The sequence below is a fragment of the Lipophrys pholis genome (assembly GCF_963383615.2).
Source record: "Lipophrys pholis genome assembly, chromosome: 9".
Lineage (NCBI taxonomy): Eukaryota > Metazoa > Chordata > Actinopteri > Blenniiformes > Blenniidae > Lipophrys > Lipophrys pholis.
In genome coordinates, this window is record NC_137639.1 from 5,167,761 (window position 1) to 5,299,895 (window position 132,135).

The window sequence follows — 132,135 nt, forward strand, 5'->3', positions numbered from 1 at the left end:
GACCCAACCAGACCAGGACCAGAGGACACAATAGGTAGACCCAACCAGACCAGGACCAGAGGACACAATAGGTAGACCCAACCAGAACAGGACCAGAGGAAACAACAGGTAGACCCAACCAGACCAGGACCAGAGAAAACAATAGGTAGACCCAACCAGACCAGGACCAGATGAAACAATAGGTAGACCCAACCAGAGCAGGACCAGATGAAACAATAGGTAGACCCGTCTTGGACCAGAGTTTCTTCTCAGAATTTCAGCATTTTCACATCTCTGTGTTTCATTAACATATGGAGGCTCTCTTGTATGTTTCTCAGCGGAATCCAACAGCTTTCTATCAACCAATCGTCTGTAGCATGTTGCATGAAGCCCAGCATCTTCTGGAACATTGTCAATGTCAATGTTGACGCAGTGATTTCCACTATGGTCTTGCTCTCACCACTCAAACAAAGTCATTTTTCGTCGCAGTTTCAGAATATTTCCCATCATTTTACCCAAAAGTTATGTATTTTCAGTACTGATATCAGGGCCATATAGCACATTGTTGATGGATTTTTAGAGGTTTTTGTCTTGTTTTCCTCCTCTGAACTGCTGTAAGATCTATACAAGCCGCCACCTGGACATAGACTGGAACTGTGTTTTGCTACTGCCCAGGAAATACCCTATAAACAGTGTTATTTCAAAATATCGCCTGAATGTAGATCCTCTGCTCTTTCTGTCATAACACTGAAGAATCAATCCCCCATTTGTTGATCTGGAAAAATGAGGTTAATGATCACACCTGGCAGAACTACAGGAACATGAATTTATGGAACGCAAAACTACTCGTGTCGTCGTGGTGAAGAATGAATATTCCAACACAAGAGAAACTAACCTCTAACAGCTGAATGGGAAATCTAAACTAAAAGAAGATCAGTGAGGAAGTTTCCCCGACACATTTCTGCTGTAATAAAGTGAAATCGTTTGATCAGCGGAGATGCTGTCCGTTTATATCGCTGATAAATTAATCTGGTATAATCTCACAAAGTCACGCATTAACAAGTCAGGAATGTTCTGGCTTTGGCTGAAGCAGATTTGTTGCTTTAAACCTGGTGGATGTGTGTTAATTCTTCATATTCTCTGAGAATAATCGCTCCTTCAGTAATCTGTAAACTACGCTGCAAACTCCCCCCCTTTTCACGTGAACGTGCACACGTAGGTCTGGATTGAACCAGAGAGTTGATAACCTGCTTCGTAGTAACTGCGATCAGGATCGCGCACATCTCGATAAGTCAACCCAGGAAACACAGAGAGATCCTGGATATGTTGATCAGGGCTCTTGGTACAGGCCACTGTCCTGTGTGCCTGGCTGGGATGGTGGGGTTTGTATGTGCAGGTCACGCCCATGGTTTGGACCCGCCCCCTGCCTCTCTCAGGCTGGCTGATTAAAGGCCAAGTGGAATCAGCTGTGTGGAAGCTGATGAAGGCCATTGACAACTACTGAGAGCTGCTGCTGACCACCGAAGCCTTTCTTTGTCCTTTAAGTACTGGATATATTGTAAATAAACGGTGTTCACTCACCACCTTCACTGCAAGCACCTTGCTTACTGTGGCTCCGGTGTCACAAAGCCGGGGCGACGTTCGTTCTCTAGGAACCAACACGGAAGTTGCCGCTGCAGCTCTGTGGCTGCAAAAAAAACAAATAAATTACTGGGGCAAAGCAGAGTATGTAATCAACAAGAGAGGATTCATAAGGTCCAGATCTGTCGCCCGGCTGAGATTACTGTTGCAACGTCGCATATCTGCGGAGCTCCAAACTCCGCCTACATTTTAACGGGGGTCTGCTTTGCCGTTGCACTCCGAACCGCTCCGTTCCTTCCCTGCACTTTTTGTGCGGTGGAAACGAGGCTTTGTCTATTTATTTGCACTGTCCTGCTCTATGCAACCATTTAATTGCCCCCTTTCTGGGGGCAAATAAAGTCTTTGATTGATTGATTTAGAAAAGGGTGGGGGCTTATTACAATGTTAAGGTTTATTGATGACGATGGTTGGTTCCAATTCTTTTGTTACCTGGAGCGACTTGAAGTGTGATTGGCTGAGAGTGGAGTCCTGCTGGACGCTACAATAGTAACGCACAGTGACTTGGACAAGTAACTTTAATCTGATTACTGGTTTAGAAATAGTAACACGTTATATGACCAACGTGTAACAAGTAATCTGAGCGGTAACCTAATATAAAGACGTCTCAGTACCAGTGATGGCGGTAACGTGTTACTGAGGTATCTGCAGCTGGATGGCTTCTGTCTTGAGAGCTGCATCCAGAGTGGACGGCTGAAATGCAGGAAGCCTTTCAGAAACTTAATCAAGCGTTAGTCCATCATCAGCTGTTGTCCATCTTAACGTGCATGAAAAGGAGGGTGTAGCAACAGGGATAGTGGTGCAGAAACATGGAGCACATGCCATCCTGTCACTTATTACTCTTCGTGTCTCCCCAGTGGTCCTCGGCATGTCTCCATGTTTAAGATCAGTGGCTGCTGTTGCCACTATGATTGTGTAGTTTACGTGCCTCTTGCACATATTGAATACTGCTGCTAATGAGATACTCATTTTCAGGATTCACAGGGAAAGAAAATAAGTTTTCTCTCTTAATGACGATTGAGAGAGGTCAGTGTTGACTCATAAAGGGGTGTGCACAAGACCCGAGGGCTGGCTGGTGGCCTGGTGGTCGTCCTGTTTGGAAAATGATCTTTTCCTCCATGTGTCGGTCCTTGAGCCACACATGGAGGACAGAACATGAACAATGAGATAATTAGTTTCCAATTAATATCCAAATCGTCCAGGGATTAATAATATTTAGCATTGACAAATTGTCAGTTTGTTTGTTTGTGTGTTTGTTTATGTAGAGTCAACAACATAGATGCTATAAGAAAGCATTTCAGCGTCGGGGTTGGGGTAATCGAGCAGGCCTGATCACCCTGTTGGTTATCACAATCCTGATTGTCTGGGCTTCTCACCACAAAATAATTCAAAGAAGGAAATACCCCAATACCCAGAAGGAAATAACCCAATACCCAGATAATCACAAGTCCAATCAAACTTTATTTGCGCTGCAATTTTGTTGTATGAAAAGGTGCTATATAAAGTGCTTCACGTACAATAAAAATACAGTCAAATAAAATAAAAATACTCACACGAACGCGTCACACCACCAACCCCAACTGCCCTTATCAAAATATAAAAACTGATGTAAGAATGGCAACTAACATTTGAAGGAAGGTTTCAAAGTGAACCATGTGGCTGTATTTTCTTGATTTACCATTTCTTAAAACTGACGACTCTACAACGGACTGGGGACTATGTGACTACATATGTGAGTTTCATCTACAGGTGTCCAGGAGACTGCCGAAGCCTGGAGATGAACCAATTCCTCCATTTCATGTGGATGATTATGTATTAATCAAGTGTCTGTCTGAGTCTTTGTTTCCTAGACAGAAAGGTCCAGACCAGGTGCTGGTGGGGACGAGAACAGCCCTGCAGGTGGAAGGAAAAGCAGAATGGATCCATGTGACAAGGTGCCGTCCATCACCCCAGGCTGGTTGGGACCAACCCGGTCCGGAGACGGACGTGAAAGATCAAAGACAGTAGTGGGGTGGGCTGTCCTCTTCCTGCTGCTGGTGTTCTCAACCAAGGTGGTCCAAGGAGATCCAACTCTCTATGCGGAGGCGGAGAAGCAGGCAGGTTGGCTGACCTGTCAATCGGACTGGATGAACATCCACCACAAAGGAACTGTAACAAAGGAGTTGGTAGTTTGGTTGAATGTCTTGTTACAGTTCCTAAGTAAGTCCAGCTCCTGCTAAGTAACACATTCAGACACACAATATTTTAAACTAGGGAGACTTTTAGACTGACTGAAATTCAGGATCAAGGCTGGATTTTTGGAAATACACTTTGTGTGAATTGGAAAACTGATGACTGAATATAATATAAACGTCCCATGTTATACAGAGGTCCAACAACAAGTGTGTCCCTAGATCCTCGCAACCAGAGAGAGCTGGACTATCAGCCAGAAGACACTGTGCCTGAGACAAATAACAGGGATGCCACTGACGTTAGCAGGATTCTAAAGCTCTTGAAGGTGAGACTCACTGCAGTCAGGGCTGAACTTCACATCTCAGTGTCATCACCAGCAGCTGGATGGAAACTCTCTTTTAAAGCACAACTCGTTCTATCAACCTCCAGGGGGCAGCACTGAGAACCAGTTGTGGTGTAGAAAAGCCACCAACATCCAGGGGGCAGCACTGAGGTTTTTTTTAAAGCACAACTCGTTCTATCAACCACCAGGGGGCAGCGCTTAAGTCTTTCTTACGGCACAACTCGTACTATCAACCTCCAGGGGGCAGTACGAGAACCAGTTGTGCTGTAGAAAAGCTATCAACATCCAGGGGGCAGCACTGAGGGGTTTTTTTAAAGCACAACTCGTTCTATCAACCTCCAGGGGGCAGCGCTGAGAACCAGTTGTGCTGTAGAAAAGTTATCAACCTCCAGGGGGCAGCACTGAGAACCAGTTGTGCTGCAGAAAAGCTCTCAACCTCCAGGGGGCAGCACGAGATCCAGTTGTGCTCTAGAAAAGCTACCAACCTCCAGGGGGCAGCACGAGATCCAGTTGTGCTCTAGAAAAGCCACCAACATCCAGGGGGCAGCACTGAGGTTTTTTTTAAAGCACAACTCGTTCTATCAACCACCAGGGGGCAGCGCTTAAGTCTTTCTTACGGCACAACTCGTACTATCAACCTCCAGGGGGCAGTACGAGAACCAGTTGTGCTCTAGAAAAGCTATCAACCTCCAGGGGGCAGCACGAAGGTTTTCTTTTAAAGCACAACTCGTTCTATCAACCTCCAGGGGGCAGCGCTGAGAACCAGTTGTGCTGTAAAAAACCTATCAACCTCCAGGGGGCAGCACAAGAACCAGTTGTGCCTTAGAAAACTTATCAACCTCCAGGGGGCAGCACTGAGGTTTTCTTTTAAAGCACAACTCATTCTATCAACCTCCAGGGGGCAGCACTGAGGTTTTCTTTTAAAGCACAACTCATTCTATCAACCTCCAGGGGGCAGCACTGAGGTTTTTTTTACAGCACAACTCGTACTATCAACCTCCAGGGGGCAGCACTGAGAACCAGTTGTGCTGTAGAAACTAGAGAACTGAGAACCAGCGTGGTCAATGTATTGCCACCTATAAAGTGACAATTTGTTTAGGTCACTGTTGCTTATGGCCATACCACCCTGAACACGCCCGATCTCGTCTGATCTCGGAAGCTAAGCAGGGTTGGGCCTGGTTAGTACTTGGATGGGAGACCGCCTGGGAATACCAGGTGCTGTAAGCTTTTCTTTCCCTCAGCAGGGGCCACCACTTTTGACAGTAGTAATCAGCAACTTGGAGTGCTGGTGCTCAGAAGCCGAGTCCCAGCATTTCTAGTAATAGTAGTGAGGGAGCATTACATGCCCATGACATTGAGCAGCTGAAGGTAATGTCACTTCTTCAGTTGTTGGAAGTGTTTGAAAATACATTGCAAGAGTTGTTGATGCTTTGTACTTTTGTGAGAGACTGTGAAGAAAGGCATTGTGGAGGTTAATTCCAGTCTGAACGGAGACGTGCCAGATTGAAAAAACATGCAAGAGAAACTACCTAGTCAATGTATTTCCACCTATAAAATGAGACTTTCTGTGTGTCACTGTTGCTTACGGCCATACCACCCTGAACACACCTGGTCTCAGAAGCTAAGCAGGGTCGGGCCTGGTTAGTACTTGGATGGGAGACCACTTGGGAATACCACGTGCTGTAAGCTTTTCCTTCCCTCACCAGAGGCCACTCTTTTCACCTTTGTTCAACTTATCTTTTCACAAATACACCAACTAATAACTCTTCAAAATCATCCTGATCAACAACTCATAAAAAAGACAATTTAACCCCTCATGGGACACTCACTCAAACACTTCAAATGCAACATTTCAAAACCACGAGGTAATCACAAGCCTTTATACACTGAACTACTAAATTGGACCAATTGATAGATAGTTTAAATGATTGATTGATTGATTGATTGATTGTAATCTGACGTTTCTGACGAAAACAGGAATTGCAGGGTAAAAGGCCTGAACATGGCCTGATCGTCCTCAAGCTTGACAAATTGCATCAGCGTCCTGCCCTCATCAAAACCATATGATGACTCTCTGTCTTATTGCCATTTGGCCACGCCCACCTTGGAACAGGAAGGGCAATGTAAATAACCTGAACGTGGTCAGATAGGCATCAAACTCTATAAGTTGCATCAGAGTCCTGCCCTCATCACAGCCATATCTCAATGATGACCATCAGCAATAGCGCCCACTGCTGGAAACAGGAAATGGAGTGTAAATAACCTGATGGTGCTCCGCACTGCCTCAAACTTCACAGGTTGCATCATAATCCGGTCCTCAGCAAATGACTTTCAGTCGTGGCTCCACTTGAGCGTGTGGGTGTGGCCACGCCTCAAACTTTAATATTGGCCATGAAACAGGAAGTGAACTGTAACTACTCTCAACTTGGTCTGATGGAACTCAAACCTTAACGATTGCATGAGAGTCCACATCTGATCCCAGCCATATGAACATTACAATCATCCGCCACAGTGCCACCTGCTGGAGACAGGAAGTTGGGTGTTCATGCTCCGTTCTGGCTGAAACTTCCCAGGTTGCATTAGATTACACGTCCGATCAAAGCCATAAGATGATAATGACCATCGGCTGCAGCACCACTTGCTGGAAACAGGAAGTACGGTCTATATAACATGTCAATGCTCCAACTGACCCCAAATCTTACATGATTCATTACAAGACACACACATGGGCCGAATGACTTTCTCAGGCGGAGTCGCTCACGCATGTAGTGAGGATCTATTGAATGCTGATTGTACCTTTATTTTGAATTGACACGTGCCAGATGTACCCTCAGTTTACAACAACAACTAAAGAAAAAGCTGTTTAAGTTAGCATAAATAAGAGATACAAGACTGCAGAGTGTAATTGTTTTTTTTTTTTTGTTATGAATGAATAAAGTTTAAATAAGTTCTTAAGTCATTATGAGAAGAACTTTGATTCAATAAGTGAGTTTTACAATAATTTCTAGCTAAACAAAGCTTCTGCCAATAGTGCTTTTAGCTTCAGACATCTTAGTTGCTCCAAAAATAGACGATTGAGTATATTTGCAATAGTAATGTAAGTATCGGATCGGGAAAGTATCGGTATCGGCCGATACTCAATTCTGAAAAATCGGATTGGTATCGGGGGCAAAAAAGTGTGATCGGGACATCCCTAATATATATATAATCAAATACAGACACAATCTCCAGCTCTGCTCTCAACACACTCCGGCTCTTCATGAACTCTATAGGGTTCTCACCAGGATTTTCTCACAGCGTAGCGGTGGGACCACTATAAGTTAGGCCGGGGTGCAGGTGCAACGCTCTGGTGGGGGGCCCAGGGGGGGCGAAGGCCCCCAGAAGCTCTTGAAGGCTATTGAAGGCTTATTTGGCAACTTGGAGGACTATAATCAGTGGCACATATTGAAGCTACTGCATGAAGTTGATGTCAATTAGCAGGACCTGGACATAATTCTATAAGCTCAGAAATAACACACAATCATAGGTCACATTTATTCAGAATTAACAAAGGAAAAGATGTTGTCTTTGTAGGACATGTCCTCCTCCTTTCATACTGCTTCCTCACTAATAAATGCTGTGTGTGTTTTCCAGTCCGGTCCTGAAGTGTCCCACTCAGACAAAGTCCAGGGGACCCAGCATGGTAGTGCCTCGCTCCACCCCGTATATATATATATATATATATATATATATATTAAACCAGATTTTAAAAATGATATTACATATATTTATATATATATTTAAATATATATTATGTTTTTGAATCTAGTTTCAAGAAACGAAAAAAGGGAAGAGATAGCAAAACCTTGCAAAAACATTTTAGCAAAGGATAAAACAAAACACGTTGATTCTAGTCTTAGCTTAGTCCAAACTGTACTATAGTTTGGGTTTTCATTAATGAAGTGGAAAAAAAGGAAGGAATGTGTCGGTGGCATGATTAAGTTGTATTTTAAACAAACAAAACTTTGGGTCTTTTTCTTTTTTCCAAGTTCAATCAAATTTCAAGAAGAGTACATATCATTTTAGGCTGAGCTTATTCAAAGTTATACCATAATTTGGGCTTTTTATAGCGACAGGAAAGCAGAAAACTGAAGTGATTTAGTTGTACTTTAAACTAAATGTATAAATCTTCCCCCCATAATGTAACAAAGGTGGATTCCCTTCCATAAGCAATTATTCAGCCAAACAATTTGCAGAGAATCAAAATGTCATTTCATTAGTCTTTATTTAGTCAGGAGAACCACATTGAGATTAACAATCTCTTGTACAAGTGTGTCCTGGCAGCAGTACATAAAATACATTTACAGTGTTAAAATAATACAAACATTTTCTTCAAACAAATAAATAGCAAAGAGACAAGTACATGAAAAACCATCAAAAGTACAGTCACAGAGTAAGAGCATGTGAAAGATAAAACTCTAAAGGCCTCCAAATAGTTAAAAAATAAGTTAGTTAAAACAAGAACAAGTAGAATTTGTTGTTTCCAGGTGCTGTAAAAGGGCCCTAAACTCTCCCAGTGAGACCAGCTCTGTGAGTTTAAAGTCTTTCTGTAATACATTCCATGAACAGAACACATCAAGGCTTTTTTGCCCAGTTCCGTACGGACAGTCGCAACCGTGAGTGAAAACAAGTCTTTGGACCGCAGACTGTAGTTATTTCTGGTTTTCTGGGTCACATAACTACAAAGGTAGGGAGGCAGCAAACCAAGAATTGCACTGATGGCTTCCCTCAGCTGCACGTACAAGCTCACAGCATCATTTGGATCGCATGGTCGGGTCAGCCAAAAGACACACTGGTCTTTACACACGTTGACATGTTCGTCCTCGACAGGTGACAGGTAATCTCTTGTCCCATAGAGTTCAGGCAGCGCATGCATCACATTAGGTCGACCGCTGGTGTTATGTATGGCCTTATGTTGTGTGCATTCCACACCTGTGCAGCGTCATCCAGCTCGTCCTGTTGAGAAGATGAAAAAGAATAAATAAATAAATAAAACACATTCAGCAGTAATAACCCACAAATAGGTCAAATATTACTTTTCATACTTTACAGTTTCACAGTCTTGGTGAAAACAAGAGATTCAGCTTCAGGATTACAATGCAGTGAGAGAAAACACACACACACACACACACACACACACACACACACACACACACACACACACACACACACACACACACACACACACACACACACACACAGACCCATGCAGCAGAACTGAAGTACACTTTTGCCCTGGAATCCTCCATCGAACAGCTCGTTGTTTCTGAGGATCGAGTTCCTTCGACACGAAGCGAACAGCTTCATTTCTCACACGAAGTCCATGTTCTCTGCATTAATCAAATTTTTCTTTTTTCTCTTCCTTTTTTTTACTCCATGTCCCTTCAGGGGGTCTGTTACAAGTAACTAATATAACCCAGTGCAATAATTTTGCGGTAGAGTAAGTTACTGATAAAATTTTTCAACAGGTAACTTATTGTTGTTACAGATGATGTCAAAGCAATCCTCCCAACCTCGGTTATTATGTGGAAGAATTTAAACTGGACCGACAAGTCAAAACCTTTTTGAAGAGAAAAAATGATGCATGGATTGATTTAATAATATATTTGTGAATGAAAAATGGTTACAGTCTGCAAAATATCTAATGATTTAGTCCTGTGTTATCACTGTGGTACATGGATCAACCTTTCAAAAAGACACTGACTGATTCCATTTACTAAGAAAGCGTGACCCCAGGTGAACAAGGATTTTTAGGCCAGTGGCTCTCAACTCTAATGCTATGAAATCACTGGAGAAACTGTTCATTCAGGAACTTTGTATGCAGGTGGAGTCACATCTGGATCAATATCAGTTCCCATACAAAAGGAAATTAGGCAAGAGTGATATCAGTTTAACTATAATGCACCTAATTTTAAAACACTGCATATGCCAAATAAAATGTTATTTATTTTAGCTCCGCTTTCAACTGTACCCAACCACACATCCTTCTTAACAAACCCACTCAGCTGGATGTGTACATTATTTAAACAAATCATGCCATTCTTTTCTGTCAAACGGGCCACAACAGTTAGAAATTACCTCTGTTCTCTCTGATACTGCACAAAGCAGCCCTGGGGCCCTTCAGGGATGTGTCAGTTCACCATTTCTATTTACATTGTACTGACTGTGTCAGCGCCCAGCTGGACCAATACATGGTGAAATCTCTCAGAAGGCCACAGAAGTGGATAATAGGGTCGTTAACTCACCAATCGCAGATTAACAGGGAGAGAGTGGTGAGGACGGCTGAAAAACTCACCAGGACTCCACTTCCTCCATCCAGGAGATTGCAAGAAGCCACTGTCTGACCAGGGCTCAGAAAATCAGCAGAGACACCTCCCACCCCCACCATGGACCTGGAGTTTTTGCTGCTGGATTCTGGAAAGAGGTTCTGCAGCCTCCCTAGAAGAACCTCCAGGTTCTGTAACAGCTTATTTCCTCAGGCCATAAGGGTTTTGAACACAATAAAATAATCCCTTCATTCGCCCTCAAACCCCCACAACCGGCTTACTGCACTGGACTGTTAGAAAGACAATATAACATACATCAAAAACGTGCAATATATTTATCTGTATAGTATTTTGTTTTTATATCTGTTTATATCTGCACCTTATTTTGAAAATTATTTTATGCTTTTTTTATCTTGGACTACGAGCCAATGCAACAAAATTTTGTTTTTATACTGTAAAGTGCAAATCTAAATGACAATAAAGAATGTCTAAGTCTAAGAACAGTGGAGATGCTGGTGGGTAATGGCAACTGGGGATCTCAGCTCTGTAGCCATACATGGATACAACATTGAGCAATTCCAGTTATACAAATACCTCTGTGTGCAGGTCTTGGGGGTCTAGGGGCACTGGAGTACCAATGACTTTCCCTGCCGTCTTTAACAGATTCACAATGTGAGGATTTGGGCACAGACACTGGGTGCCAGCTTAGACAAGCATACGGTATTGTATCAGATACTTCTCATGCACTGTGCCCTGAAAACGTAACTCTGGAAGGTGGTACAGGGTTCCACTATATAACACTACGGGATTTGTAAATGTCGTTCAGGGTATTTGCTGGTGGGGTATGGCATCGTTTCTCGTTTCTGTCTTGTACGTTGCAAAGCAAAATGAAAAGAAAGACAGGAAGTCAGGTGATACAAATAGCTAAGTGTGTAACAATGTAAGGGTGGGCTCTGTTCTGTAGTGTGTATAATATATACATACATATATATATATACATATATATACACTGTACGCCAAATTTCACAGTAGGTAAGACACTGTGGCCTGTAGGCCTCTCCAGGTCTCCTTCTAACCATTAGACGACCAGGTGTTGGGCAAAGCTGAAATTTGGCAGAGGATTGGTGATGATCTGGGGGTGCTTCAGCAAGGTTGGAATGGGAAAATTCGTCTTTGCGACGGACACATGAATCAAGCCACATACAAAGTTATATTGGAAGAAAACTTGTTTCCTTCTGCTCAGACAATGTTCCCCAACTCTGAGGATTGGTTTTTCCAGCAGGACAATGCTCCATGATACACAGCTCGGTCAATCATGGTGTGGATGAAGGACCAGCAGATCAAGACCCTGTCATGGCCAGCCAAATCTCCAGACCTGAACCCCATTGAAAACCTCTGGAATGTGATCAAGAGGAAGATGGAGGGTCTCAAGCCATCAAACAAAGCTGAGCTACTTGAATTCTTGCGCCAGGAGTGGAATAAAGTCACCCAAGAACAATGTGAAAGACTGGTGGAGAGCATACCAAGACACGTGACAGCTGTGATTAAAAATGGGTTTATTCCACCAAATATTGATTTCTGAACTCTTCCCAAGTTAAAACATTAGTATTGTGTTGTTTTAAAATTAGTATGATCTTGTTTTCTTAACATTATTTGAGGTCTGAAAACATTGCATCTTCTTTGTTATTTTGACCATTTGTTATTTTCTGCAAATAAATGCTCTAAATGACATATTTTTATTTGGAATTTGGAAGAAATGTCAGTAGTTTATAGAATGAAACAAAAATGTTAATTTTACTCAAACACATAACTATAAGTAATAAAATCAGAGAAACCAATAATTTTGCAGTGGTCCCTTAATTCTTTCCAGCGCTGTATATATATCTCTTGATGAACCACCACTTTGAAAGCTTCAGACCAATCAGCAACAATTTCTGCTTCTAAGGCGACTCCAGGTCTTCATGTTCAATATCCGTCTCCTCCACTGTGTCCAGGCGCCACGGCAGAGAGCAGCTCTCAGACTCCAGCTCTTTGTGAATCACAGATGTGAATCGGGCCAGCTGCTCTGAGCTGAAGTGATTTTTCCAGTCTCCAGATTGACCTGGCACAAAAACATGTGAACGCAAGAACTCCATCAGGTCAACACACGTATAAGACAAGTCAGTGGCGGGCCGTCAGGGCCTGCAAGGCCTTCTCTGCAGGCCTATGAAAAATCTGAATCACAGACTGGTGTTGATTATATTTTTTCTCCATGAATAATTGTTAAATAATTCCAAACTGTCTGTCCGCTTCCTCTCACAGCTTCTCCCCTGACTGCTGCTTCTGGACGCGTACTTCCATATTAAAGCTTTTAACCAATCATATTTTAGCCATCACCTGTTGCCAGGGTAAAGAAATCTGCCTCTAGTCTTCAGATTCAATTCTGCAGGCGTCTGCCGGAGGCTATGGAGCGCTCTTACTCCACATGTGCAGCTGTCCCCAAGCTCCCTCCCCTTCCTTCTGCTCATCCAGTTATAAACAAACGTGGCGGACCCATAGTGGTATTACTCCCTGTCCGTATTCTAGTTTTATCATCCATATCAGTAGTTTAATAGTTGAGACTCACCCGTGATAGCATCTGATTAGTCATCAGTCCATACAGACGTCTGGTTCTCTCATTTTTCTTCACGTTTAAAGCCTATTGTTCTCAGCACACGTCTGGGTGGTTTCATTACAAAATCAAGCAACAGCGCCCTCCAGTGGCCTGGCATACTAACTACATCATTGTCAGTGTGTCCGCTGCTGTAGTGTAAACACACTCCTTTTTCTTTTATTAACGGATTAGGTGTCACGTGAAACGTTGTAGTGTAAACAGGGCCTGTAGCGAGCAGCACAAACAAAAATATAGTTGTGTTTATTTAATAGCGGATTTGTCCAACTACAGTGGCTGAAGGAGAAGATAAAGACATTTGGTTGCAGATTTATTGTCAAAACCATTTTCAAGAGAGTCTTTTCCAAGAGGTCATTGAACGCACCGCAGACCTTCAAGTGCATGGAGGTCCGGTGCAATTTACTTGCGCTCACTACAACTTCAATGGCAGGATTCAGGATTATGTTATTTGCCATTTTATTATTTTGAAGAACACGAAAAGTTGACGTTTGTCATCCTCCTCGACCCCAAGAAGTTTTGGTAATAACAGCCATTTTTTTATGCAGCTGCAGCAGAAGGGGAGACGTGAACTCAGATTTATTTCAGCATCATTAAGGTATTTATTCTGGCTATATTAGTATCTATCTGTGATGCAAATGCTTTTTATACTGCATTTCTGCATGATAACATGATTTTTGTAGCCATGAAAAAATTGTTTAGGGGTGGATTGACTCAGACCAGCAATAGTGAAGGCCTAGGTCTGAAACGCACGGCCCACCACTGTGACAAGTAGAGTCAGACATTGTTATAATGATATCAGTGTCACAGTGGAGAGGCGGTTTGCATTGTTGTCTCACAAATTGGCATCAGTTGAAATCTATTCTATCCATCTGCCCAATGTCAGATGGATCCCTCCAATCTGAATGTCAAAGGCTCAGGTACCTTTCCGAAGAAATTGTCTGTCTTTTGCCATTACATGCTTGGGCAAAAGGCTGAAGTTGGACATTTTGTTTTCCTTCATGGTCTGGAAAGAGCAATGCTCTGCGATCTTCTGAATGGTTTCATCATCCACATTACGGCCCAGGAAATCTGACATGCGCCGTAGAGCAGCAGGCAGGTCCTGGAAGAGGAATATTGGAACAAGTTTTTCATTTGGTTACATTGTTTATGTTTGTCATCAATAACAAATCCTCCGTCTAATCACCGTGTATCTATAAAACTCCCTGTGAAGTGTTATGAAGAGACTAGCGGTTTGCATTTGCTGGGGCTGAAGATTCCAGTTGAACTCCTCCAAGTTTCTCCCCCGAAAGGAAAAAACAAGGGACAATGGATGGGCCATAAAACAGCAGGGGAGCGAGCCAGACCCCGGAAGTGGCCAATGAGGATGCTTGAATCCGACCCGAACACCACAGGGGTCCTAAACCCAAGTTGGTGAGACCAACTTTCTATCAAATCTCTCTGCTTTTCAATCTGACCATCGAGGGAGAGACATCTCTTTCCCTCGTCAGGATGGTATTAGAGAGCACCAAGCAGAAACAAAGAGACAGAACCAACACCAGCCCGCTGGACGAGCAGGACCCAGTTCGGACTACATCTTCTGTTTTCTCGATTTTGGCCTTTTTGGGGGATTCTGGAGACCAGACCCAGCGTCTCCTCTTCTCCTCTCCTCCTTCAACTGCCTGGCTGTCCACGGCTGCAGCTGAAGCCAGGCCTCTGAATTCAGGACGCTGAATTCAGACCCAGTAACCACCAGTTACCAGAGCCACACAGAACCAGCACTAAAGAACTATGGTGAGAGAGCTTTTGCCTGGGCAGAGAATAGTTAGGATGATGTTCTGTTAACCTGCAATGTGTGTTTCAATGTGCTGCTCAGAAGGCCGCAGCATCTCATATGTTTGTGTACGCGCATTCACACGCACCAACCAAGTCCAGGACTCTGGTTTTCCACCTCAGAACCAGAGGTCCAAGTGAGCTCCAGGCCCACTGGGAGCTCTGTGTGGAGGAACCAGGGTTCAGAACCGAGCTGCGCAGAATTCTCTGTCTTTCTTTTGTCTTCATCCTCTCTCATTCTCTCCCCCTATTTCACTAACCGGCAGCAACGCGCCCCCCTTATCAGATCGAGATAAGGTCACAACTATGTGCTAGCTTGCAGAAGCAAGAGCAGATCTGCCTCAGTCACAGGAGTTCTAACTGCAGGAACCGACCTCCACTTAGGACTCAGGTGCTCAGAACCGGGCCAACAGAACCGCCCGTTCGTTACGCCCTCGGTAGACTAACTCGCTCCGAGACCGCCCTCGGGCATGCGCGCTCGACGGACGTCTTGTTTATCTGGCCGCTAAGCAACCGCCGCATCCCCAGAAAGAGCGAGTCAAACGCCTCTAGTGGTCGCGTGGGTCATCGCAATCCCTCTTGACATCCACCTGGTGGACACATCAATTCATTGCGCTCTCCCTCTGCGCGCCGCTGCACACCCCTAGTGGTCGTCACAGTCACCGCATTGACCCGCCGACGTCTGCCTCCACCTGGTGGACGTTCGAGGTCATTACACCCCCTCACATTGACCCGAGGACGTCTGCCTCCACCTGGTGGACGTTTTGAGGTCATTACACCCCATCGTCACTCCAGACCAGGGGTGGGCATTCCTGGTCCTCGAGGGCCGGAGTCCTGCACGGTTTCTATGTGTCCTCACCTCGAGACAGCTGACAGCAATTATTGGCTCGTTATCAAGCTTTCTGCAGAGCCTCATCATGACAACTCAGGTGTGTTTGAGCAGGGAGATGTGGAAAACATGCAGGACTGCGGCCCTCGAGGACCAGGAGTGACCAACCCCTAATCCAGACCACACACACAAAAACACACACACACACACACACACACACACACACACACACACACACACACACACACACACACACACACACACACACACACACACACACACACACTTTGTACATAGTGTTTGCTGTTTAATAGATTAGATCTCCGTGTTAGATGTCGTTTGCTTTTTGAATGTGTTGATTTATGAGATGATTTCCGAATTATTTATGAATTCGTACATTTTTATTAATAAACGCCTGTTAGCTGAATTGTATGCTTCTTGGTGATTATTGTGTATTTATTGTTGACAATTCACTGGTTTGTAACAGTCTGTGCTCGGATCTCACACCTTCTATTCTATTTAAGATTGTTATATTTTATGCAGAAATATTAACTAACTTAAATAAACTTTTTACAAACGAGACTGATATTTTGGTATTAGCTATTTCCAGTTTATCTGGTGGTGCCCCGATTTATTATTAATACGTAAATAACAAATTTATGCAAATTAATATTTTTTTTATTAATAAATAATTTATTCTTTTTTTTGTTTTTAAAGTAATTATTCAATTACTTTAGGAGTTCTTAATGAGTAAATGACCGTTTACTTCCATTAATTAAAATTTTTCATAAATTACTCCCAGTGATTTATTACTTTCAGTAATCTATTACTTAGAGTAATTTAATGCTAATAACCAACCATAAATCCCAACATAATGGTGCCCCATGTGAGGCTGTTTTAAAACCAGTATTGTCACAATATCTGCATAATTTATCCAGAATTGTCTTTTTAGTTTTCCAACCGATAACTTTGTTTCTGGCAGAACTTAGTTTTCGAAGAACACGTTACAGCACTGCTAAGCAAAGTCACTTGTGTTTGTGAAGTGGTCAGAGCCTTTTTCTTGCATTTTCATGCTTCTTTTCTTTCTGGCGTAGAGTTAAAAGACACTAACACAGCTATTGCTCATCCAAGGTGCTAAAAACACCCTATTAACTTGAGAGGTTACAGTTAGAGCAATCAGCATAGACTATAGGTGTGTAAGTCACAGGTTCAGCTGTCACCTGTGCATCAGCAGCAACCTATAGAGTTGTAAGCCACAGGTGTAACCATCACCTGTGCATTAACAACATTTTGGCACTTTTCAAAACACAGCTTTCGCGTGACTCCTACCATGAGTAGTCAGAGACACTGCGTGCTCGGAGCAGAGACTCCTCGGGAGCCACATGACCTAGCCCTGCAGACTGTGGTCGCTGGTCTCCTATGCCTCTCCACAGAGGAGAGAAGAAACCTCAACAGCTACAGCTCAGAGACCTGTGAAGCAAAGATCAGGCAGCTGTTAAGCTATGTGAGGAACCCGGTTCGTCAGGTAGAGCTCACCATTCCGGATGTGTTAGGCCTCATTGCACTGCTCTACCAGCGCAAGGCTGAGCTGAAAGCTCTTGAAACCCAGGAGCAGCTCTCCCAGCTGCAACTTTACAGTTCGCAGCTGAGGATTAACAATGCCCAGCTGAAGCTGGAGAACTCCCGCCTGAGACAGGAGGTCCAGGCCAGGGACGCTCAGGCTCCGTACACGGAACCTACTGGGTCACAAACCCAAACTTCTGAGAGAGAAGTTAAAACAGACTCATCATCTGATGGTTCATCAGAAGCTGAGTCAGGTTATGGCTCCCAGCACATTGAGCCAAACCACACTGGGGTTTAACCTGGTGCAGCTCTCAGCAGAGACGCTGCACATCTCAGCAGTCCGGAAAATGTCCAGTCAGATGGACAAATTACCCCAGATATGCACATTCTTGGAGCTGTCCAGTCAGGTGGACAGCCTCCTTCAGGTCTATACAGTCCTGAAGTGGTCCAGTCAGGTGGACCGCCCACCACAGGTGAGTACAGACTTGAAGCTGTCCCGTCATTGGGACTGACAGCATCAAGCTTCCCCGCAGCCATGGCGAGGGGGGGGCTTGACACACAGCCAGGGGGGCGTGGCATGAGACACCTGCCCAGTGTTGTGGGAATTGACTGCATCCCACTGAACCAACACCCAGTCCCTCCAGCTTTTCTTTTTTTTTTTTTTGAAAAACCCAACCTTCGACCCACCCCCCACAGACACCCACCCCCGACATAGACGCAGACGCAGACACAGACACAGACACACACTCACACACTCGGGAGGGGGGGGGGAGTGAAGACTCTCGCCCCCCAGGCCGCCGGCCGGGCCCCCACCCGGCCACCGTGGTATCCCAACCTCCACCAATCCAACAGCAAATGGAGAAGGAGCACCGCACCCCAGCCCCCCCACGAGCGCCACGCCCGAGGGAGCGCGCCCCCCGCATTCCAGCCGCACTCACCCCGGGCCGGGGTGGGACCCCAGCGGGAGGTTCTGGGGGGAGCCACGTCTCCCGCCCTTCCCCTGCCCTATATGTGTGTTGGATGTATGTAAGGGTGTGTCTTTGTGTTTTGAAGAGGTGGATGCAATGTGTGTGTCTATGGTGCGGTTTAAAATTGGGGGTAGCGGGGCCCGGGCGTTCTACCGCTGACAAGCGGCAGAACCCCGAAAGCGGCTTACCCCGTCAAGACCCTGCGTGACTAAGTGTGGTTAAAATTGTGGGTGGTGCAAAGTCGGGGGAGGACCCAGACCGCAGTTAAGTAGCCCGGACCCCCCACCTAGGCACCGCCCCACTGTTCCCTATTGTGGAGTAATATAAGGTGAATTAGGCAGGAAGGGTTCTGAGGGAGGGGGTCCCCCCGTCGCTAGGACCTTGGCCCAGCTGGACCCCCCGCGCTGCCCCACCCCACCCCCGAGCGGCCGGCCTAGGACCCGGGGAGCCACACCCCCCCCAACAAGGCGCCATAAGGGGACCCAGGCAGGGAGCCCCCACCCCACCCAACGGCCAGACAGCAGAGTCTGAGACCCGCAGGGCCCAGTGCGAGCCCAGCCAGAGGCCAGTGGCTAGGGCACCCCCCCCTCATTCGCCCGCACACACACAGCCCCACACCCCAACACACACACACACACACACACACACACACACACACACACACACACACACACACACACACACACACACACACACACACACACACACACACACACACACACACATCAGGCCCTGGAGGTCACTCTCAGTCAACCGTCCATCCAGAACCCGGAGCCCCCCCGTCCCCCGCTCCCCCCAATCCGGGAACGAGGCAGACCCGGAGCGCGGCAGCAGGGGCCAACCCGCCCCACCGGGGGAGGGGGCCAGAGGGAGGATCCACCCCCAGCGCCGCAGCGGGCACCCCCACCGGAAAGGGGGAGGCCCCGCACCCCCAGGGCCCGGACGCCCCGCTCCCAACCCCCCCCAGCTGACAGCCCAGCCAGGGCCCGACGCCCACCCCCCCCACCCCACCCCAGCGGGCGCACCCCCGGCCCAGAGCAGAGCCCCCCCCACACCCCCGCCCAGGACTCCCCAGGCCAGGCCGCAGCACCCCAGCATAGACGCTAGGACCCCCCCGATCCCACAGAGCCACCAACCACCAAAGCCACGACGCCCCAACCACTGACGGTCTCCAGAGCCCCGGGGTGGAGCCACCACCCCCCCACAGGGCTACATGGTGTATTTAATTATTGGGGACCATGTGGACTCAAATTGTGTCAAATGATTTTTCCTACAAGCAGACATTCTCTCCAATGTGATGTGGTCTAGAAGTAAGTTTTTAAATAACTTTATATTTAGATTACTTTTGGATTTCCAGTTCATGAGGATCGCCTTTTTTGCAACGCTTAGGGAAACCAGGAGCATGCAGGACTCATTTTTTTCTCTTTTAATTTCTGTGAGATCTCCTAACAAGCAAAGTGAAGGTGAGACTGGAATAGGGTGGCCCAGGCATAACGATAAATCTTCACAAATCTTTTGCCAGAACGTTTGGACTGGCGTACACAGCCAAAGTGCGTGTAAATAGGTATCGGGGAGATCACCTGTGCAGTTTGAACATATGTTAGTGGGAGTGAGCCCCATCTTGAACATCCTTTGTCCTGTGTAATGAACTCTGTGAAGGACCTTGTATTGTATGAGCTGTATATTGGGGCTTTTGCTCATTTTGAATGTATTTGTACAGATTTCTGACCAAAACGTTGGGTCTCTGTTGATGTTGAGATCTTCTTCCCATTTGAAGGTGGGAAGGGATATTGAGATATTTGAACCCGACAGGATTGAGATAATTTTAGAAAGAGGTTTAGGTCCTGAGATCTTCAGGAGATTTGTCACTGTCTGAGGTAAGTTCAGGTTAATCTGTTCTAGTTTGAACTTAGTTTGTATAATTGACTTAAGCTGAAGATATTCCAGATAGTTGTTTTGACTGATACCATATGTTTCTATTAGCTCATTAAATGGAATAAAAGAGTTATTGGAGATAAGTTGTTCTAAGTGTCTGTTGGGGGCTGAAGATTCCATGAACTCCTCCAGAGGTTTTTCCCCCGAAAGGAAAACACCAGGGACAATGGATAGGCCATAAAACAGCAGGGGAGCGAGCCAGACCCCGGAAGTGGCCAATGAGGATGCTTGAACCCGACCCGAACACACCACAGGGGTCCAAACCCAAGTTGGTGAGACTCACTTTCTATCAAATCTCTCGGCTTCTCAACTGACCATCGGCAGAGACACATGCCTCTGCTTGCCTTAGGATGGTAAAGAGAGCAAAAGAACAGAAAAGAAACACCAACGCCAGTCAGCTGGACGAGCAGGACCCAGTTTGGACTCCATCTTCTGTTTTCCTCTATTTTTCCTGTTTTTGGGGGATTCTGGAGACCAGAGCCCGCGTCTCCTCTTCTCCTCTCCTCCTCTCCTCCTTCAACTGCCTTGCTGTCTACTGCTGCAGCTGGAGCCAGGCCTCTGAATTCAGGACGCTGAAATCAGACCCGGTAACAACCAGTTACCACCGCCTCCCAGAACCAACGGCACCACGGACGGTGCTGTCCAGAACCAAACCAAGAAGGGTGAGAGCTTTTGTCTGGGCAGAGAATAGTTAGAATGATGTTCTGTTGAAAATGCAATGTGTTTCCATGTGCCACTCAGAAGGCCGCACCAACCAAGTCCAGGACTCTGGTTTTCCACCTCAGAACCAGAGGTCCGAGTGAGCTCCAGGCCCACTGGGAGCTCTGTGTGGAGGAACCAGGGTTCAGAACCGAGCCGCGCAGAATTCTCTGTCTTTCTTTTGTCTTCATCCTCTCTCATCTCTCCTCCTCTTTCACTAACCCGCAGATATGCGCCCCCCTTTCTCCATTCACTGCATGTAACACCTACATCAGGAGTATTCAAATAAAAGTCACCGAGGTCCAGTTATTAAAATTTCCTCCAAGTAAAAGGTCCGATCCGACGTCCAGCTTGTGTCTTATAGCCCTACCCTATGTCCACATGTTCATGTGGTTTAAACAATGTTTATTGTCAGTTTTCAATGCAGGAAAAGTTTAACCGAGTGTATAGCTAACTCTTTTAACATAAATAAAAGTAGTCCCAGGCAAATAAATTTAAGTCCTTTATTTCAGATTAAAGAAAATGGGAACCTCAGAATAAAATAAATAAAAAAGTGCAAACAGAGCCAAATAACCCCTCTTTCTCTTAAATTAAAGAGGTCCTAGCCTAAAAAAATGAAGGCCTACTTTTCAAGTTAAAACAATTAACATCTTCAGATAACAATAAATAAAAAGAGGCTCTTTAAGGAAAAAAATGAAAACACACCATTGAACACCACCTTTTCTCTTTCAATTATTCTGTTTATCTTAATGAGAGAAATGGGAATGTGACTGCCCTGCCAGGAATTTAAATCTTGGTTGGAATGGAGTCAGTGCCATTCTCATGCAGATATGTAGGTGTTCATTGGTGAGCCTAGAACGGTGCTTGTTTTTGATAATGTTCATCGTGGAAAAAGCTGACTCACAGCTGTATGTCGATCCAAACATAGTCAAAGTGTGCAGTGCTACTTTGGTCAGACCAGGGAACACACTCTCAGACACATTCTGGAGCCAAAAAGTAGCAGGGTCAGTTGCCTCAAAAGTCTCTCTTAATGCAGCATTTGCTTGCAGATCAATGAGCTCAAGCTGTAGAGATCCTGCATGTGCCCATTTGAACATCTGTGTCACCTCCTTTGAAAATCCTCTGACTTCTCTGATGAGGAAAGGATTCTGGATTAGCAGGAGGAGCTGCTGACCAAGGTTGAAGTTGTTGAACCTTTTACTGAAGTTTCCAATCAGCTTGTTTATGAAGTCAACATAGAGAGAAACATCTCTCTCACCCTGAATCTGTTCGTGCAGTTTTGGGAAGTGTTCAAGCTCTCCTTCAAGATCTTCTTTGAAAATGTCCAGCTTCCTCTGGAAAGAGCGAACAGCTGTCATCAAATCAGCAACTGAATTGTTCTGGCCCTGCAGCTTTAAATTGAGCTCATTAAGATGTGATGTAATGTCAACCAAAAAGGAAACCATATCCATCTTGTGCTCATCTTGCAGAAAAAGTGAAAACTCTGCTGCTCTCTGACTCTTGACCTGCTTTAAGAAAGCTGCTATTTCTTTTCGAACAGACCAGAAACGTCCCAGTGCATTGCCTTTACTCAGCCACCTCACATTGTTGTGCAGTAGCAGGTCATTGGCATTTGCCTCAACATCTTGCAGGAATTCTCTCAGGAGGCGATGCTGAAGGGACGAGGATGCTCTGAGGAAGTTGATGAGTTTCATCACTGTGTTCATTACTTCAGCAAAATGTTCTGATAGAGCTGCACACAGAACAGTCTGATGGATGAGACAGTGATAAGCAATAGGATCTGGGTTGTCCTCTTTCATCCGGGGCACAGCCCCCCTCTCTTTTCCCACCATGGTGACAGAGACAACCTGCTTCAGATCTATGCCCCTCTTTCTCAGCATCTCTTTTATTGCTGCATATATGTCCTCTCCTCTTGTGTGTGTTTCAAGTGGTGTTACACCCAGCAGGTCCTCACAGAGCTCCTTCTTATCTTTGTGAAAAAATCTCACATACACCAAAAGCTGGGCATTATCAGTAACATCTGTAGACTCATCAATTGCCAAAGATATGCATGGTGCACTCTGAATAGCTGCATCAAGCTGTGCCAGCACATCATCTGCTAATATTTCTGACTTTCTGGTTGCTGTTGAGGCTGACATCGGGATTTGTTAGATTTTTTCAAACATCTCGTCTTTTTGTTTTCCCTCAAATAATGTCTCAGCAACAGCTTTTAAGCACTCCTTCACAACTGTCCCATCACTAAAGGTTTTTTAATGTTGCCCCAAAATCCACGATACCTTTAGAGAACATTCGTTTGCACGTTGCTGGGCTGTAAATGTATGCGTGATGAGTCGGGTAGACCTGTCGTACTGGACTTGCAGTTCAGATATTTTGCGTGCCCTCAGCTCGGACTTCAGGGGGTAATTTTGCTCAAAAGCGCTGTGCTTCATTTCGTAGTGGCGCTTCACATTGCCACTTTTAATTAATGCCACAGTTTCGGAGCATATGAGGCAGACTGGTTTTGAACTGCTTGCCGGAAGAATGAACATAAACTTCTCCGTCCATTCGTCTTTAAAGCTCCGGTTTTCCACGTCTACCTTCCTTCTTTTGGAGCAAGCCATGTTGTCTTTGACTGTCTCTTCCTCTCTGCTCTGGTGCGCTGGCCGCGCAGGGTAAACGAACGATTTGATTGGCTCAACTGAGTGAAGCTATTGTCGTATTAACTGGAGTAGCAGCGCCCGCAGTATATAGCAGCGACCGTCGGAAAAAAAATACTTCATGAAAATGATCTATTATCGTGATTTTATGGTCTTTATCGAGATTGGTCACGGGTCCGAACAGAACCATCACTCGGTCCGGATCCGGACCGCGGTCCGCCATTTGGTGATGCCTTTTTTTTTTTCATAAATTTTTTCATAAATTACTTCCAGTGATTTATTACTTTCAGTAATCTATTACTGACAGTAATTTAATGCTAATTACAAACCATAAACCCCAACATGTCTTATTCCTTTATTTTGCCATCTTGGGAAGTTTATTGGTTTCTTTCTTTGCAGGATGTCGGGATTGTTCCAGATGGGTGTGAGTTTGCAGGGAATGAGTGAAGATCCATTCATTTTAAGAAATTCCCACCAAGCTGTCAGCGATGTGTTTATATTGATGCTTTTAAAGCAGCTGTGCTTTTTGATGACAGGACTGAAGAAGGGAAGATCTCTGACTTGGAGATCTTCACAGAATGTTTTTTCAACGTCTAGCCAGCCTTCATCTAAGGGTTTCTGATTGATCCATTTTACAACATAAAGTAGTTTATTGGCCAGATATTAATTATAAAAATTTGGGAGTTCTAAGCCACCTTGGTCCTTGGTGTTCTGTAGTGTTTTTAAACTTATATGTGATGGTTTATTTTTCCACAAGAATTTTGAGACATGAGAATCAAGAGTGTTAAACCAGGTTTTTGGTGGTTTTGCTGGGATCATTGAGAAGATGTAGTTAATTTTAGGCAAGACCATCATTTTGATTGTTGCTACTCTCCCCATAAGTGAAATTGGGAGTGTCCTCCATCGAGTGAGGTCCTCCTCTATTGCTTTAATAAGGGGGGTGTAGTTTAAGTGTACCAAGTCTGAGAGTTTGGCTGAGACGTTAATGCCGAGGTATTTGATGTTCCCTGGTTTTAGTGGGGTGTTAGGTGTGTGCTGAAATGTAGAGTTGATAGGCAAGACGACTGATTTGTTCCAATTTATAGAATATTCTGAGATTGAGGAGAACCTGTCTATTAACCCTATTGTTTTTGGAAGACAGGTCTGTGCGTTTTGCAAGAAAATTAGCACATCATCTGCATAGAGACATATTTTATGTGTTACATTTGCCTCACCCAGTGCCTGTGTTAAAACCAATGACCAAATGTCCTCAAGGTTCAATCTTGAGAGAGGCACCAGACAGAGGTGTCCACTCTCACCATCTCTCTTTGCAATCTTTATCGAACCGCTAGCAGCAGCCATCAGACAGAACAACAACATAAAAGGAATACGAACAGTATACAGTATTTTTATCCAGGAGAGGTAATTTTCTCTAAATCCAAATTTCCGTAGTGTAGCAAGTAGAAATTTCCAATTTACTGTCACGTTTCTCAGTGTATACTGCTGTGTGTGTTTTTGTGTGCGTGTGTGGGCGTGTGTGCATAGGTGGAGCGGACGGCGTAGGAGGCTCACCTGAAAGGGATGATTGAGGCCACTATATAGGAACCGGGTTTCCAGGCTCTCATCGCCAGATCGTCTCGTTTACCCCCGCGGTACTTTGACTCGGCCCCTCGAGCCTTTTTGTAAACCCAATTGTTTATCGTGTACTACGGTACTTGGATTAATCTGTGTAACTACCCTCCTGTTCAGTCCCGGTGTGCGCCGCGCTGTCCAGCTCGGGAGATCGCTGTCCGGTGACGTCAACCTCCGCCTTCACGCCACTCTCCGAGGATTGTCCGCCCGCTGGAGAGATCGCCTAAATAAACTCTTTTCTAAAACTCAACTTCCTCGTCCTGTCGGCGCCTGAATCCTCCTTACACCTTACATGACATTTACCCTATCAAAGGCTTTTTCTGCATCTAAGGAGGTGATAATGGCTTTTTGTTTATTGTGGTGGCAGTGGTCTATAAGATTGATTAATCTACGTGTATTGTTAGTGGAGTGTCGTCCTTTAATAAACCCAGTTTGAACTGGGTGTATGATGTGGGGTGTGATTTTTTTCCAGTCTGCTTGCTAATGTTTTAAATTTATTTTAAGGTCTACATTGATTAGTGATATCAGCCGATAGCTAGATGGTAGTGTGGGATCTTTATCCGGTTTTAGAAGAAGACTGATATTTGCACAGTTCATATGTTGGGGGAGAGTTGAAGATTCTTTAATTTCCTCAATTATTCTGAATAAAATAGATGAGAGTAAAGACCATAATTCTTTGTAAAATTCAGTGGGGTATCCATCAGGTCCTGGAGCTTTACCATCAGGCATGTGCTGGAGAGCTTCCTGCAGTTCTTCAACTGAGATGGAAGCTTCTAGACCTTGGATCTGCTCTTTTAATTTTGGCAGGTCAACTGTGCTCAGAAAGTTCTCTATTTCAGATTGTGAAGGGTCAATTTGTGAAGCGTAAAGTTTTTTGTAAAATTCTTGTGGGTTAAAGGTGATTTTACCATTTTGAGTTTGGACTGAGTGTCAGGATTCGGTGGTTCCGGTCCTGGCAGTTTTATGTTTTATGTTCTGTTTGTTTTGGTGAGTGTTGTCTTTCTGTTCTGTGTGTGGTGTTTCTTCCTCCCCCTCGCATTTTGACAGCAGAGCAGGCGCAGCCGTGGGGGAGGATAACTCGTTTCACCTGTGGCTCATCCGCGGCTTCACCCTTAAAAGCCTGGAGCTGCCAGAGGGTCGTTGCCAGTCTGTACTACTGCTTGCGGTAATTGTTTGGCCTAGCTCTCTTCAGAGTCAATTTTCTAGTGCTGATCTTGGAGCTCGCGATTTGAAACATTGAGCCAAGACTGGGTTTTGTATCCTTGGATTTTGGTTAATCCCCCCTGCTTTCGCAGCATTTTCTGTTCCCCCCTGCGGACTCCCGGTGCTCGCCATCTTCTCCCATCCTGCGCCGTGGAGAGGCTTCTCAGCAGTGGTTGCCTGGGAGCCGAAGGATCCGCCTTCTCAATAAACATTTGATTTTTTCCCCTTTCAAACCTGTCCCGTGTGTTCTGCATCTTGGGCCTGCCCTTCCGGAACCATGACACTGAAGGGATTGTACATTTTTCTTTATTTCGTTTTAACTGATTGGCTAAAAGTTTGCTGGATTTATTACCATGTTCAAAGTTCTCCCAGCGTAGTCTCTGCAGTTGAAATTGTGTTTTATGTTCAATTATTTTGTTCAACTCTATTTTCAATTTTCTTAGTTCCATTAATAGGCTGTCGTCTTTGCAGGCAGCATGAGCTGTCTCCATGGTTTTGATTTTATCTTCCAGTTCTTTCTCCTTTATTTTTTCCCTTTTGGCCTTGTATGAGGAATAAGAAATGATTTTACCTCTCATGACAACTTTAGTCGTCTCCCAGAGGACACAGGGAGAGACACCAGGCAGGTCATTTGTTTCTAAAAAAATTGACCATTGTTTTTTAAAGAATGTGCGGAAGTCTGGATCCTTAAGCAGTGACGTGTTAAATCTCCACTGTCTAATAGGAGGGGTGATTGTTCTATTAGTAACTGTCATAGTGACAGGTGCATGGTCATTGATAGTAATGGGGTGAATCTGTGTGTCCAAGATGTCTTTCATCACTGATTTACTCACCAGAAAGTAATCTAAGCGCGAATAGGATTGGTGCACTGCTGAGTAGAAGGTGTACTCTTTAAGAGTGGGATGAGAGGTGCGCCAGGCGTCGCAAAGACCATAGTCACTCATGTACTGCTGGACTATGTCTGTAGATTCCCAGTGTCGGGTGTTTGCTGCTTTACTAACTCTGTCTACTTGTGGACTGAGGGCGATGTTGAGGTCTCCTCCCACTATCAGTGTTTTGTCAGTGTGTTGAGAGGGTGGTGAAGAAATGATGATAGAAAGAGGGGTCATCAATCGTAGGTCCTAAAAAGCTCAGGGATAACTTTTCAGACAGTCTGATTAGGTTAGATAATATTACCTTAACCTCTAACAGTGATATTAGGAACCTGGGTGTTATTTTTGATCAGGATCTGTACTTTATTTCCCATGTTAAACATGTCTCCAGGACAGCCTTCTTCCATCTAAGGAATATTGCAAAAATTAGAAACTTCTTGTCCTTCAAAGATGCAGAAAAAAATATTTATGCCTTTGTGACTTCAAGATTAGATTATTGTAACTCCCTAATGTCAGGATGTCCAAACTCCTCTGTTAGGACCTTACAGCTAGTGCAGAACGCTGCTGCACGTTTACTAACCAGAACTGGAAGAAGAGAGTACATCTCCCCAGTCTTAGCATCCTTACACTGGCTTCCAATTAAATCTAGAATAGAATTCAAGATCCTTCTGATCACATATAAAACTCTTCATCAGAATGCTCCGTCCTATATCGAGAAACTTCTAGAAGTTTATCACCCTCCACGAGCCCTTCGCTCTAAAGATGCAGGACTGTTGGTAATCCCATAAAGTCCATAAAAGTAAAACAGGAGGCAGGAGTTTCAGCCATATGGCTCCTTTACTCTGGAATCAACTACCAGCCTCGGTCCGAAAGGCCGACACCATTAGTTTATTTAAGAGTAGACTAAAAACCTTTCTCTTTGATAAAGCTTATCCTTAGGAATAAAATAGGAATAAAATAGGAGCACAAAGTTGAGCTGCTATAGGCCTAGACTGCTGAGGGGATTTTCTCTCTCCCGTTAAAGGGAGTAACTCTACATTTGGAGGTTCTGTTTCTTGTCTTTCTTTCTTTCTCTCTGTGTAACAACATTACTGGAGCCACCAGATACTGCCGCCGTCTTTTTTCTCCCTGACAGGAGGAGAGCAGGATCCAGGGGATCAGACCCAAGACTCACAGAGTGAAGTTACGACGGTCCTACTACCCGACCCCACCACAGCACCGGGACCCCACCGCAACGGCACGGCCCTTAAACTCCAGACTGAGATTGGTTCATCATCAGACCAACGCTCATCAGAGACTTTTCTTAGTATTTGTACTTATCTGGCCTGTCTGCCACTCTCTCTCTCCCTCTTCTTTTCCTCTCTCTCCCTGTCCTATCCCATGTACTTCTCCCCCCAACCGGTCAAGGCGGATGGCCGTCCTTCCAGAGTCTAGGGTCCGCCCCACGGTTTCTTCCTGAAGAGGGAGTTCTTATGAACTTCTCTCCATGCGAGGGAGTATTTCCTGGCCACTGTTGCTTGTTACACCTGCTTGCTTTGGAAGGGTTTAGTTGGGTGCTGTTGTACTCTATCATTGTAAGAGCGCTTTGAGATGTTTGTTGATGTGATTTAGCACTTTACAAATAAAATTGAATTGAATTGAATCAACATTTGGGCGATAGATGTTTGCGATACACATCTCTATGTTCTGAAGAGAGATGTGAATAATTATAAATCTTCCCTCTGGATCTGTGATTGTGTCTTTACAAGATAATTGTATTTTATTGTTGATTAATATAGCTATGCCTCTCTGCTTGGAGTTAAAACAAGCTGAGTATGTGTGAGGGAATTGTGGTGATATCAATTTGTGATGTCCTGTTGTAGGTGTGTGTGTCTCTTCTAACAAGACAATGTCTGCCTGTAGTTTGTTTAAGTATTCGAAAACTTTTTGTTTTTTTATGTGCGTGCCCATTCCTCGTACATTCCAGGTGACAAACCTGAGCGTGTTCCTAGCTACACTCATCTTCTAGGTGGGTTCTCTAATGCTGTATGTGTGGGTGTGTGTGCGTGCGTGCGTGCGTGCGTGTACGGGTGTGTTTGTATGTGTGTGTCTGCATATGTGTGTGTGTGCATGCGGGAGTGTGTGCGTGTATATGTGTCCGCATGTGTGTGCGACTATGTGCATAAGTTTGTGTGCGTGTGTGCATGCGTGCATCTTTGTATGTGTCTGTCCGCATATGTGTGTGCGTGTGTGAGTGTGTGTGGATGCATATATCTGTGCGTGTGTACTTAGGATACCTAAGTCTGACTGGCTATTCAAACATAGGAGTGTGTGTCTGCCAATATGAGTGTGTGATATTGTGACAGTTGGATTGTGATGTGGAGGTTTTAATGTGGTGAAAACAGTGGAAATGTATTGTTATCAAAACAAGGGAGGGGGTGTGGAAATAGAAAAGAAAAGTGAGAAACCAAAAACAGAAAAAGAACCAATTCAAACCCATTCAGCGGTGACGTAACGAGTGCTTTTTTTTTTTTTTTTGTGTAAATTTATCTATTTATTTGTTTTTTTTATAATATCCCAGTGCTTTTTTTTTTAATTTAATTTTTTTATTTTTTTATATCCCAGTGCTGACAGTGCAAGTCCATAATAATTATTACTACAGCAATATAGCAAACATTGTGTACATTAATGATGTAATATTTATTAGCTTTGCTTTAATATACGTTGTTCATGATGTTCACTGATGTTCACTGATGTTACTGTTAAATACTTACCTGGACCTGAGTAAACCTGTGATGTGTGTGTGTTAGAGTGGTTATACTCAGCTTGTGAGGACAATCAGTAGAGCCAGGGAGTGACGACGGGGTCTTGGAACAGCTGGCCGTTGACATAGAGCCTGTCCACAGTGATAACGGCTCGGGATCCCTCAGCGATTAACTTCCTTCTTACCGGAAAAAGCAGGCGGGGTGGTCCAGGATCTCCTTCGGGAACTGGTCGTTGACGCTGAAGTCCGTCCCTTGTAGTTCCCTGCCGCGACTCTTCACCAGCTCTTTCTGTTTGAAATGGTCAAACTTGGCGACGATGGGCCGCGGGCGCTGGTTGTCCTGTCGTCTTGCTCCCAGGCGGTGGACGCGGGCGAAGGTGATCTTGCTCACGGTGTCGGCTGGCAGCTTCAGGCTCACCTGCATGAAGTCCCGCAGCGACGTCTCGGCATCCTCTTCCGCCCGCTCAGGCAGTCCCGCGAAGACGAGGTTGTCCCGCATGCTCCGACTCTGGAGATCGAGGATGGACTCCTTCATCTTTTTGTTGTCCTGCGTCAACCCGGTCAGTCCTTTATTGAGTGACTTCACCTTGTCCCGAAGTCCCTGGTTCTCAGCGGTCAGTTCCACCACCTGCCGCTGGCTGAATTCCAGCGAGTCCCGGAGAGCCTGAAACTCGAGGTGGAGCACCTCGACCAGAGCGAGCCGGGCATCGAAGCTGGACAGCTTGGTGTTGATGTTGTCCAGGATGTCCTCGAACTGTTTGGAAGGCGAGGAACTCATGGGTGGAGAATTTTCAGGACAGCTCCATTTAGATGAAGCAGCTTGAGGCGTCTTCGGCATTACGAGACGGTCGTAGCACTCGTCCAAGTAGGCTTGAAGATCTTCGATGGTTTCTTCTTCCAACGTTGTGGGTGATCTTAATTTCCCTTTTGTTATTTTGTTTTGTTTTTTCCTTCCGTCTGACGGAAAAGTTTGTACTATAAGCAGGGTGCCGCCATGTTGGATTGCACTCGATGACGTCACACTCGAATTACTCACTGCGCAAGTCCTTATCAACTTGTGTGCTTCCAACAGCAGAGTCGCTGCCATCCAGTCCAGAGGTTCCCTAACAGTATTTGTGTCTCTTCCAAAGTCCGACCCGCACCAATTCAGTTCCAAGCTCCCCGACAGCCAGTAACCGCTGCAGGTGACGAGCCAAGACCCGTTTCAAGCACACCACTCTTTACTCGTTTTACTGAAGGACGTGAGTTCTTCTTTGTACAGGTGTACTTCTTTGTACGCCCACCACACCGTGGGGGGTGCACACATGAATGGAACCACCATTCCACACCTTCCATGGACCGTTTACTTCCATTAATAATTTAGATTTTTCATAAATTACTCCCAGTGATTTATTACTTTCAGGAATCTATTACTTAGAGTAATTTAATGCTAATAACCAACCATAAATCCCAACATAATGGTGCCGCCCGTGTGAGGCTGTTTTAAAACCAGTATTGTCACAATATCTGCATAATTTATCCAGAATTGTCTTTTTAGTTTTTACTTAGAGTAATTTAATGCTAATAACCAACCATAAATCCCAACACATGTTCAAGATTTCCTGACAGTTGAATATATTTAGAAAATCCTTGACAAATAATGTTGGTTTGACACATTGAACTACTCCGAGTCTCTCTCATGTAAAACTAGTGTTTCTGTGGGAACATTTACAATCAGAAAGACCAAAGCCATCCTGTTACTGTTGCTTATTTCATCACTTCCAGGAGTTTCTTTACCTGAACCATTTCTTCATAAGTGATGTGCATTATTCTGTCTCCCAGCTCTGTGTGCATCCAGCTCTTCACATGATTCGTCCACTTTCCAAACAGTACTACAGAAAAGAATGATAGAAGAGGACAATGAACATCTGCCACTCCAGAACGTTCTTGGAAAGTTTGCTTAACAATGTTATTTTAACTGTTCTGACCTTTGCCCTCCAGGAATTTGCCCATGAATTCATCAAACGTTCCCGGTTCCTCAAGAAATTTGGCCAATTGGTGGAAGTAGTACGAAGACACCAAAACGTCCCGAGGGTCCCTCATGACATAGATTGCCTTCGCACACAAGCACAGGAGACAAGATGCAGAAAATAATGGGTGCAATGTGTCTTGAATGAACAAATATAAAGACAAATGTGACACAAAGTCTTTCACCTTGGCCTTTGAGGTGTAGAAAGAAGGAGGCATGAGATTGAAGGGAAAATGAGTGGCGAAGGCTCGTGGAGACGTCAACTGATCCACAATTTCTTCCAGTCTATTGACATGCAACCAAGGGACCCGATCCCAGTTGGGGATGGTATGGATCGGAGTCGGATCCCCCCCATTCAGCAGCAGTGGGAGGATCTCCTGCATCCAGACTGTACCTGCAAGAATGAAGAGCGCAGCTCATGTTTCAACCAGGAATTAATGGGACTACAGAGGGTTCGACCTAATACAATCACACTAGGAGCAGTATTACTATTGCAACAACATATCATCTGTAGCGTAAATCGTCTCACCACGGCCTAATCACAACTCACGTTACATATCAGTGGATAAATAATCCAACGCTTGGTGAATTCTGCTGCACAATGATAGTAAGAGCTGACCTGGAATGATCAAAATACGACGTTGCTGTGAAAGCTTGGCTGCCACAAGCAAGAGGTGTCAGAAAAGTCACCACAGGGATAACTAGCTTGTGGCAGCCAAACGTTCACATTTGTGCATACACACTGAGATTGGTGTGCAAATACTGACATTTGTGCATGCATACAGATTTGTCTGTGCAAAACAAAGGCCCCATTTCACGTGACAAGACCTTATCCGTTAAAAAAAGGAATGAGTTTACACTGCAGCAGCGGACACACTGACAACGATGTAGTTAGTATGCCGGGCCACTGCAGGGCGCTTTCTTTTTTTTGTGAAGAAACTACACAGACGTGTGTGCAGAGAACAATGCACTATAAATGTGAGGAAAATGGACAGCACCAGACATCCGCATGGACTGATGATGGATCGGATGCTATCAGGGATGAGTCTCAACTATAAAACTAGTGATATGGACGATAAAACTAGAATACGAACCGCGAGTCATACCACTATGGGTCCGCTTGTTTGTTTACAAGTGGATGAGCAGAAGGAAGGGGAGGGAGGGGGAGAGATATGTGCCTGTGCAGTAACAGGCTCGCAGCCTCCGGAAGTCTCTGCAGGAGGGAAAAGAGACGGTGAAAGAATCTTTCCACTTTGGGAGCCGGGATAAAAAAACTTTACGGGTACAATGGATCCTCACATTGGTATCGTGTAAAAGGACCCCCCCAAAAGTGAAGAAAGATTTGCGGATAACCTCGTATTCATTGTCGTGTAAACGGGGACAATTTCTGTTCATATATAATTTGAATTGAGAGCGTGCACCAGGATTGTGTGTGCTTACTTAGGCTTCAGTATGCCTACTTCAATTTTTAACAATGTGTGCAGGTTTTGTATGATTTGTGTGTGCTGGATTGGAGCAGGCGAGGTAAATCTATACATTTTTATACAGCCATATATTGTGGTTAGTTATTCGCAGACCTTAATTTGGGACCGATCTTGCCGGAACAGGATCCGGCGCCTCCCAGATTTTGACCGTCACTTATTTGATTGGATCCAACACCTCATTACAATCAATCAATAAATAAAAAATCCAACCCCTTTTTCACTTTCATGTGTTTAATCATTTTTTTTTAATATTAGAAATGGACAGCTGAGTCTTTTATTGAGTTGAAATCACTAGAAATTTCATTGTACACACAAAACTAAATGTAAAAACTGAACGCGGGTGAGGAGGAGAGGGAATTTCCAGCGCTCCCACGCTACGTCACTCTGAACGGTGGTAGATGATGGCCAAAAAGAAAGAGACAGTTGGATTTGAAGAGCTTTTTTAAGCCAGTAAGCGATGAGAATCCTGATGTCAAAAAGTCAAAGGTTGTTTTGGAAAACGCAGAGGAGGAGAGCTGCTGCACGGCAGCAGGTAGCACCTGCAGCAGCGAGGCTAAAGCAGGAGCAGAACTATCCGGTGGAAATGAGGACGACTCGGGGACAGAGGACAAAGAAAGAGACAATGGTGGAAGTGTTGGGATGGACATGGAGACTGAACACTTTTGGACAGAGGCTCAGTTCCAAGCCAAAAAAAGCTCCCAACTAAGGCTGTTAAAAGACAAGGGAGGACTCGGCTGTGAAATCTGCAAAAAAAAGTAGGGTCACTTGGTCCAGAAAAAAATGCAGGCATAAAATTGGCAAAAGAATGGGTCTCTTGCTCTCTAACATCTTCTGCAAGTGACATTAAAAAACAACAAAGAGCCTTAAGAAAAAAAAATGAGCACGAGAGGACAAAAGCACACATTGCAGCTGCACAAATTTCAGCAAAGGCAAAGGATTCAACCCTATTCCGTACGTGAGGACTTGGATTGCAAAAGGACACAAAACTGACCCTCAGAGCAAAGAAAGAAGGAGGGAAATGGATACAAAGTCCTCCAGGGCTGTTTTGAACGATTAAAAAGGTAAGCACACTTTTTCTTTTCATTTTCTGCTGAGCTGCTGCTGATTCATGAGAGGATTTGTGGCCTTATGGGTGTAAAAGGTGGTAAATATTTATCATTTGTCGATTTTTCTGTTCTGAAAGTATATTGAAATTTGATGAGTTGATAAATTAGCAGTGATTTGACAGCTGTCACAGTGAGCGAGAGCGAGAGCGACGCTCCATACTGGCTGATTGTCCGTGGTTCTTTAACGGTGATTCATCGTTCTTTTATTAAACATTTAGGTTCACGTGATATTATTGGCCCGTTTATTCAGCAAAGGGTGCTTTAAAAATAGAAGTATTTCATGACATTTTTGTCTCTGTGTTGCCGCCGGAACAACACGCAGCCTGTGTTCCAAGACCTAATGATTTACAAATTAAACACTGGTTAAACGTTCATCTGTTCCACCAGCCTTCAGAAGTCACTTAATGAGTCAAAAGAGTCCACCTTTGTTCAATCTAACAGACTGGGAGGCTGCTCAGAGCTGATGGGAACATGAATGGAGACATTTACAGGTCAATCTGAAGAAAACCTGTTAGAGTCTGATAAAGACATCATCCAGCAGGTTAACGAACCAAAACCTACAGCCAGAGCTACAGTGGAAAGTTTAGATCAAACAATATCTATGTGTTAGAATTGACAAGTCGAAGTGCAGACCTTCATCCAAATGGCTTCACTTGCAAGACACTCTCCGTCCAAACTGACTGAGCACGAGCTCTTTTGCAAAGACGAATGGGTAAAAATTAGGGTTCGGGTTCTAAATGTGCAAAGCTTGTCGAGACAAACCCCAAAAGATTTGCAGCTGCAGTTATAATGGGCTCTACAAAGTATTAACTCAGGGGGATGAAGACTTTTCAATACTTATCAGCATTTGTAATGAACAGTTTGAACACTTATCATTTTCTTTCCACTTCACAGTTCTGTGGCATGCTGTGTTGGTCCAAACACTATAAAACCCATCTAAGAACTGTGAAGCCAAAGTTTTAAATAAAAGCGAATAATCCTTAGAGATTAACCGGCTTCAGAAATGACACAACAGATGCAATAATAACTAGAAGGGGCACTCGGTAGAGTGCATCATTTTGCCAACGCTACATTTGTCACCTTGGGAACCAATGGGTTAGAAGGTCATTTGATCCACCACACCACCCCTTCCATCATTTGTCATGGTCGTTTGAATTGCTTCCTGTTGCAATGTTAGGGTTAAATGATGATGTTCTCTTGGTTCCTGTTATTTTGTGTTACTTGAATGCTTGTTACAGCAAGTTGGCATGTGATTGGCTGAGAGTGGAGGAGGGGAGCGGGGTGTGTGTGTGTGTGTGTGTGTGTGTGTGTGTGTGTGTGTGTGTGTGTGTGTGTGTGTGTGTGTGGCAGGCTGGAACAGAATGAAGTGTGTCCACAACAGAGTAAACATCTTACCTCTCCAGGATCTGTTCGATCCCAAAATCTAATCGATTGGTCCTTGAATGATGATAAATCATCCTTGAAGAGTTCATGCAATCAAGGTGGGTAGTTTTTGCAAAAAGCTGGTAAAATACATATTGACATAGATACGTACATAAAAACCAAGAAATAAATACACACAGACAAAAACATAACGGTAATAACTACCTGACTTGGGATAAGTCGCAACAAACACATCAGTGTCTTCAACAGAGAAGTTCTGGGAAAACTCAAAGCTCTTCTTGCTGCTTGTCTCCGAGGATATTGGCAGGCCGTGGTAGTAGATGTACTCAGTGGAGCATTTGGAGTTGGAAGGTTTTGCCTGGTCATCAGCCATACTGCTCTCCATTACAGGTATTTCTTGTTACAAACAGTCCACCTCTCATTGAGCTTTTATTCATTGTTGAAGCTGAGGGGCGGGGATTTCTTTCTCCATGTTTGCAGGTCATTGTGGGGTTGGATCTAATACTCAAAGTGGGTGTGCTTTTATTTTTTATGTCTTTTATCATTCTTGGGGAGTAACTGATTAAAAGACACAAAAAATAAATAAATGTAATCTGTTACTGGGGGGGGTTAATCTGATAACAATGTTGCATGTCGGGTTCTGAGGCTCAGAAAGCAAGCCAAAACAAAAACTGAGCTCAACATTAGGAGTAGGCTGAAGTGAGTTCAAAGCCAGCTCCAGGCGGAGGACACTCCAGGAGCTTGGGTCCCAACAGATGGACATCTCAGAAGTCAGATGGTGAATGGTACTTCCACTGAAGTTGGTCTGTGCTGGGAGACTCCGGGGCTGGGTTGCTGGCTGAGGTGGAGGTGCTGACAGGTTGATGGCAGACGGCCAGAGCTGGAGTGGCGGGGAGAATTGGGATCACTGACTGACAAGTAGGATCTTCTGACTGCGGACGGAGAGGAATCGGATCAGAAGGAAGCACAAAAGACCAAAACACAAAGCTCAACCACCGACTGTCGGAGTGCTACGGACCAGCACCAGGTGAAGTCAGGGGCCCAGTTAAGTAGTGTGGGTCCTCATCAGTAGGATTGACTCCACATGGCACCACAGGTGAACAGAATCAGGTCATTATCCAGCCACTGTCTCTCTCCTGCCAACAGCTCCTGACACTCCCACCTGGAAAAGACTGAGGGAGAGAAGAAGAGGTCCAAACAGAGCAACAGTGCCCCATGTGGCAGCTGTGGTGCAGAGCGTGACATACAAGTTTTTTTTTATTTTATTATATTTTATTTCTATATATAAAAACAAGTGTTAGTTAGCAGGATTATATTTTTAAATCTAAATAGATCCATAACAGTAAAATCCACAGTGCAAAAGCACTGCCACATCAAATTAATGAGACACATCGCAGAGACACACATTCATCACAGGATTATAAACATCAACTTCACATCTATAAATGAGCTCAACATCACTGTCTAGGTCCCGAACATAAAGAAAGATGTGGAGGTAAGAAGACAAAGGAAAATATCTACAGAAACAAACCCAGTGAGCTAAAGCTAACATGCATGCTAACAACTCAATAACCTGCACTGGAGCAAAAGAAGGCTTTGCTCTCAAACTTGTTTAATTTTAGCCCTTCTGCTTGAGGATTTATTGACTTAAACGTCTTTCTACCTTTCTCTTTCTACCTTTCTCTCTCTCTCTCTCTCTTTCACAGTACAGTTGTTGGTGATCTGAAGCCTCCTGCCTCGATCAGTCTGCAGCAGTTGAATGGAGAGCCCCTACTCGAACCCGTTTCTGTATATCTACCCCCTAACCGAACCAGGGTCTGAATCCCTAACTCAATTACTGTCTGTCCTATACTCTTATCTCCTCTATCCTCCAAACGGAATAGCCGCCAACTCTGAGTCTGGTTCATCAAAGGTTTCTTCCTGTTAGAGGGAGATTTTGCTTTCCACCGTCGCTCACGCTTGCTCATTAGGATTTGTTGGGTTTCTCTGTGTATAAAGCATCTAGAAATGACTGTGTTGTGTTTGACGCTATATAAATAAAGTTGAATTACATCGAATTTAACCTTACACAAAGTGACATATGTATCTGCTAGTGGACTGTTGTTTCAGCACCATGGACAGTTATGTTTACTTTGTGAACGTTTCAGAGACAGATACTGCAAAGCGATATTAATCTACACACTCATTACTTTAAAGATTCACAATAAGTGAGATGAAGGGATTAAAAAAAGGAGAATAAATAAGGTAAGAGCTTTATGAAGATAAAGGTAATAAAATAAGTAATGTCTATTGTTTATTTGAAACGCTGTGCAAATAAAAACGTTTCAAGTCCTGATTTAAAAGAAGAGTGTGTGTGAGCAGTCCTCGGTGTCTAGGACGTTTGTTCCATCGGTGAAGAGCCTAGGAAATAAAAGCTTCTGGGAAATGATTCTGGGAACACTTAGCACAACTCTTCCTGAGGACTTCATGGGTCTGGAGGTTTCATATTGTACTCGTAAATCTGAGATGTATTTGGGCCGGAAACCATTCAAAGCTTTATAGACCAGAAGTCAGATTTTGTTATAAGTCACACTAGTTTTCTTTCAGACATTTTTTATTCAAGATGTCATGTTTTAAAAGTACTACATTCTCTGATACTAATCAGCAATTTATAAATTTTTTTCATTTTATTAACTTCCCTTGTTTTGAATGAGTGATGAAACCAGCAAATTGAGAAAACAACGTGGCTGAGGCTGTCAGATCCTTTCATTGTGAGGGAACGGTGCTTGTTCAGTGGTTTGTCACGGACTTTTACGTCTTGTAGCCACAGTACATTGAGTGAACTTATTGAACTTACGTACTGAATAGCACGGAATTTCACATATATAGTACTTTTACACTGCGTAAGCAGTCCCCAAAGCACTCTGCACAGTTAATGACATTATATAAATAATTGGACTCACTTATATAGCACCTTTTCGCTGACAACAGCCCCAAAGCGCTTTACATAGCTCATCACATTCACCCATTCCCACACCATTGGAGGCTGCAGCCGTGCAAGGCACTGTCACTCCAATGGGGGGCAGTTCGGGGTTCAGTGTCTTGCCCAAGGACACTTTGGCATGTAGGCAGGCAGAGATGGCAGAGATGGGAATCGACCGCTCTACCAACCGAGCTATGCCGTCCGCAACATTCACCCATTCACACACTAACGAAGGCAGCTGCCATGCCGGGCCCTCGGTCCACCCATTGGGAGCAGTGTGGGGTTCAGGATCTTGCTCAAGGACACTTCGACAGGTGGAGATGGGAATAAAACCTTCCAATTGGAACTTTCTGCAATACTTTCGTTCTGCATTCCTGAGCGATCTGACTATTGTGTTGTTGTGATGGGGTGGCATAGGGAAGAAAAAGAAAATAATGGAAAACATGTCTGAATGTTAATTTTGTGTAATCCAAAATGAAAAAGATCTTGGAAAAGAAAAGAACATTTAACCGAGCTGCCTCAAGCAGGTTAACATTCTGAGGAAGCATAAGCTTAAGAAAAAGTTTATGCTTCTTATAAAGAAGTCGAAGCATCTTATTCCACTTATGCATCTTGTAGATAGTACAGTCAAAATGTTTGAGTACTTTAAAGCTCAAAGTGACTACACTTTCCCATAATCTGTTTTCATTGACTGAATCCTGAATAATTGGCTTAATATTCACCATCAAACAAGAAGTGAACAGTAAAATTCCTCAACATGGTCCTCAAACTTTACCCATTGCATTAGAGTCCAGCTGTGATCACGGCCATATGACGACAGCAACCATCGGCCATAGCGCCACCTGCTGGAAACAGGAATTGGTGTGTATATGCTCTGATCTGTCTCAAGCTTTACACGTGGCATTAGAGTCCACATTTAATCCCCGCTATATGGTGATAACAACCTTCGCACATATCGCCACCTGCTGGGAACAGGAAGTGGGGTCTCATAACCTGTCCATACTCCAACTCCCAAAATTCACATTTCATTAGATCAGTGATTCTCAACTGGTTGGTGTGACTCAAAAGTGGGTCACGGGCCGGTTCTGGGTGGGTCACGGGCAGCTGGTCAAAAATAAATAACTGTATTTACTGTTTAACTGTATTTATCGTATAGATAGATGGATAGATGGATAGATGGATAGATGGATAGATAGACGGGACCATTATCTTCTCCACCAGCTCTACCTCTACCCCTGTCACTCGTGCTCTTTCTCTCATTCTTATCCTCCCTCTTGCTCTTTCTCTCTCTGCAACGTTGCTGTAAAAAAACAAGGCTCTCACCTATGATCTTTTCACAGTGCTTCATTCCTGATTGATGTGGTAACAATTAACCATTAAACAACTGAACTAACCAACTGAGGTTTTTGGCCAGGTGGCACATATATTTTCCATTTAGCTCATGAAGTGTCATTTTAAATGTCAATTTTTGAAATGTGACTTTATGTCAGATTGTTGTGTCTCGGGCAGAGGAAAGTGTTTGGTGCATTTAAAAAGTTCCATTTTGAATTACAAAATGTGTGTAAAGCAGTTTCAAGTTTTGGAGACTTGAAAAAAGGTTTTGCTCTGTGTGTGTCAGTTTAAATATACAGGTACATCTCAAAAAATTGGAATATCAGGAAAATGTTCAATATTTGTTGTCACTCATTTCAGACAGTCAAACCCAAATATGATATAGGCTCATGACACAGAGTGAAATATTTCAAGCCTTTATTTCTTGAAATGTTGAGGATTATGGCTTACAGATAATGAAAACCCAAAATTCAGGGTCTTGGAAAATTTGAATATTGTGGAAAAGTTCAGCTTTGGAAAGTCATGGTGTCACCCCCTAATCAGCTAGTTAACTCAAAACACCTGCAAAGGTTTCCTGAGCCTTTAAATGGTCTCAGTCTGGGTCAGTAGGCCACACAATCATGGGGAAGACTGCTGACTGGACAGATGTCCAGAAGACAGTCATTGACACCGTCCACAAGGAGGGTCTGCCACAAAAGGTCCTTGCTAAAGAAGCTGCTTGTTCACAGAGTGCTTGATCCAATCATGTTCAGAGAAAGTTGAGTGGAAGGAAAAGAATCCACGTTGCTTGAAGTCCAGTGTGAAGTTTCCTCAGTCTGTGATGATTTGTGCTGCCATGTCATCTGCTGCTGTCGCTCCACTGTGTTTTCTGAAGTCCACAGTCAACGCAGCCATCGAGCAGGAAACTTTAGAGCACTTCATGCTTCCTTCTGCTGACAAGCTTTATGGAGATGCTGAGTTCATTTTCCAGCAGGACTTGGTACCTGCCCACACTGCCAAAGGTACCAGAAGCTGCTTCAATGACCCTGGTGTTACTGTGCTGGATTGGCCAGCAGACTGGCCTGAGCTGAACCCCAGAGAGAATCTCTGTTCTATTGTCAAGAGGAAGGTGAGAGACACCAGACTAACAATGCAGATGACCTGAAGGGTGCGATCAAAGCAACCTGGGCTTCTATTACGCCCGAGCAGTGCCACAGGTTGATGGCTTCCATGCCACGCCGCTAAGACGCTGTAATTCATGCAAAAGGAGCCCAAGCAAGTATTGAGTGCATAGAAATGAACATACTTTTCAGAAGCCCTACATTTTTGTTTAAAATATCCTTGTTATGTAATATTCAAATTTTTTGAGACACTGAATTTTGGGTTTTCACTATCTTTTAAGCCATAATCATCAACATTTCAAGAAAAAAAGCTTGAATTATTTCACTCTGTGTCATGAGCCTATATCATATTTGGGTTTGACTTTCTGAAATGAGTGACAACAAATATTGAACATTTTCATGATATTGTAATTTTTTGAGATGTACCTGCATGTGCTATGCATGTCAATGTGTGTTAACAATTTGAAAAAACTGTGATGACCATGGGAAAATGTGCGTCCCAGGGTGAGCCCAGTTGAGAACCCCTGCATTAGATGTCATATATATGCCGACTGACATTCTCTGTCAGAGTCCCTCAAGAGCGAGGACCCATTCAAGGCTGCTTGCAGCTTCAACTATAAATGTAACTACGGGATGTGGGAAGATGAGAAGTCGAAGAGGCGTGTATACGTGTGTGTGTGTAACTAAACAGTAATGACCAGCTCATGTTAACGCTTATGAAAGAAAAACTGTTAAAATATCTAATGATTTATGACTGTTGCGTGGATCATCCTTCCATAAAGACATCCACTGATGTAGGTGCAGCTTTTGAACAATACAGAGTTTCAGACACTTTGCAGCAAAGGTGTCCAAACTCTGGTCTGTCCTGAATTGGCCCGAAGGAAATTATAATATCATACGAAACTTCACTGTATTGTACTTTGAGCTTTGCAATAAAACGAGGCTAATTTAAAACTAAATGTTCCTGATGATTACCATAAATGACCAAACCAAAACCGGCGAGGGCAGAAACATTCACCTCGACTGTGTGTCTCTGCCCATTTTTCTGTGTTTGGGCCTTTTGTGGAAAAAGTCTGGACATTCCTGCTTTACAGCTGCTGTAAGACAATTGTGAGCCGAGGGAACTGAAAACCTTGCGTTGTCTTCTTAGAGAACAAAGTCCAACATGTTCCGAAGACTATGAATCATCTACTGGTCCTCAAAATATGAAACAAAACATTGTTATATAAGTTCTGGCTTGATGGACAAAAGAGGACAATGATTGTATTAGTGTGACATCTGTATTGGTTAAGCGTTAGTCAGAGGGCCCAAAACAGCAACTGCTTCAATCTCGACGAGTCCACCCTGAAAAGAGAGAAAGACCACCAGCTTAGTGAGGGTAACGTGCTTCCTGTTGCTGAGTTCAAACCAAGGTGCTATTTGCTGGGTGGGATAGAAGCCACCCCTTCTTCTGTGCTCTACAAATTCTTCTTCAGCTAATCATTTTCTACTGTAGAGGAATGATAATCTCTGTCCCCTGCTTACAGATTAAAGCCATTTCACCATCAAACCAGATAAAACACATCAAATAAATGCATTTTAAATGTCCCATATTACACACTTTCTCCACATTTTTACATCGTCATCAGAGGTCCAACAACATTGTGTTCAAAGTGTATTTGTGTAAGTGTGCAAATCAGTGCTGCCAGATTGCTTTCCAGTACAATTGCGCTAATGTTTACGGTGGATTTCCCAGAAGGAGGGGCTCCTGAAGAAATTCAGACTGCGGCTGCAGCAGGACATTTCAGATTGATTAGTTAAAAAATATTGTGTGTCTGAATACATTACTTAGGTTGTTCGTACGTGTTTATGTGGTTACTACCAAGTAGCTGACGCTCGCTCCTGCTAACTGTGAGGATAACTTGAGGAATTTATTCAGTATATCAGTAATCTTTGGAAGTGTTTATCTATGTGTGTGAGCATGAAAGGGAGTATCCACTACCAGAGGGAGTGGTTATTTCACTGCATGACATCATGAAGGGAAAATCACAGAATCTCTTGCTTGTATGAGCAACTATTGGCAAAAAGTGGATCAAGTGAGGGAGATGACACTTTCTCCACTTCTGGGGCCCCGTACTCAGGCTGGGGGGACACATATTACTGTTAGCAAAACCATTAGAAAGTCAATTTTGCATAATATGGAACCTTTAAAATGTAACTAAAGCAAAGCGTCAACCTTTCACACATTGAGACTGAAAGTCACTAAGTTGGTTCTACACTCACTCTGTGTATATTCAATTTATTAAAGAATCTCGACCTGCAAAGCTTTGTGTTTTAATGAAATTAGTAGTTTTACACTCTATTTGTGGCTGTTTTATCTGTTTCCCTCACAGTTGTCAGAAATATCTACATTTTTGCTTTGATTAAAACTGTCACTCTGGCGTGAACCTTCACTGAATCATGGAAAAGCGCAAACATCTTTGAGAAGAACTCACTCTGGGAAGCGCAGCAACCTGATAGGCAGCTCTGGCTGGGTAGTTGGTGCTGAAAACTGCAGACAACACAAACATTACATGCATCAGACAGATCCGTGTTGGTCATGACAGTGAGCTGTAAAGTACCACAGGACAAACATCCACAGAGCCCCTGGGACCGTTTTCAACCTGCTCTTCACCTTTTCTTGACACGTTAAACATTTCCTCAGGGTGAACTGTTGCTGCTCAAGTAAGGTAACAAAAACAATGTCATATGAAAGCACATTAAATAAACCCAGAGAACAATAATGGAATTAATTGGTTAAATTACTAAGTTGATATATTGTCTTAAAAAGTGTTTTAAATTCTAAGTGTAGGCTGAATATTTCATTACTCTACTAATGGGAAATAGCCTCAAACCACATAGATCTCAATACACAATAAAGTTTCTTTCTGAATACAACTACAGGGTTTTATAGAAATTACTACTATTTAAAACCCTCCTGGTCCAGTGGGGGAGCAACACTCTTCCATAGTCACATTCACGAAAAATAATAATTTTCATTTATGTAGTTGCAACTTTCACGGGACTTTTGGGTTTTACATGGAGGATTATTGTGCAATAAGAATTTTTCCCCATTACAATATAACAATTTCACTTCTAAAAATGGATAATATAACAGTCGAATTAACTTCCAATGTGATTATGTTAGCCGAGCATGTGTCAGCATGCGTCTACAGGTGAAACTTTATGTCGTCAGTTAAACTATCGGGATTCTGTAACATTACTGTGTGGGAAATGCTGTTTTAGGCAGTTTGGAGTTAATCTTTTTTTCTTTCAAAAAGTCAGAGCTAAAACTAACAAATTACTGTTTAACCTACAAAATGCATTTGCTGTTGGGTTGTAAATGAGCTCCTCCAGACATGTCACAGTCACTTTTTGGATCCAATGTATAGTCAAAACAAAAGTGAATGTCATTTTGCCCTTTGTGTTACAATGAAATGAAATATGATTAAACAGTTGGATTTCCTGATGTGCATCTGTCCTGGAACTGTATTAATCCTGATCATGATTCAATATGAACCTGCTGCCATCAGAGGGTTAGAGACCACCAGAGGCCAGCAGAGACCACAGGGGCAGTCAAAGCTCTGCAGGTAAACTGGACAACCCTCTGCCCGTGGACAGTAAGAGGGAAATGTTTTGCAACTGTTGTGCCTGATATAATTATTTAGGTTAAAAATACACACGCAAATGCATCAGAACATGTTCCATGTCTGGACCCAGTCTTTTTAATTAGTCACATCATTAAAGAGGATTTCTACAAAGACAGAATCATTCATTCAATGCGTTTATGTTTTCCAGAAGCTCGACAGAAAATGTGTGAAGTATGATTTATTTATATTCTTTACTTTTTGGCAGAATGCAAGGTGCTGCACTGTGCTGACATCTAGTGGCGAACTTTGGATTGCAAGAGAAAGCTCAACTCATAAAGTGAGTGCTACTCACACTGCTTGTACACATCGTTGACGCTGGTGAAGTCGTTCATGTCGGCTAAGAGCACCGTGGTTTTGACAACTGAGAGAAATGACACAGAAATGATTTTAGTCCACATTGAGGAGCGACAATATTCACGTGCATAATTGAAAGATTCCCTCACCATTTTCATAGGCGCAGCCAGCAGCTTTCAGGATTTCACCCATATTCACAAGAGCCTGAAGGAAGAGTCAATGTACAGTGAGGAGTGCGAGAAATTGTTAAATCTTAAGCTGTGGACGTTTTACTGTGTAAAGCACTTTGTGTTGCACTCTTTAATTAATCAACCTATCAACCATTAATTTTCTCTTATCTCTTAACCTAACTGGAACAGCAGAACGTCTCCTCCTCTGAGCCTGGCTTTGCAGGTTTCTTCCTTTTCAAAGGGACTTTTTCCTTTCAACCATCTCCTCTGCTCGCTCATGTGAGATTGTTGCATTGTTGTCAGTTAAAGTGAAATGAGTTGACTGTGTTGTATTCGGCGTTACAGGAACAAATTTGAATTAAATTGACGGCTGCCAGTGGTTTTGGGGGTTTCACCTGTTTGGTTTGAGCCTGAACGCCACCTTCCACCAGCTGTCCGCTGACAGGATCCATCCCGAGTTGTCCCGATATGTACATGGTCCGATCCACCAGCACCGCCTGACTGAAGGACACACACACATCAACAGGTAAAAAAAATAGGCTAAAATCACAAGTGTACTTGTACTTGTATTTGATTTTGGCTGTTCCTGAATTAGAATTATTCATAGTCATTGCTTTTCTTGATTTGGGGTCGAGTAATCTGCAATTATAATGTAATTTTAAAAAGGTTGAGACACTGTGCACGACTGAAATATGAACAAATTTTAATAACAAAAGGAGGACTGCTCCTACACAGGAGTGCTGCGGTGTTTGTTATTTGACTGCATCCAAGGATATATTTAGCTTTTTTTTATAGCATCAATGGAACTCTAATGGGAGACCTTTTTTCACTGTTATACATAATAGGCTCTCATTGAGTTTATAAAGACTGAGCAGACTGTTTGGTTTTCTGTATAAACGTATATTCTGTATATACGTATCCCTGAGTCATTGTATGTTAAGGTTTTCACTCATGAGATAAATTCACTCAGGTCTACCACATTGCGACTTGTGATGGCAAACTGCTGTGAAACGGAGCAGCTGAACAGACCCCTCACCCCGAGGAATAAATAGAGATCAGCTTCAAAGATAGAAATGGGCTCTCTCTCGTTAAAAGAAACAACAGTAAAAAGCTATAACACAGACTCTCTCAGATAAAACAATGTTTGCCAATCTGCAAAGAAAAAAAGTCTAAACATCACAGGTGTACATACAATTGTTCTACTGTTTAAAAATTGTGAAGGATTAACCTATATTGTGATGTACAGCTTGTAGTATTATGAAAGGAGTCATAAAAAACATCTCTGTTTATGAGGGACAAAGACAAAGAGGGACCATCCAGCTTGGTCAAAAGCACACTTCTCTGATGGTATAGGGTTTTTAGTGCTCATGATGAGGCCAGCTTACACATCTATATACTGAATTTAACGCTGATAAGTAGGTGGAAGTTTCAACACTATGCAATACTATTGCAGTATGAAAACACAATGCAGCAGCTGGTGAACTGGCCAGCCTCTAGTCCACATATTCCTCCCATAGAAAACAATATAAATGGGGAAACGCCAGTAAAAAAACACCCAGAACTTGCATATCACTGCTTCTGGGATTGTGGGATTGTGTTTCAACATTAAAACATCATTCTAACCTTTTTAGAGGAGGGGTTGTAATTTCTTCTCTCTTATTGTTACACATATTGTGGTTTGAGTCCATGTGGACTATTTGTAATGGTACAAATCATGCCCACAGGTATACAGACATGATGAGCACTACTGCAGCACAAAATACTGCAAATTTACTGTCAGCATGATCTCGACATTCACACAAGAATGTCAATATGTTTTTTCACGTATTTCAACTTTACAACCATACATGGTGGCAACAAGCCAGACGCCAGAAGCAGAAAAGCACAAAATAATGATGCAGATGTGATTAAAACAGTTTGATATGGTTAGATTCGAGTCCATGAAGAGAAATCCCTAAAAAAATAAAGATTAGTCACATTTAAATGATGATACTTAAGTAAAGTGTGCTCCCCTAGTGAACACAACGAAACGAAAAGGCAGATGAATTAAAAAACTTTTAAGATTAAGTTTAAAAAAAAAAAAAAAAAAGAAAGACTGAATGGAAATAATACAATTTGAGTGGCGGGCTCTTTAAAGGTGGACATGGTGTTGCATCAACAAAGTGTAGATCTCTTGTAGACATTTTTATAAATAGAAATACAGAACGTAACGTATACAAAACAACAATGGCTTCAACGACAAATACAAAGTAGAATTTGAAGATCCTGCGAGATCACGTCAATAGAAAACTGTTTTCATGGTTTACTGATTACATTTTCATTCAACCCTTCAGTAATAGTTTGCAGGGTTTCGGGGGGAAATCCGACATGAATGCACTTTGCTCCACAACCTACCTCTCCGGAGCCAATGGAAACTCAACACATCTGTGTGAACACAGTAAACACGAACAAAGCAGTTCTTTATTTGCATTCTTCACACAACATTGACTTGCTGTAGCCATGTGGCCTCAGTGTTATTCAGACTTGTGTCAGCTGTTAACCAGCTGAAATTTTTAGATTTAATCTGAAGCTTCAACCTCTGAAATCTGCTCACCTGTATGGCCCGATGGCAGCAGGAGCCTTGGCCGTACTGATGATCTTCCTGACGAGTGCAGACATTTCTTTGATTATCTAACAAACAGAGAGAACGAAATGAGCTGTTGCACTGCTGTCTAACAAACTGGAAAGAGAAGCGAGTTACTGCACAGTCCGCAGCAGGGAGAAGGTGAAAGACGACTTTACCGTAAATATGAGTAAAGATGCGCAATGGGTTATTTTATATACCATGGAAGAACACGTAAAGATACATACCTTTGTTCTAATACAAATATATGAGAATTACTTTAGAAATAAACCTGAAAAAACTGATAGAATAAAGAGAAACTTTTTCGATCATCGATGCATTTTTGGCTGTTGCGTGTTTACACCACGTTTGTCATGACAACCCGGAAGCAAACAAGTATCTGGCAGCACGACCATGAGGAAGCGTGAGGACGCCACACATGGAGGCTAATGGTGAGCTAACGGCGAAAGTATAGGACGGACACGTTTAAACAGAAGTTTCTGACACACGCCGTCATTGGTGAATCCTAAGGTGAGAATTCAATCATTAATTATCGTGGCCATGTGTATTTTCTTTCTGCAACAGGGAGCTCTTTTCCCCCCTCCGGCTCGTGTTAGCTGTGAGGAAAGACTCAGGCTTGTCGTCCTGTTTCCACAGAAAATGTCTGCGGCTAAAGTGAAGATGCGGGAGAAGAAGCTGAGAAACCAGCCGACCAGTGTGCAGTATGCACCGGCCTCTCTGACCGCCGAGAGCAGCTCCCACAACGGAGGGGACACGCCGAGAACCAGTACGATGACTAGGCTCTCTGTGTGTGTGTGTGTGTGTGTGTGTGTGTGTGTGTGTGTGTGTGTGTGTGTGTGTGTGTGTGTGTGTGTGTGTGTGTGTGTGTGTGTGTGTGTGTGTGTGTGTGTGTGTGTGTGTGTGTGTGTGTGTGTGTGTGTGTGTGCGCGCGTGTGCGTGTGCGTGTGTGTGTGTGGACTGAACTGAACTTCAAAGGTCGCTATGGCACTTTGCTTTGTAAACAGGTAAACAGAAGGCTGGATTTTCTCTGTTAAAAGAAAACAAATATTTGGTTCAAAATGAAAGGATTGAAAAGTGAGTAAAATTGTCATTTGGTAGCCACTTGAGACTTATAAAGTAAATTCCAAGATCAAACGTGTACATACACCAGATAGTACAAGCAACCCAAAATACCACTAGTCTACAATAATGTCAGTATTTGTAGTAGTCACTTCTCATCCCACTTTCACACTTATTGTTCTTACTCTTGCAAACCTTTCTTTGCAAACACAAGTCAAATATCTGAACCAAAAAAAAAAAAATGATGAGCCATTTTTGAGGAATTGTTGGGTTCAGTTCAGAAATAACCAGCATCGTGTTTCATTTGTACTGTAAAGCTCACAGACATTTCCCCTGGACATCAGCTGCTTTTGCTGACTTTGCATGCACGTGACTGTGTGTGGCCCTGAAATGATAACAGTTTTTCCAATAAAGCTTCATCTCTTGTGCATCCCTCTACAGGAAACCCAAACAAACCCCCCCACCAAAGCGGATGGGTGCGTGGTCATCGTAGAGATGGTGGAGGCTACTCCAAAGAGATGCCGAAGCACATCACCGGTAAAGACGTCGTCCTGTCGGAAACACACACTTTGCTGCCTCCAACATTTGTCTGTTCATCGACAGAAGCAGTTTGCATTCAAAAGAGGAAAAGCAGGTCTTCCCTTGACGTGTCCTCAGTCCGTCACAATGCGTACATTAAGGGGTACATGGACAGCTTGAGATTTTCTTTTCCTGACCATGTCAGACACGGTCACACTGCTTGTCATCACAGTGGGATGTTTACAACCAATAGCAAGGCAGCAGAAAATGACGTTGCCATCCAAGTGACATCAGCTTTAGATTCTGTAAAGAGGTTAAATGATGTTTCATTCTCAGTCTACTTCTACACTGTATAAGTGTTTCCCCACATCAATTAAATTCTCAGAGCCACAGCTCCATTCTCTTTCAGCTTAATTTCCTTGAAGACTGTTTGTAAAAGGGTTAATGTCAAAGATAATGTTGATTCAGTGAAGTGCACATTTCGTAGCTAAATCTACTGTCCCACCCAAGTTCTTGATATGATTTGAACTGCTGGGATTGCCTTAAAACTTCCACGACAAGTGTTAAACCCTGTACTACTGTTGATCTGCATGTACAAAAAGCTTATTTTTTTCTTATACATAGTGGGGTTTTCCAGAAAGGAGGTTCAACAATCGCTTAGTCACTTCCTGAACTCTGAGGCCATGTTTACACATTCCCAGTTCAAAAAAAACCCAAAAACAAATATTTCCCTTTCTACATTTTAAAAAATATCTTAATTTACATTCAGCTCGTTCAGAGCTGCTATGAGCATGTCAAACCTGTAGGGGGCAGTGTAACAAGAAGCATGAAGCCATGATAGCCAATCAGAATCCTGGAAAAAAAGCAGGACTTCCCGAATTGTGACGTAAATATCCGCCGACCCGCCTTTAGATGCAAACAGAGACTCAAGGTACGTCCGAATTGTCCGTCCTATCTCCTTATCTATCAACTTTTCCTGAACCCCGGAAGTGTTTTGTGTGGCGGTCATGATAAGGACTGTCTGAATTCTCAATAAGCAAAGGAAAGGAGGCTCGTTGCTTCCTTTAGAACCTCCTTTAGCTTAGGAACCACTGATGCATCCTTTAGCAAAGGAGACGAGCTCATGCTGCCCCACAATCCCTTGCGGCGACAACATTTAAAGGGACAACACTCAACCGAGCGTTCAGGGAAACTCGCATTGTCGGAAAAAAGGGAGCAGATCATGTAAGTTACCAAAGCAATAATCTTCCTTGAACAACTTTAAATCATCTAAACCCCAAATGCGTTTTTGTAGTAAATTTTCAGAAACTTGTAGTTCTTTGCCCACCATGGAGGACGTCACTAACTTGCTCCGCCGTCGCATTATTATGACGTCACTAAGTGAAAGTGCCGTCCGACTGCCACACCACCGTGATCACCTTTCACTAACTCCTTTAGGAAGCCTCCTAACACCTTTCCTTAACACCGTGACGTCATCCACGGGGTTAAGGTAAAGTCCTTGGTAAGGAGATCGGAGGGACAATTCGGACGTACCCACAGATTTTATCCAGATCTCAACTGTGGCCCGAGTTTTCAGGAATCATCGTTTGTGGTGAGTTGTAGCTGCGTTTATGTGTAAATGCGCGGCCCAAACGCAAAGAAATATAGTTTTTTTCAGATTCCCAGGTACGTGTAAACGTGGCCTGAGTCCACTGACCCTGAGGAGGGACATTCAGAGTTTCCGGTTCCAGAACAGCAGATCTGAATTAGTTCAATCAACTCTCAGTATGTGAGTTAAGCGCGCGCACAACCACAATAAAAAGCCATCATCAATGGAGCCCCGATACCACGAGTCACCATGGCAACAGACCGAAAACGGAGCTATTTTGTCGGAAAAGTCCCGGCGCTGCAGCAGCGGAGGAGAGAGACGACTGGGAGAAACTTGCTGCATGAAACAACACATGAGTTTGAACACATTACTCCATTTACTCAACATTTAACTTAAGATTGTAGTATACAGTTAGAAATAATAAATCGGTGTAAAATCTGAATTTCATTTAGGTGCACTCCAGCAGGAGAAAGGCAACTTGGAAGCAGCTAAACATTAAATATAAAAACATCTTTCAGGATGAAAAGGCTTATATGTAGATATGCTCTGATTGTACCTCATTTTGATTTTATTTCAGTATTTAAATTGATGTAGCCTTTTAAATTAAAAAAAATATCTATTCAAGTAGTAATTTAAACCAGTAAGAAAATGTTGTTTGAACTCGTCCTCTGTTAATATCCTACTGAGTAGAGTAACAGTTTTTAGACATTTTTATTGAAGTGGAGTCATTTAAAATGTGACGATGTGGACAGCAACACTCAATAAATTAATAAAATACTACACACACACACACACACAGGCATTTCTTTCTTTCTTTTTCTTTTTTTAAACAGTTTTATTGTTTTTTAGATTTGACAAATAAACAAAAGAACAAAGTTGTACATCATGCCATTGTATTACTTTGCAAAAAGAGAAAGGAAAAAGAAAAAACAAACACAACCCCCCGCCCTCCCTCAAAAATAACCCAAAACTAAGAGTATATGAATTGTTTAAATAAATTTGCAGTTGAGAGGGTAAATAAAGAAACACAGCCACCATAATATGTCAATACAAGTAAAGATCCAGCTTCTTTATTTATACTAAATAATGGACAATTAATTTCTAGTAGCTGCTTCAGGTGGGAGGAGACGGGTGATACTCGGGGTTTCCTCTACAAAACCTGCCAGCCTGTTACCATGGTGACTTAATTCAGCTCTCTTCCTTAAACGAAAAACTCAGTTTCCCCCATTTCAGGGATAAAACATGCTCTGAGTTTTCACAAAGTGATTCATATTCAGGTGGAAGAATCTCTTCATGAAGTTTCAGTGCTCTTACATGGACTCCGTTTGTTGATCAGTCATTGGTCAGCAGTTCTACAGTAAGAAGGCATCACTCTATCTGAAGAATTAAGGCGTTTCCATACATGAAGGAAACACTAGTCAATCCAAAACTCAAATAAGATCAGCGAAAAGGTGAACATGTCAAATGTTTTTTCTGTCTTTGATTCGATCTTGGCGTCTCCAGAAGCGTCTTAACCTGAGTGTTTACATTTTACAAATACTCTGATCCAAACTGATGCACATGTTCGAAGAGTACATCCAATAATTTAGCCTGAACAGAGACTTCTCTCTCTTCACTGGAACTTCAATGCAAACAAAATTAGCCTTTATATTATTGGTAGTGTCGATGGCTTTGAATGCCGTTTGAGTCTTTTACACTTGCTGCTTCTGCATGTTAAAGCCTTTACTTTCAGCTTAATGAGGTGTGAATTTCACTCTGGCTAACCCTCCCATCTGTCCCTGCCCAGCCGGAGCTTTCGCCAGAGCCAGGGCCGCAGAGGTGGGCGCCATGCTGAAGGCCGTCACCAAGACAACGGGCAGCAGCCACGTTTTCGGAGCTCTCCCCAAACACATGAGGAGGCGGGCGATGAGCCACAACACCAGGCGGCTTCCGCACAGGCTGAGAGACCTGGCCAACAGAATGGTAACGTTTAGTTTGTCCTTTGTGACACGTGATCAGCCTCAGTGATGGTCTCTGGTGTGTTCACTGACACTTCCTCTGTCCTCCGTCCTCCCAGCGGGAGAAGAGCCTCCAGGCCGGCACGAAGAGGAAGAAGGAACAGGCCAAGAGGAAAAGCCGCAAAGCCCGGCGGCGGCATGGCAACCTGCTGCTGGAGTTCAACCGCCGCCAGCGGAAGAACATTTGGCTGGAGACGCACATTTGGCACGCCAAGCGCTTCCACATGGTGAAGAAGTGGGGCTACTGCCTTGGGGACCGACCCACATACAAATGCTACCGGCCATGCTACCGAGCCATGAGCAGCCACTGCCTCCTGCAGGTGAGGTCGCACAGGGCACCAGGGTGGTTGGTGCTTTATAGGCTGGAAAATCAGCCCCGCCTAACCTCCGTGGCTCTGTTTACTCAGGATCTCTCTTATTACTGCTGCATCGAGCTCCAGGGGGAGGAGGACAAACTGCTGGCTGCTCTGTCACAGCTGAACAGCAAGGAAGCCGGTGAGAACAAACAAGTCTGTTTATCCTCGCCAACTGTTTGTATTGAATCACAACACAAGTGAGAGTTTCAGATGTTATTTGTTGTGGTAGGTCCTACGTTTGCTGCGGCTGTGTGTCTGTCAGGCTGCAGACAGGGCAGTGTCATGGTGTACAGAGCAGGGCAGTACCCTTCACAGCCGCTAGGCACCGTCACCTTCCTCTGGAGGCCCCGTACACCAGGCTCGGCCCACAGGCAGCTCTGGATCTGGGCTCATCCCATGCTCAAGCAGGTGTAGTAACACGCTTGCAAATAGTTTTGCGGTTGAGGATTTAAAGAGGTCTACTAAAGGTTGTTCTCCTCCGTACAGGACCTGCTCCCTGAGTTAAAGGTTGTGTGTCAGTGCTTTGAGGCTGTGGTGCCTCCAGTTGTACCAGTGGTCACACCTGCAGTGGTCCAGCCCGCTGTAGAACCAGAGCTGAAACCTGAAATCGCTCCAGAAGCCAAGCCCATACCCGGGACCAAGAGAAAGCAAAGCTGTAAGAACACCAGCGGGCCTCCTGCCAAGAAGATCCTGGGAGATGGAACAAGATCACCTTCCACACCTGTAACCTGGAAGTCCGGCTCAACTGGAATCGTTTTAAAGTCAGTTTCTTTCCACCCACTTTGATTCTGACACAGTTTTAGCAAAATGATTAATGTTTTTGTTTCTGCTGCAGCGACCTCTCGATGGAGATGGTACGGTATCGTCTGATTGGACCGCAGTCCCACTCAGTGCTGGCGGAGACCTTGGAAGCAGCTCCAGGCTGTGATGTAAGGACTGCATTGTTTGCATGTGATTTCAGTCATTACGAGTCGAGCTGAATGTATTAATTCCTTTCAGAATAAATCGCAGGGATCTCCTCTGTGGTGGCCTCAACTCTGCATGGATGAAGGCAAACTGAACCTGCACCAACAACAAACTGAAGTCTTCCACCTACTCAAAGGTTTGTTCCCTCGCTTGTTTGTCTCCTCTGTGACGTAAAGTTAATTTTTTTAATGTTTGTGTAACCTTGTGTGTCTTTCCCGTGCAGGCATCTATTCCAGCGCTGAGCTCCCTGCTGGCACAGTGCTGGGTCTCACCGTGGAGGACCCCAGGCTGACTTTACCCAGAAAGAAGGTTAAAGCTTTGCCCTGTGTACAGCAGACGCAAGGTAAACTCTGACCTGCCACGTGACAAAACAAAAAGTGAAACAGGACAGAATAGGACTGTTGTTTGTGGCCATGAGGTTGTTTGAGTGAGTGTACATCTGGTCCTGTGCTCCGGGGGGCCTCTGCCTGGCCATGCAGATGTTCCAGGTTCGAATCCTGGCAGGACCCTGCACTCCGAACACACTCAGTGACCCACAACAGCTGCTTATGTGAGGAGGAGTTTACCACACCTGTTTATTATTCCATCAGTGAAAATCATCAATCAGATGGAGCGATTGTGTGATTTTATGTAAAAGTACTAGGAAAATAAGATTTCTTTTTTTTTTAAAAAGGAGCCTCTTTTCGAATCAGATATGAACAAATGTTAAATATTAGTTTCTTTGCTGTTTTGATCAGTCATAAAAATCGTTCTGGCTATTTTCCAACCTCTGAAACCAAAGTATTCAGTGCAGTCCTCAATCACAGGCTCATATAAACGACACAATCCATAAAACAATATCCTATCGTCCCGACCAGCTTCGCACTCCAAATCACAAAGATTTGGTCTATGTTGTGTTTGTTCAGGTCAGTAAGGTTCACTATCAGCACATTTTGATTGGAAAAGATGCAAAGATCTTTAACTTTAATAAAATGGACAATTCAATAAATAAGGTTGAAATGACAATGAATTGTTTAAACTTTTACATATTTCAGTGATTGGTCTATTATTTCCATTAGATGCTCTGACTTTACTGCTTCACTATTAGAGGCAAGACGCTGAGCTTCATGGCGCTCCAGCTTAATTATTTACCTTCAAGCCTGCAAGGTAAATTTTAGAAGGATCAAAGTCCATCTTTAATATCATTTTCAGTCCATCTTCAGGCCTGCATGTGTAAGTGAGGATAAAAAGTGTCCGTGCCAAAGCTATCTGATGGTTTTGTTCAGTAAGCTTGTTTTTGACCCCAGAACAAGTCAACATGTAATGTTCTTCACATTTCATGAGTTATATTTAAAGTGGGTTTGATCTTTCTTACCTTCCTTGATGGAGAACCTAATCTGGTTTATTAATCTCAAATGTCTATTTACACACCAGTTACTATAGAAAATGGACACAAACTATTTTAAAGACTATTTGAAAGCATTAAACTCTATCTTACCTCAATCACAAGTAGTATTGAAGACATCGACACTACGGAGTGTCAAACATGTCACTGTCTGCTCACTTGATGGGGGTTATGATCCAGAGGTGGAGAACTTGATGCTGCTCATACAGGAGCATGTTGTGTCTCCGTTTCCTCTCCAGAGGTGGACAACGAGAGGAGGAAGGAGCTGGTGTTGCGAGGAGTTCCGGAGCACTGCTGTCAGAGCTTCTTGTGGGAACGTTCGGTCCGAGACAACGTCACCGAGAACAAAATGTCTGAGCAGGTAGCGTTTATCTTTGTTCTTGACGCAAATGTTACACAACAGTGGTTTCATTGGGCTTGTAGTAAAGGTGTTGGCATTCTTAAAATACTTCTTTGTATCTAAAATCATGCGTTGATAAACTTGTGCCTGCAGGAGTTGAACCGTTTGAGAAGTGAGGTCCTTGTGCCCGGCTCCAGACTGAGCCCTACTCCTCTGCAGGGCCGAGTCCCCGTCCTCCTGGTCCACCAGCCCGGCAAGCAGGTGGGCCAGGAGATGAGCTGCTGGGGTGCTGGATGGGACCTGCTGCTTCCTAAAGGCTGGGGCATGGCCTTCTGGATCCCTCTGGTAGGTACAACCGCACCAGCAGTGCTCACACAAAGCTGGGAGCTTTTGTCTTGTTTTGCTTTTCTAATTTGTTGCATTCGGGTGAAAAATTGATTGAAAGACCAAGCAGCTTCATTTCTTAGTGCATTCTAATCAGTTTTTTTTTTTTAACTCTGTATTGAAGTATTGTTAGGTTCCCCTTCCAAAATTAAAATCATTGTTTTCCACTGCTGTTTGATAAGCGTTATTTATTTTCTTAAAACAGAACAAGTCACCTCAGGTACAGAGTAGGTTGGTGATTACAAGCAGTTACATGTTCAATGTTGTCTTTTAGAAGCTTTTAAATGCTTCTCATTGGTTGTGACGTGGCATGACAATCAGTACTGCTCAACATCCCACCCCTCGTGTCCCGTGGTTAGTTTCTGCGTGTGTATTCAGAAACAAAACGGCAGTAATGTGTGATAGCGATTGTTAATTTTAATCACTTCAGAGCCGTGGTTACTTAATAATTGTTCAAAAGCAGAAAATTGTATGTATCCATGTCGTGGCTTAGAGGTTAAAGAAGCAAGCCTGTGTCCATAATGTCAAAATCCTGGGAAGTGTATGATAAGAGATGATACACTTTTCTTTTTGACAGGCTAAAGACAAAGATGAATCTGAGATTCCACCAGTTTTCATCCGCTGCTTACATATTCCATTTATTATAAATGCCTAAACTTAGTCGTTTTGTGAAATAAATGAATTAAATGTGGACTCCTCTGTTTTAAGACATTAAAAACATGTTATACCTGTTATAGTCAAGAAAGGTTGTGACTCGTGAATCTTACCCCTCACAATTCAGTGGAGGTTTTTACCATTTTGTAATTTCTAATGCAGAAATACTTCTGTGGGTTTTTTTTGTATTGGAGCAGAGATGCTGCAGTTTGTCTTGAAGATATTTTTCACTATTCGCTTTGCCGCATCCACATTTTGCTACAGATGCATGTTCAGATCAGTGCTGTGAAAATGTTAAATGTACCTTGAAATTGAAATTCAGGCTGTATGCCTTCAAGTTTGTCTCTTAAAGTCTTTTATTTTGCCCTCCAGGTGTACAGAGGGGTTCGTGTTGGTGGGCTGAACATGAGCCTGAAACACTCTCAGAATAAAGCCGCTCCCCACTTCCCCCACGATTACCCCGACTGCCCCGCAGGCGCCCGCTTCCAGGAGGAGCAGGAGGCCGCGCTCTTGGACAAGTTTACAAGGTCAGCTGAAGGGAGGGATGACTAACCATTACTCTGTATGCATGTTTGTGATTAGTATTATCAGAAACATGAGAGGAAGTATCCTCATCAGGAACACATTGTGCTGCCAAGACTTTTATCTCATAATACTATTTTGGCTTTTATCTGCAACGGCTGCGATGCAAGAACGTTGAGCAAGTATGAGAGGTCGCAGATAGAAATCTTAAGATGCTACCCGGAGTCCAACATCTCTCCTCTTTTTGTTTTTCTAATAAATTTTAATCTAACTGTTACCAACCCTGAATTCCCCCCCCGGTGGGGAATTGTGTTGAGTTTTCCAGCCCGGCCTCCTACACTCAAGGTCAAAACTTCAGTGTGGGTTTGTATCGAGAGTAGAAGGAAGCCAATGTGAAAAGGGACAACAAAATAGACATTTTCTATTAACAATCCTGATGGTAGGAGTTTTCTGTTGGATGAACACAGTGTAAGGTGACGTGAGACAATACTGGAGCTAGAAATGCTTTGTCATGGTGTTGTTGTGTAATTATCTGTAAAGACTACGTTGAATGATCTCCAGCTGCCTGTAAATTAGAGGCTCTGATGGAAAGAAGCCCTCCAAACTCTTCACACTAATTTCCATGAAGCGGCTCTTTCCCACCGTGCAGACGAGATGTTAATGATGCTGGTATAGTCCATCATTCAGCGGTGGTCGCGTCTTCCAGAAACTGGCAGTTTAACCCCTCAGTTTGACAGTGGAATGACCTTCCCACCTCCACTGCAGGCATCCGCCCGCCAAGAGGACCAATTATATCAAAAATGGGTGTCTGGCTCCTTTCCGTTGCCCGTGGCAACAGCTGGCAGAGGAGTGGGAGCTCCTCGCCAGAGGAGGAGGTGGAGAGGAGCGGGAAGGAGACAGCCAGACAGCACAACCTGAAGCCACGATGGAGGTGGAGAAGACGTCACAGCTGGACGTATCGAAGCCTCCGAGCCGCTTCACCGTGCTGAGGTAAAGTTCAGTGTCACGTAAGATATGAGGAGAGAAAAAAATTACAGTGAATGTTTCTCATACTTGTTTATAAAGCATGAAACAGCTTTGTTAAAATCTCCACTTTGTGGTTTATGAGTAACGAAAGGTGGAACCGGTATTTGAAAACTGTTATAATAGGAAATAGACATTACGAAGGCCACCAGTTCCACAACAATACAGAATTTCTCAAATCACTTCAAATATATTTCAAACATTGAACAATATAAAATATGAAGAAAATGCACATTTTGCACTTTATAGGACATAAAACTGTGTCTCTCCTAATGCTGTGACAACAGGATGTCTGTAGCAACCAATAGTGTAATGTTAATAATGTTCATTCATTCATTTTCTTCCGCTTATCCGTTTCCCGGTCGCGGGGGTGACAGTCTGAGCACCGTCACCCAGATCACAATGCACCAATTAAGAACCTTCCTGCAGGTGGTGAGCCCACGGGAATATGTTAATAATGTAATACCTGATAATGTCAATGTAGTAACTTACCAATGATGTCAAAAAATTAATATGAACTAGGCATGCTATAGAATATTTCAGCTGTTCAAAGTGTTGAGATTCTTCTGTAAGAGGAACGATGAAGAAACTCAATGAGAGGAATATAGTAAGACTAAAGTTAAACTCCTAAAGAATTCTTCTCGAAAGAAAAAGTTCAACCTATCAACTATATAACACGGCGGAGGCACCATCACGCTGTGGGGCTGCTTTGCCCCGGTAACCAGAGGCACTCAACGTGTCGGAGCAACGATGAACCTTGATGATTATCAGGAAGAGAAACGTTGTCCAAGATCTCAAACGTGGGTTTGGAGTGAAACTGTTTGATCTTTGACACAAAGAGACAAACCTGACATCCGGCGAGTCTGATGAATGAATCCAACTGTAAACACTTAGAAGGGAGAAAATCTGCCACCACATCCAGTAAACCCAGAACGGCTTGAATCGCAGTGTAACCTTGTGTCAGGAAGCCGTAACAGATGAGAGCAAGAAGCTTTTCATTGGCAACGAGATGATTAAAAGTTACATCAGAGCTTCTGATCCTACTGTAGGTAGCAATGGAGGAGGCAGGATACAGTCTGTTATAGTTATAGTATGTTAGTTTCTCACAAAAAGAAATCGTATTTCTTTATTCAGTAACCTTAGAAGTGTTTTTGAAACCATTGGGAATTCCAGGTTGGTCCACTTGCATTTATTTCTGAAGAAATATTAAATTTTAATGTAAAAAATATGTGCAGTCCACCTACAGTTAGTATGTACACACAAAGTTATTTAAATTATTTCTTTTGCTTTTTTGGTAACATCTACCTAACATGTTCGGTTGTATATAAGGAATTTGTTTAAATTAAAAAAAAAAAAAAAATCTACATGAGCACAGAGCTGCAATCTTAACAAATCCCATGATTTCAAAACAAGTTCATGAAGAAATTTTTGTTTGCCTTGCTAAACATGGCGTGCTTTTTGTGTACGTGTAACAAAAGAGTGGAAAAGTCTGTATTCGAGTATACACTACAGATATTTGTGTGAAAAAAGAAAAGTGCAGGATTTGTGACGTAGTCGAGTGCAGAAGTAAAATCAACTGGTGAGGGTGGGTAGTACATGTTCACGCACATATTTGAACTGTTAGAACTTTAATACTGCCAGAGTGAATACAACCACCGGAAGCTTTAGCAACGACAGATTCAGGCCCCGTTTACACGACCAGTCAAGTGAAAATGCAGAAATGGCTAAAATGCTCAAAACTATGTAGATTTCATGTTGGGCCACTAGTGGGTGCTGTTGGTTGTTATTGTAATCGAACCTTACACATGTGCAGAGAACAATATGCTGTAAAGATTAACAATGGGAGTACACGGACATTCATGTGGACAGACGATAAAGTTGGATGATTATTATGCAGACGGTCAACTTCAAAACCCCGAAGTCCCGGGAGAATACGGACTGGGAGTCGGGACACTCTGGAGGAAACATTGTTATTGCCCATTTACTTGGAATGAGCAGAATAACTATTTACTACGGTCACGGCGCGCACGTGCAGTTTTCCCGTTTTCACCGGGACAAAGTCGGAACGTTTTCAAAAGGTTGTGTTTTCAGCGGCTCGTGGTGTAAACGGAGGACAAAACCCCCCAAAAGTTTTCACTTGAAAACGTTGTGTCGACGGAGCCTCAATCCCAATCATTGGTTTAAGTCGGGATCAAAGTTATTCTCTAAATTAAAACTACTGGCTGGTCTTCTTTTTTTTAATTTTTATTATTATTATTATATGAATTACAATTAAAGAGTTTTTCAAGGCATTCTGCAGCTTCAGTTAATCTTTTCACTGTGACCAATTTGTCCTCAAAGGTTAAAACAAGCTGGTTAAATGAAGGAGATGGTACAGATATTCAAATGTTGGGAAGAAAGGTTAAAAAAAAACAAAATGCTTTTAATACTGATGCCCCCCCAAAAATCTACTTAAGAATGTGTATGTTGTTACTTGCCTCCTCTTCTATAAATGGGAGTTTTTTCCATTCTCTCCTCATGCTGGCTTTTCTGTGAGAATAAACTTTCGTCATTATTAAAAAGTTTACCCCAAAGTCCTCAATTAATCTACATTTCCGAGTAATCGTTCTACCAGTCACTTCGAAGGGCTCTTGAGCGAAGTGTACACTTCCATCCTTCGATTCCCACTAACCTGGTGGGTCATTGAGATGCCAGCAGAGCGTCTGACAGGCTTGATGCTTCCCTTTCATCATAATGCCCCTGATGAGAATACCCAAAGTACACCCAGACTCAAATTGCTGCAATTCATCATGGAGATTAGTGGCGGGGCAGAGGAGCATCTATCTGCTCAAAGCCATCACACAAGCTTTGAGTAATGGATGACTTTATGAGGGGAAAAATTGGATTGCTTCACCGACCATTGGCAGCCTCTTTCTTTTCAGCATTAGGAATTAAAAATGTTCTCAAGGAAATTTAATGTCTCTCAGGACATTTAATGGGGCCAAAGAAAGTGCAACTTTTCCTTCCAGTGTTTCCCAGCTGGTCTAATCGGTGGATTGTTTTTGTTTTCCGCGTCTCCAGGAACAGGAAGGCTCTGAGGCTGCTCTCCGGTTGGTGCAGGCCCACCACATCCAGAGGTCAGAGGTTACGTCGGGTCGGGGAGGCGCCGCCTCTGCTCCGCTCGGCCGCCATGTCATTTCTCAGCACGCACCCGATGAGTCTGGTGTGGGTGCGTCTCTCGCTGCCGTCAAAGGGCAAACCGGAGCTCCACGCCATGGTGTGTGCGCCAACCGCCGAGGACCTGAAGCTGCTGGGCAAAGGCCAAGTAGGCAGCGGCCCGCAGGAGCCGCCGCACAGAGACCACTTCAAACACCGAATCAAGAAGAAGAAGAAGAAGAAGGACCCCAAAAAATCGTCATCTGAAGAGTCAGACGTTCCAGACGAATCATCCGAGTCCTCGTCTGCCCTGGTCTTTGGGCTGTGGCCGGACCCCCTGCCCAGCGTGGCCTCGCACTGCGCCCGGGTGGGTCTGGGCTGGGTCACTCAGGGGGACTTCTCCCTGTCTGCGGGCTGCGGGGAGGCCCTGGGCTTCGTCAGCGCGGCCGGCCTGGTGGATACTCTCCTGAGCCAGCCGGCCGAGCACAGAGGGACGCTGCTGCTGCGTAACGCCACCTCGCTGCACTACCGCTTCGCAAAGGTCAACATAGAAGTGTGATCGGAGCATCCCAGCATGTGCAAACCCTTAAAGAGGCACTTCGATCCAAGCAATAAAATGTCTTGATGCTTCATTTGCTGAGCGACCAACTGTAACTGTGTGCCTTGTTAAAATAAAACAAGACACCCGACTACATAACCTGGATGCATTCAAGAGGGAAATTTGAGTAAAGCACATGACAGACGGCCTCATTGTTTCTGCGGAATACAGTTATTCCTGTGTTATGATTTGTTTTCACGGCAATGCCTTTTGTCAGACGAATGAAAGCCTTGGTTTTGTTTTAAGACATTTTGTAAACTTGTTTTCCAAAAGAAACTAATTTATGATCTATTTTTTACGACTTTGCTGAGACTGTATGTTCTTGGCTTTTTGCTTTTCACTAGCAAGTCATATTAGAAGTTCTGGGCTGCAGAAATATTTGAGTTCAAGAGTTTTTGAGGTGTTTTAGTTTGAACACAAGATAATAAAATCCCTGTTCCACACTTCAGCGTTTGTCTGTGACCATGCCCGCCCGATCAATAGCACTCTTCAGTTTAACCTAAACTCTTAAGTCAATGCGGCGAGAGGACACTGCAACATTTCTTCTTTTTATAGGTACTCTGGCAGCGGCAGTGGTTTTCCCACACATCCCATAATGTGTAGGTGGAGGATAAGAGTTTTGGTTGCCCGGCAACACTAAAGTTTGGTAGCAGTTGTGCAAGGTTTATCCGAGGTGAACATGGGCGGTTGGGATGTGCATTGCAGACGAGTTATAATTACAAGGCTGTGGGATTGTGCTCGTGTGAGCACGACGACCAAAATGTAAAACTGAATTCTATCAGCTCTGCTAAAGTGAAGCCAAATCACACCAGATCAACTGAATGTGTACAGAACTGTCTGATCATGAGTACCCTCAGCCACCTTTAGAGGGCAGTAGTGCACTGTATGACATGATAAACATACCCCCCACCCCCTTTTTTTTTATTTTTATATAGACATCAGGACACAAACGTATTCAGTTGATTACCATCAGTCTCGTGTTAATTTCTAAAGCATTCATCACACTGGCCTCCTGGATGGTTTTTTAATCACCATTTTCAATTCAGCTGCTGCATTTTAGAGCATCCACTGTTGCACTTTCTGCATTTTAAGGTGTTTAATCTCGTTTGTGGAGGCAAACATACAGATTGATGTTCAAGGGGTGTTTCAGATATGAAATCAAACGATACGGTTGTGAGTACAGTTGTTTGTATAAATAAAGACGAAGAACCGTTGAAAAGGCACACACACACACACATCCACCAAAATGACAGTCCCGACAGATGGAGCCGGTCCTATGAATCATCTGTTTGGTCAGCTCTGTTGCACATGAGTTTGGCTGCCAGTGATCCGTATGTCAGAGTCTTTGCCTCGGGCTGCACTTTGTCTGTGTGCCTCGTCCCTGTGAACACAGTCGGCACAGCTCATTAGATGGGAGCCTGCTGCCAGGGCGTGAGTCCAGGGTCACTACCTGCTAATCAATGCAGACAGGCCACCGGGCAACGTGTTGCAATGTGAAGAGAGCGAGAGTAGATAAACAAAAGAGGGACTCACCAGGAATCTGATTCATTGCGATAAAATTGCGATCTTGCTGCTTTATCTTTGGCCTGTTTCGGGTTATTAGGAAAACTCCAAGAAAAGACAGCAAACAACTGGAAGAGAGAGGCGGGCTGGGTTTGACACTTCTCTCACAAAAAGTCATATTCTTTATTAACCGCATGTTACTGGATACTCACCCAAACAAGAACATAAAAATGTTCAGCAACGCCAGGCCTTCAAATTCCTGATAAAATACTATCCCTGCAAAATGAAACAGCCCATTAAAATGCAGGTCACAGTAACAGACAGTGGAGATCATCTCCAGCGCTTTGTCAGTGAGGCGAAGCCCTGAAAAGCCTGAGCAGACATAACGGTGGAATAATGAGAGAGAAGATCTGTGTTATTAACTGAACAGCACAGGTCTTCTAGACAAACTGTTCCCCATCCAAAACGCTTCCTCGGCGTCTGTGTGAAAACTTCCGAGCTCGCTTCGCTGCCTGCTGCTGTGACCATCGCAGAGTGAGAACCAAAACAATAATTTTCTTCAATGTGGAACTAAACTAATCTTAAAGGGAGAAGAAGTCCGCCCACGCATGTTCTCACTGCGCCAGATTTAATACATCAGCAATTTGTTGTGCTGTGCAGTCAATTGTGGGTTATTTGTGTAGGTGGGCAGAGCAGTAGTAATACCGAGAGCGTTATGAGAGAGAAGGGGAGCGCTCCTCCAAACACCTCCCGCCTCGTGCCTCTGCCTCCTCCCTCTGTGACCCAGTCTCCTGCTGTCATTGCAGCACCGTCACGGGAAAAAGGTGCAAAGAGCCTCTTTTCTTCTCAAACAAGGTGTTTACTTTCCCTGCTTGGAAGCTTTTTTAATTTAAATTTTTTTCCACTGGGCTCAGGATGAAGAGATATCAACCACTTCGTCCAGGTGAGAGCCAATCACAGCTGGCAAAAGGTCGGGCGGACTCTGCAGTTCAATAAAGGTCAACCTGAGAGAGAAACAGTGCTCTCTTCCAGAAAGCCTGTTTTTGGAAAGCGAGAGGAAGATGAAAAGCCATTCATGCAAAGGAGGAACAAGCAAACACACACACAGGCCCGCTGAGAGCAGGAAGTTTTCAGAGTGACGAGACGCTGTTTCACCACCATACAGAGTGAAATGACTTCAAGTCATATACTTTTCTCTTCTGGTTTTTTCTCAAACTATTTCTGCCAAGTTAAGAAAATTGACTTATCGATATATTTCACGCATGCAAGGACACACACACACACACACACACACACACACACACACACACACACACACACACACACACACACACACACACACACACACACACACACAAAGGAGTGTATCAACATTATTTTTCAACTGTGTATTGTCCAATTGCTTGTGTTACATTGTGAATTGATTTAACGTATAAATGCGTTAATCAGGGGTTTCAAACATCAGAACCAGCAAGAGGATCCAATGTGACCAAACCACCAAGCGAATTGTAAAAATGTCAATGAAAACTGATTTTTTTTTTTAAACAAATTTCTTTAGAGTAGTGACACAATGAGACCCGAGCTGAGATATCAGTGATGCTGCCATGAAAGCTAACTACCTCGTTGCTATCAAACTATCCTGAAAGCCGTGCTGTTAGAGGGAGTTTGTAATAATATGCATAATGCGACAGCTATAGACGTTTTTTTCAGACGTTTCATTGTATTTTCACCAGAAAGTTTCAATAAAATTGGCCTTATATTGAGATTGCAGTAATTTTATCAGTAGTAATTGCTTGGTTATGTGAAAATATAGACATTTTCATCGCGTATAATCTGCACCACAACAAAGAAAAGTTGAAAATTAAAGGTTATCATGGGACTATTTTACCGATATTACTCACTCAAGACCAAAATGGACCATATGTGGCCCCTGAATTGAAATGTGTTTGACACCCTGGAAATACAGAACAGTTTGTGACGAGTTCAAATGATGACGATAATTACAGTTTAAATTTTTCTTCCTGTACGTGTTCACATTTAAGTTCTATAAAATAAAAATGTTCATGACTGCACGTCTCTGTTGAGCCTGGACATCAAGCATTTTGTGTTCGACTCCATAATCACATTCAAGCAAGATTCATAACTGGATAGTTTTAAGTCTTTTACTTGCATCTACGGTATAATACCCAAGTCTTTTTCTTAACGAAAACAAGAAATCAACAGAAAGACAAAAGGAGTGTTTTTGTCAACCACGTCCGTCTCTTTGCTGTAATCAGCTAATTTGTGGCCAGAGGAAGACGTCAAACCATAAATCCACGGGTCGACCATGTATTTCCTCTATTTCTGTTCTCTAATTATGACATTCAATGTAAGAACTGATCTGGACAGATTGAAGTATATGTGTGTATGTGTGTGAATACTGAAACACGTATGATACTTATACTCAGTAACACTGTAGCATTACATGTTTCATATAGGATTCCAGCTTTTGCCATCACAGCTTTGAATTTTTGTTGAGTCAAATTGTGATAATCTATCAATGTATAGCATGAACATAAATTAAGACTTTAACCCAGGGGTGTCAAACATAAGGCCAGCGGGTCAAGAGGCGCCGATCCAGCCCCTATTTCTTAAAGCAGAACTGAACCTTTAAAAACAGACCAGGACTGCTTATGATCCAGCCTTTTGAAACCACATTTGGACTTTTTGAGACAGAATTTAAACTTGTTTTTTCAGAACCAGGACACTTTAAAAAGCTTTCAACAAGAGCCAGATTCATCAAACCTCAGCTGGGTTTAAAAACAGACCTTCAGGTTCTTTGTAATACAGCTGGACTCTTCAATCCAGATCCAGACTCTTTCATTTCTCAAGGAGCTTCCTTTGGCTGAGACAACAGGAACACTCGTCAATAAGTCTCCAACCGCAGTGAGACTGTTTTCTCTTCCATCCAGAAGACGGCAGCTGGACGAGGAAGACATCTAATTTTATCTCTTGTCTTTTATGGGATATGCTTGAGCAGTATGCGCTTCTACTTCTGGTTTCAGCCTTGGGTTTTGGGTTTCACATGTGAACATCGTATTTGTTGAAAAAAAAAGATAGAAAGCTGTCTACTGAAGACAAGGAGGCTGAAATCAATCAGAAGCACTTCACAAACTTTAAACAGAGCCGGTATCGAATGTCTTGGGAAGGAAAAAGAAGCCGGTGATGTACTGAGCTGCTGCTGTGAGTCAGTGAAATCATATCACTAACATCCTGCAACGAGCTGAAGGTGTTCACTGTTCATGCTTCAAATAACATTGACCGTTGATATAAAGACAATATGTATATCAAGGTGCTGAAGGATCTGGGAGGATAACTGGGGGAAAAAGTGAACGGATGATCAATTCATGATAAAAACACACAGATGTCTGTGTGAGGTGCTGTCATGGTTACAACTACTCCTGACTGGCTGATGATGGAGCCCATAAAGTTAGCAGTGGAATGAATGCATCAGTTTGCACCTTCGCTCTCACTGCCAACTTATAATTAAATGCATCCAAACTTAATCTTGAGCATGGCAGTTGTCCAAAAACAACCCTGGCAGCTGAACAAGGGAAGGAAGAACTTGAGTGAAATAAAGAAGCGTCACACCTCCTGGTGCAGAAAGAACTGCCTCCTGAGATGAGAGTCACTCATGTTGTCAACATGCAGTTGTCATTTTCGTCCATTTACTGAGAATTTACATCTTTTTGAGCCAAAACCTTTTGTCTGCTTAATTTTTGGTGGTTCTAAAAACGTTGAGTAAATGAATCATTTCAACTCATAACCAAATATCACCAATCAGTATCAAAAACTAATGAATTTGTCCTGGAGTTCTTGAAGGTAATCATTCGTTTTCTTGACTCGCGTACCGTTAGAACAGGTTGACCTCTTGTAATTGGAGGGTTTTACTTTAAAGGGGTCATATTGTACAACTTTTCAACACTTTCACGTGTGGCTCTTGTAGGTCCAGAAATATTGTATTCAAAGCTTATTGCCCAAAATCCAGCTTTTCCTTGATTTTTATCCATTCGAATATTGGATCATAGGAGCTGCATTCAGAATCTGCTGTGTCTGTGTGAGCTGGACTGGCTCCGCCCACATACGCCCATCTAGGGAAGAAGAGGAAGTACTTCCTCTCATGGTGCCATGTGCCAGAGCAGAGCTGCCTAACTGTGGGAGGGAAAAAAGGAGGGATGACAGACTTTCTACACTCCTGGGGCATCATTCCAGGTATGGTGACGATTATTACTGTTGAAAAACCATTAGAACGTGAATTTTGCATAAGATGACCCCTCTAAAAATACAAGCTAACAATTGTGACCTTATGGAAGTTGCAATGTAACTAGACTCAATATAAGGTGGTATAGTGGAGATTAGGGATGTCCCGATCCGATCGGTAGATATCGGATCGGGGCCGATATTAGTGATTTGTGAGTGATCGGGGATCGGCAAATCCAGCCGATCACCCAGCCGATCTAAAAAAAAAAAAAAAGAACGCGGTCCGCAACGTCACTTAATAACCACAACAATCACGGACTATAAGCTCCGGTCGAGCTGCAGAAGCTAGAAGCAGGCGGAGCGGGGCCATAGACCTATAAAACTAGAGTTATATATAGTGGTTTATGTGTTTGAGTGCAGAAGTCTACTTCTAAATTTCTATGTGGTCTGTCTTCTTCTGCTTTTTTATTGTGTTTGGTGAGTCACAGCGCCCCTAAAGGCCTGGCATGTGTACTACATGGCCTGAAGCCTCGTGTTGAGCCGTGTTCATAGTGAGGTGTAGACGTTTTTTTGGGAGAAGGCCAGGGAGAAAAAAGATAGTTTTTTCGTCTTGTGGCTGTACCTTCAGTTTACAACAACAACTAAAGAGAAAGAGAAGAATTTTGATTCAATAAGTGAGTTTTACAATAATTTCTTGCTAAACAAAGCGTCTGCCAATAGTGCTTTTAGCTTCAGACATCTTAGTTGCTCCAAAAATAGACTATTGAGTATCTTTGCAATAGCAATGTAAGTATCGGATCGGGAAAGTATCGGTATCGGCTGATACTCATTTCTGAAAAATCGGATCGGTATCGGGGGCAAAAAAGTGTGATAGGGACATCCCTAGTGGAGATTATTGGTTCATTTCATGCCCTTGATTTCCGTTAAAGCTTATTGAGAAGGTGTGCAACTTAAGTTAACATTAGCTTTCTCACCTGTGTCAAGTTATAGTCAGCTATATTCAAAGGTAGATCATCCTCTAGTCTCGGCCATTATGACAATAATATATCAGTTTAATTTTCTACACATATTGGTGGAGGAGTCTATAGAGAGCTAAATGGAAAACATCACACTGAAGGTGGAGGAAGAGGCAGAAAGACGTATAGGCAATAAGACTTTTCCACAATATAACAAACAAACCCATAATCCCACAATATGTACAACAATGTCAAAAAGGAAGGGCTGACACCAACTTCTTGCAGTCGACTTTTAAAAATGCAATATAACAGCGGTATGGGAGGACAGACGGCAGCGGCGACGCCTTCAGGTTTTACACACCTGCAAGAATGGCACTAGCGGTGAAAAATACAAAGTTGATGGGCACCACCTCCGTGGCGTCGAACATTTTCATCGCCTGATTGAGGAATCTGTCGAGACAGAAGAAAACCAGATTGGAGGGGTAGGATGAAGAGATAGAGGCTCTGTGTAGCAGCTTATTCATCCATGATGTTGTTGGTGTGCTGCAGGTCCAGCATGTGATTTTCTTCTGTGTGTGCAGGAACAGGAAATCCACAATAAGCGCTGAGCTTGTAGGGAACATGAGGGACTAAAGCAATAAAGACAGAGTCAAGGAACAAGGAATTCTGAGAAAACATGAACTTACTTGATCTGGAAGGCACAGGAGGCGATCATGACCACGAGCATGATGTAGAAGATGGGGTAGATGAGCTGCAGCTGGCCCTTTATTGACTCTGTGATCATCCCTGACACTGCTTTGACTGAGATGACCGTCAGCGAGGCTGCAGCAGCACAGAAGTCAGAAATCAATTCGGCATTCTAGTTTTGGGACTCGCAGACACAAACAACTTCCTCACTTGCTCTCATTTGCGGAGATTTGAGTGATTCTCTTCTCTCAACTCTTTACAGAAACAGTAACAAAGCACAGGTTCATCTTTGGTAGCCAGGCAACACAGCAACATCTGACTCTATTAACCCTTTCAAAGACGTCGAACATCCCAAGCCTGGTGTGTCGTTGAAAGATTCCAAATCCTTTCTTGCATTTGTAATTGTCAAATTCAACATTTAGAAAAAGAAACCCTCCGATACAATTTTTATGTGATGAGAAGAGTTTGAAGTTGTAAAATTGTGAAATACAAATCAAAATAATAAAATCTTTTCTTTTAAAAATTCCAAATTAACAATTTGTATTGGATTTTGTGAAATATTGGCAACTGTCCAACAAAATGAAGTAATCATTTGCACTAGTTTTCTGTGCACAGTGCATGTTTGAGAAAAGTTTCCTGTTGACAGTATCAAGCTGACTGAGAATGAGGCCACATTTACATGAAAACATTTCAAGTGAAAACGTTTTTGCCTTGTTGTTTCAGAAAAGCTTCGTGTTTACGCAGCAACGTTTTGAAAACGATGTCCGTTTACACGGAACAAGCAGTAAGGCTGAAAACAATGTAGTTTTCATTTTGGGCCCCTAGTGGGTGCTGTTGGTTGTTTTTGTAAGGGAACCAGACACACATGCACCCAGAGAACAACAAGCGATAAACATTAACAATGGCAACAACTTGGGCCTTCGTACGGAAAGACGATGAAGGTGTATTTTTATTAAGGTGACCATAAAACGTCCAGGTCCCAGGACAATAAGGACTGGGAGTCATGACACTCTGATGTCCGCCATTGTTGTTATTGTCCATCTATTCAAGTATGTGCAGAAAAACAATTTTCTATGGCCATGGTACGTCTACACAGTAGCCTTGGGAGCGAAAGATTGCAGTTTCAGTGGCTCTGAGCACCGTCGTTGTGTAAACAGACAAAATGAAACAAAACTTTTGCGTTTTCACTTGAAATCATGAGAGGTGCTTACGACTGTCCTGTCCTGTAAAAGCAGATTAATCATGGATTCTCCTGCTAAAGCAGCAGTTACAGTGTGCTCTAAACCTCTGCCCTCCGTCAGGCAGCATTCGCGTGTCCGTACCGAGCAGAGCCACCAGCAGCATCACAATGATGATGTGCTTCACTTTCTTGATCTTGTACACGTACAGCAGGATGCAGAAGATGACAATCTCCAAGAACTGTTGAGAGAGTGCAGGACAGACGATCCTCTTAGGATCAACACAGCATGTCACATTAATAACAGCTTCAAATCCTCAATGATTTTGCTTTCTCAAACTTCACACAGAAAATTTCAATCTGAATTGAAGTGCAGTTTTGCCCATTGCCTTATCTGTATTCGGAAGTGCAGTGTGCAGCCGCACTTTAATTGAAACAAATGACTGTGGCCGAGGAAATGAATAAATCGCTGGGCTTTAATGAAGAGGGCCCGGGGCTGTCCTCGCTAGGCCAATAGCGTTCAGCTCCTAAAGAAGCTCTAACAGCAAGCAGCTCTAATGGACAGCGGAAAGGAAAAAGTGGACAGGAGTGAAATTGAGGAGAAAAGGGTACGCTGACCTTTAAATGTCTCCCAATACCCTCCCGATGTCTCGCCAGCAACTTAAAAGGATCGTTTTGAAATGTAATTATTCTCTTTGGAAACAGATTAACAAAGACCTGGGTCATTTGCGACACACACACCAGTTGACACTCTCCACACTGAACGGCAGCGAGCGGCGCTTCCATGTGAAACCACTGGATAATAATTCGACCTCTGGAAGTAATGAGAAGCCGGTGACGGATATTTCATTTCCTCTGATTAATCACCAACTACAGTTAATCTGGTGGAGGCTGTTCCTCTGAAGGCTGATGAGTATTCACAACTGCGCCGCCTGAAATGGAAAGCAGCACACCCGTTTACACCCCATCAATCACTGCGGCCAGAGGCAGCGAGACTATCTCGACTCAAAAACATCTGTCTGCCCGATCCATCCATCTGCGTTTGCCCAGTGTCTGCGAGAACGTTTCTTCATTGTCTTTGTGCAATCGCTGTTTTTGGCTCGCAGTGTGTTTGCACTGCGTCAGAAAATAGGAGCCGATTCAAGAGAGGAATGTGCTCTATGGGTTGAGTGAAATGTTGTGCCCTGAATAATGATGGCACAGCTGCATTCACTGTTTACCAGAGTGGCCAGCACCCTGACAGGCTGCTCGCTGTCGTTATGCTTTCAGGTTCATCTGAGCTCGGCGCCACGGATCACGATCAGGTAACCAGCGGACTCCAAACTGAATTATCAAGAAACTGCAGTGGAAATGTCATTCAACTGACTTTACATGGAAGGACCTTTAACTTAGGGGAAATTTTGAATATACTGTATTGTGTTTAAAGAAAGTAAAATGTGGAATATACAGGGAGAATGGCACATAAGGACTGAAAGACTCTTTCATATTCACGAGCTGTACTAACCCGATCCAAAAGGGGAGGAATAAAATGTAAGTAAAAAGACGATAGAACGATTTGCACATCTCATAAACACATTTTATTAGTAGAAGATAGTACGACATGAAGATATTTTTTAAAAAGTCTGAGCTCGGTTTGAACTTGATGGCAGTGACATCGTTAGAAAAAGTTGGAACAGTGCCAATCAAGTTTTTTGTTGTCATCATCTCAATTTAGAGGTTATTAATATCCAAGTAAATCAGTGATATAAAAGAGTATTATCCAATGGTCTAACACTGAGAAACTTTAATCTACAGTGTTATTCTGTGACTGTCTACTCCGGGGGTGTCAAACATAAGGCCTGTGGGCCAAAACCAGGCAACAAGAGGCTCTAAATCGCTCCAGTAAACCACCAAGCAAAATGCAAAGATTTCAAAGAAAACATAGATTTCTTTTGGTAATGTTTTATCAAATTTCCTAAAAGTAGTGGACAAAACACAATATTGAGACCAGAGCTGAGATATGCTATGCCATGCTGTCATGGTGAGTTTGTATAAACACTCATAATGCAACAGCTCTAGGAGAAGATTTATGGACATTTCACTGTAGTTTCCATCAGAAGGTTCAATTAAAATATGCTTTATGTTGAGATTCTAGTTATTTTCAATAGTAATTGTTTGGTTTAGTGAAAATATACACTTTTTCATCGCGCATACTCTCCATCATGGCAAAAAAAAACTTTAACGTGTAAATTTAAAGGTTATTATGGCACCATTTTACTAGTCTGGCCCACTCCAGATGAAATTGGGCTGAATGTGGCTCCTGAACTAAAATGTGTTTGACATCTCTGTGTGAGAAACTATTTTATAGCTGTGTAATAATCATATGTCTTTCCTGTTTTGGGTATGTGATGTGTTCTGAAGGTTTTCCATGGTGCGGTTTGGAGTTGTTGGTGGTTGAGCTCTGTCTATGCTGAAAGTTATTGTCTGAATGGGAGCAGATGTTAAATCCCCAAGATGGTTTTAAAGTAAAGACAAAGAAAGAAAATTATAAAAAAAAAAATTTTTTTAAATAAATATAATTTTAATAAATTCAAATTTTGAATAAAGAAAATACTTTTGTAATGAATTTCCTCCAGGGATTAATAAGGTGTTTCAGATTCTGATTTAGCATAGATGCTCCCTCACCGGGTGTGTAAGCCTCCACCACCACACAACATCAGAGATGTAAACGTTATCTATCGAGGTTTCCTCCCAAAAAAGTACCATTTGAATTAAGCAGATCAGTTTTCCTTTTCTCTATAGTCCATTTAAAATGAACCGTTGCTCCCAATGCATTGTCCCCTGAGGACCTGAGGGTTGTGTATCTTGTGAGATTTCTTCACTCTGACGAGGATGACATTATGGTGTTTACCAGGTGCAATTTACAGAGTATTTCCAATTCCACACTGAAGAACTGTCTACTTAAAAACTTGATGGCCCTTATTCCGTTTCAAATGCTCCTTTTATTCACGGTCTGACCGCATTTTCTTAATAAAATCTTTTGTTGCCACAGTCCCAACGTCTTTAACATGTTTCGCTGCCATCAAATTTAAAACTATCTTCAGTTTCTGATTAACATGCTCATAAACTGTTGGTCTCATGTGAGTGTAGGAGCTTTACAAACCTTAACAACCTCTTTTTATTGACATTTTACGCCTCGTCCCAACCTTTGTGGAATCTGGGTTGTGGGATTACATCCACTACTCAGGGATTACAAGAGTCACACTTTCTAGCACAGAAAACTGCTTCATGTTTCTCCGCGTGGATCGCTCAGAGCATTCCTCCTGCATGTTTACTGGAGAGGTTTAACCTTAAAGGTAGAAAACGCAGCGTGTGTGAGAGCTGGCATCATTAGAAAAGAGGAGTAGATGACCTCCCGCTGCAGAGGTGCTCCTTTAAAAAGACATCTGAAGACTGTGTCGAAACAAGTGCCGTGAACATTTACATTTTTTTGTGATGAGTAGGCTTTAAGAGACACACTTTGTTTTAGCTCTTTGCTTTTCAATAGACCAGTCGCCATGGCAACAGCTATGTTTACGCCGTTGCTGCTTGGGGGCCAAATTGGACCGGGAGAGCACAGAGCTGTGTGTTAATGCATTACACAAACCATGAGTAGCAGGGTTATTCTTTCTAACCATACAAAAGAGAATGCAAAAATCTGGACCACGGTTTTACAACTCTGACAAAAGCTCATGGAATAGGCTGAAGAGGAGATCCTTTATGAGTGCAATGATAAATTACAACATCCTCTGAGGTCAAGTTATCCATCAGCTGCACTTCAACTCTTTGACAGAAGGAGAATAGAAAATGAATACCTTCATTAACTGTAAAGGGCAGTGCGGTCCTCGCTCGCCTCCACACAGGGGGGGCTTTTCCACCAGAAAGAACCAGGTTCTAGTTCAGAGCCAGGGCCAGACTGAGCACCAGTTCTTTGTCTTTCCACTGCCAAAGCCCCGGCCTATCAGGGGCTAAACTGGTGCTTCACTGCCTCCACTTCGTTGCTGGGCCAGAGAGGAGCCAGATTGGGGCCCGACGGGCTGGGGGCGGAGTTATCGCTGGAGTTATCGCTTCCTACAAGGCGGAAGAGAGGTTGAACCGGCTTTATGAAATCTACAGCGAACACGGAGCCCCGGAGGGGTTATAGAGAAAAAAATTTAAATAACGCATAGCAGCGATATAATAAGTCGTTCCCTGAAGTTAATAAAACGAGGGAACGGGATCATTTAATCTGCGATCGCGGAGCCGTGGCTCTCCAGCTGCAGATCTCCTCCCGTGTCAGTCAGCTACGTCGATATATACTTTAAAAGCAGTTTTCCTTGTCGTTTTTTCAGGCTTTTCATGGTAACATCATTGTAACTAACTTCACTTCCAGGTCTTGTGTCACGTTATGACCTGCAGGCTGAGGTCTGCAGGCTGCGTTGCTCCGCTCCGAGATGCTCCACTATTATTTTTTAACCCACAGAACTTCTTTATATTGAAGCCAGACTTTTGGTTCATCAGCAACAAAAAAAACAACTAAATACTATGTAAATGAAAGCTTGGATTTTTTTAGCCGTAAAATGAGCCTTTTAATGGCTTCATGTGAAACAGAACTTTAGCGTGTGTTAAAGGGGACATATCATGCTAAATCCACTTTTTTAGCCCTTAAATGCATTTTGTTGTATATTTAGAGTGTTTAGAAGTACAGAAAAGTTCAAAGTAGTCTCTTCAGGTGCTCCGTTGATATCTTTATATTCTGTTTTGGTCATATTTTGCGATCGGTTTCGATTTTTCTATTCTCTATTACGTTTTTTGAACAATGACGTCACAGTATTCTCAGCGGAACTGCCAAATTAGGACATCGACATTTCGAGCAATCCGCCATTTTTGTTTCTCGCTGCGATTTTGTAGTCCAACCGAAGTTACGAGAGGATAAGTCGAAATGTTCGGTTGTTGGATGTAGTAACCCACAAGCTTCGTTACACCGTCTCCCAGCATCAGAACCTTTTCGAAGTGCCTGGTTGAGTTTTATTTTTCACAGAAATGTACCCACATCTGTGGGTAAGGTCATTTTTGTGTGCGCGAAGCACTTTAAGGACGACTGCTTCAGCAACCTCCGCCAGTATAAAGAAGGATTTGCCGAAAGACTTGGTCTGATTGAGCGGTCAGTTCCTTCTATCTATGGAGACGACGAACAGAGCACTTCGGTAAGCTGGATATAACGCTAAAAAGTGTGATGATAAGACGTCCCTGTCATTGTTTTGTTAGCATTAGCAGTTGCACCGTCTTCATATGTTAGCGCTGTGTGCTCGTTTTAGATTATAATGTAACTTCTGTGTTAAATAGTCGTTGTAATACAGGCAGTATTGTAGTAGTGGGCATGGATGGAGAAGTTAGTGTAAATATAGTAACACACCATTGCGTTACATCCATATGAAGACGTTGTTCTGCAGGTGCATCATCGTCATTTTCATCTCGCTCCGCCGGGTCCGACTCTGGCTCCAACATGTATGGCTGGATGGACAAATCTTCCGTTGTTGACATTTTGTAAATAATGTGTGAATATAAAGTTTCTGTGCCGCAAGATAATTGTATCTGTTCTATCAAACTACAAAGATGGCCGAACAGGGTGGCGTTGAACCGAGTGTCACCTCTGCAACCTGGAGAGGAGGCGGGGTATGAAGTGTCTCATTTGCATTTGAAGAGACCGCCCCAAAACGAGTTGCTCTCAGAAGCACATCAGAAAAGGGGTTGAAAAGGGGCCTGTGGAGCTCTAATAATGAGGAATTCAGACCCAAGCATTGCAGTTCCGCGTTGTATAGACCACAACTGTATGATTTATATGTAAAAAGGAAGGATTTAAAAGCATGATATGTCTCCTTTAACGTAGGTTGCCATTGGAAACAGTTTTAGAGCTGCGTTCTATCATTCTACACCTCCATTCCTCCATGTTGAAGCATTTGATTCAGACACGTCCAGAAATAAAGTGAAAGGAGCAGAAATTCGCTATGTAATGCTGAAATGTTGAAAAATAAGCCCCAAGCTCATTCACTCAGTTATTTTTTCTTTATGGCCACCCCGGGGCTCCCGAATAAAACAAGACGGACGTGAAAAAACACCAATAGAGCGACGAGGAGACTCAATGTTTTCTGGCTCTTTGGTCTGCATCCCAGGTTTAAGCCAGACTAGATGGAGCGACTTGGACCAAACCACTGTTACAGTCTGTCTCCTGGTTCTTTATGAGCGCTGGCAGCGCTACATTGGTGAAATCAGTGACGTATCACGTTTTGGAGTGACACAATGACGTGGCTCCCACTTGGCTCACGGTGGAAAAAGAACCGGTTCTTTGGCAGTGCTCATTTAAGAATCGGACCCTGAACTAGAACCTGGTTCTTTTTGGTGGAAAAGCCCTGACAGAGATTACGGATAAACTAATGAAGCAGAACAGGAGCTGATGTGGAGATAACGAGGATGGTGAAAAGTCTCATCATATAGTATCAAGCTGCTTCCATAGCTAACAACAGCTCCAAGGTAAAGGTGTTCAGCATCTGTGCCAGACTATCGGAGAAACATCTGATCCAACAGAGAAGAGGGAATACTGCGAAAAACGTACATAAGGAATTATATGGATAAAAGGGGATTACACACCAGGTAAAGCAGGAAGTACCAGCTGACAAAATAGTACTGCACCAGGTGGGCTGTGATGTGAGTGGAAGTATGAGGTGCAAAGGTCACCAGTACGTATGTTCCTGTTATTGCCAATGAGCCGCCTGTAAGAGAGAGAGAGAGAGAGAGAGAGAGAGAGAGAGAGAGAGAGAGAGAATGGTGAGACTATAGGTACATGTTTTCATATTACTCAATAGACCACACCCACACAACAGAACAATGTTAATATTCAAGTTCATTTAAACAGACTTTCTTTGTCATGTATGCCCACTCAGTATGGGATGATGATGTAGTTGTTGAATTAAAAGCAGTGAGCTGCACAAGGATGACACTTGATCATTTCTCCCGATCTAATCATGCATGTGCAGAAAAAGAAATTGACTGCGGCAACAATGCATGCGTTTCAGGAAAGTAGTTTTCCATGTTTAAAGAGACATGTTGGACTGTGGAAGCCATTTCCGAAAAAAGTCACATATTGAGTGGCTCCCAACACTAACGCCTCCTAAACAAACAGCTAAAATACAATGAAACTTGATGTAAATATCAAGATGCACAATATTCATGTCACAATAGACTGATTGAAATGTCATATATTATGTTTCCATGCACTGTGCCTTCATTCATTCTCTGCAAATTCTAAATAAATGTGTCTTAAATGTAAAGAAAAAGTGTGTTTAAATTAGCTTAGAAAAATTTAGTGATTTTGATAGACAGCCAGAATTATTCCATACTTGGTAGCTATGTCAGAAGTCAGAAGAGCAACGATCAAGGCCAAATGAGCCAAAAAAGTCAAGAAACTGTTCTGCTCCTCAAACCGGCCCCGGGAGGAAAACAATTTAAACAAAATAAAAACTAAGTCACAGGTCATGTAAAAGTGGCAAGAGAAAGAGCAGTATCTAAAAGAACAACTCTTAAAATAATAATCTACTTCTGCGATTGTATTTCTGACAACACATCATCATCATCAGTCACGTGACTGCAGCTGCTCACATTTGCTTTTCAATGTGAAAATGCAACAAATCTTAAGAAAACACTTTGTATTCCCAGCATTTACCACACTTATTCAAACATAATTACAAACTATGTGGCTATTTATTAATTTAATTCAAATTGATTGTTTAATTTGACATTGTACTTCAGAACACATACAGTCTCCTCTGGCTGATTTCTGCCTCCATGAATAAAACATTCAGACCGTCAAATAGAAATATATGAAAACAATCTCCATTCAGCAATTACAAGACAAAGAAAATGGCAGAAACTGCAGCGGATTCATCCAGAAAAGCAACAACATGCAGAGCTGCGGGGCACTGATATGAACTTCCAATCGTAACGGTTGCTATTGTGACGACCGCCACAATCCCGCCATTTAACAGCAGACTGAACAAACAATAGCTTTTCATAAAACAGCACAATAGGTGAGGTTTGAGTGGAGCACTTCGATTTTGTCCAATTCTCGAAACAATACACATATTTTTCCTAATTTAGACGCCGGTACAAGAATAAAGCTTGGGATTTTAAGGAGGTTTATGAAGGCAGTTTGATAGATTTTAAATGTATCACAAGTTTCTCAAATCAGACGGCGCAAAAGGAAAGCTCTGCCACAAAAAGAATCAAACAATAAGGTCCAGGGTGTAACCTGCCCTCGCCCATAGTAACCCAGAAGATAAGTTATTTTTACATTTTTAACCTAAACCAGTTGAAGTTCCGTACTGAATACGATACTGAAATCCATAGTGTCTTTTACTCTTACTCTGTGACTTTGTTCCACACACACAAACTCTACATTTGCAAGCAGAGACTAAGCTGATCATGAGAATATAAGGGAGGCTCTGAACCAGCTGGTTTGATTTCAAAGGAATTAAACAGGCAAACAGGAAAACACCACAGACAGAGGTGACATTGTTAAATGGCAAATACGCTCGATGCAAAATGATGCAAAGTGCAGCTTAAATGTCTGGAAGTTTCAGCAAGAATCTTTTTACCACCCGTCACTCATGTTGTTTGAATAAGAAATATACTTCCACACATTGGTGGGACCGTCAGTCTGTTAGTTTCATAAGAAGTTAAATTAGATGGCACATCAGGAATAAACTGTTGACCAACAAAATGTGGATTTTAAGAAAATCCTGCATCACCGTTGGCACCACGGCTATATGAAAGACAGGTAAATTGCTCGCAGCTGTTTGTGACATTATTTTCTTTGAGCAGCAGGATCTCGGTTTGTCTCCAAAGCCGAGCAGCGTTTATTTACACAAGTGGCAGAAATAACTTCATTATTTAGCTCTCACCATCATAAGGACAGGCTTGACAGGAAAGCAACTGATATTATTTCCTTTGCTTCGCTTCAAACAAGTGAACTGTCTCAGGAATGTCTCAGTCCTGAACTCCAGCTGTCGCTTTCGCTACTGCTGAGGGGACAGAAGTGGATCAGGAGTGGATCAGGAGTTGATCAGGAGTTGATCAGGTGTTGATCAGGAGTAGATCAGGAGTGGATCAGGAGTTGATCAGAAGTTGATCAGGAGTTGATCAGGAGTAGATCAGGAGTGGATCAGGAGTGGATCAAGAGTGGATCAGGAGTGGATCAGGAGTGGATCAGGAGTGGATTGATAGTTGATCAGGAGTGGATCAGGAGTGGATTAGGAGTGGATCAGGAGTTGATCAGGAGTTGATCAGGAGTTGATCAGGAGTGGATCAATAGTTGATCAGGAGTGGATCAGGAGTGGATCGGGAGTTGACAAGGAGTTGATCAGGAGTTGATCAGGAGTGGATCAGGAGTGGATCAGGAGTTGATCAGGAGTGGATCAGGAGTGGATCAGGAGTTGATCGGGAGTGGATCAGGAGTGGATCAGGAGTGGATCAGGAGTTGATCAGGAGTGGATCGGGAGTGGATCAGGAGTTGATCGGGAGTGGATCAGGAGTGGATCAGGAGTGGATCAGGAGTTGATCAGGAGTGGATCAGGAGTTGATCGGGAGTGGATCAGGAGTGGATCAGGAGTGGATCAATAGTTGATCAGGAGTGCATCAGGAGTGGATCAGGAGTTGATCAGGAGTGGACAATCTGATTCAGAGATTGAAAAGAACCTCTTAGAACTATGAAGAACTTGTGACAATCATAAAGTACACTGGGAGATGGATTTAGCGAGAAGCTCCCAGGACTTTTTGTGCTCTTTAAACTGCATCAGCAGGATCCTCATTGGTCCTGACCCGTGAGACGCCAGCAGGTCAAGGAGAGAGCGCTTTGGAGCACTTTAAGGTCGTCAGAAGACATGTGGATTACATGTGGATTATTCTGCTGTGGATTAAAATATCTGATGCACATTTTAAACAAGATCAAGTTGACACAGGGTGACAACCTCATCAAATGGAGTTTAGGAAATAAGCATTTGGAAAGTCTTGAAAAAAACTAATCTACGTTTTTTTTATTGGGTTTGCAAGTGAAACACATTAAAGTTTTTGAAATGAGCACTACCGTATTTTTTAGATTATAAGCCCCACCTGAGTGGAAGTGGCATCTTGATGGATGGATGGATGGATGGATGGATGGATGGATGGATGGATGGATGGATGGATGGATGGATGGATGGATGGATGGATGGATGGATGGATGGATGGATAAATGGGACTTATACTCTGGAAAATACGGTATTCATTGGAATGCCCACAAACACCTCACAGCTAAAATATCTGCATAAAATATGATGAAAATTTCAGTAAACTGATGTCAAACCCTTGACATCAAGTTGGTGTTGAATATATTTATCATCTACAAAATAGAGACCACTTGTGAGACGATAAGGAAAACACCTCTGTTGTCTACATAAACAATTAAAATGGAAATGTGTTGGTAAAAAAAAAAAACATTCAAGCAGATGAATCACTGATAGTTGTTCGGGTAAACGAAACAAATCTCACACAAATTATAAAGCTTGGTGGTAGTTTGAGGTTTTGCCTTCACATTGACTGAAGAATTGGCAGCTGTTGAATCAACTTTAAACAAGACGACGTATCAAAGAGAGCTTCAACGCTATGAAAAGCCACATAGTTGTCAGAAAATAAAAATGTATGGTTATAGATCTTTAAAAAAATGCACATTAGAAAAAGGTTTGTAATGTTTAGGACTATTTTAAATGGATGGTACACACAAGAATCTTACCAATAAACAAAGCCAAAAATAACTCGCAAAGATGTCGACTACTGTTGAATTCACATTTATTGTCTAATAATACATCTTCTATACCGCTTCATCAATCTCAACAACTATGGGTGATTGCAGAGTCACAACTTGGACAGATGACTGGGAAAACACATGGAGGCAGACAGTCAAACAAGCTTCCATTCACACCTGTAGACAATCCTCAAACATCAAACAGGTTTTTGAGCTGTGCGAGGAAACTGCAGTACCCACACATACATGTGCGACAACATGCAAACCCCACACAGAAAGGGCTTCGAACCAGGACTCGCACTCAGGGTATTGCAGTGCTCCCCACCGCACCACCGTCCGACTCAACCTTTACTTGTCTGAAGATCTAAAGTTTCCTGCTACAAACGTGTCAGAAAAGCCAAACATTTCATTTGACAGGAGTCCTTCAGGTTCAGCGAGCACAAACAAGTTTTACTTACCAACAATGTCAGAGGCGCGCACCGTCTCCTTGAGGAAGACCACAGATATAATCGCACTGGCTGGGAAGTGAAAAGATATTTGTTAGTTTAACCTGCATTCACAACATTTCTCGTGGAAAAGTTAAACAGTATTTTACAGTTTAAATATCGACAAGTAACAAGCTCTCTGAGAGGAAGATAACGTGATGATGATGCCGCTTCCAGGTATTATAAGTCTTCATCTTTTTGTGAACTTGGCAGGCAAGTTTAATCACAAGCAAAGTCACATATTTGAGTGGATATTGGTTTAATAAAACATCAATACTGTTGCTGACAAGGTACTCTCCTGGTTTTAGACAAGTACTGTAAGTGGATGAAGAGTAATTGCATTGAACCGGGCAGTATGCGACATAAAAGAAAACATGGGCCTTATCATTTCTCATATTTGAGACAATTTACGTATAAATTGTAATGTAGTGTAAATGCTTGGTCACGTAAATGCATGTTCACGTTGAAACTTTCCTCATGCCTGACATGTTGATATTGATCGGTCTGGTAAAAATCTGTCAGCGCGCCCAGATGAATGGAAGTCATTAGGCTTCATAACACTGCAGTCAGAGTTCGACGCGGCGCCACTCCCCGCCGCATTTTTCCACCAGCCCATTCATCAATATCATTGTCAAAAATTGCGACGCTGAAAAGCAATCAGTTTCACACGAGCTGAGCCTCAGATTAGCCCCGGTAATGGTTCCGAGGGAGACATATTAAAGGCACGGCATTCGGCTTTCTCGCAGATGGATGGCCGGACGGCGCGTGCAGACACGGGGACAGACGGCCTCGCTAACTGCCTGAGACAGGAGAACAAACTGCGAGACAAACAAGCAGCGTGCAGGGAGAACAAACAGACATGCGTGTGACGGCAGCCTGTCACCGAGAGGAGGTCACTTTAGATGACACGCTGCAGGTCCTCCACTGCTAACAACACCGTCGCAAAGCTCATCTCACGTCATTTTCTCATAAGCTGTCAGATATTTCAGTGAAACCCAGAGACAGCTGTTGCAGTGGTGGTTGGTTGGAGATGTTGGACACTGAGTACGTCTGCCTGCCAGCCAGACAGACGGGGAGGGAAGAGATGGCACATACACACACAGACAGACCAATTGAATGGGAAAACTGCTGGAAAATGTAAAAAAAAAATTAAAAAACCAAACCTGGACAGACAGGCCGTGTGAGTTTCCACCGTCATAAGGAGATTAGCTCCAGAGCATCAACAGCTCAATATGCCACCGCATGGCACTCATAGGATTACTGTGGTGTTGTGGCATGATGGCACCAATTGTACAGTGATGAAATCAGCAGCACTAAACTCAAGCCATGAAAAGATTTATTCTTGACAAAATCAGGATCATGGTTTACATGGAAATAAAATTCTCATGTTTTCATGTTCTGCTAGTCAGTTTGACGGCCGTCCTCTGAGGCGTGACTGTGCTGAATACCACCGGGACGCTGCTCAGAATTAAAAGTACGTTAAGGCTCTCCTTAATATTCTGACCAAACAGTCGCTCGTTTAATATTTCAAACGGCGAGCATGTTCACTTACACATTTAGGACATCTTCTGGTACCTCTGGGACCAGCTGGATTCAACAAGTAACTATGGCAACGCCATACAAAGAGAGATTCACGCGGCTTGATAAAATGATAAAATGTGGCAACAGGAACCTCCGGGGTGCGCAGCTCTGTCACTCGCTCAGGTGTGTGTGTGTGTGTGCGTGCGTGCGTGCGTGCGTGCGTGCGTGCGTGCGTGCGTGCGTGCGTGCGTGCGTGCGTGCGTGCGTGTGTGTGTGTGACACAGTTCATGCTCTCTCAGATGCGCGGGAATATAAAACCTCCCAGTGGGAAAATAGTGTCAAGCAGTCGCACACGGCAGGAATCTGATACAAACAGACGAAGGAAGCTAAAAGTCTGACTGTCATCATGGGGGAAAAAAGCTCCTATACAAGAACTTTCTACAGATCTTACACAGTCATGAACATGTTAAGAGCTCTGTGCTTGTAAAAAGCATGAATGTCAGTATTACCAAGGAAATAAAAATCCTTCAGAGACTCAGAGCCATTTTGTCGTCAGGCTGTTGGAATGTGAACCTGTATGGAGCGATGAAGAAGCTGGTACTGACCATCACCTTTGTGAAGCCTGCAGATGATGATGAAGGAGTTCTGCAAGGTTTGCCACTTATTCTCCTCCTCTTCTATGAAAAACCTAGAGTCACTAAAGATACCGTGTTGTGTAGACCTGAAGATAGATCTGCAATTTTATATTCCTTATGTCAAAATGAGTGACAATGGTTTATCTGAAAATCCCACAGTCATTTTGTATTTTGATAAACAGAGCTTGACAGCCCAAATGGAGCTCAAAAAACAAAATAATAAAGTGTGTCTGCCAACTAAGAGAGTTGTGCTGTGTGACAACATTTATTTCACTTTGGAGAAAAATCCTACCTCTCAGGAGAAAATTGTGGATAAGACAACAAATTAAATTTAAGCTCTGCAACGCCAGAAGTTTGTTTTAATTCAATCCAAGTTGACTATAAGTGGTACTGGACAGGCCACGAGTCCATCCCAACACATCAGAGTCACCAGTTAACCTCAGATGCATGTTTTTGAACTGTAAGAGAACCAAGGCACCCAGAGAAAACCCATCTATGTACAGGAAGAACATGAAAACTCCTTGAGAAAGACTCCCAAACTAAAATGGGGAATTCTCACTATTGAGAGGCAAGAGTGTTCACCACGTCACTACTCAACAGCCCTCATTGCTAAAACAAGCTGCTCAACTTTGCACTGGACTGCTGTTTTATGCGCATAAATTCCTGATATGATTTATTAATCAGGATGGCACCTTGGAGCAGTGGTTAATACATTCACCTTGCAGGTCTGAATGTGCTTGTGTGTTTCTTAGAGTAGTCCAATTTGTCCAAAGTGGTACTGCAACACAGTATATATCAATTAAAGATAAACACATAACTGTTATTTTAATCTGCGCAGCGGTGCAGACATACTGCACATGAACAAATGTGCATTCACGCCTGCCTCCTTCCTCTTCTGCATGTGACGACACGTTACCTAAAAAGCCTGAGAGCTTAAGCACGGCTCCGTACAACAGCGCGGTGCTGTCACTCCTAATGGAGACCACCGGGCTGGGAGCACGAGGACAGAAGTAATTGCTCCACAGTGCAGTGTGACATGCAGGGACAGGAGGACGACAGCGACATCATCTTCTCCTGAGCAGCCTTCCACCCTCTGACTTATTCCTTCCAAATACTTTCATTTCTCTCCTGCATCCTCCTCCTCTTCCCCAGCCAACAACTCTCCTTCCTCTTGTTTACTCACTGAAGGCATCCCACTGTTTGCCCCCCCACCACCATTCCACCACCACCACCCCTCCCTCAGATTCACATAGGCTCTGAAAAACAAGCCCAGCAGCCCAGCAGCCCAGCAGGAGGTGTGTGTGTGTGTGTGTGTGTGTGTGTGTGTGTGTGTGTGTGTGTGTGTGTGTGTGTGTGTGTGTGTGTGTGTGTGTGTGTGTGTGTGTGTGTGTGTGTGTGTGTGTGTGTGTGTGTGTGTGTGTGTGTGTGTGTGTGTGTGTGTGTGTGTCAGTGCAAGGCCGAGTCGCAACGAGAGGCACCAACCTGCTCGTTCTCCGCTCGGCTTCACTCTTTAGCACCGAGGAGCACGCAGTGTGTCACAGCACACCCTCCTCATCTGAGATGCTTTAATTCTCCAGGATGCTCCTGGTAGGCACGCTTCAGCTGCAAATCATTCACGCACACTCCAGTGCTGCACCGGCATTTAGCAATTAGTGGATTTAATGGGAGTAACAGTGAAATTAAAAATTGAAGTAAGGAAAGTCACTGTTAACACTGGAAGCTTTAATGGAAGTCGTTACCAGGTCAGATTTCTGCTTAATGACGAAGCATTTATAAGGCCTTCACCGAAATAGATCAACAAGAGCATTTTAAGTGTGTTTCCACTAAACTCCAAAGGGGAAGGAGACGCGGCCGTCTTAAGAGCATTTGTGGTTTCAGTCGATTCGAAGCATTTACCCATTTGCATGTAAGAAAATCCCTGGGAGCGCTGGAGTAATGGCCGTCATTAATATCTATGACTCACCTCCACCTCCAGCGCAGTGAGTGACGGGTGACGGGCGCCAAGAAGTGAACCAGCTCAATATTTAAACTGTATTTAAAGTGTTTGCAATGAGCGGCTGCCAGCGGAGACAACCGGGCGGTCTTTGTTTTGACTGGATAAATGAACCAGGTTTGGTTCAAGACACCTTAAGTTCACACCGCCGGCTGTTTAAAAAAAAGGCAATTCATGAAAGAGGCTGTCAGGTGCAATTGGATTTCCCCTGTGAAACACATAAAGCGGATTAATCACCAAACTCCTGTGCAGGATATAAAATGGGAAATGACCCGAGCCTTCCATGCACCTACACGCTGAGCCCCTCGGTGACCGGGCCCACGTCGTCAGGTGTGGTAAATTGACTCTCTTTTGAGGGGCACGTTTCTGAGAGCATGTGAGGCTCCACTGAATGAGGCGAAGACCTTATCAGCCTCCACACTGCAGGGAAACGTGTCAGGAAGACATGCAGCTTGGATACAGAAACGGTGCAAACATTGAAGCAAAAGAAAATGAATGATGCAGCTTATCCTGTTATTTAAATACATTTACTGGAAACGTAGAGTATCTGCTGTGCAGGTTGTAATGTCACACCACAAATAAACGCTGGAGGCCTTTTTCCTACAAACAATAAATTCTTGCAATGGAGAGTAATTCATGAAGAAATCTGAAGGAGAAAAACAGCAAAGCTCACGTGGCAGCGCTTTGTGCTATTCCCCCGGGGGGCAACATTTCCTCGCGCTCCTTTCACACATGGATAATGTATGAGGGAGAAAAAGGTCGCACTCACCTATAACAGACACACATCCCAGCGGGGCGATGAGTGACGCTGGAGCAAAGCCGTAGGCAGCGAAGTTTCCCAGCTCTCCGACGCCCATGAGGACCACCCCGCACCACCACATGGTCGAGGTGTAGTACGGCTTGGAGCCACGCTGAGACTGACGGACGTGAGCGTATTTCTGAACGATAAGGGAAGAGGGAACAGGCGCCACGGGCATTTGTCAGATTAAATGGATCCTATAACTGAAGAGGTTCAAAAACCACACAAAAACACCAGCTACACACATAAATACACACTACTAGAAAGACTGCACTTTATAGGTTTAACAACCAAACAAGCTTCTGCTTATTAGCATTTCATCTCAGTACACCGATTATGTGGATCAACGAGGTGGAAAAATGTACAATCCAAATGCAAATGTACACAGTCATTAATAGTCACCAATAATTCCATCACTGGTAGTTGCCATGGCCTCTGAGGCGCCGTTAAAACAACAACGTTTCAAGTGAAAACGCGTCGTTCTTGCGATATCCTTTTAGAGAAGTTTCCCGTTTACACAACAATGTTTTGAAAATCACATCCGTTTACACAGAAATGGCAAATGCACTGAAAATGGTGTAGTTTTCATGTTGGAACAATAACAGGTGTTGTTCTTGGTTTTTGTAATGAAGCTACACACATGTGCAGAGAACTATACACGATAAACATTGACAATGGCGAGTACACGGACATTCGTATGAACAGACAATGAATTTGTATTGTTATTCCGGATGACTGCCAACTATAAAACTACCAAGTCGCAGGTGAAGATGGACTGGGACTCATGACACTCGGGAGGAAACCTTGTCATTATGGTCGATCACCTCGCACATGTGCAGAAGAACTATTCACAATGGCAGCGGTGCGCATGCGCAGTAGCAGCAGTAGCGTTTCCGACGTGTACACGGAGACGGAGCGTTTCCAGAAAGTTGCTTTTTCTCCCATTTTCGAAAAGTTCTACATTGTGAGCCATTCTCAAAAAGTGAAAACATAAAACTTTTTTTGTTTACATGACAATGGTGCTTGGAGCCACTGAAAATTCAACTATCGTATTTGCCCGACGGGCACTGTCGTTCTGGGGCCCAACATGAAAACGGCATTGTTTTCAGTGTTATTGCCGTTTTCATAGACACGCCTATCATTTTCAAAACATTGCCTTGTAAACAAGAAACGTTTGTGAAACGGAAACGCTAAAATTATACGTTTTCACATGAAACATGTAAATGGTGCCTCAGACACGTTTCGTCCCTTTGTGCGCCTGCGTCAGCGTTTGAGCATTACGGTTGACACTGCAGAGGAACGATCACTTTGAACGAGTAACGTGTGTGGTCATGTTCTCCAATCTCTTATAATGGAAGGAGTGCACTTGGAGCTCATTAATGATGTGCAGTTTAAAAAAAAAAAGAGCAGCAATTCCCCGCCAACATTATTACTGTTATAATTAGTCCTGCGAATGCAATGCTAATAATAATTTGAAATGAAAATTTTGCTTCATTGTTCTCTTATTTTGGCTCGTCAGCCATGAAGTGTACTGAGAAGATCACTCCGCCGGCGCCTCGGGGCAACGATCACCAAAATCCTGACGAACACAGTTTTCTACAGAGACAGCCGGCTGTCAGGAGGAAGGCAACACTTAAAGAGAGCGGGAAAAATGAGTCTTTACAGGTGAGAAGCGCCCGCAGTGCGCCAACTTGTCTCTTACCTGTATGTTGAGTGAAATGCTGATGAGGGCATTCCCACATATTGAGATGATGATTCCCAGGAGATATGTCTGTGGAAGCAAACAAGTAAACAGGGAGGCATTAGGTGAGGCGACAACTCCAAACACCCCATAATACTCCCTGCAAGGCTCCCCTCCAGCTGTCACTTCTGTTATCTCCATGACAACCAACAGAGAGCTTTGTTCTTCTGAAGGTTTGTTCCAGCAGATATGTGTGTGTGTGTGTGTGTGTGTGTGTGCGTGCGTGCGTGCGTGCGTGCGTGCGTGCGTGCGTGTTTGTGTGTCTCAGGTGTTGTAATATGAATGTTTTCAGTGTGACACGTTCACATGCTGCCAGAAACACACGCAAACACTCCCTCCTCGTGACACTCTCCCATGTTATTCAACAGCTCACAAAAAATAGAGCCGCGGGATGGTAAACCACCTCAAACACACATGACCTCACACAGTCCAGGAGTGACACGCTCATACAGAAAATGCTGACGCATGGCAGGATTGTGTTTGTATAGAAAAAGTTGCTAACAAAGATTTTATTTAATTTTTTTAAATTGGGAGTTTTCTAGAAAAGCAAACATCAACGCTTCGATAATCATCAGTCAGAATCGTGTCCCGAGAGCTGGAACAGCCACGGCAACGTTCAGAGAAAGCAGATAGAAGATGAGTCAGAGCAGATGTTAACAGATGTCTGAGCGCTGCATGAGTTTTTTTCTGTCACAAAAACAACTCTATTATCACATTTCCTGAGTTGTCTAACACTGTAAATCAGAGGTGTTAAACATAAGGCCTGTGGGCCAAAATCAGCCCACAAGAGACTCCAATCCAGCCGCCAAAGAAATTTGCAAAAATTTCACAGAAAACTGTTTTGTTTTTTGTTATTAATATAGCATCAAACTCGCCTGAAGAACATGTTGTCAGGGTGAGTTTGTAAAAACATGCAGAATGCAACTGCTGAAGAAGCTTTTTGTGTATTATGAACCAGGTTTCATTGAGACTGGCTTTATATTGAGATTATAGTCATTTTCATCTTAATTGTTTGTTTTTTGTGAAAATATAAACATTCTCATCACGTATCCTCTGCGCCAAGAAAAACTTTAAAAGTTTAAATTAAAAGATTATTATTGCTCTATTTTACCAGTCGGGCTCACTCAGGATGAAATTGGACTTTATGTGGCTCCTGAACTAAAATGCCTTTGACACCCCTGGTGTAACTGCTTCATTCAAACTGGAATCCTGATTCTACCATTTCTAATCTTTTGTTTCCTCAGTCATTTTTTCACAACAAACACACAGTAGAAGCAAATACTGATCTGAATTTGCTATCAAGTACCTTATTTTCACTATATCTTAAGATGTAATGGACATCAATTTGTGGATATTTTTCAGATTTGCTATCTAGGGTTTGCCTTAAAATTGATCAAAATAATTATTTCTCTTTGAAATAATCAAACTTAAGATTCAAGTCTTTCACACCAACCTACAATCTACATTTGGCATATTTTATTCACTTACAGGCAAAAACCTGCTCTTTAAAACAGTCAGTGGGATCATGCAATTTTTTTTTGTCATGAGAATGTACAATTAAAAAAGGAAAGTTTAGTTTTCTGGTGTTTCAAAAATCTGTATATATATATATATATATATATATATATATATATATATATATATATAATCTGTACTGGATAAGATGAGGTTGAACTTTATTGGAAAAGCAAACACTTACATAATGAAATGCAGTTTGGCATCAAACCTTAAGTATGAAAAGCAATTTATTTAAGTGCATTACAAAGTCAAAAAGATGTAATACTGCAGAACAACCTCTGAGACCCTTAATCTATTACCAGAAATAGTTTGAATGTAACCGAAACTTCCCTCTGGTAGTTTATATTTTTTACTATCAAACACCTCAGTTTCATATTTCCACCTCGTCAAGATCTCAGGGAATCAGTGAACATCATGAGAGTCTTTGATGATGATAATACAGACAAAGGTTTATGATAGCATTCACAATAGTCTGAAGCACACAGTCTGCTTTGTTGACTTGTGAGAGTTCTGTGGATGTCAAGAAGGTTCAGCGTTGCAGGTGTTGTATAAATGATGATGAGGTTTTTATCGCGAGATTCAGAGTTGTTATATGAGATTGCTGATTGTTTTTTTTCCCCAGGTTTAAATGATGATAAGTAGATTTGACTGGTGAGGATAATTTGCCTTTATCTTTCTTATTTAGCAATATTGTCTTTTTGATGATGGTCAGTGCTCATACGAAAGGTTTAAAAGGTTCCGTATTATATAGTTTTTCAACAATATCACACAGGAGTCAGGTCTAAAAATATTGTATTCAAAGTTTATTTCCCCAAATAAAGCCGTGGTCACAAATTTCATCCAGTCTAAAAGTTCCTCCAGTGAGCTATACTGAGAACAGGCTGCTTCTGTGTCTGTCCCTTTAAATGCTAATGAGCTGCGTCTGTGTTCCAGTAGGGTTTGCGAGGAGAAAAAAAATGTCGCCGGCTCGTATTTTCAGAGGGCAGAGCTAATCTACCTGTGGGAGGGTCAACATGAGTATTCACTACCAGAGGGAGTGGTTATTTCCCCACATGATGTCATGAAGGGAAAATCTCTGATTGACCTGTATGAGCACACATTCGCTAAAAGGTGGAACAAGCAAGTGAAGGAGATGACACACCTCCTTCACTTCTGGGGCCTCATACACAGGCTACAGGGACACATTTTACTGTTAGTAAACCATTGGAAAGTGAATTTTGCATAATATGGGACCTTTAAATAATGAGGTAGCTGTACGTATTGAAGTATTACCTAGTAGAGCAGTAGTTGGGCAGACAGAGATGCTGAAGCCGAGTTTCTCTGAGCCTGCTCACGACCTCTGACCTGAAGGTTTGGATGTGTTTGCGAAGCTAAAATGCGTGAAAATAGTTACAAACAGATGTGGGGCAGTAAATACGGCTCTGGGTGCAGTTTGAGGGTTGTGAGGTGTGTTCTGTGCAGGATTTAATACGGGATGAGTTGTGTCTTGGCATTGCAGGTCATGGTGAAGGTGTTAAAAATAATGTGCCAGTTAAAGTCTGATGGGAGGTTCTTTATATCTTCAGTCCATATGTCTGTGGTTACTGATATGGTGCTGTAGTTTTTTTGTGCTTTGAGTGACTGTATTTTGGCATAGAGGAGGCAAATATGGATGCTGATATGTTTATGAATTATATTTTTCTTGATGATATCTCTTAACTGTATATATCAGTAGTGACAGTGACCTGGGATGTTAGATTCTATTTGGATTTGGTCAAAAGTCAGCTAAGTTTTCAACTCAAAAAACGGTCTGAATGTAACTCGCTGTGTAAAAGGGAACATCTGAACAGTTTGACAGCATCTGAAACAGTATTAACATGTTTTTCTCCTTTTTTAGAAGCCTCCAAATCTCAACTACACAAGCCTGAAATGTTGCACTTTTAGTGATGAGGCATTATTTATATAATACACTGTATACACTATTTATATAAAGGTTGAAGTGAATCCAAAGCGTCAGTCAGGAGACCGCAGACAGGTGGAAGAGTGATGGAAGGAGAAAAAAAACGAAACAGGACCAACTCACATGGAGCATCTCGGGAATCCCCCGAGCTGCCTCTCCCCCATATTACTGCCAAAAGAAGGTCAAACTCTAGATCGCACACTCACTGGTAGCTGTAGGTGGACAGAGTTTATAGGAGAAGAAAGACACGCAGTGGAGGAGGACTGTGAAAACCTAAAGAAAGAAACTCAATCACCGGAAAGAGAAGGAACAGCGGCCAAGCACATACAGAGCATTTATCCCTTGAAAGAGCATTATGAAAGAGATGGGGGGGTGGAGGAGTGATGGGAGGTAAAACAAAGGGATGGGAGGAGGAGAAGGAGGCAGGAGGATTCCGTTCTGCAAGATAATGCAGGCTGCTGGTGACTGTCAATAATATCCATCTGATATTGTTGACAATGAGATAACAGTAATGTGGCCAAAGCATCCCAGAATGAATACAGTGTAAATCAATACCTCTGCTCTCCAGCCGAGCAGACGATCCCTATCACGCAATCCGGAGGTCGTCTGTCACCCTGTCACGTCACATTATGTGAAATCCTCAGTGAAAATATGAAGCACAGAGAGGATGAGCTGTCTGGATTATTTACTCTTGAAGACAATGAGAAAAAACAAAAATGCCAGCCCGTGGGACGAGTCGCACCCTAATAACACTCTGCTCTCCCTGACACACTTTGAAAAGCTCACAGGGGCATCGATGATGATAATTACATTTTACCAAACCACACATAACGATCATTACTTTAATGAGAACAGTGATAAAACAAGTCTGCGTGTTCAGGCATACTTCATCAGATGGATAATTTATAAGGTTGGCTGCACTTTGTTGAGTAAAGGACTGTCGAATTTACCCAGACAAACTCTCTGCAATTTAATTTCTCTCTATAAGTATGCAAAATTGATCCTTCAGAAATGTAATTCTCTTTGAAAAATAACCACCTGTTGAAATGGAAAACCGTTTTAATACACGAAGAAATGCACTTTCAGCTGCATACAGTGACTCAGAGTTTATACATAAGGTGTGCACAGAATGAGCAGACAGACCTGTTTTCAAACGAGACTTAACATCCTTTAGCACAAGAGTGTCAAACTCATTTTACTTCAGGGGCCAAACATAGAAACAATTAGATCTCATGTGGGCCGGACCAGTAAATAATTACATTATAATCTAATGACTGTAACTCTAAATCTCTGTGGGGTTTTTCTTTCCAATGCAATATAAAAGGTTCACAATGATGGAGCGATCCTTTTACAACACATGACAAACTAAATATTTGAGTAAAAGAACAGCAAATTCCACAATATTCAGCCTCGGTTCACTATGTGCTTTACAACTCACAGATCACAGTGGGTTTTTATTACACTATTTAGATCTTCGATGGTCTAAAACTTTTGGCCACATCTTGTGGGCCCGATCGGACTCGCTGGCGGACGAGTTCTGGCCCACAGGCCACGTGTTTCACACTCCTGCTCTAATGTCCTGAAACATGTCAAACCATCATTAGATTTGATGTCCAGTGAAGAGTAAGACCATCAAATACCAGAGATAATTTTCTACTGTAAAATATACGCACAGTGGATCCTGGTCCGAGCAATGAGACCACTTTTCCTTTCTGAGACCACTTTTGTTAGATACTGACCAGCGTAGCAGGTTGGAGATGGTTTGATGCGTCCAGCCATAAAAGGTACCACAACAAAGAGATGGTCAGTGTTATTCAACGGATCAGTCAGTGGTGACAGTGTGAAGGCTGAATCCAATAATAAACCAGTCTTTGGGGCAGTGGTGGCCTATAGAGAAGCCACTTGGGATCCAGAGTTCCCAGGTTTGATTCCCACTCCTGGCAGGTCACCACTGTGGCTCCCTGAGCATGACCTTTGACCCCCATCAGCCCCCCGCAGCGACATAATGTGGCTGCCCACCACATCCCAGAGAATGGTTGGGCAAAAAGGAATTTCCACAAGGAGATTAATAAAGTATTATTAGTTACTTCTTTAGTTATGTTATTGAATTGCAACTCGTGGCAAGCTTACACACACGTGATCATTTCTGAGCCAATCAAGTTCTTTTGTTGTTGTCATCTTAATATAGAGATTATTATTTACAAAATAATATTATCCACTGGTGCTCCACCAAGAAACTTTAATCTACATTTTTATAAAACAGTGATTTTTTATTTAAAACAAATGTCTTAAAAGTAGCAGACGCAACACAATACTGAGACCAAGCTGAGATATCAGTGATGCTGCCGTGAAAGATTGTGAACTCGCCTCAAAGCCATGCTGTCAGAGTTTGTGAAAACACCCATAATGTAACAGTTATAGGAGAAGTTTTTAGAACATTTCACTGTACATTGTACCAGAAGGCTTTTATTGAAATTAGTTTTCTGTTGCGATTGCAGTAATTTTCAGTAGTGATTGTTTTGGACATTCTCATCACGTATCCTCTGCGCCACAACCAAGAAACACTTAAAAGTTAAAAGTATAAGGTTATTATGGCTCTATACTACCGGTCCGCCTCACTCATGATGAGATTAGCCGCTGAACTAAAATGTGTTTGACACCTCCGATCTATGCTGCTAATGTTTATTTACATTTATGTAGGAGGGGTTTTGCTTCTATGTGATCCCTGTCTATGATTTCAGATGCATCTGGTGGTTCAGTCTGCTGCACAAATCCAACTGCTTCCACTGCTTTTGCGCGTTAATTTCTGCCTGCAGCAGATCTGAGTTCATGAAGTTCAACTCAAACAGCTCAGAACAATTAATTATCTCACAAAGTTTAAAAGACTTAGTAGAACAATACACATCAGAGTCTTTCCTCGGTGCATTTTAATTCCAGAAATCAGACACACTTAACAAGTGCTTGTTAATTAATGAGCTGCCTCGTCTGCAGAAGCCGTCTGGAGGATATGTGGAGAATTTGGTTCAGTGTGTATTCACACAGCACACGAGGCAGACTAAGAATGCAAACATGCATGTTATGTGATGTACATTCGCGGGGATGATGTGCAAAGTCAGAGTCCATGTGACAGTCATGATAGTCGTGTGTGTGTGTGTGTGTGTGTGTGTGTGTGTGTGTGTGTGTGTGTGTGTGTGTGTGTGTGTGTGTGTGTGTGTGTGTGTGTGTGTGTGTGTGTGTAGTGTCATATTTTTGGAAAAAAATGTGTTGAGTAGAGATTTCCAACATACACTCCGTTACAGCTCCCGAGTAACCTGTGGTGTAATCATTCATCCAGACTAATTGTAAAATGGTGTGGAAATGTGAACAACACAGGGCGGCTGCAGAGCACAACGTCCCCGTGATGATCACAGCAGCACAGATACCATCATGATCACAGAGATAATACCTCTGATCCAGTGCATCCTGACAAACCCGCTCGCTGTGCCCTGCGTGACGGCGAGATGAAGATCTACATGCACTGAACAGCAGGTCATACATGCAGTCCAGCCACATTTCAGCTCAACATTGGACCATCTCAACATGTCGCTCTGCTATGAAACTCTACAAATGACTATTATTCAGTATTTTCTGGTGACATTTCTGAAGGAAATCAGAGGATGGACGGCAGGAGGAGTGGTGAAGGTTTTTGTGTAAAGCCAAATCCAAGACCATCCCAACACTGACAGCAATACTGTTTAATAATTAAACCTGTTTACAATACTACATCTGTACTTTAAGGAATTAAAAACTGTTTTTATGCAACGGGAAAAACTGCAATAGATAAAAGCAAAAATGACCAGAGGATGCTGTGTGCATGTGTTTGTTTTGAACTATTAATTAATTAAGTTTTTACTTATTCTAGCACTTCAGCTATATTTTACTGTATGCCTTTAATCTGCCTTTTTCACCGACTGGATGGCACTTTAAATTTCATTGTAAGCCTAACAATGATGATAAATATCTAATTTTTGTAACCCATTTTGGAGGGTTTACTTCTTTTCTCTTTTTTGACATTTATCTTTTACACCTGTTACAGGGAGGTGAAATAAAACAGTTCTATTGCTGCTTTGCTTATTTGCTGTAATCACCATTCAATAAATGTTTCATCCACATCGGTTACAGAGTCACATTCTGTTCCTCTCTGTGATCAAAATTAAGATCACTAGTTTATATCCCTCTCATCCCACCATCAAATCACACCCTGGTTATGAATTCCGAGAAGAACATCTTGGACCCCGTTTACACTGCTTCAAGTAAGTTTCGCGTTTGCATGGCATAGTTTTGAAAATACACAGAAATGGCAGAAATGCTGAAAACCACGTAATTGGCATGTTGAGCCACTAGTGGGAGCTGTTGTTTGTTTTTGGAAAGAAACCACACACATGCATGCAGTGAACAATATGCTATGAACATTACCAATGGTGAGAACACAGACATTCAAATGGGCAGACGACCAAGTCGGATAGTTTTTCTGGTTGATTCTCAACTATAAAACTACAAAGTCCCAGGAGGAGCTGGACTGGGAGTCATGACACTCTGGAGACAAACATTGTTGTTATTGTCCATCGACTCGCACATGTGCAGAAGAACTATTTACTACGGCTGTGGTGCGCATTGCAGAATCATTTCTGTCGTCGACACTGAGACAGAGTCCTATCATTTCTAGAAAAGCTCCACCTTGGGTGCCGTTTTCAAAATGCTGCATTATTAGTGGCTTGGAGCGCCGTTGTCGTGCAAACGAACCCCCAAAACGCAACAAACAATGTTTGCGTTTTTACTTGAAAACATCATGTACACACAGGGCTTTAATCTGGTGACTTCATTGCAGCTCGACTTTACTGTAGATTTCAGAAAACATTTGTTGTTTGTGTTGTCCGGTGTGATGGAGTGCTGGTGAAGTACCTTCAATTAACCCACCGTGGTTGTGGATTTCAGAGAGAACATTTTAACAACAGCTCAACAGTCTTTCCACGTGTTTTTTCGATACAACTCATTTATTGTGGAATAGTTTGGGTCCAACAGGACATATGGAAAAGGAGCAGGTCGACCTTCACACTCCTATTTATGCTGTAATCGTCTGAACTTTGGCTCCATTAAATTTGACGTTCATGTTGAATGACACAAGTCATAATTTTGAGCCTCACCTACAGCACTATTGAAACAATTAATTTGTAAATGTTTCTACAGCTCTGAGAATTAATAAAACACACAGAATTTAGACCTGAATCTGGCAGTGTTGGCTCATTCATACACCAATCAAGTCATCTTTTGGAGGCCTCTTTTATCCTCCGCTCTCACTATTTCAGACTAATGTAGCTCTGTCCAGTGAGGCGGGAAAAGAATATTTTAAGGACTGAGCTGAGAGGAAGTGGTAAAGGGCTCCCTTAGGAAATAATTACAAAGTGTGTGTGAAGCAAATGCAGAAATTTGTATTTAAATAAATTCTACATGCTACAGAACGTTTGCTTGAATCATGTCACCAGAGAAAAAGACTTTAGAAAGACAGAGAGGAAGAGAGAGCGAGAGAGCGAGAGAGAGAGAGAGAGAGAGAGAGAGAGAGAGAGAGAGAGAGAGAGAGAGAGATACATAGCTACAGATATTAATATAAACAGATAGCTTGATAGAATGTATTGACCCTGTTATAAATAGTTCTATAAACATAGAAACGTCATACAATATGCAATATGTAGTTGTAATATATTATTATAACATAACAACAGCACAGGAGTTGTATAGCATGCAATGAGAAATCACAGTGCAATGCCATCCATCCATCCATCCATCCTTCCATCCATCCATCCAGCTTATCCATATCCCAGCTGAGGGCAGGATACACCCTGGACAGGTCATCAGTCTACAGTGCAATACCATCAAAAGTCTAAATAAACATAATCATTAAATGGATCCTGTTATTTGATTCTTAGTTTTCTACTATTATGCCGACAATGGCTGAATCTCACTTTTTCATTATTTTATAAAGGGTGGTAATTCAGCACTGATCCCAAAAAATTGCAACACATCAATTGCATCTCCAGAATATCACAACATAACGAAGATGAGTTTATATGTTAAAGTGTCATAGAATGGCACTGGACAATTTCACACACAAGAGGCTTCTGAAATAAAGAGAACAGACTGAAGGTGTAAGATTAAAACTCTTCACTAAGAGAGCCAGTTAAAGGTTCCTCTCTCGGCCCACAGTAAGTCAGGAAAGACTGAGGCCCCGTTACCACGACGACGATTTCAAGTGAAAACAGAAAACATCTGTTGTGTTTTGGTTGTCTGTTTAAATGCTCGGAAACGCAACTTTTTGAAAACTGCTCTCAATGGAAGCTTTTGAAAATGATCCCGTCTACGTGGGCACAGAGAAAAAGGCAATTTTTTGAAAACGCTGCTCCTGCACATGCACACCACGGCCTTAGTAAATAATTCTTCTGTACGTGCGCGAGCAGATGGACAATAAGAACAATAGATCATGACTCTTAGTCCATTTTCTCCTGAAACATGGTAGTTTTAGAGTTGACCGTCACTGTAATAACAATCTAACTCGGTCGTCTGTTCATACGAATGTCCCTGTACTCACCATTGTTAATGTTGATAGCAAATTGTTCTCTGTGCATGGGTGTATGGTTTCATTACAAAAACAAACAACAGCACTCACTAGTGGCCCAACATGAAAACTACTTTGTTTTTAGCATTTCACATTGCTTTCAAAATGTTGCAGAGTAAATGTGAAATTTTTCGGAAGAGAAAACGCAAAAATTACACGTTTTCACTTGAAACGTTGTCGTGTAAATGAGGCCTGAGCTGCTGCTTTCACCAAAAACCTGCATCCTAAAGATTTATCTGCTCATCAAACAACATAATCCAATCCAACAGTCCACCTCAAAGGAAACTCACTGCTCTTCTCAGCCTGACACAGTTTCTCATTGCCACAAATGTACGATTACAGGTTTTAGCCCCTGCAGATTTGGGTGGATTTAAATTCCGAGCCACCACAGGCAGGCTGGTCTTCCTCTCCAAGCCTTTATCTCTCGCTCACCCTCCTTCACACTCTCACTCCGACACTCAGTTTGATGAGTGCAGTGACCTGAAACGCACCTTCAGCAAGCATGAACCCACACCACAGCGCAGCCACAGGATTCAGCGTGCGGGAGTTTATTTTGATATTCCTGTGAGAGATAAGACAGGATTCTGGGAGGTGCTGGCTCGCCGATATAATTCCCAGGAGAGGACCAATATCAAATCAAGGTAAGAACTCTGTGTGTGTGTGTGTGTGTGTGTGAGTGCGCAGCGACTAGAAGCATCCTATGCCGCACAGAGACGACGGCAGCGTCATCCATCAGGCCAGCTGTGCTCTGTTCACTAAACCACGATCGATACCCTTGTCGAGCTTCATGGGGGCAGAGTGTAAGTGGCCCACTGCTCTCCTGTTACTGAGCCAATGAGGACGCCGTCGGTTTATACTGCGAGGAGGCCAAAGGCCACGGAGAGAGAACCAGGTGGCTGATATGCACATCCCCATGACAGATTTCACCGAGCATGCGCAGCAATAGCATGCCAGAGAGAACATGGCAGCACAAATGCACTTAACAATTCTCTGGATTTGAAGTCTGGTGGCAGGAATCGAGCTCAGACACCTGGAGCCGGACGGTCCACTCACCAAGGAGAACATGAAGAGAGAGAGAGAGAGAGAGAGAGAGAGAGAGAGAGAGAGAGAGAGAGAGTGGAAGCAGTGGAGAGAGTGATAAAGAGTTTTCCTTTTCACAGGAAGAGCAAACAAAGCCACGCCGGTAACACTGGGAGTGCCGCTGGCTTGTCGGCTGACTTAGCAAACATTACGTCCTTTAGAGAAAATTGACGGGAGACTTCATAACAACCAGGCTGGTCCACTGTACAAGCTTTATCTCATTCCCCCTTTGAGGAAAAGATATTAAGCTTCTCCTTCAAAATAATATTCTCCTAAATTCTCATAATCTGTGTGTGTGTGTGTGTGTGTGTGTGTGCGTGCGTGCGTGCGTGCGTGCGTGCGTGCGTGCGTGCGTGCGTGCGTGCGTGCGTGCGTGCGTGCGTGCGTGTGTGTGTGTGTGTGTGTGTGTGTGTGTGTGTGTGTGTGTGTGTGTGTGTGCATCACAAAGTTTTATTATCTGAAATATGGAAAGTAACAAACTTAAGCTACTGACTCTGGTGTTTGATCATTTATTATCTTTCTGCATGTAGAAATAGTTTATAAATTGTTGTAACTATGGTTTTCCTGTTACATTCGATGTTTAACTTGACTATTTTTACATAATTGAGGTATTATTTTTGACTTTTTGGTGGTAGATCTTTCCGTCGTTTAATAGGTTAAACATCACAGCATCTGGATGAATCGATGAGTCCACATTGTGTGTGTCTACTGGAGGTTTTCTAATCAATGCTGTTCATGTCACTTTTATTCAACTACATCGCTTATTATCTGAGTATATTGTATAAACTATATCCTTAGGTAAGTATAGGAGGAAATGACACCATATGTCTGTAGGATTCAATATTTTCTCTATAAATGTGTTTCGTTCTTTATGCACCTACAAAGACACTAAAGCAGTAAATATCATTGTGATAAATAATAAATAGCTGTACTTATCTTAAATGGGAGAAAGAAAACCACACAAACTGCTTCATCTGAAACCGTTTTTTTATTATCCAAGACTGAGCTACGGAGCAATACTGCTTCTCCATTATCCCACAGGATTACATTTTCACAACTGACATACCAAACAGGCTTTCAAGGCCAGCTCGGACTCACTGGGATTGATATTGATTGGATTGATACTAATAGTTCTTCTTCCATCAGTCTTCTGTATCATTTTATCCTGTTCATGGTTAACAGCTGGAGCTGAGTACACACCGACACACAGAGTCACACACACTCATATCCACGAGGTTTAGGGTCAGTCATCCACTAATCCATGTTTTTTAGACTGAAAGGACACCGGAGCACCCAGGAACCCATGCACGCACCCCGCGACCCTGGACGGGAGAAGGTGGTGTAGAAGATGGATGGATGGATGTTTTTTGTGACTTAAAACCCCAAAACAATACTTATTTTTAAAAACACAGGAGCAGAAAGTAGAATACTCAAAAATGTAATTATGAGGAAGCTTTCGGGAAAACATCTAGTTCTCCAATCACTTCATCCAGGGTTGGACAAATCCAGCTGTTTCATGGCCGAATGTTCATTCGCGGCTTCGGCTTTTACAGCGTTTGTTCAGGCCGGCCTCAGGAGGAAGCTGCTAATGCTCCAGCTTTGCTTTAGCTCCGTCAAAGTGTAATTAGTTTGTTACAGAGGAGGGATTTAGCTGCACAAAATGTCACCGGAGGACAAACGACACTGAAGAACTGACAGATTAACAAGCTCACGACACAATGACGCACACTGTGAATAAACACGGGCCGGCCTTTCAACTCACCTCAAATTAACACGTCGTCTTTAAGTGAATTCAAGAAAAGAGTTTGGGAGATAAACTTGATCAAAAAGCTACTATTTCACACGAGCCTATTTCACCAAACTCATTCTGGAAACTGTGATGCCTCTTGCAAAACAAATTCCAAAAAGGTTGGGACATTCTGTTGGATGAGAATAAAAACAGAAAATCTCAGAAGCTTATTTTCTAACCCAAAATCTGAGATGGTCCTCGACAGGCGTGCTCAATGCAAATTACCTTTTTTGTCATTTTTAAAGGAAGCTCCTCAACTTTCTTAACAATTAATATACTAATGACAATCATTAGCAATGAAGCAATTTCAAAAATCTGTTTTAACAAGAACACAACTTGATCTGTTATCAGGCGGTTAGACACGTATAGTTTTTGTACCCTACAGACGTTTGTGACTCTCAGTCCTGTGCAGAACTAACCGCAGATCTGTATCTTTGAAATCCAATTTTATCCGTTAGATTGGATTCATTTTGTTTTCTAAATGTCAAAGACAAAGTCAATTTCAGCTTGTGGTATATAACAAACAAGAGCAATCAGAGATTTCTGACATGGACACAGGAAATGATGCACATTCAGCTGCCTTTATTCATTTATTTAGCTTGGTGATCTATTGCAAAAAGAAGATGTTCTATTGTAACAATTATGATCCAGACCAAAATTAAATGGGTTCTTCCTTGTTAACAGACAGACAGAAACAGACAAATAAACACGGATGATTTTAAAACCTCCTTGGCAGAGGTAATAATAAGACGAGACCAGGGGTGTCAAACATAAGGCCTGTGGGCCAAAACCAACAAACAAGAGGCTCCAATCTGGTCAAACCACCAAGCAACATTTTCAAAGAAAACATTGACTTTTTTTACAAGCTTTAGGAGTAGTGGACACAACCCAACACTAAGACCCAAGCTGCGATATGAGTGATGCTGCCATGAAAGTGAGCCACCCGGTTGCTATCAAAGAGCCTCAGAGCCGCGCTGTCAGGGTGAGTTTATAAAAACATGCATAATAAAACAGCTGTAAGTGTTTGGGGACATTTCATTGTATTTTGCACCAGAGGGTTTCATTGAAATTGGCTTTATGTTGAGATTGAAGTCATTTTCTGGAGTAACTGATTGGTTTAGTGAAAATATAGACATCTTCATCACATAGACTCTGCGCCAGAACAATGACAAAATTGAAAGTTTAAATGTAAAGGTTATTATGGCACTATTTCATCGGTCAAGATGAAAGTTCGCTGAAATAAAATGTGCTGAACAAAACTGTACAAGAGATCCTGAATGCAAACAAACATCAACACACAAATAAGCATTTTGTTTTTGTACCTTTTACCTGAAACCTAATTTAAATTCTGATTACAACCTTAATCCTGCGGCCAAGATCTGACGATGTGAGGAGTTTCATTGTTCTTGCAACAAGTAATTTTCCCGGTGCTCGCAGTTGGACGAAGGGAAAATAGAATCGCTGGGTCAGAGCGGAGCAGCAGAACTACGTCCCCATTTAAAAACCACATTGAGCTGCCTGCAAGTGCAAGTCTGAACCTCAGGATGAATGATTGTGAGGGCTGATGAAGAGACTGACAGTCCTCCTCCTCCTTCTGCTACACCTCCTGCTGCTCCTCCTCCTCCTCCTGCTGCTCCTCCTGCTGCTGCTGCTCCTCCTCCTCCTCCTCCCCCTCCTCACGCTGACCAACAATCAGACATATGTAAAGACAGTGTGACCCTTTGTACCAGCTGACAATGCTCGACTGTCCCTCCCCAGAATGGGCTGATCTCTGGGTGAAGCCCTTCGAGGTGACGGTTTGAGAGGAGAGTCAGATTAGAGACAAAGTTTGGTGAGAAATACACAGAAAGATGGATGGAGTTATGTGGTTACTTACTTTTGACACACAGGCTTTACCAAATGAACCCGCAACCCTTCAACATATGTGACATACAGAACCCCAGTGATAAACTACTGGTCAACCATATAACTGAAATGGCCAGATTGTCTGGAAAAGAAAAGTCAGAAATTACAATTAAATAATATATATTATATATTTACGTGCCATTTAGGCCCGAGTGTACTTACTGAACCCCATCACTCCTAAGTGGGGGATAGGGCATCCACAAAAATACGCCACTCCAAATGATTTTGAGCTAATCTGGCGATCTCTTGCCAGTCTGACCCAGCTTGACACAAAGAGTCTAGTACTCCTGACACGGTCCCCCATGCCAAACGGGTCGAGGGATAGAGACCAGATAAAGAGTGATCCCCTGGTCCTCCAGGTCGGGGGTTGGCCTTCATAAAACCTCCACAGAGAATGCAACAAAATTACTCCTGGGAGAAGCAGGAGAAGTCCAAACCAGAAGTAGCAAGACACGGAGTGGCCAAACCTGCACAGCTGCTACGTCTATACCTCCGCTTAAGCCCAGGAGCACCAGTAGACTTGATACATGGAACATGAGGACTAAGTACTACCCTGGAAAAAAACCACCAAATTGCAGGTCCGACTGGAAAATACCTCAAAATCCACGGTCATTACTACACCAACAGTTTTATTTTGTCCTTCAATATGAAAGTAGAAAAGACCATAGTCTCTGTGAACCATGAATTTTTAAAAACTGTAATTGAAATGCAAGTTCTGTGCTCAGTGCATACCGCCATGTGTCTGTACGTCTAAAGCAAGGGAATCGCCTTTTCCCAGTAGATTTTCCAAACAGGTGTTGTACACCCAGAGCAGCACGGGAAGTCTTTTCTCACTCCCGTGATGACCATCGCTGTTTGGACTGGGACTACATCAGCTCTCATGTGCAGCATGAAGACAGTTTATCCCAGCTGCCTCGGGCGGACTTGAAAACTTCAATCTGTAAGGATTTTTAGCTGGATGGTCCCAATTATCAACATCAGTGTGGTTGAACTGCAGTGGTGTGTAATGTCTCGTCACCATCGTCAGGACGGCATCTGCACCACTTTCCCTCTTGCCAATGCACGTGACTCCAAACCATATCGTTGTTTTAAACTTCATTTTACCTTATAAGGAGCAAAGTAAAGCAGGAGATCTGAAGTTTCTAAATACATTATTGTCTTAGAAATCAGTTCAGTCTAATAGAACTGTGTGAAAATGAATGATTTTGACAGGGAAGCCCGTCCATCCACCCATCTTCTATACCGCTTATATACAGTTCAGGCGAGAGTACTAACCGCGACACCACCATGCAACCCTGGGAATCCCAGCGATACCAATGTATTTGTGTTTTCAAACAGCACTAATTACATCAGAAACAGAAAACATAACATGGCAATAAAATGACTGACACAGTCATATCAAATTGGAAGGATTGAATAAAGCCCATGTAGGATAATATTACTCTTCAGGGATGTTGGTTACCTAATGTCAGTGGAAAATAGAAGCCTGTAAATCAACAGTGACAAAACAGAATAATAGAATTGTACTAAGCCCGTCCTTCATCAAGGTCGAAACGCTGGCCGATACACAGAAACAACATCATGGAGGGACAAATGTGACGAACTGAAGAGGTTGGAGTGATTAACAGGTAAGACAGTGTCATAATAAAATTTGCAATTAAAATATCAAGTTTTCTTTGTTGTCACTGCTACTCTTCAAAAACCTGTTCAAAACAATTTGCTGGGTGGTTTGTCGAGCTGAATGTGGCCCACAGGCTATATGTTTGATGCCTTTGTTTTAACCCTTGTTTGGTTGCTATGTGACATGATAAATCCTCCACTCAGGGTTTCAGTGCTGCTCATGAAACAGTTCAGATACCATTGGGACATTTGCATGCAACACACCTACAGGAAGAACAAAATCGTACCCGAATTCAAGTAGATATCAGATGTTTTTCTGTGTATCAGTCCCCTTTTTAACTGCCTTCCATTATAAACTGTAGTGTTTAGTGGTGCACTTTTACTTTAATCCAATGCTAACAAATTTAACCTGTGTTCTATAGAAAAAGACTTAATTACACACTACAATGAAAACCTGTACCATTTAGCTTCAGCTGCTCAAGCTCCCACTTTGTCTGTCAGCCCACCCCCGCTTTCAAATAGAAGTACCTCTACGTACAGCTAAGTCAACTGTTTGCACGCAGTCCCACAGCCAGTTGTCTCCTGCGACACAAGGACTGCTACTTTAGAGTTCTCATCTTGCATTTGCACCAGCCAACTAACACTCTCCAAACTTTGACTCACTTCTGTTGCAACAACTTTCCCCAGTGGCATATTTTCAGCCTGGGATTGCGGTTGAAGTGCGAGACAGACTGATATTGTCCCCTGGATGTGGGGATGTTCTCAGGATGGTGGGTAGCTTTGGACGAAGAGGGAGCCGGGAGCATTAGCCAGCTGCTCAGGACTCTCACAGTAGATCTATTCTCTCGCAGCCCACCGATGGGCCATTACTCATTACTCACGCCTCTCAATCCTCCTCTGCCTCTCTCTCTGTGGTCCCTGTTGGTAATGTCACACAGCGGAGACACGGGGGAAAAGACAGAGCGGAACACAGTGACGGGGGAAAATGAGCACGAGGAGAATGTGCGTGTGTGTGTGTGTGTGTGTGTGTGTGTGTGTGTGTGTGTGTGTGTGTGTGTGTGTGTGTGTGTGTGTGTGTGTGTGTGTGTGTGTGTGTGTGTGTGTGTGTAGAAGAGTGGGAAGGCAGAGGACCGACACACAGAATACACAGTGCACACACAGTGAGAGCTTCACTTTACTATGAAGGAAAAGTGTGCACACTCTAAATACTCAACCAATGGACAGATTATTGCAGCCTTCTTGACAAAGTTTAAATTTCTAAGGAAAGAAAAGCTTCTGGGGGAAATGACTTGATCATGATCACACGAGAACATAGTTGTGACCGGTGCCAGCATCAGTAGATCTCAGCTCCATCACCATCCACACTGACGGCTCCGTACCATAAAAGCTGTCATGTTTTTATATCGGGGCGGAAATCCAACTTCATCTCCTCCTTGAATTTGTGTGTGTGTGTGTGTGTGTGTGGGGGGGGGGGGGGGGGGGACTATCTGAATGAATGTGTATATGGGTATGAATGTAAAGCAATTCAATGCATAGATAAATAGACAGATGGATGGATGGATGGATGGATGGATGGATGGATGGATGGATAGACAGACAGACAGACAGACAGACAGACAGACAGACAGACAGACAGACAGACAGACAGACAGACAGACAGACAGACAGACTTCTATTAAGCTGCTGGAACTCAAATTTCCCTGACGGAGTGATCCCAAGGCATAAATAAAGCAAACTCTAAAGTCTAGACAGACAGACAGACAGACAGATAGAAATAAAACTACATACATAGAATTCAGGAAGCAAGGTAATTATAAAATGTGTATATGCATGCATGTATATCAGTATGTATTTTTAGATAGGTGTGCGTATACTTGGATACAGGTTATTTATTTTGTGTAAATGTATTTTCATAAATATGTAAGTATTTATTTATTTACATTATTTACAGGGTGTTTATACATGTATGTGTGTATGCATATATGTGTGCACGTGTGTAAGATAGATAGATAGATAGATAGATAGATAGATAGATAGATAGATAGATAGATAGATAGATAGATAGATAGATAGATAGATAGATGGATAGATAGATAGATGGATAGATAGATAGATTTCTGTATAAGCTTACGTCTGGAATAAATAAATAATAATAAAAAATGCTAATTTCAGTTAGAGGAAGAGTTAAAGTTACTAAAAGTGAAATTTAATAGAGAATCGAGCTTTTCTATTATATCTACAGCAAACGGCTACAACAGCTTCGGCATGTCGAGAAACTCGAGCAGGAAGAACAACCAACAGACATGTGGTAAATAAATAAGAAAAATAAACTTTGGGGAAGAATGCAAAAACGTACAAAACAAGTGGAAACTAGTGATAAAACTGTTTAAACTGGTTTGTTTTATTCTGCCATGCTTTAATAAATACTTCCCCATCACTGGACCCCTGTCTGTGGAGGAGAACCGGAGAACCGGACGTACCTGCAGCGGGTTCTCCAGGATCTCTGCGCGGTACGCCTGAGCCTGAGCCGAGGTCACCGGAGGAGCCGCATGTGTGGAACTTCTGTTCGCCATGTTTTCCATATCATGCAAACAAAGAAATCGTCTTATTATATCGCAGCTCCCACTCGCGTCTCATGTCTGTCCGCCGCGTGTTCGCCTCATCCCGTCCGTGCGTCCCACGCGCGCCGCTGTCACTGTCTCCAGAGGAAACTCAAGCCGCGTCTTTGTTGTGAACCCGGATCCGCACTTAGTGGCGGCTTCACGTACAATCGGAAAAGTTTACCTCGTTACAAGTAAAGTGATAAAACCACATTTTAAAACTCCTCATGACAATGATTTTTCCTATAAAACTATTTAAATCTATATTGAATTACATTTTATTAAGCAAAACTATAGTCTTTTTTTAATTTACATTCTGTCGTTTACAATATCACGAGGTGCCTTGAAGTAAGCACGGGAACAGGTGCTGTTCCTGATGGGAATGTACAACGCGCGCTTACTGGGCGCAAGGTGCGCAAATCCTTAACTTTGATCCAAAACGACACTTTGATGTTACATTTATTTATTTGATGCGTGAAATACATGGACTGACCAGAAATCTGTCTGTTGAAATGCTGGAGTCACATCATCAGGATCAGATTCCCCCATGAAGAGTGATTCACTTTTAGATTATGTCAAAAGGCCAGAGGAAACCGCCTCTGAAGCACAGGATAATGCCGGGCCTTTCTGCGTGGAGTCTGCATGTTCTCCCCGTGATTATACGCTTTCAGCGCGCGTGTTTGTTTCTCCACTCGCACTCGCTCGATCTTCCAACCGCGCCCGATCTGTGAACGTCTCCAAAAATAATCCTTCATTTACATGGATGGCGGCAGAGTTAATTATCACACACAGATCTCATGCAAACACACGCTGCAGGTAATGTTGCTCATTGAAGACAGAGCAGATGGCCTCATGCCAGCAGAGGAACGTCGAAAGATCCAACAGAGCCATGCCTACCAGCGCTTCTGCAAACAAAATGTGTCTGCAACCACAAACAATATTAAACTTTACAAATTAAGGAAACACAGCTTACAAAGTCTTAAAAGTTTTATTGTTCAGACCACCTGGCTTATTTTGCAGTTCACACATTTAAGAACCATATTTAAGAGTTTTTTTGTCGTTTTTTTTGTTTTTAAATTAAAATCAGTTTTAGCCATTTTGCTTGTTTTAGTATGTTTCATCATATCAGCATACATAAGATTGAAATATAATTTTTTACAGTTTAGATATTTTATCCACAGTGTTTAGCTGTAGTAGATGAAATTAATTGCCGTTTTAGATTTTTCTCCTAAACTAATGTGAATTATTCTTCTTTAGCTTAAAAAACAATAATTTTGGTAACTAAATATTTTTCACCTGTTCAATAAGCTGGCAATCAGGTGACATGGTGGGATGTGACTTATTTTAGTCAAAGATCTACTGAACTATAACTCAGTTTCCCATTTGGCACCTCAAACTGAAGCCTATCAAAAGATTGTGTGCTGTGCATTAACATTAATACAGAGATTCATATTTCTACTGTATCATGTGAAGGCTTCATGGAGCCTCAACAGAGTGGCTAAAAAGCTGCATGTGGCTCCAGGGCTGGGTTGTAAACCTTCAGTTTAGGTCATGGGGTCTCCAGGTGCTGTTAAACATGGAGTCACCTGCTGGGCAAATTTACAACAGCAGAAAGAAAAGTAATTATGAGACTCACAGATAAACAGACAATATGTCTGATTCAAAGGAGCCGCATGACGTTCCACTTGTTGGACTGGAACCGTTCCCACCCACAGACAACAGGTGTGTCATTGTGTACACATTTGCAAAATGAATCTCATCAGCAACTGAAAAGAGAGAAGATAAATAGATAACCACAACAAACAATGATACAGATCAGCTCTGGCACATCATAAGAACAGGATCTGGACTCCGTCCAGCTGTGGATAGGTCCCAGTCAAAGGAATGAGACTTCACTTTTGTGTTGTCTTTTGTGGAATCTCACTGGTCCCGACTCCGTTCTGTGGTTGGCAGAATGGGGAGAGCGTGTTTGTTCTGCCGAGTGGTGGTGTTCTCAGCATAAACAGAATTGTCTCATCCAGATGGGGAGAATGCAGTCTTTCAAGTAAAAAAATAAAAATAAAAAAAACTTTTACAAAACAGCATGTATGCATAAACAAATACTGTGATATTTATTTACTATAGCTGATTTTTCATACTACAACTATGAAGTGACCAGCAAAGTGACGAGTTGTCCATCAAAGGAAATATCATCAGTGTAGCCGGTTGGCTGCAGTCCCTTTATGATGCAAATCAAATCTACAGAAGGTTGACGATCCACGTGTCTGTTGATCAGTTTGCTTTGCACTATGTTGAGGATCCTGATGTTGAAGGAAACATGATGCTACACACTCCAGCAAGACATCTAGAGTTCCAAATAATCCTCTTTGCTTTCAGGACAAATCACATCTTTGAGTGGAACGTGTGATACACATCTCAAATCACAGACACTTTCATATATGGAGGATCTTCCATCCTGGAGGATGAACCGTCAGCCTCTCCTGTGGGCTCATGCAACGCACCGCTGAATCAAACACACACCTCCGGCTTTACAAGTAAACGTATGGGAGAAGTCGTTCCTTGTTCCCATGGAAACACGATGACCTCCGCACAACATTCAAACAGTCAGACCTCCAACTTTAAATTCCTCAGCTTCACTATAAGTATCGATTCCTACTTTTGTTATTATCTGGGGCTTCGTCTTCAAGTGTACTGAACATACCGTATATGTATGCTACACAGCAACTGGGGAAAGTCACTGCTATTTTCTTCAGATTTAAAACTCACACTCTTTGCAGGCGTAAACTTCATTCATCTTCTATACATGTTTCTTGCAAAGAGGGCATTTGACCCAACTCAATCCATTCAAAGTTTATTATCATGTACACATCAGAAAAACATGTTTCCCCTGTACAATAAAATTCTGTCTCTGCTGTCCGCACAGAATGCCAGCAGTGTATGATGGGTAATACATAAGAGTACATGAAGGGAAATGGTGCACAGAGGGCAGTGGCGTCCTGGTGATCCTCTCAGTAGGCTTCACCATTAGGCTTCTCCAGCTGTAGAAGGATGATGTCGAACATGGAGGAGATACTGGAGGTAATCTCAGTCAAGAGAACGCTCACCATGACACCACTATTTGTGCGAATTATGGACTCAGTGTTGTGTAACTGATTTTAAAAGTAGAATACAACCCGTTAGAGCATTCAAACTTCCAAGTTAAATCACTGAAACTAAAAGTGCTTTACACAGTGAGTCACTGTAAGACACCATTAACAAGCCTTGTCTCTCTGATCAATGAAGATTTCTCTGTGAAGTTTTCTGAGTGTTTGAGGATGTTTTGTGTCTCTTTGTAGCATTACTCAAAATGTGCTGGTTGTTTCTTTGATTGTTTGACAAGAAATGTAAGTCACTTCATGCATAAATTATAATCTCACGAATCGTTAATCTATAACCTTCGATCGTTACTCTCAGGGACATCGGGTCGTCTTCATTCGTCCAGAGGATCCTGTGAGAACAGGTTTTATCATTTTGATTTTGAAACAACTAGGTGTTGAAAATGGGTCAGTAGTGTTTCCCAGTGAGTGGAGTTCTCGTCAGAGGAGAGAGGACAGTGAGTGAGACTTACAGATCTGGAGCACAGTGATTGAACGTGAAGGATGCAGTGGACCTGCTCACCGGAGTCAAAACCAGAGGAAGCTGGAAACACAAATAGAGTGCCAGGAGCTACAGTAGATATTGCAGGGCTGGATCTTATTGTACCAATTACAGTCTAGAACTGTGTCTGGATTTATATTTAGATGTTGACATCACAGCTACTTTGTGTCATCATGGAAATTTGCTTGAACTCCAGCCGGAGGGACTCAGTCTCAATACATTGTTAACGTGTATAATTACTGCTCTCATGCTCAGAATATCCTTGCTGGTTGTTGCAGCATCACCGTCTCCAGCTTCCATCTGTATTCATCCTGATGCCTCTCTGTCTGCTCTCTGTCCTCCGTCAGCCGGCTCTCAGCCGACCGTAGTAATCAGGACCCATTTGATGTGATTACCGTGGCGTGAAGCGAAAGCGGGAAGACGACTGAAAGCGCACTTTATTTCACGTGTCGGGAGAACACGACTAAATAGATTCCCACTCTTTCTTTTTGGCTGTTTCCATAAATCTCTAGGGAGAAGGCCGGTTTTTCATGCAGGGCTCTCAGGGAGGCTTTGAATGGCAGCTTTTGTCATGGACGGCGAGCCGTGGCATTTCTCCCCGCCGCTGCTGGAGTCTCCCGGGGGGGGGGCTTCAGATGACGCTCTGGTGTTTCCAGTCATGGCCGAGGTCAAAGTGTTGCTGAACCTTCACCTCCGTGCAGAGGCGCCGCAACGGGGTAGGCAACACAGGCAATTGCCTCAGGCCCCAAGCTGAAGGGGGCCCCGAGGGACGGCTGACATCAGTCAATTTCAATGACAAAATAATGTAACTGCTTTGAGATACTGCAACGACAGCACATCGGAAATCCCTTTCCTAGTAGTCACTGGCTAGGTGTGAGTAGGGGGCCCCCCGACAGACGGCAGGTATCAGCGACACAACTTGAAACCCCCAGGACATGTTACAATGCCACATTGGGAATCTCCCTAATGGGGCCCCACTACTACCCTGCATCAAGGTGGAGACCTTGTTGTCAAACACACTGAAAAAATGAAGCGGACAAATCCCTCCTGAGGTCACATGAAAAGAAAAGAAAAAACAAGAAGAGGATGAAAAGAAGAAACGTGATTGTGGTAAGTGAGAGTGTGTAAGCTGTGTGTGTTACATTATTAAAACGTTAGTCCCAGTTAGTCCCAGACACTTTGTCCTAAACTCCCAGTCATCCACCAAGAAGCAGAAAAGTTAACTGCACATTTAAGTCCATGTAAAGTGAATTCAGCCATTTTCTTCTAAACACATTCATAAAGTGTGTATGTATATATATATGTATATATTTGACAGTATAGTTAACAACACACTTCTTTGGTATGACACACTATGACACACTTAGAGCACATATTTATTCTTACTTTACACCAATCAACACCAACAGCTTTATCTAAGGAGTATTCCAGCATTGCTTACACAGTATGTCATAAGTCTTGTGTACATACATTCATAGCCACACAATAAGTTAGTCCTTTGCTGACAATGATATTTTCTCCCAGAATAAAGTATTTGTTGTCAAATGCTAAAACTAATACCAGCATCAATGCTGCTGTCAGATTAGTCTGGACTGTGGCTAATTTGTATTTAGAATTGAACGACAATATAGTAATATATCCATACATTTTCTGCTATAGCCTAAATGTTACATTGAATAAAATGTTAACATGAAGTATTAAAGATGTTACTGCAAATGAATGTTCATCAAGCATTCCATACGTATCTCAAATGTTGAGTATTTGTGTTGTTCTTTTTTTGCTTGGTTGCATTTTTATCGTACTTGAAATGTTGCACATTTCAGTTCAGTTTGTTTTTCTGGCATTTATATATTGTGTGTAAAGTTTGCATTCAGCGTAGATAGTTATGTTATTTATTATATATTTTATATGTTAATTATTTAATAAAGTATTTCTTTACTAATCTGTCGTGCTGGACTTTATTCATCATCATTCTGGGGCCGGGAGGCCCCAAAGTCCTTCTTGCCTCGGGCCCCCAGGAGGCCTAGAAACGTCCCTGCCCTCATGCAGAAGTGAGACCAGGAAATGTAAGGGGAGAATATAGGATATATGTGCTGAGAGAGTCGGAAATAAAGCAGAGGAAGGAGAGAGAGAGAGAGAGAGAGAGCTAAAGGCAGCTAAGCAAAAGATAGGGAGTTGCAGATTTAGTCAACACAAAAAACTCCTACACACTCTCACTTGCGCCTGCACCTCCGGCTTTGATAGGAAGAAGAGAACGAGATAACAGCGTCCATATTCTTCTTCTACATCTGTTCCTCTCTCATTCAGCCTTCTCCATACAATCTGCATGTCCTTCACGGTAACCCAGCCATTAAACATCTGTAAAAAAAAATTACTAGGGAGAAATGAACTTGACCAAATCATAACTTTTTCTAAACCTTGGGAGTGAAAATGAAAGCTTGTTCAGGGCCCGAGGATCAGAAACTCTGTTAGTGATTGTTCTCTTGAGACATCAGAGCAGTTTCTCCTTCTTAAGCTCTCATCTCTGTGTCCCTGTTTCACTTCAAGCATTTCAAATGGTCTAAGAAGCTTATCTAAAAATGTTTGGAATCAATTAGTTCTTGACCCAACTCATACATCAGATTTAATTGTTCCGCTGATTACAAATACGGCAGATTATTTCCATTGATTTCAGGGCGGCGGGATAAAACCGTTTTAATACTGAGAACATTTCATTTCCTTTTTCGACTATTCAGCTGAGACACAACAATAAAGCTGTCCGTTATTTTATGATCAAATTTATAGAGGAGTTCTGCTGAAGTAAATGTATGAGATGTGAATGACAGACTGCTGAGAGTGTGCACAATCTCAAACCTGCCAATTGAAAGTGTAGGAAGTATTTTCTTGAGATCAAATTTGTCAGAGATGTTGCTCCTTCTGACCAGTCAGGACGGGAAATCCCGCTTCCAAATGAAGGATTTCTAAAAGAAAACAGCTTTATTACACATTTCTCTTTTTTTTTCCCAGTGGAGGAAAGTACCTACGTACATTTAATCTTCTATTGTTGATGACTTAGACGTTTATATTTCATTTTTCCTTTACTTCTCTATGTGATGGCCCTGAGCCACGTTATAGCATTTATTGTGTTGGCCTGCCTCTGCTTCCCTCCTTGGGCACTAATCCTCAGCTTCTTCCTTCTCTTTGACGGATTTATCTGCATGGGAAGCTGTTTAAGCTGGTTTCCTTTCAAGACCTGTCTTTGTCTTTGTCCCACCTGGAAAGCTGGTGGCTTTCATTCACTTCACTTTATTTCATTGAGCTGGGTGGTGTTGACTTTGAGCTTTGCTTAAACCCGACACAGTCTTGGTTTGACGCTATTTAAAGCTTCAGTTTGGCTTATTTTTGAGATGCTTTCAACATGTGATCGGGCTGAGAGGTCGCTGTGTCATTCGCACATACATTTGACTTCTAAAAGAGTGACTTTAGGTCAGAGGAGGAGGAGGAGGAGGAGGAGGACAGAGCAGGACATGAGACTGAAGCAAAAAGACCATTGAACACATTTGACGAGTCTGAAAGCAGAACAGAACAACATGACGACACTAGACATCTAAACATGGGCAAAGTATCAAACTACGAACAAAACTATAATGAATAATTTTCTTTATGAAAGCCCAGTGTGTTTCCCATATGTTTATTCTCCTCCTTGGTCCCAGAGTCCAACCACATTATTGTAATGGTCCTCTTTTATGTCTTTGTCGAACATGTTCTTCATCATGCTGTCTTCATGTTATTTGCAAATCTGTAATGCTTTCTTCACGCAATGTTTTCAAGTGAAAACGGAAAGACTTTGTTGCGTTTCGGGTGTCCCTTTACATGAGCACGGCACTCAGAGTGGAACTTTTTGAAAACGGCTTCCAAGGAGGAACTTTTCAAAATCACTTCGACTCGTGAAAATGGTGGAAACGGCAACTTTTTTGACATTGATGCGATTGTGCATGCACACCATGGCTGTAGTATAGTTTTTCTGTGCAGGTACATGGACATTAACAACAATGTTTACCTCCAGAGTGTCATGACTCCGAGTCCATATTCTCATGCTCTCATAGTTTATGGTGAAATTATCTGCTGTAGTTGATGTTTGGTTTCTGTCAAATGTCCGTGGTGTGTGTATCAAAGCTTGCCCATGCATCTTTGTTGATCTGTTGCTTGGTTTCCATTGCAGCTCCTCCTCAGTGTCCCTTTCTCTGGTCCTGAGATTCCTTAATTAGGTTATTGAGTTTGACCCGGATCTGTGTGTTGGTCCTCCATCCGTGCTCCCCAACTGGTGATTTGTCTTGGGCGTAGTCACATGGGCAGTGAGATTGGAAACTCTGAGTTGAATCATCTGAAAAAAAAAGTCAACTACAGACACAAACACTTACAGCATGCGGCTTTCGCCATTTCATCTAAATGGATGAATCATTCAGTGGTGTGTTTGCTAACTTTTTCAAAGTGGTTGTTTTACCAGAGGCTATTCGTTTGTATGTGGGTTTTTTTTCACCCCAATGCATGTAAAACTCATGTTCTCTGCATGAAGATTCAACACTTTGTTACTAGGCAACATTGCTTTCATTCATTTGGCAGGATTACTGTACCTTGTGTTTCTTTTAAAAAAATCTCTTGGCTTTGCCAGCTGTGAGAGTAGCTCACGTTCTCTGAACAATGTTGCGCCTTTATCACACGATTCTGCGGTTTCCACGTGGCGTGTAGCCCTCTTAAATTAAATAAGAAGAACATTGCAGGATTCCATGCAGACAAAAAAGGAAACCAAATACACATAGCCAAACACTACAGTTGTGATAGTTATTTGTTTAGCAGTTGGTGCTCATTTGCCAGCAAACTCTACAGAATACACAAAATATGTTGTGAAATAAGTGAAGAAAGGTTGCACGCTCCCACGCATTGGACATAGGACAATGTAATCTTGCATACCCTTTTTCATGCGAAGCAGCAATTTCCAGTCGCTGCCAGACTTCCTCCTCACATTCAGAGATAATTTCACTGCTGCCGTAAAGGACCCAGAGGCTGCAGTTACCATTTCTTGAAGTGCACACTGAATTTTGTTGATGGAAAAAAAAACTTTGACGTGTAAACTGAGGACTGGAACAAGCTATCATTATTGCACTGGACCCGACCACTTCATCCACCATGACTGTTTAGGCTAATTAAAACGGGCAATAATGAAGTGAAACTGACGGCTTTCTTCGAGAGGCCTGCCATCACTAAGAGAGAAGCTCTGAGGAGTTTCTGTTGAGGAATGGCCTGTGAGGAATAGTTTCTCCTCCTCCTCCTCCATAGCAGCACATTAAACTCAGCCATGTGGGAGAAGAGTGAATCAAAAGCTGGTCGCTTCGCTGAAACGCAGCAAGTGAATCATCAGCGGATGATAGTGGGTTAGCGCAAATAATTTAAAACAAACCACCTTAGTAATCCTGAACGATTACAAACACCGAGCATCAAGATGATTCACCCACGCTAAAGAAACCTGAAGATTTGTGTGTGTGTGTGTGTGTGTGTGTGTGTGTGTGTGTGTGTGTGTGTGTGTGTGTGTGTGTGTGTGTGTGTGTGTGTGTGTGTTACTTTCACCTAAGTCAGGTGTTCTGAATGGCAAATGATAAACAGTGACGGTCTTCTTAGCCCTGACATCTGACAACCTCTTCAAATGCTACAGTGAAGACCTGTTGAACACACACACACACACACACACACACACACACACACACACACACACACACACACACACACACACACACACACACACACACACACACACACACACACACACACACACACAGAGGAAGAAAAAAAAAAGTGATAGCAATAATACAGATCACAGCCATCAAGGGGAGAAGAGAGAAGAGGAAGTTACTCAATAAGACCCTGCTGGAGAAAGATAATGATAGACTCAATGGGATTATAATCACTGCTAACACATATATCAGGCAACAGAGAGGAATTCAAAAGAAAATTCATTAAATTGACAGTATTGTAATGTGCTGAGAATGGTGGTGCGTGTTTTCAAGGCTCTTGTTAAGCTTGTGACATCTGCCTCAGCGTCGATGAGAAAGTGTCCAGGATCTGCGCAGGGCTATGAGGTGAGAGGAGTGAATGCAACTAGTCCGTATGAAAACCCCTTCAAATATATAAGAATTTGGATGCTGTGAATGATTTCAACTGTAGAAAACCCAATCTGCTGAAAGAGTCTCGTGGGGTTATAAGCTCAAGTTAAACTGTGATTGTTGGAAATAAAACAGAGCTGAAATATTAATGCCCTGGCTGGCTGGGAGTAAAAATCTGGGAGTGAAAAATTTAATTTCGGCGTCAACAGTTCCACTGCTGCTGTCGAGCCTGTGGATATATTTCCAAACAATGCAATACAGCAAGCGGAAAATTGCTTCAAATGATCCTGAATGCATTTTCAAATGAAACTACGACCCCGGTGTCTTTAACAGGATGGCCAGTAAATGACGCCGGTGAGGAGGGAGACTGGAATGATGGCGCTGGCACCGCCCGAGGGAGCAGTTCCAGCTTTTATTGCCGTCACTTTGGCTCTCCTCTTTCAACTAAATGGAGGGGCAGTGCTGTAACCTTTATCATGTCAGCCTGAAAGTTTGTGCCGGGACAGGAAACACTCCAGTCGAGTATTTTCCAGTCACTCAACCTGCACTTAAAGGTTTTTCTCTGGTTTATTGACTCAATATCATAGCATCAAATGGCACAAACAATTAACATGCGCCCCATCTTTCTCCTCCTCCTCCTCCTCCTCCTCCTCCTCCTCCTCCTCCTCCTCCTCCTGACAAAGCTTTCTGATTGTACACAAACAAAAACTCTCACCAGAGTTTCTGTAAAGTGACATTTGTTGGAGCACTTTCATTGGACCCCATGGGAGGCGTGAGACAAAAAGCTCCAGCTTTTCCTCAATAAACACGCTGCTGTGCTTCAACCGGTGAGCTTTAATGATGTCCCCAGTAAACCGACCAAAGAGACGGTGGTGGTCATTGGGAGGCCCTCATATATGTTTGTTACCCTGCTCAGGAGAAGACATCGGCATGAGTTAAACATCCTAATCCGATTGATCCTCGTGGCATGAAATGAATGTTTGATCAATGAGCAGAGACACAACAGTCAATAGTAACCTTTGCATGAAAGAATTGATCGCCACATGTAACCAGCCTTTGTTTTGTCATTGTCAAGCATAACCTTCAGAGAGCTTTTTAAAAGAAATAACATTTTAGACTATCCAATTTGAAATACAGGTGACATTTTCAAACAAATGGAACACAAATCTGACATTTTGTGATTTCATAGAATACCAAAATCAAGAAGTTAAAATAATCTAATTTGATTTTGAAGATTCTATCCAGTTTACTGACTGACACACACAAACCCTGACTCATTTAAAGTCCTGACATTAACGCTCTGCTTCTTTCTTTATGATTAGGGTGTGTCTTCTCATGTAGAGATATAGAGATTGTGGTTATGTCTTCAATCATGTTAATGTGTTTTGAAATTTAGCTGTGTAAATGTTCAACCATTTTCAAACATGTCAGCCCAATATCTAGCTGCACTAGCATGAATCATAACGTTATTGCACAGAGGGTATGAAATGAAAAAAATTAAATCCTTCAACATTCAGTTAAACATTGACTTAAACTGCAGTTTTACGTATCTGGCCTACAGTACGTTCGCAGTAAATTAACAAACTAGAACTATTGTGTTTTTCCAAGTATGAAAAAAAAACTCAGTTATGGAGGTTAACACAGTCTCTACTTTTAAGGTTAGTTTAAAGACTTTTTTTATTTAATAGAGCTTACAGTTAGGGCTGGTTCCAGTCACCCTGGATCATCTCCGAGTGAAGCTGCTCTCTCTCGCTCTCTCTCGCTCTCTCTCTCTCTCTCACGCTCATTTACAAATGTATGATTCTACACAATAAGAGCAATGGGAAGTTTATCTAATTTGTTCTATATTTCATAAACATGTTATTATGGTTTTCTATGATCTGTGTAACTCAAATCATGACGTCAGAGGGAAAAGCCTCAGGCCACACCCCCAAAAGAATCCTGGACCCCAGAATTAGGAACCACTGGTGTAGAGGAGCACAAGTCAAAAGTAGAGAATAATTATGCTTTAGAATTAGTGTAGCATGGTAGAGCAATGAATTAGTGCTGTCACCTCATGGCGAGAGGATCATGGGTGGAAATACCAGCTGGGCCTTTCTGTGTAGCGTTTGCATGTTCTCCCCTTGTGTAAGGTACCATGCATGTGAGGTTGATTTGTGACTTTAAATTTTCCCTAGTGGTTGTCGGTCTCTGTGTTTGTCCTGTGATGGATTGGAGACCCATCCAGGATGTATCCTGCCCTGGACCTAGCTGGGATTTCCTCCAGCGCCCTGCAACCCTCCACTAGATTAAGTACAGAAAATGGATGACTGGAATAAATTTCAACAATGCCTCCTCAGCAAGTCCATCAAGGGGGTACAATCAAAGTTCAAATGATGAAGAGAGAAAGTCCAAGCTCCAACTGGAAATGTTTGGAGCTCTGGTGCAGGTCAATATAAATGCTTTCCTAGCATCCCTGACAGGGTGCTGGTGGGGGTGGAGTGCATAGTGAGGTGTGGCTGACCTCGAGAGAGAGAGAGATTAAATCTAATCACACATTCAGGATACTTACAGTTTCAAATCAAACGGGTTTGTTTTTATATGATAGACTTCTCTCTCTCTCTCTCTCTCTCTCTCTCTCTCTCTCTCTCTCTCTCTCTCTCTCTCTCTCTCTCTCTTTTAACAGTGTTGCTTGTATAATCTCCTGAGAGAGGTCTGGGAAATTTGTCAACGATTTATCAGGTTTACCTCAGCTTGGAAGATTTATTTTTTGAAACATCCACGCAGATCATTTTGAAGAGGTCGTTTTTGAAGTTTGTTTATTTTATTAGAGGTTGTTGACCCCAGGTATTGTGAATTTCCTGGAACATCAAAATCACAATGTTTGTCCATACACTGAAGAGTATTTTCACACTGGAGGGGTGAAATCAGAATTACTTCTTTTTTTCTTTCAATCCAAACATAATCACACTTTAGATTTTAATGACATGTGCGTCCGTGCGTCTGACTGCGTCCAGCAGCAGTTAGATGCTGGAAGCCAATTTACAGTGACACAATAATCGCAGCACAGATTATTTTCAGATGATGCTTGTGTCTGTCTGGAGGGTTCTTTTTGTTTAGTTGGTGACTCCCCTCTCTCCTCCCGGAGCTGCGCCATGAAGCTGAGATGACTTCAGGAGGGCGGTGCAGAGGGAAGAGAGGGAGAGAGCTACGTGTTGCTGCGCAGCAACAGATAGACGGGAGAGAGAGAGAGAGAGAGAGAGAGAGAGAGAGAGAGAGAGAGAGAGAGAGAGAGAGAGAGAGAGAGAGAGAGAGAGAGAGGGAGAGGGAGAGGGAGGAATTCCCTAGCACGCACAAACGCACAAACAAAAGCGGGCTGGCAGGGCGTGTATCAGTTCCTATGGCTCCCAGAATATCCTGTATCCTCACATATACCTGTAGCTGAGGGAGACGTGAGAAGCCTGATGGACGCACCATGTAGGGACAACCAACTACAGGAAGCCTCCGGCTGTTTTTGAGGAGGAAACATCCATTGATTTCTTTCTGGATTACATTTTACATCCGCTCCGACCGATTGCTTTTGCGACAGACTTTATTGTCAGGAAGCTCTCGGAATACAAACAAAGGAGTATTGCCAGCCAACGAACCACAATGTACCCTCGACGGAGTTGAAATGCTGCGTGTTGGATGAACTGACCGCGCGTTAAAGTAAGTTGCTGCCGTGCGTCTTTGTCTCAACCCGGGGAGCGTCGCTCTTCTTCTCTGTAAATTCATTAGAAGCAGCACGTGTTGTTAAAGCTTCACCGATGCCGTCTTTCACCATTAGTATCAGACACAATAATTATATAAAGGATATGACCTGCTCTTTGTATTCAGTTAACTTCTTTGTCGTTTTTATATCAATTTGATGTTTCGACATCCTCCCTTCGTTCTTTCTCTGACTCTGTGCGCTTCTGTCTGTGCCTGTGTGTGTGTGTGTGTGTGTGTGTGTGTGTGTGTGTGTGTGTGTGTGTGTGTGTGTGTGTGTGTGTGTGTGTGTGTGTGTGTGTGTGTGTGTGTGTGTGTGTGTGTGTGTGTGTGTGTCCTCCTCTCTAGACATGACAGGTCAGTTCGTGGGGGAACCGGGCGGTGGGGCCCACATGAATGACAACGCCGCCATCCGCATCAACGTGGGCGGCTTCAAGAAGCGCCTCCAGTCGGACACCCTGTCCCGGTTCCCCGAGACGCGGCTGGCGCGTCTTCTCCACTGCCAGTCCAAAGAGTCCATCCTGGAGCTGTGCGACGACTACGACGACACGGAGAAAGAGTTTTACTTCGACAGGAACCCGGCGCTGTTTCCCTACGTGTTGAATTTCTACAACACGGGGCGGCTGCACGTCATGGCCGAGTTGTGCATCTTCTCCTTCAGCCAGGAGATCGAGTACTGGGGCATCAACGAGTTCTTCATCGACTCCTGCTGCAGCAGTGCCTACCACTGTAGAAAGATGGACCAGGACCGACAGGACTGGGAGGATAGAAGCGACGAGGGAAGCACCACGTCTTCTTTTGACGAGCTGTTGGAGTTTTACAATGACGCCACCAAGTTTGACAAGCAGCTGCTCGGGAGCGCGCGGAGGCGCATCTGGTTGATGCTGGACAACCCGGGGTACTCGGTGGCCAGCCGCATCATCAGCATCCTCTCCATCCTGGTGGTGATCGGCTCCATCGCCACCATGTGCATGAACAGCATGAGCGAGTTCAGCGTGCTGGACAGCGAGGGGCAGCCCACGGAGGACCCCCGGTTCGAGATCGTGGAGCACTTTGGCATCGGCTGGTTCACCCTGGAGCTGGTGGCCCGGTTCGTGGTGGCTCCGGACCTCCTGCACTTCTTCGAGCACCCTTTGAATGTGATAGACCTCGTGTCCATACTTCCGTTTTACCTGACACTGCTTCTAAACCTGGTGGCGGAGAGCACGCCGGCGCTGGCCAACCTCGGGCGCGTTGCGCAAGTGCTGAGGCTGATGCGCATTTTCCGCATCCTGAAGCTGGCGCGCCACTCCACGGGACTGCGCTCGCTGGGGGCCACCCTGAGGAACAGCTACAAGGAGGTGGGTCTGCTGCTGCTCTACTTGGCAGTCGGGGTGTCTTTTTTCTCCGTCATGGCTTACACGGTGGAGAAAGAGGACAGCGAGGATCTGTCCACCATCCCGGCGTGCTGGTGGTGGGCCACCGTCAGCATGACCACGGTGGGCTACGGCGACGTGGTTCCCGTGTCCATCGCGGGCAAGTTGACGGCCTCGGCGTGCATCCTGGCCGGCATATTAGTCGTTGTGCTTCCGATCACACTAATATTCAATAAGTTCTCGCTCTTCTACAAGAGACAGAAACAGCTGGAAATCGCAATGAGGAGCTGCGATTTCGACGAGGGGATCAAGGAGGTGCCCTCTGTCAACCTGAGGAACTATTACGCGCACAAGGTCAAATCCCTCATGGCGAGTTTGTCCAACATGAGCCGCAGTTCGCCCAGTGAGCAGAGTCTGAACGAGTCCATACACTGAGGCGCTGTCCAGGGTGCTGAAAGTCTTCTTCCTTCCTCTGTAGCTCACTGCAATAACGTGTTCATGTGTGTGTCTGTCACAATAAGAGCCAAAACAAGATGTACAGGCCAGGCTGAGCGTGATATCTCCCCGTGTCATCACAGTGGCCACAATCTAACCACATCGGAGGGCAACAGAGGACACTGTAGTTGTTTACAGTTTTAGACAGTGTCACACATAGTCCTCCTTCTAGCTGTACTCGTCTTGACCCAGTTTGTCTGAAGTAACTCCGGTTGTGCCCTCTTTGGAAGAGTCTTGATGTGTAATCGTGTTGTTGCAACAATACTTCAGATGTGTGGTTAAACCAAGATGTATTAAACAAAAGAATATGAGATGTACCTTGTTGTTTGTTTTAATGTGCAGAGTGAGGGTCTGACTCGGTGTGTCTCACTGATTGAGACAGCACATGTGAGCCTGGAGGGGAAGACAGGGATTCATGGTAGTGACTGACACAATGTCTGAAAGAGTTTGACAAGCATAGCAACAACCATTCAGAGCTGACACAGTGAGCACATTTATTCTTGCAGGATTAGGTTTTTGGAGGAGGATGCAACAATTTGATTTAGGTAAATGTTTTTTTATTTCAAACCAACCGCTGTAATCAAACTCAAAGGTGAACTGAAGACTTGTTGAAGAATTGCTGCGGCTGTCAATTGAAAATGCAGAGGGTTGCGGAGCTTGTTTCTCCTTTATGAATGTTAGATTTCATTTAAATCTTCAATCGTGCAAGTCTACCGCCTGTAAACTTAGAGGATGCATGGAAAAGTCTCTGTAAAATAAATTGGCGTGAGGTTTTTGTGGTTTCCTTGCAGCTTCTGGTCAGAATTCATAATAAACAGCTCTGTCGATGGATGCAGTCACAGATACAGCACTCACTTAGTGTCATTGATTTCATTTTACGGGATGACGAGCGAATTGATATAAGTGGGCTTGAGTTGCAAAAGAGGTCAATAATTCTGTCACTTCATACTTCAGTACAGCCGGCTGCATTGATCTCACTGTTTGATTCAAAGAGCATTTCATTCTGTATGCAGGTCCTATTGAGATTAATCATTGTGCAAATTTGGGGCTCAGTCCTCTTGTTCATATTGCTGTGACTTGGACAAATATCACTGCAGGACATTCAGCACTGTCTGGGTTTATCTTTGACTCCAGCAACAAGCAGCCAAACTAATTTCCCATGCAGAGGTGACAGGTCATTGCTAAACATAGGAAAACATTGTTTATTTGCAACTTCAAACATCTTCCAGTGACCAGAAATAACTTTATTGTGACTTTTTGATTTAAAAAAAAAAGGCTTGGAAATAGATCTTCATCCTCTGTAAATACCAACCGTCTCAGAGATGTACACATGAAATGAGATCAGTTTACAGTTTTGTTCGGGGAATTACTGAGTGGCACAGAGGTAATCTCTGCACACACAAGAAGCAAGGTAATGCACTCTTAAAAACTCCTAATGAGGAATCTGTGGTGTTCCAAGTCTTCTTGGGAACTCATTTAAAAATGATATTTACTGGCCGGGTCCAATTATATCAGTCTTCTTTTGTTTACTCGCAAAACCTTTAAAGGCTTTTCCGCTGGGAGCAAATTCAAAATGCGACAACAGTGCAAAACTAGAAAAGAAAAATCAGTGAATGAGTTCAGCATACTAACAAAGACATGCTGGCAAAAAAAACCCCACAAGTTTCTCTTTTCCATCTTTGTGGGGAGTCGGGTGATTACAGAATGTGGGAGAAGATTGAGAAGTACTTGAGATGCAGTAGAAGGATTGGTAGATGAGTTCAGTGTCCCCCAAACTTTAATGTGGCCATGTAATGAGGGTGTGTGTCGGCGAGTGTCACTCCCGAGGAGCAGGACGGAGGATGTCTGGCCTTCAAGCAGCTCGTCTGTATCAGTACTTTCTGACTGTGGTGAAAGATGTACAAAAAGCCCAGAGCTGAGTCCAGACAACAACTTAGGTCATTAGAGGATCATGGCAGCAGAAAAAAACCCCAAAACTGCTTTTTCCCTCCAACAGACACAACAGAGCTTAAAAATCCAGCCATCTGCACCACTCTCATCAAAAGTTCCCAGACACATCATTCACACATAAAAGGTCACGCAGAGATCATCTCCCCCATGTATGCTATAATCAAAGCCTTTGATCTGTGCTCAAATTATAAAATGGGCTTTCTATAAACCTAAATGAGGGGTTCGCTTCAGTCTTTCACACAGCCTGTGAACAAAGACGAGAGAATGAAGGATAAAAATGTGAGAAGAATACTGAGTTTATTATTAATGCAGCTCTTTACAAGGGGCACGATTTAAACGGTGTGTGTGTGTGTGTGTGTGTGTGTGTGTGTGTGTGCGTGTGTGCGTGTGTGCGTGTGTGCGTGTGTGCGTGTGTGCGTGTGTGCGTGTGTGCGTGTGTGCGTGTGTGCGTGTGTGCGTGTGTGTGTAAACATGCTGTACACTAACACGGCAGACAGCGTGGCTAATGGGGAACTTATTGAAGCTGGCAGCACGAGCGTCATCTTCAGTCTGCTGCGTGTCGGTGATATAAAACTCTGTTACTAAGCAGGCGTTCCGTGTTGTTGCACATTACCATCTGCTACTATCCCTTTGCTTTAAACAGTGTGGGAAGATTGGACGCTTTCAGCGCGCTTGTTTCTTTCTCTCCTCGCACTCGCTGCATCTTCCCATCACGCCTGATCTGTGAACGTCTCCAAAAATAATCCCTCATTACATGGATGGAGGCAGAGCTAATTATCACGTACAGATCTCATGCAAACAAGCGCTGCAGGTAAGGCTGAACATTAAAGGCTGAGCAGATCGCCTCGTGCCAGCAGAGGAAAATCTAAATCTAAATCATACTGGATAGCTGATTTGCGGAAAATGATCAGTCTCAGCTGTTATTATTTGTATTTACTATATTTTAAACTTGGATTTAGCAGTGACTTTCTCAAATTCCAGATTTTGTTTTATTGATTGTTTTGTGAAAAAAAGTAAACAATTATGTTAGAAAGGGCTTTAGATTCTGCAGCATCTCAAGCAGCCAGGCTAAATGTAAGACTGATGGTACTGTATGTAGGTATGATGCTCATGGTCATGTCCACCTTCAGAACTTTGTGTGTTAAACCATTGGGAACAAGGCCAAGCTGCCAGCAAACTGATTTTAACCCCTTTAATGGTCTCTCAAAAGACAAACTCCAATCTCAAACAACCTTCTGCACAACCAGCACAACCCATACACTCAATATATTAGCTCGATCTTTGACTTTTAATCAGATATCAAACATTAAACCTTCTTTAAGCTTCACCTGTATTATATGGATCTAACCTTTAAACCCTTATAGGGCAAACCACTTTATATGGTCACCTCCAGAATGTCTTGTTTATTTAAATGTAACCATTATAAGTTAATAACAATTAATGAACAAGTTATTTTTCTAGTAAAAACTTATTTTTCACAACATGTTAGTACTATAAGGTGATTATGAAATTTGAAGACATTAAGCGACTCATAAAAAAAGTGTCATTTATATATATTTTTTTACACTTTACAATAGATTTTAATTACACATAAGTAATATTGAATTACATATTTTGGACTGACAAATGTAAAGACGTCAGCACCTGGGTTAATTAAGAGGTCATTCAAAAATGTTCTCATAGATTTAACCCCTTAAGTTACACCAGAATCTTTTCACACTTTACCTTGCTCTAAAACGCTTTACAACAGAAGCGGATTCTTTCAACAAGACCCAGACTCTTAAAACTTTACTTTTGATTATTTAAAACCAAAAGACTCGCTAGTCTGCAACTGGAATATTTAAAACAGAATTTTCTAAATGACACCAGGTCTTCTTTAAACCCGTTTGAGGTACACCCAGACTAAAACAAATCAGATTTGTTTGAACCAGCACATTTAAACAGGCGAGTTTCTGCAAAAGTTTTAGCAAAAACAGCAACACACAATCTGAACCACCAAATGGTTGCACAATATGATGAAGGATTACGTCAATTTATGTTAGTACACTTGTTGCTTTAATTTTTTTTTTTCATGAATGTGACCTTGGGCAAAAGTATTTAAAATTCGGTGGGTCTGTAATAATCTGTATTAAGAATCAAAACTGGAAAGTTAAGTTTCCTTATTTATGACAAATTATTTAAGTTTCACTTTAATGGACTTTCTGGATTAACACTGGCTTAACAACCCACTTTGGCCTGTGGGTCCATCAAGAGGATAATCTTTCCCGGACTACAGTGAAAAACAAAGTATTCATCAGGATGATGGGAAGGTGATTAAGGCTCTTTAGTTATCAGCCAAACGGTGAAGCTTTGCTGCAGATCCGACAAAAGGTCACCAATCTGATCAAAGATGTTATTCTCTAGTCAAATACGTCAACTTCAGAGTTGTATTTCTTCATCATCTGTGAGGGAAACACTGAGGATCGTCACTCAGTTCAAGTGAATTAACTTGTATGACGCAGCTGGAGCTGCACAGGGCGGCACGGTGGAGTAGCGGTTAGCACTGTAGACTCACAGAAAGAAGTCTCGGACTCACTCAAGGGCTGAGGCCTTTCGACGTAGAGTTTACATGTTTTCCCTGTGCGTGCATGTTTTTTTTTTAATTAGTCTTCAAACATCACAATCACCACATTACCACAATACAATCAGTGCCTAAAAATCAGGGGTGTCAAACATAAATCCCGTGGGCCACAACAGGCCCTGAAGAGGCTCCAATCCAGCCGAGCGAACGACCAAGGAAATTTGACCGTTGAGGGGGTTTCTGGTGGGGAAGCCTCCAGAGCAGTAGTGCCCTGCCGCCCTCTGCTGGAACCCCGCCTTGCCCATCCACACACACAATTTTAATGCACCACACAGCATCTTAGTGCTTAGCACGGTTGTAGAATGTTGCTCCTTAGGGATTGGGAAACATATTAAAAGCGAGGGATAGTGAAAAAATATATAATCATTGTTTTTTTTTTTTAAACAAATTTCTTAAGTGTCGAGGACACAACACAACAATGAGAGCCGGACTGAGATATTAGTGATGCTGCCATGAAAACTCGTCACCTCATTGTTAACAAACTGGCCTCAATGCCATGCTGTCAGGGTGAGTTTGTTAAAACATGCATAATGCAACAGCTGTTGGAGAAGTTCTTCGGACATTTCAATGTATTTTGCTTTATTGAAATTGGCTTCATGTTGACATTGTACTAATTTCCCATAGTCATTCATTGGTGTTGTGAAAATATAGACATTGTCATAATGTATACTCTGCACCACAACAAAGAAAAACTTTAAAGATTAAGATAAACGCGGGATGTATGTGGCTCTAAACTAAAATGTGTTTGTCACCCCTGATGTAAATAAACTGGCCAACAGTCATATGCCTACACAGGCCTTCACCCAGAGTTTGCAGCGATGGAATTCAGTTGCCATTGGCTGTAGCTTGTAAAGAAAATGGTAGAATGATGAGTACAGGGGCTAAAATTAGGATTAATTTGGTTTTACAAGAAGATGATTTATGGGTATGACTGCTGATGCCATAACAGATCAAATATCTCTCCAAAAAAAAAGGAAAACAAACCTCAGCACCAGCTGGTGTTGGCCCCCTGTCATAAAACCTCCACCGGCACTCAATAACAAGAACGAGTGAGAGACAATATTTCCATGAAAACGCTGCCATTAACACACTTTTTTACGCTGCCTTGCTCTGCTATTGTGAGTCACCCACAGGGACAGATGTTTTTTTTGGACCTAAATCCCTCACACTTTTAATGGATAGCATGAAGTGGCCACATTTAACACTTAACATGTGCTAATCTGCCTTTTAACAACTACTTTTACAGAAATCAATCACTACATGTATATTGGCTGTTTAGTTGTGTTTGAACAGCCTGAAATGCAGCGAAAGCATTTTTGTTCTCAGAGCTCAGGCAGTGGATTGACTGAAGCTTAGTTTGGATGGCACAGACCAGAACAATTCAATCATACAAACCTTTACATTTGAGGTCCGAGTGACTTCCCTAGACATTACATGAAGGGAAGTTGAAATAGTCATTAGTTCGTTTGCTTCAATAACCTTATTGGACTTAAAAACATACATTTATCGAAACGCTTGAGAATTCTCTCCAGCTGAGGTGATTCATATGACCTTAAACCCAAATATGTTGTTTTTCACTTCATCCCCCCCCCAGTTATACTCACTCCGTGTTTTGGTAGCGAAACCCTCAGTACATAGAGAATACACTTCTTGTAGATTAGCTGGAATGGGAGTTTGCATAATTTCCTCAAAGGCGACTCAAGAACCACGGCGTGAAATAGGCAGCAGAAACCACAAAAAAAAGAAAAATATGATGATTGAAATGCTGCAATGAGAAAACACACTTTCATTAAAAAACAAAAACTCTTTAACTGTCTGACCTGGTTGTTTCACAGATGTCATCACCCACATTCAGCCCAGTTTCATCTCCAGTGGGCTGGAGCAGTAAAATAGTGCCATGATAACCTTTACATCTAAATTTAAAGTTTTTTTTTACTTTGTTGTGGCGCAGAGTATACATGATAAAAATGTCTAGAAATATATTTATTTTTACAAAAACCAAACAATTACTACTGAAAATGATGACAATTTCATTATAAAGCCAATTTTAATGAAACTTGGTGCAAAATACAGTGAAATGTCCAACAACCTTCTGCTATAGCTGTTGCATTATGGGTGTTTTTACAAACTTACCCTGACAGCACGGCCCTGAGGCCAGTTTGATAGCAACCAGGTAGCTGGCATTCATGGCAGCATCACTGACACCTCAGCTCGGGTCTCAGTGTTGTGTTGTTTTCACTATAAGAAATGTTTTAAAAACTTGATGTTTTCTTTGACATTTTTACAATCTTCTTGGTGGTTTGGGGGCTGGATTGGAGCCTCTTTTGGCCCACAAGCCTTATGTTTGACACACTGACCCAAAGCATCATTGGAGCTATTGTAGGTATATGAGACAGCATATTTGTAAGTAGAGGCCGTGTGTTTCATGTTTGCTTTCAGGAGCAGAGGCATCAATGAGAAATGTTCTGTTAACCCTAAAGCTGTAAAGTAGTTAGGGAGCTAAATCCAGCCATCCGCGTGTATACCGCTTGATCAGCTATATACCCAGCTGACTATGGGAGAACACAAGAGAACTGGAGAGGTCGCCTTTTAACCTCAAATGCATGTTTTTTGGACAATGGGGGGGAAATCAAATTACCGAAGAAGAAGAAGAAGAAGAAGAAGAAGAAGAAGAAGAAGAAGAAGAAGAACATGCAAAGTTGTTTAGTTTTTTTGACATTTTACTGCATTTCACATCAGAAAGTAGCAATAAATTAGTTTTTATGTGGAGATTGTAGTGATTCTTGGTACAGATTGTATGGTTTTGTGAAAATATATACTGTTTTAAACTTCTACAAGAAAGAACAAATTTAGAGTTTAAATTTAAATATTATTATGGGACAATTTCAGTGGTCTGGCCCACTCAAGATGAAAGTGGGCTGTAAGTGGGCTCTGAACTAACTAAACCGCAATACAATCAATATTGATTTAAATATTTTGAGCTCAGATGACTCTTCGTTTTTCAATAAATTTGATCAACTTGAAGTAAGTCAACACCACTTAAGAGTAGAGCATCACTGTGACTCTGCCTATTGCTTTACTATTAGTGCAGTGGAAATGTAGATAATCAGGTTGAATGAAGAAGCTTCCTGCTGATTTCTGTTTCCTTTCAGGAGGCTAATATATGTGCTACCATATATCATAAGATGTGATTAAAGTGAAGAAGCTTGGCACCTTTAGACTGTTAAATCCAATTTATTGAGGACCAAATTCCTGACACTCAAAATGTGATCCAAATATTTGATTTTACCGTTAACAAATCACAACGTTCTTACAGCAAACACAGTTGATCCATTATCTCATGAGGCTGCAGTGTTTAATCGAGATTCACAGTGCCGGTTCGACGTCGTTATAGGAAACTCCTGAAGACAGAAATTGGGTTGTGAAGGCACATGCACACCAACACACACCAGCACACACCAGCACACGCGGACGCCTCTGAGTAAATTGAACTTCAAGGCAGTGCTGCTCCCATAAGTGATGGAGAGTCAGACAGACTCCGATTGGACCCATTATTACAGTGGAACAGGCAGCAGGGGGGTGGGGGGTGGGGGGAGGTGAAGAACACAGCGTTTTCCTAACTTTAGAGTGAGAGAAGAAATGATCAGGAGGCTTCAATACGCCAGTTATCTGTTCAACTCTGTGTGAGATGAGCGTACGTTGCTGTGTATTTGCATGTATTTGTGTACTAGTGTGTGTGTGTGTGTGTGTGTGCCAGTTTCTTCCCTCCAGAATAATTTGCCTCTAGGATGTGTCAAGGACAGTTTGATTTGTAAAGCTTGAACAGGATTGTGTGTGAGAGCAGCAGTACACCTGAGCCCAGAGGCATGACGTCAATAAAGCCTCCACAGACCCTGACATCTCAAGATGTGTACTTTTAAGGATAATAAAAAAAAAAAA

The 132,135-nt window shown here is 42.8% G+C and overlaps 5 protein-coding genes across 7 annotated transcripts; 2 read left to right on the top strand and 3 right to left on the bottom strand.

The window, feature by feature from the left end:
* Window positions 1–11,977: 11,977 nt before the first annotated feature.
* On the bottom strand, window positions 11,978–36,334 carry LOC308114064 (3-beta-hydroxysteroid sulfotransferase-like). The gene is made up of 6 exons (XM_080470703.1): window positions 36,141–36,334; window positions 32,149–32,357; window positions 31,923–32,049; window positions 31,732–31,826; window positions 14,009–14,186; window positions 11,978–12,538 (listed from the first exon to the last, which is right to left on the bottom strand). The coding sequence occupies exons 1-6, from the start codon at window positions 36,319–36,321 to the stop codon at window positions 12,378–12,380; spliced, it is 951 nt and encodes a 316-aa protein (XP_080326829.1). The 5' UTR covers window positions 36,322–36,334; the 3' UTR covers window positions 11,978–12,377.
* Window positions 36,335–40,631: 4,297 nt separating this feature from the next.
* LOC308114745 (2-iminobutanoate/2-iminopropanoate deaminase-like) lies at window positions 40,632–48,889 on the bottom strand. Of its 2 annotated transcripts, XR_013935636.1 has the most exons (7): window positions 48,056–48,889; window positions 45,858–45,963; window positions 45,442–45,496; window positions 45,291–45,359; window positions 43,805–43,860; window positions 41,643–42,674; window positions 40,632–40,653 (listed from the first exon to the last, which is right to left on the bottom strand). XR_013935636.1 is itself a non-coding variant. In XM_080471868.1 (6 exons), the coding sequence occupies exons 1-6, from the start codon at window positions 48,118–48,120 to the stop codon at window positions 42,618–42,620; spliced, it is 408 nt and encodes a 135-aa protein (XP_080327994.1). In that variant the 5' UTR covers window positions 48,121–48,889; the 3' UTR covers window positions 40,632–42,617. The 2 variants fall into 2 exon arrangements, 1 of the variants encoding a protein (XP_080327994.1); XM_080471868.1 differs by having other exon boundaries at window positions 40,632–42,674.
* pop1 (POP1 homolog, ribonuclease P/MRP subunit) lies at window positions 48,465–63,057 on the top strand. The gene is made up of 16 exons (XM_080471867.1): window positions 48,465–48,595; window positions 48,722–48,851; window positions 49,586–49,681; window positions 53,038–53,213; window positions 53,308–53,568; window positions 53,656–53,743; window positions 53,834–54,012; window positions 54,091–54,365; window positions 54,440–54,533; window positions 54,604–54,706; window positions 54,794–54,913; window positions 56,194–56,315; window positions 56,448–56,639; window positions 57,705–57,859; window positions 58,620–58,844; window positions 61,938–63,057. The coding sequence occupies exons 2-16, from the start codon at window positions 48,725–48,727 to the stop codon at window positions 62,569–62,571; spliced, it is 2,847 nt and encodes a 948-aa protein (XP_080327993.1). The 5' UTR covers window positions 48,465–48,595; window positions 48,722–48,724; the 3' UTR covers window positions 62,572–63,057.
* A 105-nt stretch (window positions 63,058–63,162) lies between these two features.
* nipal2 (NIPA like domain containing 2) lies at window positions 63,163–108,402 on the bottom strand. 2 transcript variants are annotated; one of them, XM_080472203.1, is made up of 11 exons: window positions 108,158–108,402; window positions 89,139–89,207; window positions 87,407–87,575; window positions 82,462–82,521; window positions 77,818–77,939; window positions 71,318–71,414; window positions 69,995–70,130; window positions 69,670–69,758; window positions 64,326–64,389; window positions 64,144–64,241; window positions 63,163–63,991 (listed from the first exon to the last, which is right to left on the bottom strand). In XM_080472203.1, the coding sequence occupies exons 1-11, from the start codon at window positions 108,257–108,259 to the stop codon at window positions 63,885–63,887; spliced, it is 1,113 nt and encodes a 370-aa protein (XP_080328329.1). In that variant the 5' UTR covers window positions 108,260–108,402; the 3' UTR covers window positions 63,163–63,884. The 2 variants fall into 2 exon arrangements, with proteins under 2 accessions (XP_080328329.1, XP_080328328.1); XM_080472202.1 differs by having other exon boundaries at window positions 63,620–63,991; window positions 71,318–71,444; window positions 108,158–108,391.
* Window positions 108,403–121,259: 12,857 nt separating this feature from the next.
* kcns2 (potassium voltage-gated channel modifier subfamily S member 2) lies at window positions 121,260–124,479 on the top strand. The gene is made up of 2 exons (XM_080472204.1): window positions 121,260–121,737; window positions 122,125–124,479. Exon 2 carries the CDS (start codon window positions 122,127–122,129, stop codon window positions 123,564–123,566), a length of 1,440 nt encoding a protein of 479 aa, XP_080328330.1. The 5' UTR covers window positions 121,260–121,737; window positions 122,125–122,126; the 3' UTR covers window positions 123,567–124,479.
* The last annotated feature ends 7,656 nt before the right edge of the window (window positions 124,480–132,135 follow it).

What these genes read in the sequence shown, in the direction of transcription:
- pop1 (XM_080471867.1), top strand. Translation starts at nt 48,725, where the DNA reads ATGTCTGCGGCTAAAGTGAAGATGCGGGAGAAGAAGCTGAGAAACCAG. An exon ending in GATGCCGAAGCACATCACCG is followed by an intron (nt 49,682 to 53,037) that starts GTAAAGACGTCG and finishes GTCCCTGCCCAG; the next exon opens with CCGGAGCTTTCGCCAGAGCC. An exon ending in TGGCCTTCTGGATCCCTCTG is followed by an intron (nt 56,640 to 57,704) that starts GTAGGTACAACC and finishes TTTGCCCTCCAG; the next exon opens with GTGTACAGAGGGGTTCGTGT.
- LOC308114745 (XM_080471868.1), bottom strand. Translation starts at nt 48,120, where the DNA reads ATGTCTGCACTCGTCAGGAAGATCATCAGTACGGCCAAGGCTCCTGCT. An exon ending in GCTGCCATCGGGCCATACAG is followed by an intron (nt 45,964 to 48,055) that starts GTGAGCAGATTT and finishes TGTGTCCTTCAG; the next exon opens with TCAGGCGGTGCTGGTGGATC. An exon ending in TTCAGGCTCAAACCAAACAG is followed by an intron (nt 45,497 to 45,857) that starts GTGAAACCCCCA and finishes CTCTTCCTTCAG; the next exon opens with GCTCTTGTGAATATGGGTGA.
- nipal2 (XM_080472202.1), bottom strand. Translation starts at nt 108,259, where the DNA reads ATGGAAAACATGGCGAACAGAAGTTCCACACATGCGGCTCCTCCGGTG. An exon ending in TCCTGGAGAACCCGCTGCAG is followed by an intron (nt 89,208 to 108,157) that starts GTACGTCCGGTT and finishes TTGCTTCCACAG; the next exon opens with ACATATCTCCTGGGAATCAT. An exon ending in CGCAATGAATCAGATTCCTG is followed by an intron (nt 63,992 to 64,143) that starts GTGAGTCCCTCT and finishes CTGTGTTCACAG; the next exon opens with GGACGAGGCACACAGACAAA.
- LOC308114064 (XM_080470703.1), bottom strand. Translation starts at nt 36,321, where the DNA reads ATGGAGAGCAGTATGGCTGATGACCAGGCAAAACCTTCCAACTCCAAA. An exon ending in TGCGACTTATCCCAAGTCAG is followed by an intron (nt 32,358 to 36,140) that starts GTAGTTATTACC and finishes TCATTCTTGCAG; the next exon opens with GTACAGTCTGGATGCAGGAG. An exon ending in CAGACAATTTCTTCGGAAAG is followed by an intron (nt 12,539 to 14,008) that starts GTACCTGAGCCT and finishes TTTTTGTGCCAG; the next exon opens with GTCAATCTGGAGACTGGAAA.
- kcns2 (XM_080472204.1), top strand. Translation starts at nt 122,127, where the DNA reads ATGACAGGTCAGTTCGTGGGGGAACCGGGCGGTGGGGCCCACATGAAT.